This window comes from Prosopis cineraria, unplaced genomic scaffold (assembly GCF_029017545.1).
Source record: "Prosopis cineraria cultivar Desert tree isolate PC_DT_omini unplaced genomic scaffold, ASM2901754v1 PC12, whole genome shotgun sequence".
NCBI classification, from domain to species: domain Eukaryota; kingdom Viridiplantae; phylum Streptophyta; class Magnoliopsida; order Fabales; family Fabaceae; genus Prosopis; species Prosopis cineraria.
The window spans coordinates 40,910,891-41,029,289 of NW_026555343.1; the positions used below are offsets into that span (position 1 = coordinate 40,910,891).

Below are 118,399 nucleotides of genomic sequence, written 5' to 3' on the forward strand. Positions count from 1 at the left end.
TATTTAATCTTAAATATAAGACAGAAATATAGTAATTAAATTGTTCTTAATATTGTCTTCCTTAATTGCACCAAATTGTTGTTCTTAGACACACTCTTCTATAGTCATTAATTCAAGTGAAAGGCAAAATAAAAGTCACATTCTCATATTTTTTAAGTTTAAAGATGTTAATTATTATCCCTTTATTTTAAATTATAAACACTTTTAAAAAAAAATCATCCAAAATATAAAGCACTTTGAATGTATTAAAGTTTTATTAAATATTTTAATTTTAATATTATTATTTCTTTCTTAATAATTAATTTTTGTTCATTTTTTTTAATATATTAAATTATAAATATTTTAACAGTTTTTATTTTTGTTTTGAAAATATAAAGTTAATAAGTATATTTAGTAGAGTTTATTTATATGAAATTTTGTTTAAAAAATTTTTATAATTTGAGACGGACGTGGAGGGAGTACATTTTAATAACCATCAAACACCCATCTTGCAATTCTTTTTCTTCTCCTTCTGCATCATTTCTCTGACAAACCATGGTCTCTTTCTATCTTTTCTCCTTCCTTGGCTTCCCTCTCCTTCAACTCTGGCGTCACTTCCACCACCTATCGTCCAGTTAATAGCCTTTCTACTTCTGTAACGGAATACTGTTAAATCAACCAAATGATTGAGGATAACATTATAAGTGTTACAATGATTAAATTGGAAGATACTTTATTGTGAATTATAAACTAAAGTTCACCGTGCTAATAATAGATCTTAAGGTGGGAAGTGGGAACTCATTGATTGCTGCTTATATTTTGCTTTCATGTGCAGGGAAGTTCCGTGTTTGGAGGGCTAAGACTCGTGAACGAGGTTCAGTTGCAGATGGCGGCAACCACAGCATTACCTCTTGCTGGCGATTTTGCGACTAAAATCTCTTGCCCCACTGTAAGTCTTCCTGATCATTTAAACATTCTGGATAAAGATAAACCGAATCAATCAAAATGGCCATTGTTCGTATATGCATATAAACATAAGTCTCGTCGAAGCAAATTATAGTAGCCTTTTACTGGGTTTTATTTACCAAGGTGCAGGCTCAACCAGAAACTCTGCAAATTGTCCAAAGCACCATTGCAAAGCAACTTTCTGTTGACGAAAGCATTGTGACTTTCAAGATTATATTTGCGGATCTGGGTACTGATTCTCTTGACATTGTCAGGCATCTTCAGTCAAATCACACTCTTGCAGTTGTATATTTCCTACGTAATGCGAAGTCCTTTTTCTCACTTGTCCTGGTGCTCAACGCAGGTTGAAATTATGCTGGCTTTGGAAGAGAGGTTTGGGATTTCCATGGGAGGAGGAGGAGCTGAGAACATCTCCACCGTTCAAGATGCTGCAGATCTGACTGAGAAGGTGAAGGCTCAATCCTGAAACCAGACATACTGATTCCGTCATAGATTGAAGAATCATTCTTCGTTCCTATCAGATTTTTTTTTTTTAAATGAAAAACTGAATATCTAAACAAAGAGACAGAGACAAAATTAGGGATAGGACTCTCTAACGTGCTCTTCTCTAATATCTTTTATAATTTTCCAACATCCCAATTTCATCTTTCGTTTTTTTTAAATTATTGGCTTATATATAAAATAAGAGATATTTAAATATCTTGATACTTCAAAATGGTAAAAATTATATTTTTTATGATTTTTTAAAGAAAAATATCACAAATACACTTTTTTATTTTTGAAAAATCATAAAAAATACAAATATTCACTATTTTGAGATATCAAGATATTCGAATGTCTTTTATTTTATGTAAAAATTAATGATCTAAAAAAATAAAAAATAAAATTAGGACATTGGGGCATTACAAGGAACATTAGAGAAAGGCACATTAGAGACCCCTAATCCTCAAAATTACCTTTTATCATCCTCCATTTCAAAGAGTAATAAAAATTGGAGGATGATCAAAGATTTCACAAATAAAACTTTAGCTATGATCTTTCTTAGCAAGAAGACCAGCAATAAAAAGTGATATCCTTAGAAACTAAAATAATAGATGCATTCCAATCTCTACTTAGAGATTCAAAAGTTGAAATTATAATATCCCTAAATGGGTACGGTTAGGCAACCTTCCTTGTAATAAGGTTAATGACCTCAACACAGTCAATGTAAATTTTGATTTTTATAAATCTCTTCTCCCAACAAATATTCAAACCTTTAAATTAAATTATAAATTTTTGCAATGACAGGTGGGTAGTAAGGAAGTTTACTATAAAAACCAAAAATCCATTCTCCTTCCACCGTGGTTGCTGCTCCCCCACAACAGCTCATCCTATTCTGTAAAACTGAACCATCAGTTGACAGGTATAGCCACTCCGCAGCATCATCATTATTTTGATTTGGAATTTATCGTCTTGCTTCATTTATGTTTATCCTCTCCAAGAGATGCTTGTCTACCACATCTTAAGTCAAAATTTTAGTAGCATCAAAATATTAGAAATTTATCTTTGTTATTGAAAATATTTTTGTTTTTGAGATTCCAAATTTCTCAGCAAGTATAGTATTTGGGCCCCCAATTTTATTATTAAGATTCTAACTAGTCTAATCAACACCTATCAAGCCATCAAATAGATTACAATACTCAAGTTTGAATAATTGGTGCCAAAGATATCTTATAAATTGACAATCTCTTATAACATGCATAGCGTCTTCATTTGCTTCACACCCATAAAGGCGATGCTATTATCAGAGAAATACCTTCAAGCTCTAAGTTCCTTCGTAAGAATTTTGTCTTTTGCCAATAGCTAAAGGAACATCTTCATCTTCTCCGGCACATTAATCTTCCAAATTTTTGTCCACAAGCCATCTTGAAGATCATGTGTACCTACGAAAAGAAAATGATATGCGGATTTGACAGAAAAGAAACCATCAGTAAATGGTTTCCATATATATATATATATACATACACATATATATTTTTATCATCTCCACTTATCTCACCACTCATCTCTCCATGGCAAAAGGTACTAGTAATAAGTTTAACAATGTTAGGCTCAAACAAGTAGAGAAATCGAGTTCTATCCCATTCTCCATTAGTAGTAAAAAAATTAGCAACCTTTTCTTCCAAATTCAAAAGGCAAAAGCAACAATTTGAAAGAGAGGAATTCCAACACTAGACAAGTATTTTAAGTAAAATTTAGTTTGACGCCTTGACATAGTCTTCTCCCCCAAACCAGACACAAAAGTATCCTAGACTTGAATTATACTTCTCCAAACAGTCAAAGCCACTTGTCTATGCTTAATTTGGGAAAAAATATCATTCTCACATTTATATTTAGAACGAAGAACTTTAACCCATAAGTATTAGGAGAAGTAACAATTTTCCAACACAATTTCATAATGAAAGCTTCGTTCTAACATCTCAAGTCTTTAAAGCCCAATTGATCACTCTAGTAAGTATATAAGATCACAGTAATAAATTATTCGAAGTATTTCAGGTGTTGGAACTTTCAGAAAAGTTACGCTTTTACTAATTTAAATAATTAATAGTTCAAGAAAAATAGGTAAAATGGCTAATTAGATGAAAATATATATAATAAAAACAAATCAAGGAAATAATAATGATGAAAACACAATCACTTGAAATATTGTGGTTTAAGATTTATCCTATAGATTGTTAGTTTCTACCTTTTGAGTTGACTATGATCGAATTATTGTAACAACTATTACTAAATTGTCTTAATATTTTTTTAAATTATTAATCTTTTTTTAATTAGAATTGAATTCACTCCCACGATACCCAAATAACTAATTAAACTATAAAGTTATAGTTTAAATCATCATAAATTTTTACAACTATATATCCCTAACCTAATTATTTATATTCATTTATCTAGATTTATGTTCTCTCTTTACCTTCCAATCCATCAAGATCACTTATAGATTTGATTAAATGGTGGCTAATCATAAAATTAACATGAAGAACAAGAGAAATAAATATAATTAAAAAAAGCAAAAATATTCATAAATACAAATGTAAAAAGTCAAAATAAAAAAATAAAAAACTAGCACTCCAATTAGGCTACATCCCTATTCTAATTGGGTAATTTAAAAACAGATAACAAAATCAAATAACACTGTTCTAAAATTTTCAATCATAAAAAAATCATAGAGAAAATTAATGAGTAGGAAAGAAATAATTATAATTTGTAGAACTCATCAACAATTTCATTTTCAACCTTCAAAATGTTTTTACAGGCTTCAAATATCTCATAGAGAATTCTTAAAATACTCAAATAAGTGATTGGATGCTTTTTGGGAAGTATTTATAGTTAAAGTGAAAGTTTTTTTTTTCATTCTTAGTCGATGTGGGACTCTAATATATATATATATATATATATATAACCATTATCTTCAAACATATCTATCACCTGCGCCTTGATTCCCACACACAAATATTAATTTTGATGCATCTTTGGTGATTTGATATATATCTTGCATCATGCTTCTTCAATATATGTGTGTGTGTTTATATATTCTTTTCTTTCCTTTTTTTTTATTTTCTTTTTTTATCTAATATATTATTTTTCTGCAAGATATAAAAAAAATATGAATAAATTTTATATTAAAATTTTTTTGTCTTATAATTAAGTGATGAGAGAAAAATATTAAATATTAGTTGAATAGATATGAAATCTTAATAAATATAATCCAATATAAACTAAAATATATACCTATTTATAATTATAAAATATACTCTTATCACCAATCCTCCTCTATTCCTCTCGCTTTTCACCTCATTCCATGACACGAGATGGAGTTTTTTATCTTCATCTCTATCACCCCATGAAAAGGAACAATTAGCTTTCTCAACTTCACGTAGAATTTTTTAGGTATGAGAACACTTTGCATGTGGTAACCAAGGATAACTAAGAGCACCACTTTAAATAAAGTAGCTCTGCCCACAAGATTTAAGAATTTACCTTTCTAACCTACCAATTTGTTTTTAACTCTATCCAAAATGACTTTAAAATAATTATTCGAGATTCGAGTATGTGAAAGTAGGACTCCCAAGTATTTTCCCACATCAGTAAGACTAACTCTCATTTTTTGGCTTAAATCGTTGGCTCTAAAGAAATGGATAAATCTTGAAACACACATTTTTGTTTTTAGTTTATTTACGTTCTGCCTAGAAGCTTCACAAAACTTATCTAAATAGTTATTCATTATCTCAACTTGAGAGATGGTTGCTTCTCCAAATAAAATTAGATCATTCGTAAAGAATAAATGTGAAATCGGAGGCCCTTTTTTTGACAATCTAATTGGTTTTCAGTTACCTGTGTGAATCCCATCAAGAATCATATGGCTCAACTTCTCCATGCAAAGTGTGAAGAGATATGGAGAAATAGGATCGCTTTATCTGATTCCTCTTGAAGGCTTAAAATTGTTGGGAGGTTCCGCATTTCACAAGACTAGCATAGTTGGTGTCTCAACACAAGCACAGATAATATCAATTGTTTTGTTGTCCAAACCAACTTATACCAAACATTGCCGAATGAATAATCAAGTAAGTCTATCATAAGCCTTCTCTAAATTTACTTTAATTGCTACAAACCCATTCTTGGTCTTCTTAGTTCTCATGGAACGAATGGCTTCCTGCGCTATAATAATATTATCACAACTTTGTTTGCCTGCTATAAAACTGCTTTGGTATTCCCCCACAATTTTAGGCATATTCTTTCTAATCCTAGCAATAAAGATTTTGAATATGTTCTTATAACTGACATTGCACAGGAAAATTGGTCTTAATTCTTTGATAGTCTCATGCTTGTCTAATTTGAGAACAAGAGTTAGATGCGTCTGATTTATACCTGGAGACTCAGGTCAAGCAAAAGCTCCCTGAACAAGATCACAAATATTACTGCCAAGAAAGATGTTAGGTCTCAGCTTTGCCCCCCGCCCCCCTTGAGAATTTTTTTTACACAAACAAGAAAGATGTTAGCTTTAGTTCTCTACGGATTGTCATTTTACTCCGAAGTTATATTGATGTTAACAGATCAAATTAATGCACACGGTCATATGTTCACGTGAAGATATTCTATAGAAATTCTTTACAGAACTTCCTTGGGTTTAGATTCACAGCTTGAATGAGATGAGCTTGGACCGTTGAAGAAAAATGTTGGAAGAGTGATTTGGGAATACAGAGTAATTGCATTATGAAGTTCATGATATCTATCATTAAACAAGTAATCCATTCGTATTTACAAAAGCAAAACCCAGTACAGAATGGGAAAAAAAAGAAGAAGCAAAATAAGTTCTAAAAAAAAAAACATTCATGTGTACAAACAGAGAAACTAAAGAAAAATAAGTGGTCAAATTCAGCAAGTCTGCTTTCTTCCTCTTCTCAATTTTTAGAATCTCGTTAAGCCCTGACTTTTCCTGCAAGTACTAATCTGCATCTGATCTGACCCATCTTATTGATAACTGAATGTTGTATATTTATGTTTGTATGTGTCTCTCTATCTACCTATACACAAATAGACGCGTGAAAAGGATGCCTCAGCTGAATAATATTCTTCAGAGCAAAATATTTCACATCCTCTATCCATCTATCTCTCTCAACGATCCAAAGCACTTATCATTACCCTGTAACGATCAACATAATAGAGCAGAGTTAAGAAAAAGAGGAACAAGGACATGAGTGTCATTTCAACATTACACGAAGATGACCAACCAATAAAACTCAGTCGGAGTCGTAGTCACAACCGGCGACTGAACCGGAGATTTTCCCCTCGAGAATTTCTCGAAATCCTCTCTTGGCGTTTTCGCTGCATGCAAAAATCCCAAACCCATCAAAGGCGTGAACTCAAACGTTGTCACTAACAAAGACATTAACAGAAACGGGTATATGTGATACAGGTCAAAAGGCCCGAATCGGAGGAGAAGCCTCGGAAATCGGAGCTGCGGCGGAGAATGGTGATGATCGGAGAGACGGTTGGGCGAGAGGAATGGTACTTGCGGAGTCTGCTGAGGCCGGTGTCGGGTGTGGGGCCGGCAAGAGTTTCGTCCCAGAGCTTGTGAAGAAAACCCATGATTTGTTTTTCAGCAAAACAACTCAAAGAGGAGAAACCGATGCGACGGAACGACGGAGAGAAGCAGAGATTTTAGGGAACTGGATGCCGAGTGCGGACCATGTTGATGGTGGTTGCTGCGTCAATGACTCAGCATGTCCTGAAGTCTACAAAATTGGTTAGGATGAAGAAATATATTTAAAAAAACTAATAAATGCGCTGACGTAATAACACATAAAACTTCAATAAAATTTTAATACTTATCTATTCAATAGTTCGCCTAGTGATTGTACAAATTTTATGACTTTCGACGTCATTTGATTTTAATTTCTGCATGATTTTATCGTGGTTTTATATTAAAAAGAAAAGAAATATATTTAGTTAAAATATATTTTTGAACATATTATACTAATAAAAAAAACATTTTATTTTTTTAAATATTTGTTTAAAGAGTAAAAATCTTCCTTCATAAAAAAAAATATCCCTACAAAGTGTCAGCACTCTTCAAAAAAAAGTTTAAAAATAAGAACATATTTTACCAGAAAAATAAATATTAGTGACTATTTATTTATAAAAAAGTTATAATTTCTTGTTTCATTTTTGTAATTGCCAATAGAAAAGTAATAATTGTTTAAATTAAAATAGTTATATATATTTATAATATTTAAATTTTAGTAAATCAAAATTTTTCACAATGAAGTTAAAATTGATTGTTCTATTTTAATTATTGTTAGGAAAAAGTAGTTATGTTTAAACTAAAATAATAATTAATATTTATTTTGAGTTTAAAGTTCATTTTTTCCTTATAAATGAAGGGAGATTTTTGCTCCTCAAAAAATAATTTAGGAAAAAATGTCTCACTCATTAATATACGGTACTCAATGCTCCTCTAAAAAAAATATAGAGATAAAATTATACTTTAACCCAAATATATAATATCAAAAAAGTTAGATATATATATATATATATATAATTGTGAAATAGTCATCATTCTTATAAATCATTTTTCAACATGTTCCTTCAAAATAAAAAACTTGAAATTTGTTAAGTCTATCAAAAAATTTAATAAATTCTCAATTTAATTCCTATTAAATATATTGTTAATAGCATATTTTTTCCATCAAAATTTTAATAATATGAATTATAAATAGAATTAAAAATTTCTCTCCCTTGCTTTATAAATATAACCAAGGGGGGTGATAAATAATATCTCTTAAAATTAAAAAAATAATTATTTAGTCTTATAATTTTGACTTAGTTCTAGTTTTACTTCACATGATTTTTTTTCTTTTTTAATACAAAAGAGCATACAAGTCAAAGGAAATTACATAAAAGAGAAGTTCCTTAATCAGTCACTCTTCTTGGGAAAAAGGTGGGGGATGATCAAAGGTAGGGTCATACAAAAATCCTTCAATCCAGTGTGATTCAGTCTAACCCAAGACAAATATGGTCCTGTTCGGTCTAGATAAAAATTGTTCTTTCAGGATCAAAATGACCAAACTCTTTCTTCAAGTTAGACTAGATAAGAGATCGAGCATCTAGACTACTTCATTTGGTTCGGTTCTATAATTTTATTGAATAAAATTATAATTAACTTATTAATCATTATTACAATAAGTTAATTTATAATAACAATAATAAGTATCTTTTTGTTTGATACTTGTAAAGTCATGAATATCGAGTAAAATTTGAGCATTGACTAACCTCAGTCTTCTCTTTTTATCAGTGAAATTTGTTGTTAACTTCGTATAATGAACTTTAGAGATGTTACAGGTTATTTAATTTGAATAATTTATGTTGTAACTATAATATTTTTTTATTGTTATTGGAGATTGTTGTGAATTTATAATTATTGTTATGATAAATTTTATGACTATAAGTAATTTTATTGTGTTAAAATAAATTGCTATCTCTTGTAGATGAAAAAAGAAAAAAAGGTGAGATGGTGGGCAAGACTGAAACCAATATCCAAATCCTACTAAACTAATTTGGTCCTATTCAACTTTGGATTATGCTAGAACTAGATCAGACTATTAGTTGCTTAACTAAAACCTTTTCATGAAAAGGACCAGACTTTGAATTTGGCTGAAATCCTACTAAGTCAGTCCTTCATGCAGCCCTAATCAGAGGTATTAAAATTGACATTTAACATATAATACAAAAGGCTAACATCATCAATAATCAATAATATCTTTAAAGGGATGTAAATCATCACATCCCTTAGTTACAAACCAAATAGCTTCAATACAATCACATCCCTTGAAAAAAATGAGGCATTTTTAACTTAATTACATCTCTAATAAGTTTATTAATTTTTTAAATTGATATCATCTTTATGTATTTACCTTTATTTAATAGAGTGCCTCACTTAAAGATGAAGAGTTGAGTGATTTATTTATTAAGGGTATTTTCTTTAAAAAAATTATGAACTACACATTAAAAAAACTAAAAATATCTTATATTTTTGAATATCTAATTTAAAAATGACTTATATTTTTAAAAGGAAGGAGTGCAATTCTCTTCCAACAAATCTGATGGTTTAAACTAGTCCATGAACTTTAATTTGGTGGTTAGTCCAACTTAAACTTTATAAATTTGACTTGATTAAAATTTGGTCACTAAATTTTAACTTATAACTCAATTGCTATAATGTTATCTATTTATAATTTTATATATTCAAAATGTCAACCTTGCATTTTTTTAAAAAATTTATTATTAAAGCTTGGTGACTAATGTTACAAATTGCTAAAATTATAGAGATTGAATTATATTAAGTTAAAGTGTATTGATTAAGTTATAACTAAATTAAATTATAAGGATTGAGTTGTATTAAGTTAAAAAAGTAGGGATAGAATGGTTGATTTTTCTAAATTTTAATTTTAAATATGACAGAGCTGTGATATATTTTTAAGCAAGATAATAAATAAAAATAACTAAAATAAATTATATCATATGGATGTTTATTCTTTTTATATTTTTTGTATCTTACCATGATCTAATATGTATGTTTATATATAGGATAAAGGAGCAAAAATATTGACAAAGTAGTCATTCAGGAGCACCTAATATTTTAAAGTAAGGAAAAGAGCAAAAACGTCCATAACATTTCATAGGTGGATGCAAAAGTGATCAAATCATTGACTTTGATCTAACAATGTTAATTTTGACCATTAAATGATGACTATGCATATCACGTGTCATTTTTTATTGACATGGATTAATAAAAGGATAAAAATATTCATAAAGTCATCGGCCAAGAGCAAAAATACTCACAAAGTCGTCAGCTAGAAGCAAAAATATCAATAACATTATCAGAGTTAATGCAAAAAAGATCAATTCATCAAATTTCTTAAATATTGACCGTTTGGTTGACACCTAGGCAGAAGTTGACCATTATTTTGTTAACATCGACAAAAAATATTTCTAGATAAAATTCTCTGGAGGTTAATTGATCATTGTATGAACATCATATGAGAAAATGTTGGTTTGACCATTAAATCGCTTGTTTCTTTACAGCAGTGGCGAAAACTATTCGAACATTTTGAACTTATCATGAATGAAATTGCTTAAAATTATGAAAATGTTCTTAAGGTAGGGTGGCGTAAAAGGTGTGTTCAGTTTCAATTTTTAATTGTGCACAACCTATTTCACTATATTTAATCACAAGTTTTGCAAACAAGAAAAATGAGTAGAAAGGGAAAAAAGAAGGGAGCAAGATACATGGTGATGGAAAAAAATCATGTGACATAGATTTTGATGTATTGATCACTATTACACCTACTTAAGTAACATTATGAGTATTCATACGATGATCGATCAACATCCGTAAAAATTCATTTAGGAATATTTTTTGTTTACAGCAATGAAAAAATAATCAACTCTTGCTTAAGAGCTAGCTAAACGGTCAACATTTAAAAAATTTGGTAGATTGATCACTTTTGTACTAACTCTGAAGGCGTTATAGGTATATTTGTTCTTGATCTATAACTTCATGGGTATTTTTTCTCCTAGCCGATAATTTCATGAATATTTTTGCCCCTCTATCAGTTTACGTTAGTAAAGATTGACAAATGGTATGCACAGTTAGCATTTAACAATTGAAGTTAACGACATTAGGTCAAAGTTAATGATTTGATCACTTTTGCATCCGTCAATATAACGATATGAATATTTTTATCTTTTCTCTTACTTTGAAAATATTAATGTCCTTGATTGATCACTTTTTGAGTATTTTATTTCTTTTACTCATATACATAATAATAAACAAATTCATAATTGCGATTAGCTGGTACCGATATTGCAAGGAAAGTAGGGTGAATAGTTAGAGTATTGTGTACGGTGATTAATGAAAATATTAGCCCCCCAAAAAAGTGACGGTTGGGTCACTTTCCATTTGTATAGCACCTCCTTATACTAATTATAGCAAAGAAACTTGATGCTAGTTGCTACGTCAAGATACTCAAATTTGGGTCTCTCAATGTAATTTGAAAAAATATAATCTTTGATCCTTATAATTTTATCAAGTTTTGTTTTTAATTCTTATAATTTTTCTTTAATGTTTTCAATCCCTATGTGAACTAAAAGCATTGAAAAAAATGAAATTATAAGAATTTGAAAAACAAAGATCACCCAATATCTTTAAAATTATAAAGATTGAAAACATTGAAAAAATTATAATAACTAAAAATAAAACTTGATAAAACTATACCTCTTAGATTTTGGGTTAATCTTTTTGGTAAGATGCAAAATGCATACTCTATTAATAATAGAAATTAATCTCCTTTAAAGTATTGAAAGCAAAACATACACCTATCTCAATTAAATAGCAACATATAGAAACGTAACCTAAGAGGAAAACAATCAAGTAATTGGATTATTCGGTCTTTGCATTTATGAGTGTCATAGCTTATTGATGAAGATCTACCTATGAAAAATAGGCGATACACTTGATAGGCTCTTTCCGGTATATTTTCTGATTATATATTTTTTTTAAGTTATCCACATGTATCTTTTTTATTGGAATTGGAGGTAATTGTTCGAAGTATCTCTCTCAATGAAAATTTAAGCCTTATTCATCATGTTGTGACTTATAAGATACTAATCCTTTCTAGTAAACCTATTAATGTTAAAGTTTTTTCTTGCTATATTGAGTATGGTGTTGATGGTCAAAAAAGAAAAAAAAAATTGAGTATAGTGTGACCATGAAATAAGTCAAACTAGTGTCCATGCATGGAAATATGAGGGCAATTTGAGAGGACCCACAAGACAGACACTTGTATCTTATTTTTGGGAGCCAGCAAAGACTTTATGATAGGAATTCAAGGTCGCCATCGCATTGACCCAGTAATGGAGTTTAGTTGGGTCATCTCCGACTCGGATGGGGAAAGCCCCAGCGCTGGTTCCCCAAAACACGCTAAAACTGGCCCACTTAATTTATTGAATTATCAACTTACTAAGTCCCAAAAAAAAAAAAAACCCATTAGATTTTCTCTCCGGTCCAACATTTAGCAAAGAAGAAATAATTGCATTTATTTTTTTAAGACACAAGAAATATATATAGAAGTGGTAATTGGTAAATTTTGCTCAACATGGTGAAGCGCCGCTGGTGGGTTGGAAAATGGAAACTCAATTGCCCATCCACTTTATTTTCTGTCTTTTTAACACTTTCTAATAATTTTTTGGAACTTTAAAAATTTAATTATAAATTTTTCTCCAATGAATATGTTCAAAACATATTCCCAGCTCTAAATATATTTGGATGAAAGTAATAAAGAGTATTGTTATCTTCACAACTTCCCCTTCTAACTAGGTTACTATATACATAAGAATTAGAGTTTAAACTTCTAATTATTTGTTTAAGTAATAAGAATTTCCTCTTATACTCATGTCAATCTGAGTAGATAAATACCTATTGTAGGAGAAAGATGGGGTGTTCTAAGGCACAAACTGACAGTGAATAATTGTGGCATGGAAAGCAACATTAATCAAATAAGCACATGTCCCAGAATGTTCATTTTCACTTCTAAGTTGAAATTAAAATAATTCAAAGGAGAATATCAAACTCTTCCAAATTACAATAATTAATAGCTTAATGCTTAACAAAAAAACACCCCAAAAAATCTAAAAAGAAGAAAAAAACTAGCACTTTTCATGTTTTTGAATAATTGACTGAACTTTTATAACACGCCAACATGAATAATTTTGGGTATTTTTTCATGGCATTTCTTCCCCTCCTTATGGCTACTGTTACCTCTATCTCCTCTTCCTTCTCTTTTCCCTTCTTCAAATCTTGAAGCTGCTCCCTTTGTCTTCACACCTCAATTTGAAACAAAACAAAAGGAGGGAAAAAACAATTAAGTATATCCAATTAGAAGAAATCTATTATCCATAAATATCTAAGAACATAAGAAATACACCTCATTTTCATACAAATTGGTTAGATGACAGATGAAATGTCCAAGCAAAGTATAAATTAAATAAGAACAAGAGTACATAATAGCCAGAGGATACTTCAGTTATGGTAAAAGAAGCAAATTTAGGCGACACTATGCATCATATTAACGCTTGGATGCTTTGAGGTCGCATCTAGCCGTCCCAAAATCACGTCATCGTCAATTACTCTTTCTACTTTTCTAGTCCTTTTTACAAGACCTTGCTAATTACTTTTGTAAACTTAAAGAAATTAGTTTTTTTTTACCAACAAGAAATTAGTTAAAGTTAGCTAAATATCAAATCTCTCTACAATTTTTCAAAAATTACCCAGAATCAAAACATTATTTAAGTTAATTCTACACCCTAAACCCTATGCATAGCCTCCATAATTTTTGTATCCTCATTCATTGTGATTCTAATTTAAAAGGAAGACATTGGGGAGGCAAATGCGCGCGCGCGCGCATACTGAGCCCCATAATAGCAAGATTTGAAAAGCTATGAGGTTGCAGAGATCATATGTACGAGAAAGAAAGACACACACAAAGTTATTGAAGGCGTTGATGCAAGTGAAGAGATTGCTGGGAGTTTCCAACGTTGTTGATGATTTCAGAGTCGGAAGAGTGATATCTTTTTTGAAACGAGAAAGAAGCAAAGCATGCTGTCCCTTCGGATTCTGATATGTTGTCTGCCTCCAACATCTGTTTAAACAGCTCTTGCTGCTCCTCCTTGCTCTCCTCCCCTTTTTCCTGTTCACATCAATGCTCGCTGCTATCACATCTATTCATATTCAAATATCTTATATCTCCTTTTATATTCAAAATTTATATCAATCTCCTTATGGTTTATTAGAAAATGCATGTATGTGTGATTACTCTTGTTTTTAGGGAACCACTTAATTAAAATTAAAAGTTCAATTATGAAGGTTTGATGAGAAGAACAAACAATAAACAGTCTTATCTCATTATATGAGATCGATTTCATAAATTGAACATTATTATTGATTTATTGTACTCCATCAACAATCAAATTTTTTGATATGTTGTTAACCAAAAGACCTCTTTAATTTTAACAACTTTATTGAATGTTTTTTTTGTTCTTTTTCCACCCCCTCTTTACAAGATATAAACCGTCTGTTCGTTTTGTTCTTCTCACTCTTGCTCCTCTAATGGCTTTGTTTGTATATATCCAAACCACCTACTAATTTTTTTTTTTGTACAATGGAACCTGATAATTTGATATATTTGATGTTGTTGTATTTACTTTTTTAATTTTATTTATAAGTCACTTCAAACAATTTTACTGAAACTAATAAAAACTTTAAAATTATTAACTTTGTTTAAAATTTAATAAGTTATCAAGTTATCTCTATTAAATATACATACTTTAATAATATATTTTCTCTCTCTAATAATTAATGGAGCGTAAAATAAAAAATTTGTGATGTAAAATTTAATAATATTAATTTATGAATAAGATTAAATTTTTTTTTTTCTCTGTATCACATAAATAAAATGGTAAGGAGGATAATTTATTTATACGAACTCATTTCATGGGCCTCGTGAGAGTCAAGAGGCCCAAATGAATTTTTCAGCCAGGAATGGGCCTCTAAGCAACTTACATTTATAGGTATGAATCTCTCTCTTAATATTTTATTAAAGAAATTGTGAACTTTTTATCTGAAACAAATCTAATTTATAGAGGTGGCATATGGCAAGTTTGGATGCGAAAGTCCACTCGTGACTGAAGCAAATGCTATAATAACAACACGTAGGAGTCGACGACGCGAAAGGTGATGCAAAGGCAAATAATTGGCTTTATCCGCTAAACAGACCATAAGAACCCACAACAGCAATAAAATATAACGGGTGAATTATACATAAAAAAAAAAGTCTTAAATATTTATAAATTAAATTTAATTATGAGTTAATCATATCTCTTAATTTTAATATTTTTTCCTTAACCACCATACCGTTTTCTCATCATTAATTAAATGTTAGTGGGTTCACATTATATTTTTTAATATTTTTAATTATAAAATATTTAAGTTGAGGGGCAAAACAAATCTTTGAACAGAAATTAAAAGGCAAATATAATTCCTAACCTAATAAAAATATTAAAACATAGTAGAACCTATTGATGACTAATAAACGCTAAAATTTTAATATTAGCGTAATGATAGAGAGAATTTGAAATTTGACGGTCAACGGGCAAGCTTTTAACGAATATAAAAAAAAGAATATATAAAGAATATAGTAGAAAGGAAGCTAGGAGGCTGACATCAGGCATTGTTTGGCACATCATTGACGCCATTTCGTTCAAGAAGTCACTCAAATCCTGAACAAGTTACACAATAAATAAAATTAAAATTTATAATGTTATTAAATTTAAAGTTTAAGAATAATTTACTTATTTACCCTTATATATAAGAGTATAATAAGGACACATTTATTTGCATAAACGTAAAATTTAAGAAATTAATAGTAAATTTTTAACGTCAAGAATGTTAGAGAATTTTATATATCTATATATTATATTAATTTATCCTAAAAATATAAGTTTTCAAAGTATGGCATAAATCATTTTTATATATTTTTTAAAAAAATCTTGATAGCAGATCCAAATAAATGATCTTATTTTATTTGATCATGTGGACTAGATTAATAAAACCGAATATTAAATTGTATGTTTAGGCATCACTTGATCATTTTCAAGCAATGATGGCTGATGGAGCAAGACCGAATTGATGGCCCTGACCAATGTGCATGACATGATCGATAATACACCAATAAGGAAACAAATAAACTAGAGATTAAAATATATTTTAATCATAGATTTTTATATAAATTTTAATTTAATCATTAATTTTATAAATTATTTTTTAGTCCTTTAATCCCAACATTGTTACTTTTAAATAATTATTTTTCTTGTCAATTATTTTTATTTTAAGAAAATTAAATTAAATATGTTAACATTTGAAAATATTTTATCAATATTTAAAAGTTTAATATAAAAATTTGTTGAGATAAAACAAATAGTGTTAAAATTAAAGGACTAAAAGAACACCTTATACAATTACGGGATTAAAATAAAACGTATAAAGTTAAAAAAATTAAATATAATATTTTAACTAAATTGAAAACAAAAGAGAAAATGAGCGAACACCCGCACATGTTTATTTTTTATTATATATATACCAATTCATTAAAAGATAAAAATGAAATAGAATAAAGAAATAAAAAAACAAATAATTTAAATGCATATGAGAGATAGATCATGTATGTTCACGATAAAAAAAGTCATTTAATTCATTTGATTGAAGACAATAAATCATGAGGTTTCCAGAAAGTATAGCACATTCCTATATTTATAATATGCAAATGAGTAATTTAATTTCTTTTTGTTCTTATTTATTTATTCCATTCAATTTTTATAGTTTTATGCAATCAAAACGGACTATACGCATGTGGCGTCCAAAAAGAGTAAAATGAGAGAAGAGAAGAAAAAGGAAGGGGACGTAAACGACTCGCGTTTCTCGTCGTCGTCGCTGTACAATTTGATTCGTGTGGCAACCTTTGTTTGCGTCTGACAACACTGTTTCCCCACCTCGTATCATGCATATAACAACAGAGCACATTATGCACCAAATTCTTTAAATTGAGGTCCATAATTGAACCCAAAAATCATATTCATGGGTTAATGTTCAATCCCTGAAATGCAGAAACCAAGATAGGAGAATATATGTATACCAAAATAGGCCTGCTGGATTGCTGGAACTTGTTCTTAGCTTCTTCTACCGACTTTGAATTCCCCGATGTCGCCGAACAACGATCTGGACGCCATCTCTATCCCAAGTCAAAAGCAACATTTGTTGATTGGGTCTCTATATGCATGTTTCAGATTATAATTATGCTGCGTGTGTGTGAAGCAGCGTAGGAAGAAATTGAAAGACGAGGAATTAAATTGTAACCAGTGCCAAGTTTCTTGTAGGCGTCCCTGAGCTCTGATTCGGAGCAGTCCTTGTTCAAACCCAGAAACAGCACACAAGTCATTGCTTTCCCCTTCACTGGTCATTCATGTAATTAATGATGAAGCACAACACGAATACACAAGAGTACAGAAGTAGGGGGAAGAGTGAATTTTTTTTTCTTTTATTGCAAGGTCACAGCAAGCCACGCAGAAAAAAAAATTAAATCAAGTCAAGTCAAGTCTTATAAAAGGACGACACCTGGGGAAAAATATCAAAAATTAAAGTATTATTATTATTGTTTGTAGCATGTCAAAACAAGTTAATCCGTACATTGGATTCTCTAAATGTGTGGTTGAAGGTGATAACCTAATCCTTTATGTTAAGGCATCTGATCTTTTCTATTATGACATTAAGAGAATGATTCGAATCGTGTTCAAATCGGATAAATACCAAAGCTTCTAATGAATTGGTATGAACATTAACTTTCTTGAAATTGCTTCTCCAACAAAAAATGGGAGGGTGAGTTTAGAGGTGAGTTTAGAGAGAGAGAGAGAGAGAGATTTCTTGGCTTATAAGGCGTAGGAACAATCCAGATGCTCAGACTTCACATAGTTTTCTCAGTTACATATTAATGATTAACGCTAGTTTTCTTGTTAGAAGAATGTATTAAAAAATAAAAATAAAAATAAGATACTCAAATATAACGGATAAATACGTTGTAAAGAATGTGAATAATTTAATTTATAAAATTAAAAATCATAATTTATAAAAATTTTGAAAGGTATAATGATTTTTACATTGTAATATATATAATAAATTCTATCATGCTTATTATAAAGAAAATAATAATTTATTTATTCTTATCTTAATTTTTTTAATTTATTTTATTTCATTTCATTCAAATAATAAGACGACACCCACTGGTTTATTTGGTACAGTGTAAGTAAAGCTCAAGAAGTGAAATTGGGGAAGGAAATGGAATTGACTTATTTGGTATAATACAACCCATTTCTCTGTGGAACCAGTTTCATCAAAAATGATGGAACCGGGCTCCTTACCTAGACCGATGGAAGTGAACCAGTTCCTGAGAACCACAAATTTGTGACCATTATACCCCTTATTAATTAATTGACAACTATGTCCTCCTCATTTGCCAACCCAAACCATTTTTCTCTTGGTCACCTCATCTTCGTCATCCATCATCTGTCATCGGCCCCTTCTCCTTCTCCGCCGCAGTCACCCTCTTCTTCTTCATCTATCTTCTCCTCTTTCTTCCACTCCTTCAAATCCAAGCCATCCTATAAAAATCAGATCTTCAGTGTTTTCGATCTATTTCTTCGATGACTGTGATCCATCATGAACTCTATTTGAACTTCGTCGTCCTCTTCCTCTTCCTCTTCCTCCAGATCTTCACTATGCAACCACTTCATTTGAACTTCGACCTGCCTCTTTTACATATCTGTAGTTCAGAATTATTTTGTGCAGTACCTAAATGAAATCAAGCATGCAGTTGTTGCTGGGTTCCGTTCCACATCAAATGAAAACAAGGATTATATATTTATGGATTGTTTTTTGCAATATCTGAATGATTTTTTTTATTTAGGACCTTCTATTTCTACTTTTGATGTATTATGGGTTGGTGCTAAAAAACAAATTTACCTTTGATTTAAATGAGATGAGAGCCAGATTTGCAGAGATAAGCAAGATATCTGGGTTGGTGCATGTTCTTCGATTGTTTTGTTTCATCAAACGCTTCCTGTTTTTCAATCAAACCCTTCCTCTTCTTCAAATGGAGTTCAATTTGCTCGACAATTTTTGTCTTTGATCTCCCCTTCAATTTTGATTTTGAATGTTGGATTTCGATTTCAAATGTCAACTTCTTCAATTTTGATCTTGCGCTTGTTCTGCCATAGTGTTTATGGTGATTGCGCTTGACAAGGGAAGGGATTTTTTTTTTTTTTTGTTGGAGGGACATTTTGGTATTTTTATATTATAAAATGCATTTTTCAATTAAAAACTATATCCATTTCTATTTACATATCAAATATATTTTTAAAAGTCTATTTCCACCTCACTTTACTCTTTCAATTCCTATTCCACTTTCACTTTTATGGATAACTCTTTCATGCTACCAATCTAACCATAAAAGCTCTAATTGTTCGTTTCCGTTGCATCATGGCTCTGGAAAAGGATGATGCCGTACGGCTGAGGTAGCACGGTGCTACAGATATTTTCTGGCATGGATGGCTTTCCGGAACCTTCTTTCTTTGTTTTTGTTTTATTGATTGATACGGACTGGAATTCAAAAGCTTGTATTTAAGTGAAAATAATTCCTTTCACTAAAATCAATGTCTATTAATTTTGGTTGTTCTCAACGTGGGCTCTGCCCATTTCGTGGTTTGTTGGGATTAAAACATTAGTCGCACTAATAATAAAATTATTTTTTCATCAATAAAATTGTTTTTTTAGATGAGAGTTTAAGTGGCTTGTACTAATATAACCTTCGTGAAAAAATTTCATTACATTGCTTGTAAAATTTGAACCCATAATTTTATAAATTATTAGTTCAGTCTTTATTAATTGAACCAAACAATAAAAATTAATTTTTTAAACATTAATTATTTAATTCTTATAATTTTAACTCAATTATAATTTAATTACTAAATTTTAACTCATTGTCACCTGATTCTTATAGTTTTGATTATAACTCAATTCTTAAATTTTAACTCTTACAATTCAATCTTTATAATTTTAATCAGTTAAAATATTAATCTGTTAATGTGTAAAATCATGTTAAGATTAAGGATTAATATTTTAAGTTACTAAATCCTTTTAATCTTTATAAAAATTATAAATTTTAAAATTTAAAAATAATTTTAATTTTATAATTTTATTTTTTAAAATACAAGGACCGATATTTTAAATAGTTAAGAATATAGAGAAGACCAAGTTACAAGAGTTAGAATTCAAAAATTAAGTTACAATCGAATTAAAATTATAAGAATTAAGTTGAGTTAGAGTTCATTAATTGAATTATAATTAAATCAAAATTAAAATGATTAAATAATTAATTTTTCTTATAATACTTTATAGAAACTGGGTAGTATGAAATTTCAAGTGTCATGTTGAATAATATGATACGCTTAATGACATACTTGAGTGACACAATTTCATACCCAACTTAAAAATTAAACACTTAAATTTCAATTACTTATTATTTATTAATTAAGAGACAAGAATTTGGCATTAAGATTATACCAATACATGCTCTGTTTTTTTTAAAAAAAAAACAGAGATCAATACATGCTCCTAAACTATTGCTTTAATATATTTTTTTGTCAAGAGAACCTCATTTAGGGCCCCAAAATACAAAAATTTATATTTATGGTGCAATAGAATTTGAAAACACACTACAGGCTTGAAAGCCACTCTTGTAAATTTTGTTGTGGATGAAAAGATGTATTTGCTCTATCTCAATAAAATATTCATGTATGTACAAAATAATGTTCATGAATTCTTAACACAATGTTCATGAATGCACAACATATCTGATTGATATAGTTAAACTTAAAATGAAATGTACAACCAAACAAGAGATGAATAACATAATGTTTATGAATGCACACACAATATCCATCAATTTTTAACACGATGAATATATGTAGACTTGTAACATTTGTATAACATACAATTGATAATGAATAATATATTTTCATTAAAATAATATATTTTAAGTTAATATCCACCAGATGTATTGCACATTTATAAAAATTGTGTTGAGAATTTGCACATATCATGCTATGCATATATGAATATTTTATTGAAACAAGGGAAAATGGTTTTTTTCATTCACAACAAAATTTTAAAAAAAAAAATCTTTAAATTTTTAGTGTGTTTTTTATATTTTATTGGATCCTAAATATAAATTTTTGTATTTTGAGGGTTTTAAGATTCACCCATTTTTTGTTTTGCCAGAAAAAATGTTTTGAAAATTTAATCGGATAATGCAGTGCAGAGTTCTAACATCCCCATTAGACTACTTATGGCTCATGAGTCATGACGTCTCAAACTCTACAATGTATGGAAATAGAAGAAAATTTGTCAATTCATGAAGTGAAGGATGGGACATCGAATCATTTTCCTTTTAACCGATATATTAAAAAAATTTATATTACACAATTTTAAAAAATAATTAATTATAATAACTATATTTGAAAATAAAAAAAAATTAAATTAAAATATTTTATATTAATCAATATAAGTATATATTAATTATTTTTATTAATATAAATTATGAGGGATAATTTAAAAAATATATAATAAATGTTTATTAAAATTGATGATTTTGTTTGTAAAATATGCAAGTGAAAAGTGATAGTTTCTCTAATAATAAAAAATAAAAAAAGTATTATCATATAATTATAATTATGATATTGTATGATTTGAATATTATTTTAGTTTTTTAATTATTAAAAATGATGTTTCAAAGGCTAAATTGGACATTCAATCAAAAAAGTAAATGATTCTTAATTTTTATGATTTAACTAATTAGACTAGTGCTTGACCTTGTACTATAATAATTAAATAAAAATAATATTAAATATATATATATATATATAATAAATATAAAAAAAGAAATCTATGATATGTTAATAATAACATGACTATAAATTAATAATATTATAAATTAAATTTTTTATTACATTTATGAATTAAAATTTTATAACTTATTAAATATAGGTGAATTTTGATTAAATTAGATATAAGTAAATTAAAAAATATCTACATTTATAATTATAACTGTCAACTCTTATTTTTGACTTAATAGTAGCTTTATTTCAATTCAATTCAGCTCAATTATGAACATGATTTTTTAATTCAAATTGAGCCGTTAATAACTTTGGTCAATAGTTGAAATCATTTGATTTAATCTGATTTTTAAATCATTGTTTAAAAGGATCTTTAATCTTTTCATTCTTTTCAAAATATAATTATTAAAGAAAACATTATTCCTTGACTTGATCATTTTGGTTGCACACTAATCAAATTTTGCGAGGTTTCTTTTGGCCATCCAAATTTTCTTGTGTTAAAACTATTTCATAGCTCACGAATACTTTTGCTGGCAACGTATTTTGCAGTCGCGTATTCCTTCCAATTTTAAATATAGGTCATCATTACTTAACCCATTAAAACTAACAAAAGCAGTTAAAATAATCAAATTTATTAGAAAATAAATATCATGCTTAATAAATAGCCCATTTAATAATTAAAATACTACCATTAAATTAATGAAATGGTCGCCTCATGAGTCCTGACTTCTCCATGAAAGTTATTGAGGAACATTTTTCGGGGGAAAAATAATGTCCAAGCTGACTCTAGGGAGAATGACATATAGGAACATTTCTACCCACATTATATGGGGGCAAAAGTGTCACAAAATCACTAAATTAATACCATAGTATTTACTATGAAGTGGCTAAATCACTAAACAAAATTAGGTTTACATAATGATGCTTTTAGATTTTTCTACAACCAACCAGACAATATTTCCTATTAATCACTAACGAGCACATAACTAATATGAGAGTTGTATTAAGTTAATTGGTAGTTTCAAATTCAAATTCAAATTCTAGGCATGTAGTTGTGTTAGTACTCATTGAGAGAGTTTTGCCACTAATGAAATCCTAACCAGTTATGTTCATGAATAATAGTTAATTATGTAAAAAGAACATTTCAATTAGTTAATCTCATTATAATTTCGTGGATGAGAAAAAGTATATAGCTCTAGATATGCAAGTTCCCACCACACATAGGTGTATGCAAAATAAATAGATTTCGAGTGCCAACATGTGTTTGTGTCTATGTATTAATTCGATGTTGTTTCACATCGTTGTGATATATGTGGCTGTCAATTACAGATCAAAAAGAAAAATCTTATAAAACTCATGAAAGAAAAGGAAAAATCCCTAAAGCCCTACCACACCTTCTTTTAATATAGTTTGAGTTTGAGTATCTTCAAGTTTTGAAAATAAAATATTAAATTAATTAAGCACTGTCATCAGTAAAATATATTAAAAAAAAATACAAGTAAAACACGCTTCTCAATTTTCATGAACACAAATCTACACGGCTAATCTCGAATTCTATTTAAATATTATATACACCAAAGCGTACAAAATATAATCGGTCTAATTTTTATAAATTAAAGTATGTAATAAAGATAAAAAGTGATGGCGTATCAAATCAAATATACTTGACGTAGAAAGGCATGGGACCAAAGAGCAAAGAGTGGAAGGTTCAGACATGACAAGTGTTGAACTCTATATATTATACATATTAATATAGTCGGAATGTTGGATTGGATTAGTACTATAATATACACATACAAATGTGTGTGTGTGTGTGTGTGTGGAGTTGTGGTGGTGACAAAGACAACAATCTAAATAAAGCGAAAGAGTGATGGCGAGGACAAAGTGAGAATACAACAATGTTGATTTGCTGAGTGCAAGTGGGAGCTGAGGAACATGCAAATCAAAAAAGGAGGGGGGTAGCACCAAAACTTACACATGATATTTGACCCTAAAAAAAACAAAAAAACCTGAAGGCCCTTGATTTATTGAGAAATTCTTGCACAATTTGGTGTATCATATTATTCATGATTGTATATATTTTTAGACTTTTCTATAATAACTTCTTTCCTTATTAAACTTGAGGAATATAATATAAAAATAAAATATATAAAATATTTTAAAATTTTAATAATTAAGAAAAATTTAGATAATTTTTGTTTTGCTAAACACGTCTCACCCCTATAGTTTGTCCGAATTTTTTTCATTATAAATACAATAAAGATTTTCATTCGTGTCATCCCTTTTTTATTATAAATTTTATGACTTTTGTTTTGCTCAATGTTTAGTTTTTTTAAAAAAATTTGATATAGTATTAAAGCCAATTTCATTCTGTGTAGCATACTTTGACCAAATATCAATATTGCTGAAGCTGTTAATTAGAATTAATCTTGTCAAGTCTTTTTAAGTCTAAAAAAAATTTAAAGTTGGGCCGCTACTTTAAAATATAAAATCACAATTCAAACTTAAAATGATAGACCCTTTTAACCGCTAAAATAAAATAGAAGACTTTTTAAACTCTTTTATAATTTTTTTAAATTTTTATATTGAAGAAAAATAAATGTTCTACTAATTTTAAAACCTTTGCCTCATTTCACGAGGATAAAGAAGAAATATATGAAAAGTTTAATACATTTATCATTGATGAGGCTTCACAAGAAAAATGATTAAATTATATTGATATTGATGGCAATAAAAATTATCAAGATTTAATTGATGATGCCAGTAAAATTGAATTGTTATCGGTGTTTATTTTGTAACGATTTTTTTTAATAGACTTAAATTTAGTATTGACTTAAATTTATTTTTTAAATTTAATGCTATCTGTAATAACTTTTTGAGATTTTAAATATATTTGTTATATTTTTAAATAAAAAATAAAAAATAAAAAATAGGGCTAGAGCTGAATTGATCAAAATAGAGCTCTGAAATATAAATAAATTTAACTGGAACAGCTCGTTTAGGCCTTAATTCTTTAGGAGATCTAATTGACAGCTCTAAACATTGCACATTATATCTAAATCTTTTGAAATCTAGATTACACGAATACTAATACACATACATATATAATCCTTTATAATAATATCAAGTAAAATATAATCATTAATTATATTTTTATTTTATCTATATTTAATTGTCTACCACCTAGTCCCTACTAATAAAAATAGTATCAATATTTCTTCCTTCTCAACCATTATAAGATTACATTTTCACGTTTTTATAATTAAGAAAAATATAACATTTGTTCTTTTATTACATTCAAAACTTAATTTTTTAAGGAAAATATAATCTTTGACTTTAAAAGCAAACTAAAAAATGATATTAGTAATAAAAAGCTTAACATTACAAGTCTTAATAATTTTTTTAATTTTTAGTTTTTAAGTATCAATTAGCAATCTAGAAATATCAAACATGTATAAAATTTAAATTTTCTAAAATTAAAAAAAAATTATCTTGATACTTTATAAATACATATAAAAATAGTATTAGTATCAGATATGATACTACGGATATGTGAGGTAATTTAAAGCATTGATACTTCATAGCTTGATGTCAATTGAATTTTCCATGTTATTATATGGCTTAAGATTTTGTTTGGTTAGGATAAACTTATAATATTGCCATTAAAATTATTACTATCATTAATATTTTTGAAGCAGCTATAAGCTCTTTAGAATTGATGACAAAGACAGTGGTTAAGTCTGCTAAGATAAATTTGTCTCTGAGTTTGAAGAACATAGCCAAAAAAAAGACTTCATTTATTTTGGAGGTGCGGTGATCAACAAAAGACTTGAATTGAAAATTTAAAATAATAACATTTTTTTTTTTTATACAAATAGCATTTTGACAAGGAAAGCTCGTTTTACATTTGGAAACAAATTGTCCGCTTCATCCATCAATATCAGACCGGCCTTTTGGAGAAATTTGTGGACCGGGCCATACCCTCAAGATGGGGTTAAAGAGTTGGAAAAATGACAGAAAACCCACCTAAATACGTGAATGATAGAAAGTTGCTATCCATTGAAATAATTATTTTTTTTATAACTTTTGAATAGATAAATTTATATTTATATTTAAATTTCATGTATTTAAAAGTTTTTACTTGAATAGTTTAAAATATTTTAAATGAAGAAAAGAGATGAATTAATGTTCTAAACAAAAATAAAAAATAAAAAATGACAAGTTTATTTTTAATAAAAAATGATAAGTTTATTTTATTTTTTAATAAAAAAAGAGAAAATATATGAAAGCTATACAAATATTAAAAAGTGAAACGCTGAAGAGAATAATATGTTTGAAGTAATTAAAATTTTAAATAATTAAGATGGTAAAAAATTTTAAAATTATAAATGAATTATACTTTAAAATAGATTTAAATTTTAATCAAGCCCAAATTTAAAAATTTTTGTGCATACAAATAAAAAATTTGATCCAAATTTAAATTTAAATCTTTATTAATCCAAATACACTATTAAGGGAGAATGACCAAAAAAAATACCCTAAAAAAAAACAATTAAGCATCATGATGTAATAATTATTATTTAATTTCGAGAGAAACTTGTTTGGAGTTCTAATTGTTGATGAAATAACGTATTTACCCTCAATAGTTATTATAAGAAATCACTACATTATGTTATTAACCAAATATAATAAAAAATGAGTACTTCCTACAAATTTGTAATTTGCAAATGAACCATAAAATGACTACTTCCTTTCTAAAATATTAAATATGCTACAAAGCTCGAGCCATCAATTCCAAATTTTGTCGATACAAGAATGATTCATGAATGTTTCCCCTCTCCCAAAACATGAGATACATTATTATTATTATCATCATTATACAAGAGGATCAAAATTCTTCAGCTGCAAAGAGAATCTTCATGATTTCATTGAGTTCTCAAGGCCTTGATCCAATCAAGTTCAACTCTGAAATCACCAGGTCCAGATCTTGCACCTGGGACGCCACCCTCAGCATTGACAGAGAGAGACATGCCAAGAATGCGAGATGGGTTCATTTCCATCTCTTCATCGATAACGTTCCCTCTCCAAGTAGGTAAATATCGAGCAAGAGGAATCTGATAAGTCAACGAAAACGCTAAGCAAATATTGAAACTGTCGAAATTCACTAACCAAAACAAACGCAGAACCATATGCAAGTTAGAGTATTTCAGTAGCCAGTCTGGGCCTATCATGTTGCAGGGGATTATCACGTGTGGGAAATGAGAACAAACAAACAAAATCCAGCTACAAGTTACTGTCTTGTTTGTGTTCAAACAACTTAAATCAGGGCTTCCAAAACCTGGTTTACTCAGTAATTAACAATTTCAAGCTTATTTTAGCAATGCGACGTAGCATGACTAACAAAAAAGTCTGTAAATGTCTTTCATAATTAACTAAGCAGACATTCTTCTCGGGAATTTGGAGGTTATTGAAATTATAAAATGAATTGGCATCAGGCTTTGTATGCACTAGGGGAAAAATGGGCCTTACTTTTGCAATATACCAGTTGTCTTTGGGAATAAAAACAAAAGCTTGCCACGAATTATCCTCCTGCTCTCCAGGTGAACATACCCAATTTTCTGTGTAGATCTGCACCAAAATTAGACAAGTTAAAGCACTTGGAACTTGGAAGGGTACTTAGAAATAGAATTTAAAGCCTCTGCATTCTCCTAATATTGTATCTTGACTTTGAGAGAGAAATGGCACTCACAGTAGATATATAGCATCTTCCATCTCCTTTGAGTTTCATCGCAATAGTATCGTACGAATCCAAATCTATAAATCCATCAAACTGCAAAGGCACAAAAAACCGACGAACGATGTAGCACAATATTGAGTCGAATGAATATAAAGGAGGCCACAGGGGAGCAGGACAGCAAGACCATGAAAGCATTCTCATATTCAAAAACCCAAAGAATGATACTAATATTTTTTTTTTTTTGGGGGGGGGGGGGGGAGGGGGTTCTAATATTGTTGATGTAGTTAGTGTAAAACAGCTACTAATAATTGTTTTAATTTGGAGAAACAAAATCCAGCATTCATATGGAATCAACTCTAACCATTAGCAGAGATTTCAATTCTACCTTAACAGTTAACAGATCAAGGAAAGAAGATTTATTTATTTCAGCTCTAACTCCAGAGAACCCCCCCTCCCTTCTCTCTTTTAACTGTAGAAAAGAAGCAAACACCTTTTTGGATCGCATTCCACAGAAGCCGCTTCTTATCATATTCCATTTTGAATCCTGAGACACATCTAAAGAAAGGTTTCCCGAGAAGATCCCTATCAGAAGATATCAGATCTTGTAAGGATACAAAAGCAAGTCTTTCACCACTTGTCAACCAACTGCCGCCCCCCTTTCACCAAACAAAGAAGAGTCACAGAACTCTAGCAAATGCCACACGATTTATAAGTGCAAGTGTAAAATATGCCATAGAAATGTGAACCTTGAAGCTTGATCTATGAAGTATGTTTTATGTATTTCCTAAATTCAATCTGCAAACATTAAAATAATCTTACAGATGAAACATGACAGTATATTACCTTTTATTTTTTAAATATTCACTAAAATAAAATAGATTCTATATACGTTTCACTAGGAAAAGGTAAAAAACGAACAAATACTAATTGTAAATTTTTTGGGCAAGAAATCTGGGGTTCCTTATGTGTATAAAAGCTATTTCTCATTAATCCAGCACCCAAATACTGAGACATTATTGTGTTTTAAGCCATTTGCGTCTATAAAAGTACACAATAACTCAACTTCATGGGTAGTAGTATAGTTTCAAAGGATATGGTTTCTGCTTGAAACCTGTTGCCAATCACAATCAAACAGCTTACTACACGCAGGTAATGGATATAATAGGCAATGATAACAAGAGCAGTCTAAGGGAAAACTAAGCTGGCATTACCACTCGGTCCATTTTCTGATTCAGTTATCTCCAATGATGCCGAGGACAAACCTGGATTACAATTGGTTATACACAGTTAAGTTGTTGTCAAGGCTTTTATATGTAACAATCCTCCATTTGCAAATATAAACATGAATCAATAACCGTTGCATAACAAACATGAAGGAAGCATTGCATCTTCTTCAAATCTAGAACCATGCCATCATGCTGAGAGGTTCTTCAGAGGGTTTTGCTCAATCCACCAAATATTTAAAAGATCATATCCAGAACCATTTCATTTAGGTAGATTGGTTGGACGCTCATCCACAATAAACCTTTACAGTTCAGACCATATTTTTTATTTCACAAACATAATTTCGATTTAATTTTCATTCCCAACCAATATGATTCACAGCTACTTTGCAAATTAAGATCAAGACTTGCTTTAAGAATTCTGAAATGCAGATTAAAGCTGATACGTAAATATTAAAAAATATATGAGTTAGTTAAGTTGAGGGTTGTGTTTGTTATGTTCATTAGTCAAACATCTATATGTAGGATCCTTAGCCTAAGGTTGTACACTATTGATTTTCCAATGTTCAGAAGGAATATTCGAAATTCTCGCCTCTGTTTCTCTCTTTCTCCCTTCTACCTGTCAATCGTCTTTCTCTCTTTATCATCTTCTATCTTATCAGTAGTATCAAATTTTGATCCTGGGACCTGTGGGTTACGGGCCCACCATACTTCTGCTGCAGTGGTGGATAGAGTGAGCAAATATGCCCGTTTATTGGCTCTTTCTCATTCTTTTTCAGCATCTACACTAGCTCAAGGATTCTTGGATCATATTTACAGATTGCATGGGGCTCCAGTTGAAGTAGTAAGTGATAGAGATCCAGTGTTCATTAGTAATTTCTGGAAAGAGTTTCTTAAAGTGATTAAAGTGGAGCAAAAGCTCACTTCTTACTATTCTCAAACAAATGGGCAATCCGAGATACTAAATCAATGTTTGGAGACTTATCTTCGATGTATGTGTTGGGAAAGTCCTAAAGCACTGGCCAAATGGTGGCACAACACTAGCTTTCACACTTCTATTAAAGCTACTCCTTATAATTGCTCTGTGGGCAGAAACTACCAATTTACACTCCTTGCTTGCCTAGAGGCTGTAGGTCGCAGTTTTGAAGCTAGAGAGCGAATGATTGGGGTTCTAAAGCATCACCTACACAGGGAAACAAGCCAAATGAAGGAGAAGGCTGATTTAAAGTGATCTGATTGAGAGTTTGAAGTTGGGCAGTGGATTTTCTTGAAGTTACAGCCTTATAGGCAGATCTCTCTTGCCTCTAGAAGCACTCATAAGTTGGCAACAAGGTATTTTGGGCCCTGTAAGGTGCTAAGAAGATCAGGGAAGGTTGCCTACAAGCTGGAATTGCCTCATGAATTTAGAATTTATTCCACGTTTCATGTGTCTCTCCTCAAGTTGTGTCCAGATCCTTTAGTGAAGCAAAGCCATCCACCTGAAGATTGGCCAGAGGTTCCAAAATTGTTATTTCTAAGAAATATTGAATAAAAGAGTGGGAAGGAAGAAAGGCAGAATCATCACAGAGATTTTGGTCCAGTGGAGAGGCTTGCCTGATGAAGAAGCTACTTGGATGTCTCAATTTAATTTTCAGAGACAGTTTCCAAATTTTCCTATTGCTGACCCTTGAGGACAAGGGTGTTTTAGGGTGGAAGTACTGATATGTAAATAATAAAATATATATGACTTATGAGTTAGTTAGGTTGAGGATTATGTTCATTAGTCAGACATCTATATATAGGATCCTTAGCCTAAGGTTGTAGGCTATTGATTTTCTAATGTTCAGAAGGAATATTAACAATTCTCTCCTCTGTTTCTCTCTCTCTCTCTCTCTCTCTCTCTCCCTCATCCTTTATCTTATCAAAAACTAATTTGCAGACTAACACAAACCTTCATATTAGTAGTCTCAGAATACCATACAGTGGCACAGTCATAAACAAAAGTTACATATCTCCATGTTTAGAATCAGAGCATAGATGCCATTTCCTCAGAGAGCACAAGTGCTAAGGTACACAAACATCCGCATTTGTTAGTGTCAGAATTCCATACATTGGCGCAGCCATAAACTAAATTTACATACCTCCATATTCAGAATCAGAGTATAGATGCCATTTTTTCAACTCCTCCTTTGAATTGAAATTGAATATGTATCTTTCAGTCGGAGGCATTAAATCCTCAACATTCCATGTAAAGGCTGTTGTTCCATGCACAAAAGACCCCGACCACAAAAGAGAGCGTCAGCCAAAATCAAAATCATCATATAAACTTTTGGTAAACCTCACACAAAAATATCCAACCCCATATATTTTTTTTCAAGTCGAATGCCAAACCAGATGCCATAATCAGAGAAATGAGCTTTTAGCCAAAACAGAGGCACAAAAAAAAAAATAGAGGAATGAGCAAAGGGTTAGCTATTTAAGCTGCAAAGTTTTGGTCGATAATGTAAATAAGGCATTGATTCTATAGTCATACCCTTCTTAGTAGCATTTAGAGAAGCTTGCACCAGCGTTCGCAATTTGGACATGTCTCCTACACCGGAAGTTCCTCTCTAGTTTCAGGTTCAGCAGCAATCCTGCTTGGGATAAAATAAGAATAAAGATTAATCTACGCAGTTACCAATCGACATACTATGACAAATTCACTCACAAAACAGAAACGACAATTGAAGAGAGAATGCAAGTTGGGGGAAAAAAATCAGTTTCTTACAATGAACTTTACAGTACTTCAGCTAAAACCCCAAGGAAAAAAACAAAAGTGTGAGGGGCATAAACCAGGAAATTTGAAGTCAAAATCCGATGTAGAGAATCGAGGATTTGGAAGAAGCAGTTTCAGGAAGAACGAGCGCAAATCAGAAGTAAGAAATACCAAGCTTGGTTACAACTCTCCGTTATCGCGAACGTGACTATCACCAACGGCAGCGGTGGAGGGGAGCAGAGGGGGATCGACATTTGCCGCTATGGACGGAGAACGGTGAATGAATATTAATCCAAATGGCTTAGACGGCGTCGTATAGAAGAATTGACATGAAGATTGGGCTGAATATTTTGGTGGGCTCTCGTTTGTGTCTTTAGGTGCCTAGATCGCTTAGGATACCCATTGGGAAAAATAATAATAATCATTCTTATTATGGTAAAATTCATAATTGGGAAAAAAAAAATTTTAACGACGTTATTACTAATTAGCGTATGGCGTGACACGTGACTGTCTACTTTAGTAAAGCCAGAAAAATAGGATCTGTTCATGCCAATTCATCCACCATAGCTAGGGCTGAGCATCGGTCGGTTCGGTCTCAAAATATGTAGAATTGATTGATCGAATAACACTGAAAATGAAAACCGAATCGAACCGAACAAATCAATCAAACTGAATAAGGACCGAACCGAAATTTAATAATTTGATTCGGTCAGTTAATTCAGTTTTTTGGTTTCATATTAGGCTATTAAAATTGGGCCCATTTTTTAAATATTAAAACAAACAATACTATAAAATTGGACCTTTTTTCTATTCATTTTTTTAATATGAGCCCATTCTAATTACACCCATATAATATAAAACCCAAATATTATGACATAAAGCCCAAATATTATAAAGGCATGGATAATCAAATAAACAACCACAAATAAACATCCATGATCAAATAATGGCTCCATAATCTAGTCACAACACCTACTGATGAGAGTGACTGATCAAAATAGGGTTTCAAGTGATGTTATTATTTTTTATTCTTTATTAAAATAAAAACTAAAAATAAAATAAAATAATTTATAAATTAAATATAATTTATAAATTAATAAATTATATATAATTCAGTCGGTTCGGTCTATTCGATTTTAAATTTTACTAACCAAATCGAATCAATCAACCAAAATATTTAAAATAAAAAAATCGAATCGAATTGAAAAATTAAATAAATCGAATCAAATAGACAAAATTCAATTCGATTCGATTTTATTTTTGGTTTTGGTTCGGTTTTGTTCACCCCTAACCATAGCACTCTGTTTCAATGAGAGGGTACAAGCTTAACTATAGATTTAAAAAAAAAATTGGTGAACATAAGAAGTAAGCCCTGCCCATAGCAAGATTATTTCTTTAAATTTTTTACCACTAAATTAATATATATATATTAGGAGAAATTTTTAAGTAGATTAAATGCACCAAGTTATTTATTGTCTACCCAATTAAAATGCCTCAATTTTTCTAAATAAAATTTTATGTGATATTATTTTAATTAATTTTATTCCTATGACAGAATTTATATTTAATTTCCTGCATTTTTTGACTCTACTATCATTAATATTAAAATTAATTTATATTTAATGCTATTTGAATATTATATTTTTATTAGATAGAATATAAATGATGTAATGCATCCTGCCTATTTAAGAATTTTTTATATACTAAAATTGAGATCCAAAACTTAATCACTTACTTAAGTGATGAAAATTTTTCATTGCTTTTAATTAATTATATCTTAAATTTAAACCCATGTGAGCCCGTTAAATCCTCCAATAAAAGCAGAACAGCCTCTTCTTAGGATATTAGGGGCTTTTTTGAAAACTAATTTTGAGAACAGTTTTTTATTCTCTAAAATAAGAGAACAAAAAAAAATTTATTTAATAACATATTTTTAAAAAGTGTTTTAAAAAACAAACAAATAAAATATTACTTTAAAGAACAAAAAAATAAAAATAACTTTTAAGTATTTTGTGATTATTGTTCTAGAGAACAATGAAAAATAAAAAACACTTATCTTTATTATTTTTTATTTTTAAAATATATTCTATAAAATACCAATTCTCAAAATAATAAAATAAAAATAATTTCAAACAATTCTTAAATAGTTCAATCTAAAAAAACATTCCTTTATGATGAGGCCACACACATTCTCATTTTATTGAAAAGGCTGAAAAATTCGAGTTCGATATAAGCCCAATGCAATCCAAAAATTTCACATTTAAAATATTAATATTTGATAAATATAATCTTAAACAAATTTTGTTCCTAAAGAACAAAGATTTAGGGCGCACATGGGTTAAAAACTTTTAGTATTTGAAAAGTAATTTTAAACTTTTCAAATATCAAAAGTTGTTTGAAAAATTTTTTAAGTAAGCAAAATAACTTTTTAAATATGAATTAAAATGTAATTTAAAATTAAATTTGGAAATTCTATTCTGAGAGGAGTTAACTTCTCTTTTGAGATAAGTCTCCTTTGCCTCTCCTTTGAGGCAAAGGCTTAATATAAATGGTCTAAATTTAATGTTTTTATTTTTATTTTTAATTTATACTTTTGAAATAAAAAATATATAAAAATTGTAAAAAAATTAATAAATATACTTATCAATTCAAGAGTCTAGATTTAATATAAGTACTCTAAATTTAATATTAAATTTTTTTAATAAATTTGCTATTCTATTCAGAATATATTTATATTATTCAAAATATATTTAAAAAGTTAATTTAAATTTTTTATATTAAATTTAGAATATTTATATTAAATTTAAACTATCAAATTAATAAATATATTTATTTAAAATTTTTAAAATTTTTATATATTTTTATTTTAAAAATAAAAATATTAAATTTAAATTGTCCAGATTTATAAATTTACCTCAACTTTAAAGGAGAAACACGGGAGGCTTCCGACTCCATTCTGAGATGTCTTTAAAATTGCAAATGGGAGTAGTTTTTTTGGCCAAAAGATTACAAATGGGAGTTGGAGCATTTATGAGAGCATTAAGTTTTTCTTTCTTCGTTCACACAAAGTTTCATACATTTCACTCCTCTGCTCCTCAGATTCTCTCGTCATCTCTTATCCTCTCAGCGCGCCGTCGTCATTCCTCTCCCTCTCCCTGCAATCGATGCTTCCTCATCCGGTAACCATAGATCATAGTTCACCCCCTCGATTTCTTCCATTTGCGAGACAATCTTCTTCTCTTTGTTGCTCTATTCTTGTGTTCTTCGTTCCACTTCAACACATCCGAGGTGACTCACGCCAATGATCTTTATTTTGTCACGGATTGAGGTGCTGTTTGTATTTTGAACACATTTCAGAGTTCAGAAAAGCAAAATTCACCCCATGTGTCTGAGTTCTGCCAGACTGAGAGAACCCAACTCGTCAACTTCATGCTCGTTAATTAGGTGCGTCATTTTGCTTGCCTTCTTCATTCTGCTCTCATCCTTTGTGCCTTTTTGTTTGCCTTCTTTGTTCTACTATGCTCGTGAACTAGGTGCTTCCTTCATTTTTTTTTTTTTTTTTAGATCGACCATTCTGCTCTGATCTTTCTGGCTTTCCCCCAAGTAAAACCAAATCCATGATGTTGGCATTATATTATTGTGTTATTCCCCATCCTCTCACCCTACTGTTCTGCTTTTTTTTTTTTTTTGAATTCTTTCTAAAAATTTGGACTGCAAAGCAAGGTGAGACTTTCATTCATTCCACTTCATTTTTGGTTGGTGTTTGGTTGTACAATTACTGCTGTCTGAAGGTTTTTATTTGAAAAGAAAATGATGGAACCTTATTGTTAAAATAAAAATTTTATGGCGAGGAAATTTAGGGTATTCTTTGCTGGATTTGTTACTGAATATGATCTTAATATTGATGTTAAGAAGGTTCTGTGAACGTATTGGTGCGTGCATCATGTAACTCGATATGTAGTAAATGCTTTGCTTGTTCATACTGTCATATTTTTCAAAAGCTCTTGAAACTCAATCATGGTCCCAAGTTTGTAGAATTCTACAGCACTTGATGCAGAATTTGTGAAATCATACGCCCGCAAATGTAAATTGTGTTGACTTGAGCCAACATATGAAGTAGTGCTCGTTATGAGCTAAATGTGTGGGTTGATATGTTGTCCAAAGTTTGTATTTGATGATGGTTGGTCAATACCGCCGCAATTAAATTGCATTATACATTAGCATTATTTATGTTATCTTTTTATACAAATCATTCAAATAACTTTTAATTTATTAAATTAACTTTTGAAAAATATAGTTAAACATTAATTTCATTATAATAATTAATTTTTATCAAATGAACTTTTAACAAATAGATTTTTAATAAATTAAAAACCAAACATACTTCGACGCCATTTAACACCTGAAGTATTAGGTATAGGTATAAAAAGATATACAAGACATGATAATCATACTTATATTCCTGCATAAAATAAAAATAAAAAGCAACTATCATGATTCAATAATAAAAGCAAACACGATAAACATTATTAATTTGTATACCTCACGAGCAGAATCTAGTTTGTTTTACTAGATGGGCCCTTAGTGGGTGTAAGTTTGTTGAACTTTTAGGATATTTTATGTCCAACAAAATTGGGCTAAAAGCTATTTCGGCTCTTAAAATGTCACGATTCCAAATTCACAAAATCACCTTTTCATGAACAGTTGAGTTTCTTGATCCGTGAAACTCAACTTATAAGGTGAGGGAGCATCTTCTTGAAAATATAAATTCAAATCAATTTAGTAAATATGAGATTAATATAAAACCATACTAGAAATATTTCACTAACAATGCAACTCCCTCAAATTATCTGCAAAACAAAGGCCCACGGTATAATAGGTTTTGTATCAAATATATAATGAGTTAATATACAATTTGAATCTTGAACTATAAATATAGCGGCGACTTAAACTTTAAACATTTAAAAGGTGCATTCTGACCTCTAAGCAATTAAAGTTTAAGTAATTTTACTTTTACCATTAAATTTTAACAAATGTCTATTAAATTGGGACCTAATATGTGATTTTTACTAAATTTCACTCTCCCTCTCTCCTACTCTTATTTGGTGAAAATTATATAGTAGGCCTCAATTTGACAAATGCTTATCTAAACTTAACAAGGGGTGAAATTGCCTAACTTTAATTGTTTAGAATTCAAAATGTATCACAAATGCTTATCTAAACTTAACAGAGGGTGAAATTACCCTACCTTTAATTGTTTAGAGTTCCTTTGTAGCGGTAAATCGGTAAAATTGCCCTATCTTCCATTCATAACACTTTTTTTTTTTTTTTAGAGGGAACCACACGTACCCCTAACCTTAAATGGGGTTCGAACATGTATTCTCCTTGTTAATTTCATGGAATAAATGGAAGTGCTAATAAAAACTTCATGGGCATGACACTTTAGTAAAGACAGCTCAGTTACTGGTTGGTATTCAAGTTTAAATAATTAAAATAATTTGATGATGTAATGTGGAAATCCAGATAAGATCGGTACATTATAAGTGACGAGAAGAAGCTGCTGGAACAAGGAGACGGCTCGCCAGGATCCAATCATACAAGGGCGCTGTGATGCAAAGACAGGAAAGAATCTAAAATGCAAACCACATTCAAGAAAGCGATATATATATCTATATATACATATATAGTTTCTGCTTTCTATCTTATCCCTTGAAGCTGGTTACTTTCCGGAAACAGCCGTAAAAAATGAATTATTGTATAAAGGCTGATTTAATTGATACAATTTTGACCTATAACCTGTAAATTTATAAAATTAAATCCTTTATTATTTTTATAAAATTAAATCCTTTATTATTAAATAATTTGTAAGCATTTATATAAACATTATTTAAATTTAAAAACATGCTCCTATCCTAATGAGTCCAGGATGAAACTTACCTAAACTTTCTTGGGGAAAAAGGACATTCTCTTGATCACAGCATGTTAGTAGGACTGTTATTGTATTATTGTTAATAATAGTCTTTAATCTTATATCTAATTAACTACCAAATATTTCTCATTTACAGAATTATCTTTTAATTACACAGTTGAATTAATGATGATTTTGATTTGAATTTAAACTTTTATTTAAATTCACAAAAATTTATGGATTTAAATTTGGATCATCCATTTCAAATTATAATTTCAAAATTTCTCTACACTTTAGTCATTTAAAATTTTAATTAATTCAAATATTTTATTCTTTTTATGTTTTCATTATTAATACATCTGATTTTTACATTTTTTCAGCTCTTGTCAATTAAAAAATAAAAATGAATTTGTCATTGTCAATTTTTTCATTTTAGTTTTGAATTTAAATTTATTTATGGTTTTCTTTTAAAAATTTTAAATTATTCAAACAAAGAATTTTAAATACATAAATTTTAAATGTGAAATTTAAAATGTCATATTTTGAATTTTAAATTTAAATTTAAATTCATTAATTAAAACGCTATTTAAATGTTTTGTTATATATTTTGTACTTCATCTTACGCTAAATTTAGAGCCGGTGAAGACTTCTTAAGCCATGTTTGGAAAGAAGTATTAGGGGGTTGGGATTGAGATTTGCATTAAAGAAACCTACAGATATAATATTTGGTACAATGGATTATTTAGTCCTTAGGTATAGTGAAACCACATAGGTGGGATCAATGAAATTCATAAGGGGAGATGGTATTGAAAATTTAAGCTAGGGATTAAATTTTCTTATACTAAAATACTCTCCATTTCGAGCACACATCTGCCTCTCATTCTTCCACTCTTCTAGCCACCTCCATCTCATCTCCACCTCTGGCTTCATTGCCTTTGCAACCATCAGTATGTGGATCTTACAAACACTGCCACCTTCTCCTTCTCCCTCCTCACAACCATTGCTTTGGATCTTGCAAACGCGGCCGAATGGATCTTACAATCACTTTTATCTCCTTCTCTCACAAGTCCAGCCTCCATCTCCCTCTCTCACAGCTTCAAATTGGCGCGACAATGTTTGGGAGGACATTCTTGATAGACAAAGGATGCATGGTGGCAAGAGGGTGGTTGATGTGCCAAATGCAGAGAAGATGAACCTGTTTGTGAATAGAGGCAGTGGAGCGTGGTCGAAGAGCGCGGAGCATGACTGGAGAAGATGAACCTTTTTGTACTGTCACAGTTGTTCTTTGGGAGAAAGTGAAGGAGAGTGATCAGTTACATTTTTTTTATTTTAAGAAATATTATAGTCTTTTTATAATTTATATTTAGTTGTAAAATAAAATGAAAATAGGTATTCTATGCAAGTATTACCTCACACCAAATGTAATTTTAAAGTCTCACTCCCACTATTAATACCAATCCCAATTTTCATACCAATATCTCAAAATTGAGGCATGCATATCAAACAGAGCTTTAGTGTAGCACCCCATCAGCTACGATCCACCATATTATATATATATATATATATATTTTTATAGGCTAGGGATGGAAATGCATTAGATGGTCCGGGGCTTGTTCTATTCAATTAAGACTCTTTAGCTAAATATATCTAAGTCATGCCTATTTTTCAAAGCATGGCCCATAAGTCTACATGCTTGACCTATTTAAGCTTTTTTTATTTGATTCATATATATATATATATATATATATTATTTTATTCACATGTTAAATACATTTGATTTATATTATCATATTGTAATTTATATTCTCCTCATTGAATGATTGAGCCTTATTAATGATTTAAATAGGCTTAAAATTTAATGGAAGCTCTTCAAAATCTATTTCTTGAGCCTTTCTAAGTAGGCCTTTAAATTAAAATTGTTTCAAGCTCACCCGAGCTTATGATAGGCTATCTTGACATAAAAACAAGCATGTATACAGGTTAAAGTTTTTAAGCCTTTGTTACATATTTAGGCCTATTCAAGTAAGGTCTGCCTTTTTTTTATCCCCACTAATAGCATCCTATTTAGTACATCATTTTTTAAAAAATTTAAATGATTAAAAGTCAGTAATTCAATAATTAAATTTAAAAAAGTATCACAAAAAAACTGCTACAAATTGTTGACACATTAATTGCAATTAGACATTAGGGAGAGAGGGATCACTGATCAGGGAGTACCATACAAGCGGTAAGTTTGAGATCTCATTTTTACCAAGAGTTCTACCTCCATCCCAATCCGTAGAACTTTTGTTTTTTTAGAGAAATTCAACATTTTAAAATGAGAAAATATTCTCATAAAAATAAAATTATATTAATGATATTTTTTTAATATTACCCTTTTCATTATATTCTCTCTCTTTAAATTTTTTTTTACAAATTGAGTATTGAATAAATGGTTTTTTAAGTTTATATTTTTATTTTAAAAAATAAAAATGTATTTAATTTTTTTATATGTGTGATTTTATTTAAAAGTATCCTATAAATTATAAAAGGAGTACATTACATGAAGTGCAGATACTAATGGTTTAAGGTTGTAAATGGAATTGAGCCAGCAACTTCCTACTATATGTTTGTACGCGAAAACTTACATGCCACTGGATCCAAGCATAAATTTAGGCATGATAAAACAAAACTGCTACTAATTAAACTGAACAACAAGAATGACAGAGAAACGGTTGAAAAAAGATTATTAAGAATCCACAAAAAGAACCTGTGGGCGAAGCCCCCAGAAATTCATGGCAAAAACAAACAACCTGCAGTGAACTGGATAGGCATACACTCAACCGTATACCTGTCTCCATCTGGAGAAGTAATTCAACTTACTTGTCTATTCGTCCTTGGATTTCGACCCCTTAAACTTGTTAAATTCTCAATTCACATCAGTATATATATTATTAATATTAATATCACATTTAAAATTTATAACAAACTTAGCTATTTAAAATAATGCATCTTTTTTTTTCATTTTTTATATATGATAAAACATGTCAAATTCCAACAATGGTGGAGTCAAATGGAAAATGGACTTGACTTCGCTTAAATAAGGTGCATGATTCAAACTTTGTGAATAAAAATTTATGTTAGTAAAACTATACATTTATAATTAGATTTAATGATTTTTAAATCTGACATTGCAACTAATACCAGATCGAGAATAAGTATATAAGCTAGAAGAAAGCATGTTTAATTTATATGTTTATAATTTGAAATTTATAAGCGACACAAACAATAAATAAAAAAATCCTTCCGAAAACTGTATACTCTGCAACATGACCGATTCTGCAGGTAAAACTGAAATAAAAATAACCTTGAAAATTTCATAAAATAATGCTTAACGATTAGGCACCAGTTAAGTATTCTAATAAATCAAATATTTTGCCCCATAATATACCAGCCAGAAATATAGGACCTAATGTTTTACAGAGTATGTTTTGAAAATAAAAAATAATAAAAATGAGTGTTTTTTTTATTTTTTATTTTCTATAAAAATAATTTCAAAACACTTAATGCAATTTGATTTCTTGCCTTTTTTCTATCTATTATCATTAATATTAAAATCAAGTTATATTTAATATAATCTAAATGTCATGTTTTTATTATATGGATTATAACTGTCATGGTACACCCAATCTTCTTAAGAATTTTTAAATAAATTGATTATGTCATTGATGATAGCAAAGATAGAAAATGCAAGAAATTAAAGAGATACTTTATTTTAAAAATAAAACCATTAAAAATAAGGAAAAATGGCTAAAAATGACTTAGATCACAAATTTAATTTCCTAGAAGGCCCTAGGAATATTTTTGAAATGACGCCCTTGCTGTCAATAATTGCAAAAGTCTAAATGACATAAATTCTCTAAAATATTTAAAAAAACAAAAGTTAAACAAGATTTTTCATTGTTAATAATTTTATTATTGATATGTTAATCAAGACACTATAAATTCTCTAAAATATTAAAAAAAAAAGTTAAGCAAGCATCAAAATATTTTTTTTTGTTTTTTGAAATAATTTTTTTTCAAAAATAATTTCTTATTATTTTTTATTATTTCTTATTTTATATAAAAATAATTTCAAAACACTTAAAAAATATTTTCGTTTTTTATTCTTAAAAATAATTTTTTAAAAACACATTATCAAAAAATTTTTTTATTTTGTTATTTTGAATAACAGGAAACTGCTTTCAAAATATATTGTAAAACAGGCCATATATTCATGTAGACTCAGGGACTCAAACCCAGCAATTCGCAAGAATCTTATGGACATGAGTAGTAATTATTATATATAGATATTATCCCCAGCTCATTGCCTTGTGTCAACCGCGCCAATGCTATTAGCTACAGCCAAACAAATACTCATGATGATTATATTTGGTAGGCAATTTCCTGAGGATTGATTAAATATTTATCCTTTTTAATCATATTTAACTTCAACGTAACGCATCCCCATATGGCCATATATACATATAGTAATTTAATTAATAAGCAAAGCGACAAAAAGTGTGATCTTCAAAGCATCAAATCCTATTCCAGCTTCTGAAAAGGTGGACCAAGGAGGGGCCTGGCTGGATCCTGTGATTTCGGCATAGGTTTTCGTTCTAGTGTTTGCATCAAAAAGCATTCCTTACTTGTGTTTGCTTCTTCATTAATTATTACTCTTTTTATTTAAAAATATAAAATATTTTTTAAAAAATTAAATATTTTAAAATTTAAAATATTTTTAATTTTTTAAAGTGTAATTATTTTTTTTAAAATATCTCTATTAATAATAACTTTATATTTATTATAAAGTATTTAATAGAGGTAAATATAAAAAGATAAAATTAATTAAAAAATATATAATTATTTTATTAAAAATAAAATTTAATTAAAAATATTTTATATTTTTAAAAAAATGAAGTATTTTTTTGTTTTTCCTCATTGTCCTGCATGGATCTTGAAAATTCTGGAACATTATCACTACTCGGCTTGAATTATTCCAGACTTCTGAAATCAGTATTATCAACAATAATCTCATAAGTATTTCAAAAATATTTTTAATACATTTTTTTAATATAAGTGTATATTGTAGAATTCAAATTGAATATTTTAAAATAAATTAACTGATTTATTTCACTTCACTGATTAAACCAATCTCGCACTCTTAGGTAATTAATTAAAATGATAATAAAATTTTTTAAAATATATAAATAATAATTTAGTCTCTCAAAATGTTATAATTATCCTGAAGTTTTTAGAAATTTTTTTATCATTAATAAATTTATATAAATTAATAATTTTTTTATTAAAAATAAATGATTCACAACTTTTCTTCTTATATTATAATTTTTTTTAAATTTGTAACAATATAACAGCAAATCACAACTTTACATGTTAAATTTTTTATTTATTGTTAAATTGTTACGAATATAAGAAGAAAAATTGTGAATCATTTATTTTTAACAAGGATAATTTAATAATTTATATAAATTCATTAACATAAAAAATTTAAAAAAATTATAATATTTTGAGGAATTAAATTATCGTTCAAATATTTTAAAAGAATATTATTATTATTTTTTAATTAAATTTTAATTTCTCTTTGTTTGCCACGTTATATTTCATGATTCCACACATGTGCTGATTCGGATTTCAAGTTGAATTTAAACAAGAAGGCTCGTCCTTTTCCCCGTCTTTGACCTTTAGACCCCTACCCTTGACTGTGTCGCAATTAATTAAGAACATGGATCAATAGTAGCATTATTTGACTTATAATTAATCACATTATATATATGCTCTATATTTATATATCCCTTTCATTTAAAAATATAAAATATTTTTTAAAAAGTTAGATATTAAAAAATATAAAATATTTTTAATTTTTTAAAATATAATTATCATTTTTTTATAAGTATTTTTTTTGATAATGACTTTATATTTATTTTAGGATGTTTAATAGGGATAAATATAAAAAGATAAGATTAGTATGAAAACAAATAACTACTTTATTAAAGGATAAAATTTGATTAAAGATATTTATATTTTCAAACGAAAGTATATATTAATCATTGCGAAGAAGTGAGACAAACAATATATATTGAGGAATATTATACAGGAGAACCCAGTAGAGATGGAAGCAAGACATATCTACTTAAAATATCTCATCCAAATCAACGAACTAATTAAGTATGTTTTATATTTTTTTAGTGCAGAATTAAAAAGTGCCTGGCATAGGATTGCTAGTGAGCTGGAGAATATGTGGAGCATCAAATTTGCTTGCTTGTTTGTTTCTGTTGATATTTAAGGACAACGACAAATTTTAATAACCGTCACAATTTTAAAATTTTAAAATTATCTGTGCAATTAGCAACTTATTTTGCTCGGTAAATAAAGTGTAGAAGGAAGAATGTTTAGTAATTGCCAGCCATTAATGTGACAGAAATGAATTGGGTAAACATAATATATTATAATAATGATCACAATAATTACAATTGCTTCGACTCGAATATTACACCACTAATTAGTTGCTTGCAGTTGCAGCCATAACAAGCAGTGGCAAATAAATTGAAAAGGTTCATCAAATTAAGTAGTAATGAACTAATTAATTAGCAGTAGCAGAAGAAACCCATAACACTTCCTTGCTTTGCTTGAAACAAGAGCCGACTTAGCTAGCTGGTTGAGTAAGAGTTCGTCAAATAATGAATGGGATCAGTTTGAGGAGCAAGTGTAGAACTGGACGAGCTCGTCCATGGACCCAAGGAGGGTCTCGGTGCTGATCTCAAGCATCCACAGCAAGTGCTCGAACAAGACCACCTCGCAGGCTACCACAAGGCCATCTTGGGCCGAAGAGGACCGGTCGACCAGCTCCTGAAACAGAGGATGGTCCACCACGTCGGAGGGGACGAGGTAGCGGCGGCGGGAGCGGCCGACGTAGACGGGGTGGAGGACGTCCTTATTACTGTGAGGAATAGCGGCGACGTCGCGGGAGGCTGCGGAGACGCAGGAGTTGGAGCGGCTGAGCTTAGAGAGAGAGGGCCACCTCTTCATGGCAGACTTGAGCTTCGTCAGCTTCCCAGCTATGGCCATGGAGACTTGTGAGAGAGAGAGAGAGAGAGAGAGAGATTGTGAGAGCAGTGCGGGAGGATGTGGGGTGGGGATATATAGGGAAGGAGGGAGGAGGGGGTGGGGTTAAACACGTGCATGGCCCACAGATTGGGAAAGCGAAAGCCACAGCTAAGAATACTAGAAATTAATGACAGGTCTGTTTGGCCAGACATGGGATCCTCTGCTCTATTACCAAAAACAAAACAAAAACACAAAGGGGAAAAAAAAAAAAAGGGTTACCCAAAAAGAAGAAGAAGAAGAAGGGATCTGTTGTATTGTTTGGCAGCCTGTTGGTACGTCCCACATTAAAAAGAATGTTGGGAGGATCATAGCTCTATAGACGAATGTACTGCACATTTTACTAAATTAGTTTTTTAAAACAAACCAATAACTCTATAATGAAATGATATCAAAGTCTAATCCAAGTTTACTTGGTCTTTTTGGTGACTCATCTATAATGTGGATATCATGAATTGATTGGAATAGCTATTACATTCTATATTAAAAGAATTTTAAAATAATTCCAATGATATAAAATATAAACAAGTGTGTGTTGCATATCCCATTGCCAACTTTTTAAAAGAGAGTAAGAGTCCCATGATATTATGTTTCTTGCCTCCTCAAGCCTGAATTATCACCTTATTTTTTTGTTTTGGGAAGAAGGTCTCAAATGTGTGTGTGTGTTTTTTTTTAATGTGCATTAGAAAAGGCATTAGGTGAAGACACATTAAAAAGCTTCCGACCTTATTCTTTGTCCCTAAAAGACTTTGTTATTGTTTGACAGTGGGATGTGTAATTGGCCTTACCCTTCAAAAAAAGGTTTACAAATAAAATATTTCTATCAATTAAATTCTCAATTTGGTAGAGGATTTGAATCCATGTAATTTTTACCTTAGTATGAGTCAAATATACTTGTTACTCCTTCAGTCCTTCCCATAAAGACACATTACCCTTATTTAAGCTCATTAACTCTAAAATAGAGTATTTCACCTTAAAATAAACATAGAGTGATTTATTTAATAGAGGTAATTTAAAAAAAACAATAATTAAATTTTAAAAGACTAAAAATATCTTATATTTTTTAATATCCAACCCCTTAAAAAATTTAAAACCTCAAAAAATGCTTTACATTTTTTAATAGAGGGAATATAAAGTTTTAATTTAGTCCTTTAATTTTATAAAGTAGATTTTTAATCCCTTAACTTTAATGTTGTTAGTTTCAAATGTCATTCATTATTATCTTAAAAAATTAAACTTAATATGCTAATATTTAAAAATATTTTATTAATATTTAAAAATTTAATATAAAAACTTGTTGGGATAAAACTAACAGCGTTAAAGTTAAAGGATTAAAAAAAATATTTTATAAAATTAAGGAATTCAAATGAAATATTGTATGAAATTAAAAGACTAAATGTATACTTTTAGTCTTATTATATATTTTACATGGCACACTCTAAAAGACACTGATGTATTTGTTACAAATTACTTGATAGAGTATTAATTAAGTTTCTTGATTGTGGTGAGATAATTAGAGATTTCTTATAAAATTTCATCTATCTCAATTTATAAGACAATTTTAAATAAAATTATATATACTAATAAATTTTAATAAATACATTTTATAATTTTATTTTTTTAAAATAAAAAATATAAAAAATAAATTTTATTTAATAATTTATTTATAAAAAAATATTAAAGAGAGAATATAATAAAAATAATAGCTTTAAAAGAATCTCATTAATAAAACCTTATTTTTTTTAAAAAGTATTTTATATTACAAACACTAAGTTTTGTAAAAAAGATTTTATAATTTGGGATGCTAGTCAATTATTGAATTCATGCCTACATGTAAGTAATCCATAAAATTATAAAGTAACTGACAAAATGTCTTATAATTTAAGATAAATTAAATAGTAAAAAGGGAAAGTCACTGGTCAAAGAAATTAATTACAGATAAAAATTAATATAAAACTTATTATTGTTAAAATAAAAATATAACTTATTTTTTTAAATATAATTTATTATTAATTTTTATTCTGTGATTCTCCCCAGCAAGGACCAGAGACTAGATTGATGTGATGAAGAGAGAGAGTTAGCCAAAGTGCCCAAATGCATGTGGGGCCTAGCTAAGCAGCAAGTATCGTGAAATCCAACGACAGTAACAGTTACTTCCATTGGTGCTTATTATAATTAAGTGCCTTTTTAAAAGAGATTAAAACTGTTTAATATAAGATACTTGTCCAGATATTGATTATATTTTTTAATTTTTAATATTATTTTTATTTAAATTCATTAACTATAAAAGTAAATATAATATAACTTTAAACTTATTTTATTTAAATATGGGTAAAATTAAAATTTTACTTTTGGGACAAAGTTGATGACCTAATCAACTCTTATCAATTTTGGTACAGTGATTAGATATATTTTGTAACAGAGACATGAAGGCCCTCCGATTTTATTTATAAAGTAGAGATATAATAATTTTTTTATCTTGTTTATAACTTATATTATTAAATTTTTATTATAATTTTTTATCCTTCATTAAATGTTGGAGAGAAAAGGTTTTCTCTTTTACCCTCCCTTAAATGGAGAAATTTTCATGGAGAATAAATGTATCATATCATTTGTAGTTTATCCAATAAAATATAGCATTAAGATATTATTAAATATAAATCAATTATGATATTAAGATAGTAGAAAAAAAAAAGTTAGGTAACAAATCAAATATGCGTTATATTATAACAATAAAATTAATTAAAATAATATTATATAAGATTTTATTTAGATAATTTAAGATATTCTAATCAGACAAACCACATATGAAATTAAAAAAAATTGTTTTCATTTATAAATTACATCATTAAATTTTTACATAATTTTCTTTTTTTGCTCCCATTTATAGTAGTCAAACTATTAAAGTTTTAACGTTATTCTTAATTTTAATAAAATATGTTAAAGGTAATTTATAAAGGGGAGGAATGATATATATGGAATTTTCAAATGAAAAGTGGTAGATGCGAGAATTAAATCCATTAATTAATAATTAATACTCCCGAGGGAAGAGAGAGTACCGGATGCAGATCGCAGGGTGCTTGAAGACGAATATATGCAGGGGCCACCATTTATATTAATTGTGTGGCCCCACACAGGAAACCGAGAGCTGAATGAACTCGACCAAATATTCATAGCCAATTTTTTTTAATAAAAAATTACTAAAATCTAAAAGTAACTTTTAATGGGTTTGCAGTTCTAAGGGAAAAACTTTCGTTGGAAAAATTTTGAAGGGGAAAAAGCGTAAGATATGTATAGAATAAATGAAAAAATTATTTTATAAAATTTAAATTCAGTAATATTATAAATTTTAAATTTATTTATTGTATAAATTATTTTTTAACTTTTAAAAATAATATAATTTAACTTCTGTTATTAATAAAAGTTAATTTTAATATTTAGTTGACCAAAAAATAATGACAAAAATTTCAAAAACATAAAAAAGATCCAGAAATTACCATAAAAAAATTCAAAAATTACATAAAAAGAATTAAAAAATTACAAAAAAGGATTGAGAAATTTTTATTGGTCATGCTTTTAAATATAAAGTAACTTTTAAGGTTTTTTTATCATTTTTTGATTAATTAATGATTAAAATTAACTTTCATTAATATTAAGGGTTAAATTGCACTTTTTTAAAAAAAGTTGAGGAAATAATTTACTCATTAAATGAGTTCAAGATTTACAGTGGTATCGAATCTAAAATTTATAAAGTAATTTGATTATTTATCCATGCTAATATTCGTGGCAAATTTATCCAAATGCTACAGTAAAAAAATTACTCAGCTATTATACTTTTTAAAATATTTACCTCAATATTACAATTTTACAAAATCGACATCTGTCGACATCAAGTTAAGTTGTGTGTTGAATAATTTTTTTAAAAATAAAAAATCGAGCATAACCTGTCACCTTATAGTTTTATACTTCCACCCTCTCTTCCTCCGTTTGAAAAGACCCCTCAGCCGCTTTTTCTCATTCATCTCAACCCACTCCTATAATAATTAATAATATACAATAATATATATTATAAATAAACGTGTGTGTATATAAAATAAATTAGTATTCATGTATTTATAAGTATATGTTTTTAAAATAATAAAATATAAAATGTATATATTTTTATTTGTCCTTCTTTTTTCGATGAAATTTTTTTTACTTCTATTATTAAATATATAATGCATATCATATAATATTGTATTATTATTAAATAAATAATAAACATGAAAAATAATCATATTTAATATTTTATTTTAACAATTTTTATATAAGATTATTAAGGAGTAAATGAGCAAATTACTCCTTAAACTTAAAATTTATTAGCATTATAGACCTTGAATATATTCATTGTATAAATTATTTCTTGAACTTTTAAAAACAGTGCTATCTAACCTCGACCATAAACAAAGGTTAATTTAGATCGTTAGTTGATCAAAAAAAGAATATCAAAAATTATTGAAAAGGACAAAAAAAACTTCATTGATCCTTTTTCATAACTTTTGAGTCTTTTTTATAATTTTTGAAGTTTTTTTTAATCCATTAATAGTTAGAATTATCTTTTATTAATGACATGGGCTAAATTTTTTTAAAAATTAAAAAAATAATTTGCACAGTAAATATGTTTAGGATTCATAGTACTGTTGAGTCGATAGCATTTGAATAATTTTATATCTAATAATACTATAGATTATGAATACATTTATTATATGAATTATTTTTTAACTTTAAAAAATGGTTCAATTTATTTTATGTTAATAAAAGGTAACTTTGACTATTAGCGGATTAAAAAAACATCAAAAATTTAAAAAAATGACAACAAACAAAAAAAAGGATCCAAAAATTAGATATAAGGAATTTAAAAATTACATAAAAGGATCAATAATTTTTTTGTCCTTTTCAATAATTTCTAATGTCCTTTTTTATTATTTTTTAATTAATCAATGATTCAAGTTAACCTTTATTTATGGCAGGGGTTAGATAACATGATTTTCAAAAGTTTAAAAAATAATTTACACAATAAGCATGTTCAAAATCTATAATACTACTATATTTAAAATTTAAGGAGTAATTTACTCATGTACTTCCCAATAATCTCATATAAAATATTAAATATGATTATTTTTCATGTTTATTATTTATTTAATAATAAAAATATTATATGATATATATCATATATTTAATAACAGAAGTAAAAATAAAAAAGATATATATATATATATATATTATTTTAAAAAATATATACGTAAAATACATGAGCATTAATTTATTTTTTATATACACACGTTTATTTATAATATATATTATTAATTATTATAGAATGGGGTTGAGAGAGATAAGAACGAGCGGATGAGAGGTTTTTTATATTGGAGGAAGAAAGTGTGGAAGTCTAAAGTTATAGGGTGGCAGGCTATGCTTAATTTTTTATTTTGCAAAAATCATTTGATATCGAATTTTTTAAAAAAACTCGGTTCGACAGATGTCGTTTTCTGAATTTGTAGTATTAAGTTAAATATTTTAAAAAGTATAGTATTTGGATTTTTTTATTTTTTATTATAGCATTTGGATAAATTTGCCAATATTTACTCCCCCTGATCCTTAATACACGACAAACTTTGAAAGTTGGTTTTATATTTAATATAAGTAGAGGTGGGAAAACTAGTTAGCGTGCCTCGTCTGCTTAGACTTAAAAGGATTAAGCTCAAATATATATCTGAAATTATTGACAAAGTTTAGCCTTGATTTCGTGAGCTTAGGGCAAGCTTTGCCGGCTTCAAACTCTTACATTTTTTTTACTATTTTTAATTTCAAATAAATATACAAAATAAAATAATTAATACCAAATTATTGTCCAAAGCTAAATAATTTTCCTCTAAATCTCAACAAGAGAACAACAGTCATTACCTTCGTTTAGAAATGTAAGCTATTTTTAATCGAATCTCATCTTTAATAAAGTAGTTACTTACTTTCAAATTAACTCTATCTCCATATTTATCCCTGTTAAACATCTTATAATAAATATAAAGTCAATATCAATAGAGGCACTTTTTGAAAAAAAAGGCAATGATTACATCTCAAAAGGCTAAAAATACCTTACATTTTTAAACATCTAACTCTTTAAAAAATGCCTTACATTTTTTAATTGAGGGAGTATACGTTAGTGCAATATCAACATCATAATTATGGAGACAAGCTCTATTTTTCAAGCAGTAAAATATTAAAAATTCATAAATTATAGTTTAAGATAAAATCTTACGTTATTTAAGTATAAAAATACTCTCTTATCAAAAATTTAATTTAAAAATATTATCACCATAACATAAATCAAATCATTATCCAAAGTACAGATTATTTTTTTTAAAAAAAATTATATAGAAAAATAATGTTTAAAATAAAAAAGACTAGACCATTATGAAAAGCTTAAATCTAAAAACAGGAATCGTGCTAAATATTTGCATTATCATCACAATATCAAAATTATCAATAAAATTAATATAATATTTAATATTTAAAATCAAAAATAAATAAAAGGGCCTATACAAGCCATTTCTCAGCCTTAAAGTGCTGTCCCATTTAGGCTCTCAACCCTAAAGAGTTGGCCTATATAAGACTATTTTTTATTTTAGGCTAAAAGTTTTTGAACTTAAGCTTAATAATTTTTGGACCTAAATGAGCTTGCATCATGATCTAAGTCTCTTTTCCTAGTTCTAAATAAATATAAAAGAAAGTTAAGTGATTATTTTTTTAAATTATATCTCTTATTTATTTATTTACTACAGTTAGAATTCTTGAACAACAATTTATCATATTTATTAATTATAAAGAGGGGTAAAATTAAAAAATTAAGTGTTTTCTTAAACAATTTTTAATTTTAAGGGTATAATTATAATTTCTTAATAATTATGAAGTTGATTAAGTTAGCCTTATATTAAAAATTGAAGAGAATATATCTTTATTGATGATTAATTTAGGAATATGACGATAAATTTTGAAAAGGGATGACGAAAAAAGTATTTGACAATAGAATATTGTTTTGGGCCATATTTTCAAGAATAGCCGGCATATTTCCAAGGATATTGCTTTGGGCCATGACATGCAAAGTTTATGCGTTTTTCTGCCTAGCTAGTACAGAGTAATGTCTCTATGACTCTGTCATAGAAATTATTGTCCCAATTTATATAATTCCTTTATTACATAATTAATTATTGCTCAAATGTGAATTATGCAACAACCTTGCAAATTTCTAAATAAAATTAATTGTAAGTTAGACATTCAAAAAAAGACAACATATTAATGATAAATTTCAGTATGAATATCTTCAACAAGATTTGTAATAGGGCTCTTGAGTGATCCTGCGTGCATAAATAAATATTAGAAAATTGGGAGGGTATCCAAAGACTAGATCAATTTTAGGGGCTGGGTCCATCATGTGCCACATTGAAAACTACGTTAAAAATCTAAAATTTTAGAGATCCAATTGGATTTGCTCCTTATAAATCATGTGCCATGAAAACGAAAATATATAGAAAAGTGGCGTTCGAGGATGGGTAGGCAGACACAAAATCAAACACACGATTTGGATACAGATTATTGTAATTAGAGGCAAAAGCTCGCGGCTTTTAAATATATGCATGGATGCATGCATTTTTGTACTTCTAATTATATACATATTATTTAACAGCAAATACACATGCGACTTTGCCAATAAAACGTTGGCTCGGTCGATCAGCAATCATATAATCCATACCTTATAATAGCATGATGAGTTCATATATCTCATGTGAAAATCTTATCAGCAGGTAAATTTGTAAGCGTATATTGGTGAACGGTAGATTTACATTAATTAATTATGAGTTTTAACTTTAGTTAATTATTAAGCTCATGATAGATTGATTTTTATGATTTTATGCATATTGTGACAAGTAGACTATACAAGAAAGCAATAGAGACCTAGCTTACATCTTTTAGCTGTCAGTTTTATCTCTATCATAAAACTTAGAGAGAACTTACGGTATAATTAATTAATTAACTAATTATAATTAAGTGGTAACTTTAACCTAAACTTCAAAACGTTAAATACTTAAATATCTCATTGAATTTGACATGTTCATTTTCTTTATCTTCTCCCCTGTACTCTCATGCTCTTTGATCTCTATAAAAAGTTAAGGTTAATATAATGGATATTCTTATTTGAGTCGTTATATTCTCTAGAACAATAAATTTTGCGAGTATGCTCATTAAACTATACTCTGATTAGTTTATTTATTTAGTGAGATGTATTTCGGTAGTGAGTGTTTTTTTTTATAGGTCTTTCAAACTTTAAGTTTTGACTCTGATAAATTATTGGAATCCCAACTTGTTTAAACTTTTCTTATATCTAAATATATATTCCATATATTAAAAAATATAAAATATTTTTTAATAGATTGAATGTCAAAAAATATAAAACACTTTTAATATTTTAAGATGTAATTAATATATTTTTTTAAATACTAAAATAAAACATTGTTTTAAATAAAAATAAATAATAAAAAAATAGTATTAATTTAAAAATAATTAATTATTATATTAAGATAATATTAAATTAAAAATATTTTATACTTTTAAACTATAAAAATACATACAAACATGCCTAATGCATGCACCTGAGTCTTTTTGTAAAGTCCACTAGATACAAATTCAAGGACAACTAGGCCTGGAAGACTAAAACGCCGAGTCAAAGCCCCTACGTAGATACCAAAAAAGACCTAGATTCTCCGAAGGAAAATATCATGGACTTCATTTCTTTTAATATGCTAATAACTAATTGAACCCAGACCCAATATTTGACTAAATCCAATTTGAATTAAGTTGGAGATTTTGCATATACATCTAATTATTTTTCTTTTTTATTCATAAACTCAAGGCATCTGACTGAACTGTCGTAAATAGTCGTCAAGCCAATTGAATCAACTGTCTCTTTTTCATTCACAATTCTCGTATTTGATTGAAGAAAATAATTGTGAAACCAGTTGAACTGACAAACATGGATATCAAGTGTCATCATTGGTCAGGAATTTTGAAAAGAAAATTCCATCGCAATATTTTTCGCATAAAAGGGCCCTTTATTTTGACTCTTGTGTTGTGCCTTGATAGTAGCCTCCTCCATTTTAGAATGTAGATTTAATGAAAGGGACTAGCTATTTACCATATGATAAATTAAAATTTGAATTTTTATTAAAAAAAATATTTATATTTAATGTTTGATCATTTCTCAGACATAATTATATTCAATAATAACATATTTGCTCCAGGGGGAGTGAAAATTACGTTAAATCTTCAAGCCAGATACTCTTCTGGCCACTGTCCCTTTCCTCTTTTGCATGTCACTGTCCATTTCGCACAAGCAATATTGATCATTTTGTGAAAATTAAAATATTGGAGAATGATTTGGGTGAGGTGTTTCGGAAATGAGAGCGCGAAATGCATGCATTAGCATATATACATTAATCTATATATCTATATAATATATATATATATATATATGTATGTATATTTGAGATCTTTCGTCTATGATGAATGAATTAATATATATATATATATATATATATAAATTTGAAATCTTCCATTTACGTTGAATAAACAGTGACATCCATGTAATATGCATTTTTCATCGGTAAGCTGAGCAGCCAGGTGGCCATCCAACATTTTCTTTCTTTTTTTTTCTTAATTTTTTTGTTAACTTTTTTATGTGGGTAGCCGCCGGTGCCAAATTTTTCTTTTATATATATATATATATATATATGTATATGTATATGTATATTTTAATTTAAATATGATATAGTAAAAATAAAAAAAGATAAAGAATTATACTGGCCCTATTGTCAGAGAGATACATGTAGGACCTATAAATATTAAATTATTAATATGAAACTTATAATTAAAAATGAGTAAAATATTTTAACATTTTCTTTATTTTATCTTAATTAATGATAGTTCTCTTTTATTTTTTGAGACCTATATAAACATTTTTTTAATATAGATAGTTATAAAATACAAGCTTTCCTTTTATTTTTAAAATTTTATTTTCATCTATCTAACCATTAGTTGATTATGAAGTCATATGTGTTAGACTAAAATGCCCTATTTAAATATAAATATTATCTAAAAATTATTTGAATTACCAAAAAATTAATTTTGTAACTTTTTAAAAATTAAATATATAACTTGGCCAGAAAAATTCAAAGATGCAATTTATGAATTCAAAAAAAATTAAAATAATTTTTAATAATTTGAAACAGTTAAATCAACTTAAATAAATCTAAAAGTTAGAAGCATCAAGAGTTAGATTCAACTATAAATTTTTCATATGTTTATATATTTTAAAATTAATATGAATTGAGGACCTAATATGAATGGAGAGAATGTAAAATTTTAATAAACTTAAATTTTTAAAAAATTAGAGTAGTGTGATTTAAAAAAGTAATGTATGGACCTACAGTTAAAAAAATGTGAGTGGGAGCCTATTGTAAAAATAATAAGTATTAGATATGTAAAGAAATTACTAATGATAAAAAACTAGGTGTGAGACCTATAATTTAATTAACAAAATTAAAATATATCATGAATGGTATTTTAAAATATAAATAAAAATTTAAAAGAATATATCATGAATGGTATTTTTGTCCAACATATATATAACTGTTAGCTAATGATTAAATGAGTAAAAATAAAAATAGAAGGTATATTTATATTTTATAACTCCTAACTATTGATTTTAAGAAGGATTTGCATAGATTTTAAAAAAATCTTTATAATTAAGATAAAAAAAGAAAAGTAATACTTCATTCATTCAAAAATGTAAGGCATTTTTAACTGAATATCACCCCAATAAAGTTTTTACCTACTTTTAAACTAATCCTATTTTTTTATATTTACCCCTATTAACTACTATATAATAAATATAAAGTCACCATCAATAGGAGTATTTTTGAAAAAAATACAATAATTACACCTCGAAAGACTAAAAATTTCTTACATTTTTTCACACCCAACTTTTCAAAAATACTTTATATTTTTAAACGGAGGGAGTATATTTTATTTTAAGGATACTAAAATAATTTTTTTAATATTTATATTTATTTTTATTCTTAAAAATTAAAACATTCCTGCACATCGCATATGGTATATTTGCTTGGGGATACATGGTTTAGATAAAAATAAAGGAAAATGACAATAATTTTTTTTTAAATATATAAATAATAATTTAATCTATTGAAATATTATAATTTTTTTAAAATTTTTAGAGACTTTTCTACCATTAATAAATTTATATAAATTATTAAATTATCCTTGTTAAAAATAAATGATTCACAAGTTTTGTTTAAATATTCAAATTTTTTTTATATTCATAACAATACAATAACAAATAAGAAATTTAACATGTGAAGTTCTAATTCAGTTAAAAAATGCTTTACATTTTTTAAAATATAGAGTATGTATTTAGTTTTTTTAAAAAATACTTAATGAACTAGTTTGTATGACTAATGAATTTAAAATAAAAATAAAAATTTAAAAGAATATATCAAGAATAGTAACTACTCCATTTGTTTAAAAATGTAATGCATTTCTAATTAAATCTTATCTCTCAATAAAGCAGTTACCTACTTTTTAATTAACCATATTTTTTTATATTTGTTTCTATTACACACCCTATCATAAATATAAAGTCATTATCAATAAGGGTATTTTTTTAAAAAAATAATAATTATACTTTAAAAAACTAAAAATACCTTACATTTTTAAACAGAAAAAATATCAGTTAATGATTAGATGGGTGAAAGTAAAAATTTAAAAATAGAAAGCATATTCATATTTTGTAACTCTTAACTATTAATTTTAAAAGAGATTCATAAAAATTTTAAAATTAAAAATATTTATAATTAAATATTAAATAAATGAAAATAATATTTTTTACTTTAAAAATATTAAAATAATTTTTTAATTTTAATTTTAATTTTTATTCTTAAAAACTAAATTATTCCCGTGTATGGGGCATAAATCTAGTTGATGAATAATTAGAAGAAACGTCAATTAATATATTATATTTGGTAAAAGAGATATAATTAAATCATTAATATTATTTTAAAAAAATTCTCAATTTACTTTTGTTAAATATTTTATTTTCATGCACAATTTTTTACCACCCATAGAAAACTGTTAAGGAATCCAATTAAAAATTTAATTAATAATTTAATTTTTCTTTGCAAAGTAATTTATAAAAAATATTAATTCATCTCTGATTTATATGTAAGAGAAAACAAGAATAATACTGTCCAGGAAAAAAAAAAAAAAAACCGGTTCGTGAAGAAGAAAAGTGGGAGAACGCGAGGGAATACGACACGTGTTATGTATTAGGGTACACAGAAAGGAGCCTGGGTTTGCACCTTAGCCATGATTGATCAACACGTGGAATCATCATGCTTCCAGATCATTCTCATTCCCTCCATCCCTCTGGAACTTTCCCTCCTTTTTTATATGTATGCCAAATTTTCTCGCCCACCAAACACCTGATTTGCTCTTTCTACTTTCACACACCTCTCTTCTCGCTCCAGTGCTTTCGATCACTTTTCCTACGCACTATAGTTGCGGATATTTAGGTATGTTTGTTGTTATTGGAAACTCGATCTTCATTTTCTGCCGTCCCGATTTTTCAGTTCTTTGATGGAAGAGAAGCTTGTCGCTTCTATCGGTGATGTTACTCAGTCTTCGTTTTTCTTCTTCATAATGTTGTCTGGAAAAATTTTACCTCATCTTCTCCCTGTTTTTGGAGTATTATGGCGACCTTCGTTGTTCTTTATTTTTCAGTACATTCGAAAGACTTGCCTAACAATGTGGTGAATATTCTCTGAGGTGTGTGTGAAAGGATTTTGGGGCTTAATGCAAAATTATTAGAAAAAAAAGCATAATTATTTATTATTTATTTATTTTTTTATCATTCTTTTGGCCTTTTGAGCTTTAAAATTAGATATTAAATTATTTAAGAAGAGATCTAATGTTAAATAAAGAATTAATGAAAAGCAAGTCATAAATTCGTATGAAAATTTATAGGTAAGGTTATATAAGATTTTTTTTGTTTGGCCAAATAAGGTTACATGAGGTAGAAGTAAATATTTTTTGGGGCTCGATATTTGCTTCAAGTTTAACAATTTTATAATATTTTAAGACCGTAGCCTTTACTTTAGGGTTGAACTTTAAAATGTTAGCTAAACTTGATTACAATGTTTTTTTATGAAGCCTCAGTATGTTTTCTTTTTCTTAAATTTGTAGCGTTAGCAGTAGCACAAAAGCAGTAAAATATAACAAGCTCTTTAAAGTGACCATCATTTTCATGTTCAAGCGTTTATACTCACCAGTCACCGTTGACAGCTTGGTGGTTTCAGAGTAATTGGGGGAGGATGAGCAGAATTGCGGATTCGTTCAATGGAGATTTGAACAGTCTGTTCAATCTTCCCGAAACAATTGAAAGATTCATGTTTCAACCTCGAGCTCACGACTCCCAAGAAACCAGAGGCCTGTCTAACATCCCAGTGGACATTTTGGAAACTCCCAAGGACTACGTATTCTACATGGACATCCCTGGTCTCTCCAAAACCGACATTCAGGTAAACCACCTACCTGGCTGTATATCTCATTCAATCACGCTCGATCGTTGGTCTCCTCTTGGATTTGTTCATGGCACAAGTATTATATTGTTAAAACGCATATTGATATTTCCCAACTAGGCTTGTAGGTTGGTCAAGCTGTGGTTTGGTTTTTTAAACCCTGTTCGTTTTATAAATGAACTGAGTCAATTTCAACTTCGATTACTTCCTTATTCCCAGTAGACAGGGAAAATTTCTTCTTGCCGCCCCCGTTTTTTTTTTTTTTTTTGGCGGGGGGGGGGGGGCTTGGTTCCGGAGCCTCTTGATGTTGAGCAGAGATTGAAGTTTTCAAAGAATTCAGAATGGGGCAAGAGGAGGAGTTGATATATATATATATATATATCTAAAATCAATTTATCACTATGATTCGTTTTAGCTCTAAACTCCAAAAACCAATGTGTGCCATTTTCTCTCTAACCATCTAATAGAAATTTCTAGAGGATCCTTGCATGTTGATCTTTGTGCTCAATATGCTTTCTCGTTGCTGCCAAGATGTAGGAGCTAGGACTTGTTTGTGGGGTGAGGTGAAGAAGAGTAACTTGGTGGATGGATTTTCATGTTAAAGCAGCTCATAAAAGCACACCATGCTTTGATAACGAAACCATTTCCATCCTTGAAAGATGCATGTTTTATCAGTTTAGTATTCAGAAGATAACAACTACTATCAGTTTTCTATCATGCTTATAGACTTAATAGTTGTGCAGTTATATAGTCTGGTCTTGCCTGCCAGTAATTGAACTTGGAACCCCTAGATCAACATCATCAAGCATTGAAGCTAAACCAGATCTACTTTGCGAGTGTTTGTGGGACATTTGGAGTCAAATGATGCATAACATAACATGTTGCAAGGAGTGGGGTAGTGGTTTACTTTCACAATTTCTTTAGGCGGTGTAGTTGGATGGAGAACTTGTAGAACCAAAGTACAGATCACAAGGATGGGCTTATAATGATAGAGAGACTAACGAGTGTAATCTTGTAGGTGACAGTGGAAGACGAGAACACACTGGTGGTCCGAAGCAACGGGAAGAGGAAACGCGAAGAAGGGGAAGAAGAAGGGTGCAAGTACCTGAGACTTGAAAGGAGAGCGCCGCAGAAGCTGGTGAGGAAGTTTCGGTTGCCGGAGAATGCCAATGCGGCAGCCATCAGTGCAAAATGCGAGAATGGTGTTCTCACTGTGACTGTTGAGAAGCATCCGCCACCGCCAAAATCCAAAGCAGTTCAAGTTGCCATCGCCTGAAGCGAAATACTTTGGATTTCTGTTTTTTTGCTGAAAACTATGTTGCCAACGCCGATGTATGCCTGTGGTTTGTGTCGGGAAATTTGTAGCTTCTTCCTCAATACTGTGCTCCTAATGATTCCTCTCGCCATGAAGCTAGACACCTCAAGTTACTTACTGTGGAAAGTAAATGAATTTGAATTAAGAAAGTTGTAAAATCTATGATCTTTTTCTAAAAAGAGAGGAAGGGAGGGATTATGCATGGTGGTTGTTTATCTATTTCATAGTATTAGGTAGAGATTCAAGCCTTACTGGGTGAGTTTAGAGGGGAATAACAAGTAGTAAGTTTTTTTTAATCTTAATAAAGATATTGCAGATGTTAAGTTAAACAATTTTTTTAGTAATTTAATCATCCTTTGACTTTCCATTCTAAGACAATTAATAATGACGAAATATGAGATGATGATCTTACATGGCTTTCAATTATTCTCGGAATATTAGAAATTCTAATGAAGGAGGATTTCTGATTTTTTTTTTTTAGCAGTAATAATCTTTTCTAAGGATATTTATTATAAAAATCATAGGTAGATTGAAATTTTTAAAAGATACAAGTGGGAAAAACTTACATTTTTTTAATCAGTGATTCTTGTAGAAGGTTGGATACTGAAGAGTTAAGAGCATGTCATTTTTTTTTTTTGGCCTGAAATGTAAAAAAATTTGAAGATATTCAATTGGTGAAAAAATAGGTGGACTGTTTCTGCAGCCATTTGTCAAGAATAATTACTGAAAAGAATTAAATACAAGTGGAGAAGTGTTCCAAAACAGGATACAAGTGAATTTTTTGACTCCCATCCTTACAATTGGAAAAAAGATTAAAGGAAGACTAAAAGTTTTAAGATTTTAGTTGAAAACTGTTGAATTTTTTTTTCCCCCAATTTTTCATCGTACCTTGATCATTCTTAAAAGCTTTACCAATCATCTTGATATGGGGCAGTTGAATAATAGCACATAATAAGTCAAATCTCATGGTGTGATATCTTATGAAAAATAACATTAATTAAAATAGTCTTATAATTGAAAAAAAAAATAATTTAGAAATCTAAATCAAGTCTTCTAAAACCATAAAAGGTTGAACTGTTTAAATAAACTTTTAAAAATTTAAATAATACAATTCTAGTTAATTTAGGATTTTAAATGAATAAATTATATCCTAATGGATATATTTTATCTTTATTTGAATTTAAAACAAAATAAACTAAGTTTCCTAAACTTAAATATTAAAATAAAATAAGATAAACTAGTTTTTCTAAATTAAAAAAAATTAACTAAACTAAATGGACTCATAGGCCTAAGTATGTTGAGTTGGCGTAATATGTTAAGAGTCTTTCTTAAATCATTTGAAATTCTATTTGTTTTTAAAACTCTTTGATCACTTATAACATCCTTAATTAATAAATTTAGAGATTTTTTTATTCTGTTGGCCCTAAATCTAGTCATTAATCTCCTAATGTCCTGCAACAAATTAAAAGTACTAAATGTTACTCCCTCCATTTTTATTTGTAGGAGGAAAAAAAAATTGTATTACACAGTTTAAGAAAATTGATTAACTATATTAATTATATTTAAAATTAAAAAATTAGACTACAATACCCTTTATTGATTGTGTTAATTAAGCCTTCATTAATTATTTTTTATGATTATAAATGATAAAATCATGAGAAGTAATTTAGAAAGTTTACAATAATTGCATATTGGGAAATGTAATTTTACTTATATAAAAAAAACTAAAAATGATAATTTTTTCAATAAATAAAAACGGAGGGATAAATTCTACCTCGTCCCTTGATTTTTATCATTGTTCTCTGATAAATTTAACTGATTTTCCCGAAAGACCAAGGTATTATTTATTGTTACTTTCTATTAGTTTCTTGCATACTTCTAATGTTTATTGTTCACTTTTTCTACAGCCATTTATCAAGAATTATTACTGAAAAGAATTAAATACAAGCGGAGAAGTGTTCTAAAAAAGAATACAAGTGAATTTTTTGATTCCCATCCTTACAATTGAAAAAAAGATTAAAGGAAGACTAAAAATTTTAAGATTTTAGTTGAAAAACTGTTGATTTTTTTTTCGTCCAATTTTTCATCATACCTCAATCATTCTTAAAAGCTTTACCAACCGTCATCTTAATATGGGACAATTGAACAATAGCACACAATAAGTCAAATCTTATAGTGTGATATCTTATGAAGAATAACACTAATTAAAATAGTTTTAAAATTGAAAAAAAAATTAACTCATAAATCTAAATCAAGTCTTCTAAAACCATAAAAGATTGAACTGTTTAAATAAATTTCTAAAAATCTAAATAACACAATTCTAGTTAATTTAGAATTTTAAATGGATAGATTATATTTTAATGGATATATTTTATCCTTGTTTGAATTTAAAACAAAATAAACTAAGTTTTCTAAACTTTACTATTAAAATAAAATAAGATAAACTAGTTTTCTAAATTTAAAAAAAATTAACTAAACTAAATGGATTCATAGGCCTAAGTATTTTGAGTTAGGCCCAATATGTTAAGATTAAGAGTCTTTCTTAGATCATTTGAAACTCCATTCGCCTTTAAAACTCTTTGATTACTTATAATGAATTTAGGAATTTTTTTATCTTGTTGGCTCTAAATCTAGTCATTAATCTCTCAATGCCCTGCAACAAATCAAAAGTATTAAATGTTACTCCCTCCCTTTTTATTTGTAGGAGGAAAAAAATTGTATCACGCATTTTAAGAAGATCAGTTGACTATATTAATTATGTTTGAAATAAAAGAGTTAGACTACAATATCCTTTATTGATTGTGCTAATTAAGTCTTCATTAATTGTTTTTTATGATTATGAATGATAAAATTTTGAAAAGTAATTTAGAAAGTTTACAATAATTGCATATTGAGAAATATAATTTTGCTTATGCAAAAAAATAAATTAAAAATGATAATTTTTTCTATAAATAAAAATGGAGGGATAAATTCTATCTCGTCCCTCAATTTTTATCATTGTTCTCTGATAAATTTAACTGATTTTCCCCGAAGATCAAGGTATTATCTATTGTTACTTTCCATTGGTTTCTTGCATACTTCTAATGTGCCCCAAGGACAGGCCAAACTTGGTGACGTTCGCTCGTGTGCCTCGAGTAACGGAATATTAAAATATTGTTAATTGTTAATGTTAATATTTAGTTGGTTAGTTATGTTGATGAGTTGGAAACATCAAAATAGCAGTAAGAAAGTTCAAAACTGATAGCGAAACCAATTGAGTGTTGAAGCCGAGTTCATGTCGGAGAATATTTTTGCACGCTCACTAACAGCAAAATTGGTTTCTTCCATTCATTTGACTAAAATATCAGGGGAGGAAAAAAGAATGGAAGAAGCTTCAGGGTATGGAATTTAATACAGGACCATAGAAGTTGTATCTGAAGTTAAAATCAAGTATAAGAATACAAATCAATGTCAACTATGAGACTATGCCACCAATATGAACTTCTCAAAGTTGCTACCTTTACTTTTTCTTAGATTTGCGCTTCTTGTGGGAAGACGGTTCTTCGGTTTGGTTACCATCATCCATTAGATGCTCATAATCTTCATAGCTTGCAAAAGGAGACGCTGAGCTTTTCTTGTTCCGTTTTCGTTTTTTCCTATCAACTACATCCTCCTCCTCAACGTCAGAAACATCATCAACATCTCCAACGTCTATACCATTATCATCCTCACCACCATCGCCACCTTCAATTGGTGCGTCAGAGAATTCCTCTGCCATGTCTGAGAGCACTTCCATCTCGCCATCACTAACATCGCCGATCAAGTCCTCGTCATCCTCATTGGCAACTTTATCCAAATCATCATAGTCATACTCACCATCAGCGTCCAAAGATTGATCAGCATTATCCAACAGATTCTCAATCTCTTCGTTATCACTCTCGTCACCCCCATCAACGTCACTACCATCAACATCAAACAACTCCTCAGCAGCCTCCTCATCGGCTGTCTTCTTTTTCTTTTTCTTTGGTTTCTTTGAAGAATTCATTTTGTTTGTGTAGAACTTGTGGAAGACAAGATCCTCTGGCGGTACATCTACTTCTGCTAGTGACAGAATTTCTGGCCCAATCAAATGGTTGTTAATGCTCATCTGCAAAATCAAAATCAAAATGACATCAGTCAGGTGTACCGAAAGGCAGGACCACTACACCATAACCGCAGAAATCTTTCACCAGCGTAAGAATTTAAGGATGTTGATTATTCTTGTACCTGTTTGGTAGGTTCAATCTGAGAAGCACCGTGCCATGTACTTTGTTTTGGTTTCTTCTCCATGAACTTGTCTAGGAAAGCTGGCAGCGATAGGTCATTTAGTGGGTTTCCATTATAGACAATGTTGGCTCCAGAAAGAAGAGTTCTGGCCATAGTAGCCACAGATGGGTGTGAATGTGAGGCAAGAACTATTAACTCCCACCAACTAACACGGTCTGCATTGCTGTTGGATAGAAGGAAATATGCACACAATGATGAAGGAGAAGACAGCAAGTGTAACACGAGGATAAATAAATATCAAAATATGAATGTCACTTATATAGCCATTTTAACTGCAGCCTCAGGTGCACCTGGTCTTTTGACATTTTCATTTTCTTATTCCCTTCAGACATCTAATTGGAGGGGGGGGGGTGCACTTTTTTCTAGTTCTTACGTTAAGTGTCAGGAGGATATTTTTTCTTGCTTCTAAGCTTATAAATAGGTGTGTCAAGAAACACAGAAGAAAATGCAATGCTATCAATCCATTTTTCTCCACCCATTCTATAGAGATACATGATAAATGGAGATTCATTATAACCAACAAAAATATTACCAATAAGAAGGCTCTCTGTGTCGTGGATTGTAACCTCCAGGCAAAGAGTTGGAGGATATCTTTGACAGGTGATCTTCATCATCAGCTCCATATTTCAAATTCTCAGGAACTTTTTCATTCCTTGCTAGCAAAAACTCAGCATCATCTGAATCATCTTCAGAATCGGAAGATTTAGGTAGGTCATCTTCTTTTTCTGAAGATTCATTCTCAGAATTGTCATCACCACCATGCTGAACAGGTCCAACGTCAACTTGCTTATTTGTTGCAATGCTGGGTTTAGCATCAGTTTCTTCTCTAACATCTTCAAAGTGTTCAAGTTCCTCATCAACAGATTCGTTCTGCAACATGAGGTTCCTGCTTAACAAACGAAGATAAGTAGATGGCTATTTTTATAGTAAATTTGTCAGTGCTTGACTTCCAATGCAACAAAAAGAACCTAGAGTCTTTAAAGACATTCTAATCTAGAATAACAAGCAATAATTATGTTACAGACAGACCAATCAATAATTAACATTTACCATAAAGGTGGTCTTGCTTTAAGGAGTTCAGAAAGGAGGAAAAGACATGCACATACATACTGTGGTGGCTGCTGAAGCGCAACCTGTTGAAGAAAGTTAAATTAATAATTGAAACCAACACACACAAGAAACAAGGCAGTAGAAGCTCAGTTTGTTACTTGCCTGCAAAAGGCGTTTAGATAATGCAGCCACACGCTTTAAATTCACATCCCTCTTCATTGCTCTCAGGACAAGTCCAACAAACATTTCCACCTGAAAATAAATGTGAGGAAAAACTTGAGAGGAACAGAAAGTCAAAACAAAAACATTTTTTATGAATGAAAAAAGTATTTCGCATGCCTTTGACGTGTGCATGGCAGCAGGAAGCAAGAGTTTGGAGTACAAAGCTCGGTAAAACCGATCACTGGCTATCTGATTCTTGGATGATATTTTATCAAGAAGCATCAGTGCTTGAAGTCCTACATTAAAATTCTTGGAATGGACCTGCAGATTTTAAGTTTGCGTAAACATCAAAGAACAAAAATCAAGTAATAAAAGTTCTTTGGGCAGCATCAGTCAGTGAGATATTGAATCAACTTTTCATTGATGTTGACATCAAACAAAGGAATTACCAATTGGAAGAGTACTGGTGCTTGAACATCAATAATATCATCAGCTTCATCACTAGAGACAAAGGGGAATGCCCTATTTACTCCCTGTAAAGTTAGACCAATTTTTATGTAAACCCAGATTACACGTACTTTTTCAAAGCCAAAATTTCACAACTGTTAATTCACAAGTATTAGCACATTGATACTTACAGTTAAGAGAGCTGATAGAAGCCGTGAATCCAATTCAACATGTGGTTCTGGCGAATCTTTTAACTTTTCACTTTTAAAATTTGCCTTATTGCTTTTATCCATCTTTCGATTGCTGCTTGCTCCAGAAATCAAGACCTGAACATCATAAACTGTGAACAATACTTTTCTTTTCTTTTCCATTTAAAACTTTTCTCCTAAATCACAGAACAATCGAAAAATCACATGATATTCCAATACCTTAAATAGAGCAAAATATACATCCATTAAACGTTTTGCCACTTTTGGCCCATCTCCTTTATGTGTGAGACGGATTTGGCTCAAGAAGTTAACCTGAAAGAATGTCAAGTATGTAGGAAAGACAGATCAGCTATATTTTTTGGTCAAAGAATGTCAAGCAGGAGTTCAAAAATTAATGCTCAAAAAAGGGGTGCAGAGTCATGAAATTAAAGGGCCACTCCTGCAGCATTTAGAAAAGTAATTTTAATAAGATAAATAAATATATATGCTCTTCCAAAAGAGACCATTATTCTATAACAAAATTAACATTTGAAGAAACCTAAAAAATGATGTCAAGAATATTCTGCTGTCAATGGACAGCGTGCAAGAGCCCTAAGCAAAATAAACATGAAGATTAGCATTTAAGACATTCTCCATTTGCGTGCCACATACAGATCTCAATAATACTAACATCAATGGTAATGTATAACTTACAACAACAACAACAACAACAACAAGCCTTTATCCCACTAGGTGGGGTCGGCTACATGGATTGCAAGACGCCATTGTACTCTATCATTTATCAAACTTTTAGGAATATTATTAATTAAGAGATCGCGTTCAACAACTTTCAAGAGTGTTCTCTTAGGCCTTCCTCTACCTCTCTTAATCGGACTCAAAGTTATATGTTCCACTCTTCTCACTGGTGCCTCCCTTGGTCTTCTTTGTACATGCCCAAACCATTCAACCGATTTTCTACCATTTTTTCTTCAATAGGTGCCACCCTCACTTTTTCACGTACGTGCTCATTTCGAATTTTATCTTTACGTGTATGTCCACACATCCATCGTAACATTCTCATCTCTGCTACTCCAACTTTATGCTCTTGCTGTCCCGTTAGAGTCCAGCATTCACTACTATATAACATTGCCGGTCTGATAGCAGTGCGATAAAACTTTCCTTTAAGTTTATTAGGCACCTTACGGTCACAAATAACTCCTTTAGCTTTTCTCCAATTAAACCACCCAGCTTGAATTCTATGTGAAATATCTCCACTGATTTCGCCATCATTTTGAATAATGGCTCCCAAATATCTAAACTTTTCCACTTGAGGTATAATTTGATCTCCCAATTTCACTTCCAAATTATTGTCGAATATTCCTTTACCAAATTTACAATATAAATATTCCGTCTTACTTCTACTCAGACGAAAACCTTTCAACTCCAATGTCCTCCTCCATAACTCAAGTTTACAATTAACCTCTTCTCTTGTCTCTGCTATAAGAACTATATCATCCGCGAAGAGCATACATTTCGGGATTTCCTCTTGAATATGTTCCGTCAAAACATTTAAAATCAAGTTGAACAAATAAGGACTCAGAGATGATCCCTGATGTAGTCCAATCTTTATAGAAAAATCCTTTGTTTGACCACTAGGTGTTCTTATACTAGTTTTACCCCCTCATACATATCTTGTATGGCTTTAATATAAGCAATCCGTACTCCCTTTTTTTCCAACGCTTTCCAAAGCACTTCTCTTGGTATACGGTCATAAGCTTTTTCCAAATCAATAAAAACCATATGTAGATCTTTATCTTTACAACGATACTTTTCCATTAATCCCCTTAGTAGATAAATCGCCTCTGTAGTTGATCTACCTGGCATAAAACCAAACTGATTCTCAGAAATACTTGTCTCCAATCTCAACCTGTGCTCAATTACTTTCTCCCACAATTTCATTGTGTGGCTCATGAGTTTAATCCCTCTATAGTTAGTACAATTCTAAATATCTCCTTTATTTTTATAAATAAGAATTAATGTACTTCTCCTCCACTCATCAGGCATTTTCTTGGACCGTAAAATCACATTAAATAACTTAGTTAACCATCTCACCCCTTCTTCACCTAAACATTTCCACGCTTCGATAGATATACAATCAGGTCCGTTGGCTCTACCATTTGCCATTTTCTTAAGAGCTTCCTTTACCTCCTTATCACGTATTATTCGATAGAATGACAAATTTTGTTCTCCTTCACCAGTTACTAAATCCTCCAAATTACTAGATGAATCCTCTCCATCATTGAAAAGTTTAGAAAAGTAAGTCTCCCATCTATTTTTAATTTCATCATCTGTAACTAAAATTCTTCCCTCTTCATCCTTAATACACCTTACCTGTTCTAGATCTCTTGATTTTCTTTCCCTACTCTTGGCAATCTTAGAAATATTTTGCTCTCCTTCCTTCGTCTCAAGGTTCTTATAAAGTTCTTCAAAAGCTTTAGAACGAGCTTCACCCACAGCTCTCTTAGTTTCCTTCTTAGCCATACGGTACCTCTCCCAATTTTCCTCATTGTTACACAAATGTATGGCTTTAAAACAGTTCTTCTTATACTTGATTTTGTCCTGTACACTATTATTCCACCACCAAAACTCCTTATCTCTCGGACCAGAACCTTTCGATTCTCCCAAAACTACTTTTGCAACCTCCCGTATCTTTTCAGCCATATCCTCCCATATGATGTTAGCACTTCCCTGAGATTCCCAAATTCCTTTATCCAAAAGATTTCGCTTGAAAATATCTTGCTTCTCACCTTTTAATTGCCACCACCTAATCCTTAGTGTTACTACTTGTCGACGTTTTTGGATTTTACTCATAATACACACATCAAGGACTAGGACCCTATGTTGTGTCGTAACAGCATCTCCGGGGATCACCTTACAATTTTTACAAAGTCTTCTATCTGTGTTCCTAACCAAAAGAAAATCAATCTGTGACCTTGAGGCTCCACTTTTGTAAGTGATGAGATGCTCATCTCTTTTCTTGAAACAAGTGTTGGCAATCTTAAAATCATACACCAATGAGAAATCAAGAAGAGTTTGTCCTTCATTGTTTAGCTCTCCAAAACCAAAACCACCATGCACCCTCGCATACTGACCAGCTTCCCTCCCAACATGCCCATTAAAGTCTCCTCCAATAAAAATTTTTTCACTCTGTGGTATATGTCGAATCAACCCCTCTAGATCCTCCCAAAATAATTCCTTAAGACTGGCTTCTGTCCCGACTTGCGGCGCATAAGCGCTAACAATATTAACAGTCTCACATCCAATTATCATTTTTAAGGAAATAATTCTGTCTCCGATTCTGCTAACTTCTACAACGTTCTTCTTCCACTCCTTATCTATAATGATGCCTACTCCATTGCGTGCACTTACTTTTCCTGTATACCAAAGTTTGAAACCTTGAATATCCTTAGCTTCTTCTCCACGCCATTTTGTTTCTTGCAGGCAAAGGATATTGATTTTCCTTTGAATCATAACCCCTACAACCTCTAGGCAGGTAATGTATAACTTACAAACAAGCAAAAACATGCCAGAACATAGGCCCAGTATTTTTGCAGTTGACAGGTGACAGGTGACAACTAACTAGAGCTGACAAGGAGGATGTATTCTGATCCAAATTATGCATTGATATAAGAAATGCATTAGCAATAGAAGTTTAGGACTTACTGCATGGTACTGAGCCCGTGGTCCCAAATGAGGGCGAAAGAGAAAAGAATCCACCTCATCAATAACCACACCCTGAACAAGAAAGACAAGATGCAATTAATAAAATGTAAATAAAATACATCAGCATAATCTCTTGAACAAGTAACAGTATTAGTCAGGGACAAGCATATAATATCAACCCTCTAAATGTAACATCTACATCATCATTATCAAAAAATGTAAGACAAGATGTATTATCATATATCCATACCTTCATATTTGGGTGGTCAGACACGAGGTTTGACAAATGAAAGTCAGCATTAGATGCAGCCTTATTATCCGGATCCCCAAGCTGAAGTAATTCCAATGGATGTCCCCATCCCCATCCCCAACCATGCAAAAGACAGAGTAAGTATTATCAACGTGTTTAACTAAATGCAGCGAGCTCACTGGCTAGCAACAGTGACAAGGAAAAATCCATGTCCCATGTTCCGCACAAATATCAGTATAGCAAGTGCAGAAAAATCAATATTAACTCACCTTATTAACAAGAGCAGAAAGTAGTCTGCGCTCTTGTTCTGACTTGCTACTCAAAAGCATGTATATGGACTGCAAGCAACAAAAAAGAGGAGGAACACCACATCCAAAACAGTGGACCAGGAGTTAAAAAGATATACACTATATATAACTAAATACATGTAAGAACAAATCTCAATATTGTCATCACTTCTCACTAGCTTGCATTAAAAGGAAAAGGAAGATTGGAGTATGGGAAAAAGAAATATTCATAAAACCCTTTTCCTTCCATTTCTATGCTTATTTTCTAAAATAATTTTCAAGTTCCTCCAGAGATTGAAGGAAAAAAGCCTGAAGAGTTAATAAGTAGTAGCAACCCTTTTCCCTGACGTATTTTATTTTTAACTCAAAAGTTGCAAGTGAAAGTGACTTGTCAAGCCACAAAATATGAACAGAGTTGTCAGGAGGTAAGTGAAAATATGAACAGAAAACCGACCTTTAAGGATTTGTTTTTAAGTACAGGTAACATGTCTCTGGATGCTTCTTCAAGTGCAATAACAAATCTTTCATAACTGAAACATCAGAAGCTATTCATTGCATTACTCAAAAAGAGCTTCGTGGATGTCAATAAAGCAAAAGGTAGGGGGAAAATAGATTAGAAAACAAAGAATGTGGTTCACCAGCAAGAATGAAGCATTACTGACACATACCTCTGCTTCAAGCATTCCTCCCAATACCAGAACAGTAAAAGAGAGTAACCATCTTTATTTTCGGGAACATGATTTATTGGCCGCTGTATCAAAGTCTTCAATTTACGATCAGGTAATAAGCTGCACGTAAAGATACAAAGCATATGGAGAATTTGAGATGTATGTGACTCAATTTTACACAAATAAGGAGCTATTAGAGTAGCACAATCAAAGGCATAGCAATCAAGCTTATAAATTTAGTTTCAACCTATACAGACCAGCTAATTATTGAAGAGGGGGAGAAATGGAAAGGGAGAAGCTGAGGAAATACAAACCTTGAGATGAACAATTCTTTTAGCGCTTCAAAACCAGTCAATGCATGGCGTTTTCCGACCTTAGATGTCACCATTCCTAAATGAAACATTTTATTCCATTAAAAGCTCAACTCTATGAGCAAATGGGAAAGACAGGACAACATTTATACTGTAACCACATAGAATAAACAGAGTCAGCCAATGTAGCAACCAAAACATTCAGGGTGAAGTAATGTCATGAAATGAACAATGTTAACACAAAACTTAAATAGACTTGCCCGATCAAAGTTTGGGTAGAACATGCACCATACTTCACTCTATAAGCACAATTCTAGGGAAGTGCCGCTAGGAGGAAAATAATTACATTCCTTTCATTAACATTAGACTGAGGTGCAGTTTGAGCAATGAGATGTCACATCAACTAAGAGGATCGCCGATATTTAAAGAGATCAAGATGTAAACTTCGGGTTTCAAAAACTAATGTCAAAACCTCACAACAGCAAGATGTAGAGGGGAAGAATTCAAGATTGAGCAAAAATAATACATAAAAATAAGAATACACAATAACCACCCAAACTAATCAGTAATTTGACAGAAACAAAGATCTAAAGCGAAGCGTGTCCGTTGTGCAAATCTTTCTAAGGTGTCAGTCAGCAACAAAATAGGCCCAAAAAATAAATAACCCACTAAATATGGATACTTCTATTATGGAACCCGTTCCAACACTCATTACTCAAACAAAAGGGAACACTATAAATTGTATCCAAGTGTTTCATGTTCTGTGGTGTCGTCGTAGTCATGTCATGTCACATACGGTGCCTCTTAGTCATGAAAGTCTCGAATTATGTTATAGTTAAGTCGAATTAAACAGTTACAACAGGAAAAACACAAGAAGAAAGGAAGAAGAGAAGACGAATTGTTTACTCACCTAAGAGGGCATCAAGTGACCGTAAATTAGCAATTGGATTGTCTCCCACCATTACTGAGAACGCTGACACCTTATCAACTGCAGTACCCGACCTCTGTGTGGAAATCAACATTTTGATGTCGCCACTTTGGCCTCTCGACGACTCATAGTCCTGAACATACTGTGCCATCATCCTCTCGCCCACCTCCCTTCTTTTCTCGGCAAGGCTTTTCCACTCTTCTACATTCTTTATTTCTATCCTTTTCCCCTCCCCAATCACTTTCGCTTCCAACTCAGCCGCGTCCACATACCACACACCCAAAGCACTCGCTTTCATCATGGAAGCTTCGGGAGATTCTTATACCTATTAAACCCTTTCCCCTTATCACCATCTTCCAGTGATAGAACAGAAGGCTTAGGCTTGGATTTCTGATGCGCTCCACAGTTTTTCCCTAGATACTTGTTTTGGGGCTGATGGCTATCTTCAGAACTAGGTCTTGCGGCTGTTTCTGGCTTCTTTGATGCCTTATTTGGCTTGATGGTACGCTTGATGGTACCTCTTTTGCGAAAATCAACATCGTTGAAACCTGAAGATGAGGAAGGTAACAAGGACGATAGACCAAGCGAAGAGGCGAAAGAGGCGACATCTGATGTCAGACTATCAATATCCTCAGCCTTCCTTGAGTTCGCTATCGCCATTTCTGTATGAAGATGGGAAGAACTAAACGCAGTGATGATTTTCAGAGGTTGATGTTGATTGTCGCGTAACAGGAGGGTTTAAGAGCCTCAAGAGCATGAGGCCCAATTTGGAACCCACCATGTAAACCTCATGGCCCTAAACGAGAAGAGTCACGCAAATTGTAGAGAGAATCGCACTCAGGCCCCATAAGTAACAAAATTGCAGATAAGGCTCAACGAATCTAAAATTATTCCAAGGCTTGGAAGATCTCATTTACAATTATATTTTTAAATGAAATAACTCATTTGTCCCTCCCACAATTTACCAATATTCAACTGTATATATATATATATATATATATATAAATATTGGCAATATTATTCTCTATATTCTATAGTTGTGATTTAATTGTTAATATAACCTAAATTGATTGTTGATATAATAAAATTTGCTAATATAATCTTTGTTTCTTGAACTTTAAGTTGGTAGTGAATTATTTGTCATGAAATCATAATAGTTTATTTGTTCATCTAGAATGTTTTCATGTGTATCTTTAAGGTTGCATTTGGTTGTGTGGATTTAAGATAAGAATTTAGATTTAAAATCTCATATTTAAAATCTCACTTTAATTCTAAATTCTTTATTTGGATGATATAAAAATTTTTAAATTATAATATTAAAATTCTTTATTTAGATCTAAAGTAAAATTTTAAATTCTATATTTGAATTTAAAAGAAACTTGAAAGACTAGTTAAAGTTGATAGTCTAAAAGGCCAACATTCACCGAAATCAGACAACTAAAGTTGACTAAGACTATGGCACCGGTGACGATCGGGACAAGATGATCGACTTCCACCAGGGCTGTAGCATCGGTGACGATCAGGATAGGATGATTGACTTCCATTGGGGCTAGACTGACGCCACGACATGGATCGAAGATTAGATAGCCGACTTTTAAAGGGACTGGACCAACAACAATGACCATGTTTGACAGCGATGACGAAGATCGAATGGCTAACCTCCACCAAGACGAGATTGATAGTAATGATGAGGACCAGATAATCAACTTCCACCAGGACCGGACTGACGATGACCGCCTAGACCAGTTGGTCTCCTTTCATAGGGACTGGATTGATAGTAAGGAACAAGATCAAATGGCAAACTTTCATCCGAACCATATCGACAATGACGACCATAATAGGATAATCTATTTCCATCGAGACTGGACCTGGTAGAAGTCGCTCGTCTAATCCCCATTGTCACCATTGGTCCAGTCTTAGTAGAAATTAGCCATCCGATTTTGGTGGTCGTCGTCGATGTGATCTTGGTGGAAGTTGTTGTCTGGACCCAATAGTCATTGTCAATTTGGTCCTGAGGAAAGTCAGTCTTTTGGTCTTTATCGTCATTATCGGTCCGATTCCTATGGAAGTCAGTCTCCAGTCCCAGTGATCAACGTCAGTCGGGTCTTGATCTTTATTGTGGATCTGGTCTCTATAAAAGTAGGTCATCCGGCCCTTGGTCACAGTCGATCCAGTCCTAATTTTTATTATAGGTTCGATCCTTATGGAAGTCAACTGTTCGATCTTGGTGGTCATCATCAATCTTGTCCTTGTAGAAATTGATTGTTCGATCCTCATTGTCACCATTGGTTTGGTCTCGATGGAAGTTGGTTGTCTCGTCCCAGTTGTCGCCATTAGTTCGATCCCAATGGAAGTCAGCTATCTAATCCTGATCAACGATGGTAGGTTATTTTCATTAACTTTGACGGTTCGGTCCAATTACTGGTTGCGAGTCAATCAACCTTTTATGGATTTGATCAAATTATAAAAAAGATTGAGTTAATATTTGAAATAATAGAGATTTAGAAAGGATTTTAAATTAGAAAGAAATTGAGGTAGAACTTGAATTTGGATTCAGGTCAAATCTAAATCCATACATTTTTAATTACACAAATAATAGATTTAGTTCAAATTCAATTCCAAATCCAAATCTATACATACATACATACATACATACATACATACATACATACATATATATATATATATATATCCAAACATAGCATAAAATTATCCTTTAAATGAGCATGCTATTTTAGATCAGAGTAAAATTTAAGTCTAGTCAATTTTTTACATCTATTTCTCTAGATTTACATGGAGTTAGTCAAAATAGGAAGAATTAATTGTTTATATGTGAATTTAAAGTCGTGAAAATGTGAACTTGTAGTTGCAAAAATGGAACTTGCTATTATTAAATTGTGAATATCTAAAGCTATAAAGACTTTGACTTAGAAATAGTTGAATATATACTTGTAAATATTCAAACTTTTAATTGCAAATTTATGGACTTTGCCAACACATGAACTTGTCAATTTTAAATGAGAATTTCACTACTCGAGAAGATATAGAGTTACTCAAAAAATAAATAATCACTTGTTAATATGTGAACATAATGCAGTGAATTTATGAACATGTATTTGTAAAAATTAAAACTTTCTATTACTGAGTTATGAATATCTGAAGTCAAAAATTTTGAATTTTGATTTATGAATAGTTGAACATATACATGTAAATATTCAGACATTTAGTTATGAATTTGTAAACTTTAACAACATGTTAACTCTAGATCTTTGCTTGTCAAGATATAGACTTTCACTTGTAAATATCTAAACCTGTAATCGTGAAAATTAAGACTTTTGCTCGTAAATTTCTAAACCTTTTCAATTTGTGCAGGAGTATAAAATGGTTTAAGTATGTCATTTTGTGATAGTTAATAGAGCATCCCAATAATGTTAAAGTCGAGAGTGCCTTTACACTTACAACAGGAACCAGAGAAAAACAAAAATGACAAAATGAAGCATTGGAATGTAATTAATGTAATTCTAGGATTGTGTCTGTACTATCTTAAATTGATTTTTTGTATGTAGAATTGGTTTTTTATAAATGGATGCATGACAACCATTGTAATGCATGTTTAGAGGGCATTTGTTGTGATGTAAATAAAATTATTTACAATGAACATTTGTACAAGTTTTTTAGGTTTATCAATAATAAAAAGTTCGTATATGACATGACAATATCCATTTATTAATAACATAATCTCCGCTTATTGCACATAGTTCATGTGATTAAGTTGAACATTTGTACAAGTTTTTCAAATTTTTGAACAATAGAAAATTTATATATAACATGACAATGTGCATTTATTAACAACATAATATTTATTTATTTCACATGATTCGTGTAGTTGAGTTAACTATTTGTACAAGTTTATCAAGTTTTTGAACAACAAATAACATGACAATGTTTATTTATTAACAATACAATATTCATTTATTTCACATAATTTGTGGAGTTAAGTTGAACATTTGTAAAAGTTTTTCAAATTTCTGAACAATAGAACGTTCATATATAGTATGATAATGTTAATTTATTAACCAAATAATGTCCATTTATCTCACATGATCCATATGCTTAAGTTAAACATTTGTACAAGTTTTTTAGGTTTTTGAACAATAGAAAGTTTATACATGACATAATAAGGTTTATTTATTAACAATACAATATATATTTATGTGGTACACCTAAACATTTGCACATCTGTAATATTTATACAATATAAACTTTGTAAATAATAAGATGTTTTCATTGAAATAACAATAACATTTACATCTAATTCTAATTACATTTACATTTTTGATGTTTCTATTAGTTAGATCATCCTATTGTCTTTTTTTTCCTTTGATAGCCGCTATAAGGCTCCCTCTCACCTTTACTCATCTTTTTCTAATTTTTAGTTGACACATCATTTAAGTCTATCAATTTCTGGCACAGTCTTTTATTCTTGTCCAATATTAATTCTCTCCTAAACCCATACCATCTCATAAAAAGAGAAATTCTTTTCAACTATTTCTTGTTAAGCATTTTATATACTTCCAAAAATTAGTAATGCAATCAATGTAAATAACCATTAAATCACATAAAATAATTACTCAAATTTTATCAACTGCAAATTTACATACTAATAGCAAGAGGTTCACATATTGACAAACCTAGCTTCAAATATTTACAAGTAAGTGTCTAAATACGTAAACTTAACTTTTATTTTTTATAACTGAATATTCAATATAAATAAAACAACATTCATGTTTTCACATCATGTAATTCAGTGTTTTTGATAGTGTATTTTCATGATCATGGACAAGTCATGAATTCCCCAATTCACATGTGAACATCCAATTTAAATAAATAAATCATCATGATTTCACAACAAATAATCCATTGCCAACTAAGAGTTTAGTAAACAAATATTACATTCAACTAAATTGCAACTACAATGTCTAGAGAGAAATCCCACCATTATATATATATATATATATATATTTAATATAGTTGAATATATGCATTAATAAAACAACTTTTTTGTTTTCACAACACTACATTATAGCCTTTACAACACAAAGTCCATTTAGACTCTTGGACGGATTCAGATTTAAAGAATTTACACATGCAAAATACAAATTATAGGTTCAACATGAATCAATATATTCAACATGATGTAAGGTTTCTTCAATCCATTTGCACTTTTTTAATTTTGGTTTTTTTGACCCCTAGAAAAAGAATTGCAAGACAATGGGAACGATGCCTACTATAAAAGAGTTTGTTGAATCCAATCATTTGAACTTTATTCTTCCCAATTTTGAGCACCTTTGATGTTTAGAAGATTCCCACGATTGACTTTTCCAAACTCATCTCTTGCAATTCTATGAATAAGGTGAAAGCTTAAGGATATGGTGAATACACCACACCCAAGACTTCAAAGATGATGATTTCAGCCAAAGGGAGAGAAGGAAGAATAAGGAAGAAGAAAGAGGAAGAGGAAGAGAGAGAAAGAAGAGAGGAAGAAGAAGAGATCAGAGAGTAAAATGTATACATTGGTAGATTTTGGGAGAAGCAATGGATCATTTAAAAAAAAAACACAATTGCAAATAAGGATTTTGGACCCTTAGAATAATTCTATATTCCATTGAGTCTTATTTGCAATTTTTTTGCTTTTGAGGCCTTGAGTGCAATTCTTCCAATTAATTTTTTAAATTTCAATTATTTCTAAATATATTTTTAATTTAAAATTTTTATAATTAATGTTTATAATTTGGAATTTATTTTTCACATGGACTTCGCGTATTATAATTATAATTTTCATTTTTTTAGAAATAAGTTTTATAATTGGAGAAGTTTAGTTAAGCTTGATTAGATCTTCTTCGAACCTATATAAACTAAGGAACCATGACTAGTCTTGGATAAGAAACTCTAGACTTCTTAATTTCGGATAAAAGAGATGGAGATAAAATAAGATTTATGAAATCCACACGAACAGATAAATTTCTATTTATATTCCTTTCCTTCCATGTTTGTATGTTTTTATTAGGCTAAAAAACAAAAAAGGCTTTGCATGAGCAACTGGAGCAACTGAAAGGTCCAATCATTAACGTGGCCCAAGTGTAAATTGGGCCAGCCCATTAGTGAACCACAACGGCCCATAGAATTTTGATTGGCGCCAAAAATTTTGCATCAAACGGGCGCAAAGTCTGCAACGCTTTCTTGGGTCATCCCCCCTCTGTGCGTCTCTCTCAGCTTCAGAAGGCAGGCTCATTCTGCTGCTTTGAGCCATGGCCCCCGCCGAGCTGCCGCGTCATCTGGCGCGTAAGGAGGAAGACATCAGAATGATGTTGGCCACCGAGGTGCATTTGGGAACAAAAAACTGTGATCTTCAAATGGAGCGATATGTTTTCAAGCGACGGAGCGATGGTGAGTTCCTCATTGTCAAGTCTTGTTTTTTGGTAAATGGATTAAAATGTTTGATTGCTGGCTGAATTTATATTTGGCATGTAAAGTGATGTAACTACATTGAAAATCATTTGACAAACGTGAAAGGTACTCCTATTGACTGTGAAATCGGGATCGATGAATGGGAAACCATCAAATGCGTGCTCAGCGTATATTCTTTGTTACAAAATATTCCGTATTTAGAGACTCATAAAAAAACACAGACGAATGCACTGTATGACAGTGCTTTGAAGATTTTACTTTTGTTCATTGCGTTTCTTTTGTACATAGATTGCTAGTATTTTTGTCGCTGCTTCACTATCAGCCCTCGTAGAGTTGTGTGCGTCAGCGCGTGACAATTTTTTCAAGACTTGAGAATTTGATTTTACTCTAATCAGTATAGTATTTTCTCTGGTGTGCCGATTTTGCTTATAAAAGGGCTCATTTTATAGTGTTGATAACTTTGGCGGCTTCCTTTTCCTTTTCTTTTCCTAATGAGGTCTGTGTTAATCAGGAATTCACATCATAAATCTTGGAATGGGAGAAGCTGCTGCTTGCTGCCAGGGTTGTTGTTGCCATTGAGAACCCTCAAGATATTATCGTTCAGTCTGCCAGGCCATATGGTCAGAGAGCAGTTCTGAAATTTGCTGAGTAAACTGGCGGCCATGCAATTGCTGGAAGGCACACTCCTGGTACATTCACTAACCAGCTCCAGACATCACACAAGGCGCCTCGCTTTCTTATTCTAACTGATCCAAAAACATATCATCAGGCTATTATCTCTTCATAGTTCATATTAATTTCAAATTCGGGTTCATGAAACTGGAAATTTCTTTTACCAGTTTCCCCACTATTTTCTTACATTATTGTTTTGCTTGCAGCTCATGAAGGAAGCCGCGCTTGGAAATATACCAACGATTGCTTTCTGTGACACTGATTCTCCCATAAAATATGTTGACATTGGGATTCCGGCAAATAACAAAGGGAAACACAGCATTGGTTCTCTTTCGGCTTCTAGCAAGAATGGTACTGTATATGATGGGTGTTAGTTGTCGCGGGCATGAGTGAAATGTGATGGTAATTGTTCGTGATTTTAAAGATTGGTTGTCATCTGATAGATGCAGCCTTTATTTGGTATCTATATAGCCTTCTTTATTGGAGGGAACTAGTTTTTCTTCTTATTTTTTAGGCTTCCTTTGATCTTAATTCAGAACTTCTTGTGCAGGTGGATTTATTTTTATATAGGGAACCTGAGGATGCCAAGCAACATGAGGAAGATGAAGGGAAGGTTGCAATTGATCGACCACTGAAACCACCGCCAATTCCGACCGTCCCCGATGTCAACTGGACCCCGGAAGCTGGTAAGAATTATTGAAGTAAAACTTTCCTTCTATATCTTATGACTATATAACTTCCTGTGTCAGATCCTCATCTGATGCCAGATCAAGCTGGTATTCATCATTTGGGGAGTTAGTGATCTTTAATTTTGAGTCATTCGCAAAGGATTCGTTTATCCTCCTCTTCTGACCAGTGTGAGAATCTCACTGGCATCAATTTTTGCCATTCCAGTTGCTCATAACTATCTTAATTCATATGTTGTTAGAAAGTTATTCCCCTTTGGTTCCACCTCTAGAAAAGAAGAAGAATGATTTTTCCCACTACAAACTAGCTGTCGGGAACCTTTCTGGGTTATAAACCGTGTCTTCGCGTTTTGTTGAGTAGAAATTTTTCTTGTAGTTGCAGGAGATTGGGGGCAGTTTGTTCCAGCTCCACAACTTGCCGCTTCGGAAACTGGTTAGGAATAAATGTCATGAGCCAGAAGCTAAATACCGATCAGTCATTCATGATAGATAAAATGCTACTTTTTTTTTGTTCGATATTGACTGACTAAAATCTTGATATTGACAATATATGTATATATTCGCAAATTTTTTATTATTATTAAAGTTCGATGATTAGTTCCTTAATGCTTGATGAAATACGACAAGGATGTCAACGAAGTCAGGTCATTCATGATTCACCCGTAGCTTAACTTTCTCCACCTTATTGCCGTTGGGTTTCATTTCACTGCACGAAAATGAACCAAAATGGGATTAATGGAAATTTAGTATTTGATTATTTGGTTTTATGGTGAAATTTTGATATGTTGATCTTAAAAAAGAAAAAAACACTGGTTAGCCTTTATCCATAATTCTTTTTTCTTTTAAAAAAATAGTTTATTTGATTCTGATTGGCCAATTTTTAAAAATTTGATTAATGATAGAGATGTAATTTACATAATTGATCTCATTTAATAAAATAGAACTTGTTAATTCCCACTGACCAATAAATGAAATTGTTCGATGAGCTGGATTGATTCCTGTTAAGTACACTTTTAACGGAAAATTAAGTTGGGTTTTTAATTCCAGTTTCCCCATGAGAGGAATGATGGATTATACGTCTTGAACCAATTTTTATTTTGATTCACCCATTCTTTAATTCAACCTGCGGATTCAGTCCAATTCTAACAACATTGCACAATAGTTCTATATCATGTGAACATCAACCTCTCATCAAATACCAATATTTATATCAATATCATCAATATAAAACAAAATTTATAACAAATCCTAGTATTTAACTACTTATAAATAATATAACTCATACTTTACATTCAAGAAAATGCATGTTCGACTTTGCATGTAAAAAAATGCAAGGGAGACTGAAGCTTTATGGCAGGTCGATAGCATTTCTCCAGTCAACCAGACACCTCAATGACGAGAGTTGTTAATGCCCAAATATGGAGAGAGGGATGGATGTGTCAATAAATTCGAATTAGTTATTTTCATTAATTTATATATACATGTTCGAGAAATAAAGAAAAATTAAAACACAATCATGTCGCTTAGTAGTTTCTTTGAATGAATGCAAATTGCATGAATGCTAGAAATTTAATTAATGCGTAAAGTAAGTAAAAAGAACCACGCAATAAATAATCCACCTGGATCATCCTTTTTAAGGGGGGAAAGAGAATAACAATGCTGATAAGCCAATTAATAATTCAAGCGTCAGGCCTTAATTTCCCTCTTTTCCCACCAGTTATTAACGTCTGCAAACTTTTTAAATTGGGTGAGCCGATTAAGAAGAATACAAGAACTGAAGTTAGGACTTAGAAAGAGAGACTACGCTGGATGACAAACAGAGGAAGTCAGCTACAGCAAAAGCAGCCTGTTTAGTTCTTTGATAATGAATTGTCATAGTTATCCAGGAAAATCTAGGAACACAAACTTCAAAGAGATGCAAATAACTTACTGGTCAAATCAGGTAATAGTAGTTTCAAAGGTGAAAAATTACTTTCTCTAACGAACACTGAACACACGGTTGAATGTTCAGCCATGTCCAATGTATACCTAAGGAGCAGACCTATGAGGATCTGAAAGAATTACCAATGGAAACATCTAATGTTACCTCTCATTAGATGCTTATATGAATGAAGATCTTGGGGGCAAAAATATCGCTCTCAAATGTCTTTACGCCCCCAAACAAAACTCAGTAATGCCGCTGCTATTTGCATTTTGGATATCTTACCATTATTTCTGTACAGGAAACAGCATCCTTCGGATGCTGAAATACAGGCAAAAGACACAAACTCCTAGACATAAAGCATCTCTCCATAAGTTATCCAGCGCGAAAAGTTTTCAGCATAACCACCAGCCTTGTTGAGCTCCGGCACACTCTGCTTCCTCACCTAAAAATATTGAAATGTAATTCAAAACCGGCAGCATGCTAGAAAATAATGAAATAAATATCATATGAAGGTTCACTCCAAGTATTTGTTAGTCTGGAAGTATGGCTGAAACGCAAGAAGTTGATAAAAGCATCCTGATAATCCTACAATGCTGTAAGAGCACTCAGTACAAAAACTGAGGTCCTCATCTCCAGAACTGAGGAAAATTGAATTTGAGTTCTCAATTGTAATCCTAAGAAACATTAGCAAATATAATATCACTCCAAGTTCACAAACAACTCGCTAGTAAATTTTAGCCTTGAATATCCAGCTAGGACATGGTGTTCCTTTAAACTAAATGCACTGGATGTTATTTATATGCAAATTCTTAGATAACTATAACTTGTTAATCTTTCCTCAAGGCGAAGCATGCTACTCTGAAATGCTTCTAGAACAAAATATACACTCACCCTCATGCTGGGTCCAGATTCATTTGCAGAGGTAGTAGCCTCAGCTCTTAGTTCATTTGCAATGTTCTCTGATGAGATGCTGGTTGACCTGTAGCCATTAAAACTATTGGTCAGTCATTATACCTTGAAGAATTGGAGTCGAGAAAGACAGTTGCAAACTTCATGACTCTCACCAATAATATGGAAATCATTCGAGACTTGAAATCATGACAATTTAAACAAACTGCGAATCAATAAACTGGTTTGACATGGCTTTAAATCTAAATAGCCAACAGTAAATCCATTTCATTGACCGCAAAAACTTCATAAAAGCAGTTCACACCAAAACATTGTCGTTACATTACACAACATAAAAGAACCATGATGTTTGAATACATGTTCCAGTTTAGACACAGTAAGGTCCTTAACCTCAATAATTAAACGTGAATTGGGCTTTTTTCCCATTCATTTTCTCCCTTCAACGTTTGATCTCATGCTCTCGATACTTGACTTGAGACTTCACTCCTCCAAAATTCCTCAAGACTAACATGTTTCTATGAAACTAAAAAAATAAAAAAAAAAATCTGAAGACTGACCAAATATTGCTCTCAACAATGGCATGAGATCTGAGCATTGTTGCACAAACCAAAAGTTGACAGAGATTTAGCCTGTCGTTATATAACCCATAGATTTACCTGCTAGAGTAATCCAATTTAAGCTCGGATACCATAACCTTCCTGCTATAAAAAAGGCACATTTCAAACCTAAATTCAAAATAATATTTCTATATTCACTTGAGAACTGAAATTAGCAAAAAAGGTGAATAAATTATTATCATTTCATCATTATTTAAGTGAAAAAAAGAAAATACTAAGCAACAATGTAGCCATACAGATAAAAGGTAATCAGATACAGATAAAACGTTAACAGGTAATACCTTTCAAGTAATTCCTCTTCACAAGAATTTCCAGAAGATGAAAGCCAGTCCACGTCAAGAAAATTTGAGCAGTCACAAGCATCCCCATGTTCATCATAACAAATGTGATCACTTTCACAGTAATAGCCCTCAAGCACTCCCCTATGCATCTGCCTGTATATTGACAAAGAAAGACCATAAAAGGGTTTGGACGGTTCAGATAATGAGGCACATGCCCAATCATTTTCTCTCTGTATTCTGTATATTGACAAAGGAAGACCATAAAAAGGTTTGGATGGTTTGGATAATGAAACGTCCCCAATCACTTTCTCTCTGTGTTCTGTTACTGTGTTCAAATAGCATATTATGTTTGGCAGGGAGAAAAAAGTAGTGAAATGAATTACAAAGTAGTTTTTTTTTTTTTTTTTTGGGCCCTGAATCACAAAGTAGATACCAGCAGTTTAGGTGGAAGCACTTATTATTAGACAACTCTAAGGATTAAGAGTCCACATCTATTATAAGTTCATGATAATACAATACTCCAAATTGTGACTCATAGGTAGGGAAATTTAATATTCCTCGTCATCTTTTTTAAGTAAAAGCTTCTGTCATGCATAAAAAAAATGAAACCACATCATTGCTTGAAAGATGCTCTCAGCATAGTTTAAAAGTAAGTTGTAAACTTTTTTACACATGCATCCTCTAATTTTATTTGCAAGAAATCCAACTGACACTGTTGTGCGTATCAGAAAGTTAGCACATTATTTTGTCTAGTTCTCAGGCAAATGGTAATCTTACATTTGCTGCTGTACCTCTCCAAAAAGAGGGGATCTTATTTTTCAAATTTTTCAGAAGGAACTTTCTGCTTTTAATTTTAGATATCACTGTATCAACCATGTGGACTACTAAACAGAATATACCAACACTACCAGAATTTACAACATTCAAAATGCAATTTGAGCATACCTGTATTGACAAATATCACTTCCACAAGTAAAGACATCTGGATCAGACTCCGACAGACATTGGTCATCAGCTTTTTCAGATAAATGCTGACTGTTTGTATCATCCATGTTCCCAATTGAATCACTTCCACAAACAATATTGCCGTCTGACAGTGATCTTTTAATAGTTGACCTGCCCAAATAAAGGAATGGGGTCAATCTTTCCACAAAGGATGACTTCCTTTAGAGAATATTTATGTATACAACCCAAAAAAGGAAATATACTTCCATCTTCGCACAAGAAAGCATGAATTAGAGTAAAGCTGTACAAGAATCCTTAGCCAATAAAAAATTTCACATAAAGAGTCATTAGTGCAAGTTGAAAATCTTGTTTTTATGAAATATCCACGTAAAGTAAGCAATAAATGATAATCCTTCTATATTGCTCACTGCAACTCTTACCAAAATCAAAGTCACAAGCTATACTACATGACAAGTTCTCTAAGTAGAGTAAGAACCAAGTGGAACATTTTCAATAAATAAAGCAGCATTAAATACTCTTAAAATAGTTTATAATTTAAAATAGTTTATGATCTTAGATCTTTCAAATAGGAACAGAATAGAAAGACATTCCTTAAAGCAACCTCTCAATATGCTTGATCTCTAAGTTAAAAACAGATCTAAGCACACATATTTGATGCATAACACCGGCCAGCTCACAAATGCTGGTCAACAACTTCAAATTTAAATATTGAATGTCTATAATTTTTCCCTGTTTATTGATACAAGCCCCCTCTTAGATGCTTGATTAAATGGATATGACATGAATAGGAGCAGTTGAATAAAACAATCTATACCTAATGTTATCATCAGCTAAAATTGAACCATGCTTGGCGACAATGCAAGACTGATCTGAATCTAGCTCCCACAACGCTGGTTTTCCCTGTTGTGGCAGAAAATGCCCCAAAAATCTGGTCCATATAATAAATCATAAAACCATTAATTAACCTCATTTCAATCAAATCAGATAAGTTAACATATAGAATCATGCGGATATAACTTGAAAAACAGGCCATTTGACTCACATGTTGATTGCATTTTGTTTATCACCATCCAAGTATGTATTATTGTAATAGCGCTGCAGAGTTCTGATAAATTCCTGGGATTGCGCGGCTGCCTTCCATTGACCTCTTCTCTCAGAAAATATCTGTGCAGCAATAGCAAGTGCAAAATTGAAAATCTATCTAATCCAATTGTAAAATTCGTCAGTTTACTGCAGATGCACAGTTGTTTCAACAGTAACAAATATAATAATTTGGCTCCTTAATTTCAGTGGACCCCACACATGTTATGTCGAGTCACCTTGCTTTTTTCTTTTTTTGGGGGGGGGGGACTTAAGCATTGTAGAATGTTGCTTAATGACTGTGGCGTGCTTTTCCATAGGAAGGTAGGACTGACTCATACCAAGATTGCAGGCTAGAAAAACAAACATGAAAACTCATATTTCCACTCTAATAATTTGGACAAATTTTCCTCGCTTCTTCAAAACATTTCTGCTTTACCAATAACCCAAATCACCAGTGAATTCCTCACCCAATCTATCAGCTGATAAAGATTGGGTAAAACCCAAATACCTATACAAAGGTGGTCAAGCTTCTATTGCTTCATTTCTGACTTGGGAATTGTATTGTAACAATAACATTTCAAAATAGCAGGAAAGAAATGAACACCTGAAATTGGAAAAGAATCTTCAACCTGATCCCTTTCTCGAAAAAGGCATTAGAAGCACACTCAACTTATTATCCCACTTGCAGAGGTTACTGATTTACTTCACACAATATCATCGTGCCATAAGATTAAGCTAATCTTGATAGCTAGAAATTTATTTTGCAAATTTGAAAGGATCAGGTGGCTTCAACAGACGGCTATACACTGGAACTATTTCAATACACTGATGCATCTAAAGAGCTGCATGGCATGCCAACATATTGATCTGCTCAGCATTTTGCATCACAGGCATATCAAATCATGAATCATGGTTAGCCCTGTGAAGCCAACAAGTCTCCCCTAAGTTTTTTCACTAGTGCTAAGCCTGTTATGTCTTAAATACTCGGGATGTTCCATAAGCATCCGTAACTTGGCTGCAGATCCTAAATAAAGTCATTAGGTGCAAAGAATTTTTGATTCCATATTACTTTTCACAATACGTAAATCCTAACAAAGGTTAGAAAGATACCTTGTTGTGTGCTGCAGAGCCCCCGTATTGAAATGCTAATGTGTCACCCATTGACTCATAGACAGCCATTAATTCCATTGCCAAAGGGTTGTCAAAATCAATATATGGTGATTCCAAATATCTTAAAGCTTGTAGCTGTCGTCCAAGAGCAGTTAATCCATAAGCATATTGGGCAACATTAGTACGATCTAAACAGTCTATGCAATTAGTCCTCAGGACCCCTGATTGAAGAATCCAGGGTTTGACACAGTAATCTCCAATCACATCATCATTGAAATAACATCTGTTAATTTTAGTTTCCCTATTAGGAGTATCCTCATTAATACAAGCCTGTTGCGTGGCATAGAAATCACGGATATTATTCCTGCATTATATTTAAAAAAAAAATCAATGGAGTTACTAGTAAGAATGTCTAGGTAACAGCAATTAACGACCATTGTAACAAAGAAGCAGAAAACATTGATGGATATTCTTCCACGGCAAAAGCATACTGCAATATATATTAAAATCTAGTAGATAATCTTAACAGAAATGTGTGCAATTAACAAACATAATTTCAAGGGCAAGTGTATCAGTCATTGTAAATAAATAAAGCCAAATCTCAACTTGCTTGATTAATAAAACAACAAAATAATGCCTAATATACCAAATGCATACCAAGGCGCAGGATGACATATTTAAAACAGATGTTTATTTTGCAAATCTTATTGCATGGTTTTAAAAGCAGTATAGATTCTGTGTTCAAAAGGAAACGCCACAGAAATACTATTATAGCAAACATCCAGCACAAAATGAAGTGACAGACAAGTTTAGAAGGCTCTGTTGTAGGACTTACTCAGATAATGAATTTTGCAACAGTCCCTCTGGCCTTACATTCGGGGTCACTTGACAACAGAAGATTCCCGTCAATTTTAAAGCATAAGCAGCAACTTTTCCCAGTTGTGTCAACACATTAGTAGTTTTGCTGTTAAAGATGATTGCTCCAATAATGTCAAAATAACACCCAAGAAAAAAACTACAGTTTTAAATGAGAGAAGTGCAAACTACCATTTTGAGTGCCGATTCAGATCCCAGTGAAGGAACCTGAGGTGATTTTCCCCTCTCATGGTTTTATTAATGGACCTGACAGCATTTGCAAACTCAGCTCGGAGAATAGTTTCTCGAGGCTTCTTCTCACGCGTCTTAAAAACAAACATTCAAATATGAACAGATGTTAGTCAAGAGACAAAGAAATCAGCATGCTAGATGATCATTATTCAATCCTTACACATGGAAATGCCTACCTTAATCAAGTTCAATATAATAATGGGGTTTCCATATCGCTTGACAAGGTTTTCAAAATGAAGTCTTGTGGCTTCAAAGTTATGGTCCTCCTTTGATACTGGCATGAGAAAGAACCAAAGTTGGTGTAAACAACAGAGAAGACAAGACAGTTAGAAAGAAGTATTTTATCCATATCATACATAAAATGTCAGGCTTCATATTCAATGGAGAAGCTTCCTGTGACCAGAAAAGAGGGATTGATCCCCGCATCTGTACCACAGAACTTATTTGTATTGGGCATCCATCTTGAGCATCTTCAAAGACTATTTGCTCTGTCTCAACATCATTAGCCACTCTACCCTTTTCATTCACTCCTCGTTTCAAATATCTGCACCAAAAGACATACATACCAAGGAAAATCTCTTGGAGATAAATCATCCAATTTATGCTAATTCAATAGTTCAAAGTGCATCAGGAAAAGCAAAAGAAATACAAGTTGGAAGTCTTAATACTAAATTAGAAACTTGAAAGAAAATATAACAAACCGATAAAATAAGCGTGCATTATTTAAAGAGGAACACGAGCTTAAATATGTGGAATATGTTGTAGCCTTGATAGTATCACTAGTTCAAAGATTCAACAATGGACATACCTAGTGCCAGCATAGTGACGTGAGCGTCTAGCAATAATAGTTAAGTAGAACTCCCTCTCAAATATAGAGAGTTTAACCTGGACACCATGCAATGACATGAATCAGTAAAAGAGAGAGAACCAATTCTTTCTAACAACACAAACATAGAGGCATATGAATTTGAAACACTATCAATACAATTCTCCAAGCCCATATGACGTATGCAAACCATTAACATTACCCAGCAAAATGTCAAACTTGAATGTTGAAACTACTTCCTACTTTAAAGAGTTCATCAAATCTCCATTACAACCTTGAGATAAGTACATTCCAACATAAGACAATAAAAACACTAATACCTTCACGCTTTAATAACTGCAACATACCATGAAGTGAAGAGTAGGCAAGAAAGTATATTAGTCAGTAACATAATAAAAGACAAACTGACACAAATTAACTAAAGAATATATGGAAGAAAAGGGTAGCCTGGCTTAGAAGTAGAAAGCAAGAAAGAAGAAAAGAAAAATTGAAAGAAACATTTTAAAAAATTACTAGCACTACCATTGGCTTCATTAGATTCATTGATAAATCTTTTTAAACTTATCATGTACCAAAGAAGACTTTGCACGTACCTGTTTAAAAAAGCCATGCACTAAAGCAACTGTCCAGGAAGTATTCTGAAGGTTATTCCTGATTTCACGAGTTAAGAACTCATTCCAAACAAACATTGTTTCGTAAAGTTTGTGCCCTGATGTACCATTATCAGAAAAGTTCTTTTGAAGACTTCGCATGATATGGTATGAGTAGCTGAAAAAGAAGTCCTTCCTAAGATCCACACTGCATAGAAGCTTCTTGTATCTAAGTCACAAGAGAAGAAAGGGTAAAGCCCATTAATAGATGCTTCATAATATGGAGGGAAAGAAATACTAATAAAAACAGCTTAAGGAGTATTATCTCCAGTCAAAAGTTGAAAGAAAAAAAAAAAGGAAAGAAGATAATCTCCCCAGCAACACCCTGGCGGTACCTTGTCTTACTCAAAAAGTTATATTTACATCACAACAGCAATGAAGATTGCCCCTGTACATATTTGCAGGAAATGAACTGGCAAGAGTGTAGGACAAGAAAACAACAAACTAATGCAGGTAACCACTACAGATGTTACAGGACTCAAAAATCTGGAAGAAGCAGTATGTATGATCTTTTAAAAGATACAAGTAGATAGTACCACAGAAACATGACGAGGTTGACCTGAGGATGCCCACTTTGTGTACATACACTGAAGAAAGACATCAACATACACAGTACAAAAAAAGCCTCTATAATGAAAAATTTCCAACACAAATAGAATATGACACTCAAACATTTTTTTTCTCAATAAAACAAACAGAATGTTATCACTAAACATTAAAGTGAACTCAAATAAATAACTATAATATATAACATTATTCTCATCTAAGTACAATGGACAGGGTATAATCCTAAATGCTACTCTCAGATGTCTCTTTAAATGTACCATAGACACATTACATTTACATGTAGAATGGACTAAAGACCTGTTCTCATCTCTAGGATATGCCATTTTTGATCGCACGGAAGGATGTGGAACTGGAATCATTTCGCTCTTTGTGATGGTATATATTGTATGCCCACAAATAGTGCCAATCTTCCTTCGCTTTGTTATGAGCAACATATAATATGGCTCAAGAAATTTGATGAATCCTAAACCAAAAGAAGATACAATGAGGTGGATGTTTTCTGGTAAATAACAGTGAAAAAATAGTAAACACAAAAGTTCACTTAGAACATACCAATAATTCCATAGCAAGTTGTAACAAATTTAAGTCCCCCTGTTGACCTGTTACCTTCATGTATCCGCCTTAAAAGATCACAGCACTCAATTTCTGAGTATATCATCGAATCCTCAGTGATATTTAGTTCAGCTGTCTCCGATCTGTCAATCTTTAATACTCTCCAAGAGGTTCTGCTCTTGTCTCTCCCAATCATATAAAATTTCTGCATGTAGAATAACCTTAAGAATTAGGAGAAAAGAAGTAGAAGAAAAGTTGATGTTTGCATTAATGCCAAATCGGTAGAAATTATATGAAAATCTCAGCAAAGCGAACAATTTAGTGTCCATAACACGAAGAGCAAAGCAATACTTTACGTTTATGAACGCCAATTACTCAGTAAACCTCAGAGTGGGGAAAAGCAAAATGAACCTTGATGTAATTTACCAGGTACTGTTGTAAAATAATGGATGCTGGATAATAGGACCCCATATGAGATTTGCTTCGCAAAGCCAAATAAGCTTTACTAACCATTACATCCATTACGAAGAACAAAGACTGTCAGAAATGAATAAATAATGATTATAAAATTTATTTGCTGGACAAATCAGGCAGATTTTTTAAACCAATTCTTGCAAAAATATATAAGAATGCGCATATATAACCATTTGCCAAGCCACCTTCATCATTACATGGAGGCAAGCGTCTAAATACCAATTCAGGGGAAAATAATAATAATAATAATCGCCCCTCTCCCATCTCGGATATTTTGCCCGTCGTTAGGCATCAAGGTTCACAAACTAACTTCTTAAGAATGATAAATGAGACGATTTGGCCAAGAAGACGCACCAAGAGAGACGCTTGCATCAACAAACAAAAACATACTAACACAAATGCAAAAAGAATTTCTACCCACATCAGGCGGCAAAGAGTTTACTGAAAGACAATTGTACGCAATAATCAAGTGAATAAGGGGCGAATAAGATGTGTATACCGAGCGAGTTTCATAGAGCTTGAACTTCTGCATGATGCAGGGATTATGGTCAGTTCCATCATTAATAGAACGCTGCTTCTCCTTCGCCAACTCCATCAGACTTTAGATCCCGAGCTTCCAAAACTCGGGTTGTACCACCAAGATCACCAGCAGAAAAATTGAACAAAAAAAAAAACCACAAAAACAGCAAAACACACAAAACTAAATAAAATAGCCAAATCTTTCTGTTTGATCAGAACGTCTACAGTACAAATAATCCAGTGTCAACTCAAGCTTTTACATCAATCAAATCCATGTACATGCGCTCAAATCCAGTAAAAGAAACACACTGAATCCTCAGGAAGCCAGCAAATCGAATCAGAGCCGGGAAACAGCTTGGGAGAGAAATCAAGCTCAGGCTTCCGGGAATGGAGAAGCAGCTTTTTGATGAGGGCAAGAGATTGGTGGATTCGGAGAAGAAGAATGTGACTGTCAGATCGCCAGAGAAGAAAGCCGCAGCTTAGGCCTCTGCATCGTCCATCCACACAAAATATAATAATCTCAAAAATGTAAACCATGAAAGGAAGGGAAAAAACTCTCGTTTAAATTAAATTTTCAAGACGGTCTTCCTTCATAAAAAGAAATTTAGTAACGCATACTTTTTACCAAATTTGAAACGGTCCAGTTTTTGGTTAAAAAAACAAGTCGGCGAGTTCACCGTCAACTCGGTAACTCGCCGCTTCAACAGTTGAGCAATTTAAAAAAAAAAATAGTAAACAACGTTATTTTAAAAAAATGGTAAACAACCATCAGATTTGTTGAACTGTCAAGAGAATTGCCCTCCTTTCTTTTAAAAAATTCAGTCATTTTTTAATTAGATATTTAAAAATATAAAATATTTTCAATTTTTAATGTGTAATCCATGATTTTTTTAAAAAAATATTTTTAATAAATAAATCACTCAACTCTTCACGAAACACCTTATTGAATAAGAATAAATATAAAAGGAGGATTTTAATTTAAAAAAACTAATTGACTTATCATAGATGCAATTCAATTAAAAATATCTTATATTTTTAAGGCTAAAATATATTTTTAATCATTTAACTTTATATAAGAATTTAATTTATTGATCTTTTAATTTTGCAAAGTATTTTTTTAGTCTTTTAATCTTAACATTGTTAGTTTTCAATGATTATTTTTTGTTTCAATCATTATTATTTTAAAAAAATAAATTTAATATGTCAACATTTGAAAATATTTTATAAAGTTTAATGTAAAAATTTGTTGGAATAAAACTAATAATGTTAGGATGAAATGACTAAAAATACATTTTATAAAGTTAAGGGAATAAAATAAAAAACATTTCTACTTTAGCCTATTTTTAAAGTAGAGAATACTAATTTAACAAGAAGTTTATATGGATAGGGATTTTATTTAAAAGGATTATGATCTAAGTTTGATCTAAATTAGTCTAAACTTTCACGTGCCCTTGACTTAACATATAATGGGCTTAGAATAAGTGTTCTATTCTTATTACCAAAAAAATAGAAAACAATGGTAAGAGTCTTCTTTAAACAAAAATAATAAGACTCGGACATATTTCAATAATTCTTAAAAAAAATGAAAATATAGATAAGATTCATCTGTCAATATAAGCTCTATCATTTGCTCAAAAAAAAAAATGCAAGTCCTACCATTATTTAAATCTTTTTAATATTTGTATATCACAATCCCACGTAATAAAGATTGAGATAAAGTTATTGTGATTGTTATTATGGATTTCTCTAATTAATATTTCCTCCATTTGAAAGTATAAGAAATTTTTTATTGACTTACCTCCTTATAAAATAATTAATTATCTTCAGATTAATATTATATTTTTATATTTATCTCTATTTAATAAGTTATTTCACTTTAAGTAAATATAAAATAATTTATTTATTATAAACATTGTTAGAAAAAATATAATAATTATATTTTAAAGTATTAAAAATGCTTTATATTTTTTTGTAACATTCAACGTTCAAAAACTGCTTTATATTTTTTAAGGGTATTTTTTAAGGGAGGGTGTATATAATTCAACTGAGAATTATTCCAGCCAAAAAAAGGCAAGAATTATTCAACTATTTGCAGAAATTATATTGTCATTGTGTTTCGATGCAAAAGTATAGTCGTATGTGTATTTTTAAAATTATGATGTGAAAAATAAATCACTAAGAAATTAAATATGAGAACATATACCAAGTCAACTTATTCTGCAGAATAAAAATTCAACACGGTTCCTGCCGATTGAAAAAAGTTATACACGGTAAGCAACCTTTTCTCCAATTATTATGCATGGTAAGTTATATACAGAAATTAATTTTAATGTATATTTAACGTGTTATTTAAACAAGAGAATTATAAATTACAGATTTTTGAGATAATTATGGTATTATATTTTTTTTTTAACGTTGCACACCTATTAAGTTTACTGTGAACTGTTTTGACAAAAATATGATATATACTTGGCCAAGAGAAGTTATGGCTGTGCACATCATAGATTCATCTTCTTTTCTTGTAAAATCTAAATTGTAGGCCCCACTCTTCAGCCCCACGTTATTAATACGTTTATAGTGTAAATAATATGATATACGATAAAATTTATATTAATATATATGTCATTTGCATGTCACGTTTTGATATAAGACATGGAGATTCTTTTGATGGTTGGGAGAATCTCCCAATTCATCTTTTCACATGCTTTTGTGCGCGCCAATACACAAAAACAATCACTCAATAAATAAGAAAGAACTTGTATATTTGTTAAGAGCCTAAATGGAAAAGTCGACATAAATGGGTCGATTATATTCATCATTAATCATTTATAGAACCCAAAATTTGCACATAATTTGAAAGGAACATTTCCTAAAAAAACAATATTACCAAGAATTTATATAACATTTTATTGTGGTCTTCCATATTAGACGATTCTAATGCATGAAGTATTTTCACGCATTTCATTAGCTTGCACGATACACTTGTAATGTAATGTAATTGTTATTGTTATTGTAATTGTAATCAAAATTATAATCTAAAAATATAAAACATGATTAAATAACAATTTTAATACTAAACTATAGGTCTAAGATAATTTGAACTCGAAACTCATGTTTAATATATTTTTAATTTTGAACATTTAAATTTTAGATAATCTCATCCCCATTGTTAATTTTGAATAATGTTGAATAGTTTTGTAGTCAATTTAGGCCTGCGTTCTATCTCTTCATCTAGCAATGTTTTACTACTTTCTCCCCATTAAAAAGGGTTGTATATATATGGTCTATCTATCAACCTTGGGAATCATGGCCTCTTCACCTTCAGCTGAATGACATTTGATATGTCCACCACCCTCAACTGACTCCTTAACTGTTTTTATTTATGACTCGACTTCACTTTTTTTGAAATGCTAGTTTAAACTCATGTATCCTAGTTTAGGAACACTCAAGTAAACCGCAAGGACAAGGAGCAATTGGCAACTCAACTTCACTTTTATTCACCATTCATCATCTCTTCTTCTTCTTTTCCAATGCTTGGCATGGCTCAAATATGGAAAAAAGTAGGGTCATCACAGCACCGAGGCTTGTGTGAGCTAACAAACATGGAGTGTTTGATAGCATGATTGAGAGAGGACAAAGAATGCAGACTTGGGCCCACTATCAAAAGGACATTTAGTCCAAATTAACGGTGAAGATAGGATTGCCACAAGTTTAATTCTTTAAAATTCAAAATCAAATACGAATTCATGGTTCAAATCACCTATAAACATACAGTTTATGATCTAAATTATTATTTAACCCTATAAAATGTGACTTTCCTAAAAAGGTGTTAGACATTTCTATAATGATGTCTTCTATTTTTGATCAAGTGTACGTAATGTTTCGAGTACAAGAATGCTATGACAATACGTGCTTTTTTTTTGTTCGAAACATGCACTTATTTATGCATTTATAACCACATTTTTCAAAGATATGCTTTGTTAATTAAGACATGAAAATAAAGTTAGCCATTGATCGGTTTATAGAAATTTTAAAAAGACTTGCACATAATAATATGAAAGGGAAAGTCCCAAAAAAAAAAACTTTTTAAAGGGAACATTTTCTTGTAGCCTTCCATATCAAAATATTCTAGTGCACAAAGTATTTTTCATACGTTTCTTTTGCTTTTTACAATACAATGCACCTATGATTTAAGCATCTAAAATGTAAAACGTGACCTTTTCCAAATTAGTGGTTGACGAATCTATAAATGACATCTTTTGATTTCGATCAAAATCACATGATGTTTTGAACAACACGACCATGTACGCTTATTTATGTATGCATTACCATATTTCTCAATAAAATATGTTAAATATTTAACTTGTTAATCATGACATGACAAATACATCATTAACAGCCATATGAGACAAATTGAGGTAGTGAAAAATGTAAACGAGGAAATAGCAAAAATGGGGAAGAATGGATGGACGTCAAGAATTTAAATCCTATCCTAATATAGTAAAAGTAAAAAACGTATCATTATTAAATTCAATAAAATGCTAATAGAGTAGTAGCTAAATCCTTTCCATGTACGTTTGGGACACATGCTAAAACTAAGAATTAAACCTCCAACAACTTGTTCGGGAAAGCAAAATTACACTGAATGTAATATTTTATTTAACATATAAATAATAACTGCAAACGTTTTGTACCAAAAATTTTTAAAAGACTAATTTTCATCTCACTGCTTCCAGTTTTAATAATCTTTTCAAAATACAGTTACATGCAAAAAAATTATTTTTAATAATTTATAAAAAAACTTCAAAGCTTTTAACATAATATAGATAATTTATTAGTTATTAATTTGTCAGTCTTAAAAACTAATGAAACATATAATATGACAATGAGTTTATCCACACATAATTTAAAGTTTAGTGGTTTACAAATGACCCCAAAATTTAAGGGATTATTTGCATAAAAAAATTAAAGAGATGTATTTTTATGGGTGTATTATTTTTAATTCATGGAATAATTAACTAGTCAGTAATAAGATAATCATCGACCAGATTACAAAAAGAAAAAAGGACAATCATGACCAATTTAAAAACAGATAGAGAAATGCATTGAGCAATAATTTCGTTAAAGTGTATATTGAGAAGAAAATACAAGGAAGTGAATTGATTTGATAGTTTAATATTCGTATAGGCAGGGGAATATCCGAAACGAGGGCTCCAAATACAATCGAATGTCTTGGAAGGCATCAATTATTGCTCCTCCCTTCCGTCTATCACGTACTACACATGCCCTCCTGGATTTGCCTCACCCAGTTGAATTTTTATATCGCTTTCCGAAGTTTTGTCAATTATTATTGAAGCTACCTATTCATCTTATTTTAATAGGGAAAGTCAAACTTCATTTTTAAGAAAATTACATGAAGAATGGACATAAATTATATGAAATGAAAGTTTTGTTTTGTCCATTTACTAAAAAAAAAAAAACCAACGTTGATTGAATTTACTGAGTCAGAGGCGGCTTGTCATTTAGAAAATTTTGGGCGGTCCCTGTTCTTTTATTTCCAGGTGAAAAGATAATTTATTTTAAATGAAGCTTGCTTCTTTATTGTGTTTAAACAGTTTTACTTAATTAATTGAAAATAAATATTTTAAAAAATAAATCTGAAGAACAAAAAAACAAACACTTCAAGCCTCAGGTACTGTTTTCAGACAAAGTGAATTCTCCATGCATTATTTACCTCGTCACTAATTCTTATTCTTTATGGACAATGCACGAGCCTATCTGGTTATTAGTTAAATAAATAAAAAAACATAACTTTAAACTCTTATATTTTGCTTGCATTTTAGTATTGATTCTTGTATACTTTTTTTAATGTTTCTGATATCTATACTTTTATTTTTTATTATTTTATATCCCTTTAAGGTATTTATACTTTGTTCATGAAGGGATCTAAAACAATAAAAAATAAAACTACAGAGACCAAAAATATTTAAAAATGTATAAGGATCAATAGTAAAATGTAAGTAAAGTACATGGGCCTAAAATTATGTTTTTTTCTAAATAAATCAAAGAGGAGAAATTAAATTGAACTCAATGATCTATTTGAGATGATTTTTTTTTAACAAAGGATTTACAAAATTAAGATTTCTAGGACTAACATCAATACTTTCATTTTTGTAAAAGATGTTACTAATATTTGTTTAAATTTATTGCTCGTGATATCTATAATTATAGTCTCAAAGGAAAAGCTTCTGCTATTTGACACTATAAATATAAAGAAGAAACATAAAGAAAGCTAATCAATACTCAATCAAGACTTGCATATTTTACATTCATTAGCCCTTTTTCAGTTCTTAGTTTTAGTCTGTAATTTATTACACTTCAATCAAATTACAAACTTATTCTATCAAAGCCTTCTATCTTTTTACATCTGAGTAAGTTGTGGTAAGGAAACTCGAGACCCTTTTTGTTATCTATTGAGACTCAGCATCTTTGGCAGACCTAGTATTTATTGTTCAACTACGAACAGATCTATTTGAGACAATTTTTTTTTACAGAGGATTTATGAAATTAAGATTTCTAGGACTAAAATTCATTTTTGTAAAAGATGTTACTACTATTTGTTTAAATTTATTGCTCGTGATATCTATAATTATAATCTATGAATTTCAATACGTTTTCATGATATTGTAGAGATCAAATTATAATTCTGAGAAATAACTTTTCAAATACAAAATGAATTTTATTTTTAAAAATAATTTTAGAATATTTTAGGGTAATAATCTCCGCATGCACATGTGTAGACAAATCTCATTGAAATGATGCTCTATATGGATGTATTGTGTGTCTTCAAGAAAGCAAGGGGCCTTGCCCATGGTTTACAGCTGCATTGACAGCTAATTAATCTGTGTAAAATCATTTGTATTTATCATTTTGTTTTTATTTCTTCATGTGCATTAAATAATAATTTTTAATTTCAAGTATGCGGTGTTTAACGTAATTTGCATCTATTTTAAATAATTTCATTTGATAAACTTAGACAAAAACAAAATATTTGCACTGAAATCATCCTCTAAGGGCAGGGAAAAGGTACATGTTTTTTGTTTTGTTGGAAATTAAATAATTTCGAGGAGAAGATAAGAGACAGTAAAAGGTTTTTAAACAATCACTTTTAATGACAACAAAGATAAATTATTATTGTTATTGTTATTATTCTTTAAAAATTGTAACATAAACAAAAAGATAAAATGCAAACTTGTAACCTTTGAGTGAATTTGTGAACAATAACTAATTGACTCGATCAGAAGGTTTGCTTTAAGGTTCAGTCTTTGCAAACTAGTAAACAAAGACTTTAAGCATTGCATGAAATTAAATTTTTAAAAATTAAATTGGACGAAAAAAATGACAAATATAGGTCAACTCGGCAGAAAATAGGGTGAATCGCCTAAAAAGACAATCAATAAATCGATCAAAAACTGCTCAAAAAAAAAAATTGTGGCTGGACTGATTCATCTAATGTGCCTTTTTTTACAATAAAATAAATTAGCATGCCCGGTAAACAATATTGCATAAGTTACTTCCTTTTTTTAAGCAGTATGCTCTTGGATCAATGTTCCTTCTTGGATGAATACTTAAATGTTATTTAAAATATGTTAATTTAATCAAAATTAATTTAATTATAAATGAATGTAGTAGATTGTCTAAATGTGAACGGACTTGAATTAAATTTGAACTTTAAAATTTTAAATTAAAATACAATGTCCTTCTAATGTTCTTTGCTCATTTGTTATATTTTTACATTTCTGGGTAGTTGCTTTCTGTAACATCCTGATTTTTTATATAATAAAGAAATTGTGGAATTTAGGTTTTGAGAAAAAAATGATAATAATAGAAATTTATATTATTTGAGGTTATTTAGAAATAATATTATGGTTAGGTATTTAATTATGAATTTAAAAATTTAAATTTAAAATCACATAAGCAATATTTAGTTAAGATATAATACATAAATAATTTTTTTTATGTATGTGTTGAAAAAAAAAAGAGAAGGTAGAAGGAACAAAAAAAAGGGGGTGAAAGGTTGTTGTTTTTAAGTCCCACATTGGTTAGATGAGGAAAGAGAAGAGGTGCCTTCATGTATAAAAAGGAGGGGGTGTGTGCATTAGGAAGCATGAGAGGCTAAGATGCAATTTAGAGAAAATTGCAACTTTTGGCCCAAAGGTTTGAATAATTAAATTCAAACCTATAATTTTTTTTAATATAATTTTGGGACTCACAATCCCATTTTTATATTATTTTTCTCTCTTCCTCTCACGTTGCTCGGCGTTTTCTCGTAAGGGGAGATTATTTTCTTTTTCTTCAGGTATGTTCTAGCTTTCCTGTTTAGATTAGCATTTAAAAATTTATTTAATTATAAAATTAATTTTATAGTTATTTTCTAAATAATATTAGCTTTCTAGTGATATAATTATTTTGTAGGATAAAGTAAATATTCTGATTAGAATTTTTCTATAGGATAGTTAATCTGATGATATGATGGAGTAAAAATATAGGTTAAAACTCTTAGGGATATAATAAATATTATAGAATATTTTTTTGAGGTTGAAACTCATGTTTAAGAATTTTTGACTTAAAATCTAGATCTATATGGTTGAATTTATGTGGAATCTGAGATATAAGGATAAACCTATAATTATTAAATATTTATTTAAGTATGAATAGGTATTTTTGAGGTTATAGAAAGGTGATTTGAGGCTTCAGGATAATTTTAAAATTTTTAATTTATTTTTGGATGAATTTTTAGAATATAGAAGGATGAAATTGTGATACTAGAAGTGATTTGAGGATAAAAAAAATAGTTTATTAGGGTACGAGAATTTTAGAAAAGAATTTGAGAAGTTAAATGAGGCATAAATCTTAAATTAGTGTTAATATGGATTATAGATCTAAGACTTTCTAACTATTTAAATTAGAGTTATTTATTTTAATGTAAAATTAATATATAGTATTGTGAAATAATTATGTAGATTATATTGACAAAGATAGTGGTGAAAAAGGAGTTGTGAAGGGGAACTTGTTATTCAAGACACAAGGTAACCATTATTAATGTGTTGTGATGAGTGTGTTTGTGAATGGTTATGTGTTGTTTTGTTGTTTGGAAAAATTATGAATTATTGAAAATAAATACTGTATATACTTGTTTGAAATTATTGCCAAGTGGGTTAAAAATTTATTTTTTATTTATCATGATGAGATATTATTGTTCGGATATATTCCTGTTTGGATATTTGAATGATGCATGACTTGTCAGGGTATTTTAATGTATGGTGTTAATGGGAATTTCTGTTCGGTTAATTATTACCACGTGGTAAGCCCTCATTGGACCCAATGAGTGGCGTGTCGCTTGGTCCAACTCACCTTTGGCCGGGTGATTTGGCGTCCGAGCATGGCGAAAGGAGGATATAAGGTGCATTCATGCAAATTAAATACTTGTTCGGTTTGTTTGAAATTATTGTTCGGTTAAATGTTTTGTGTGCCCACTTAGCAATCGTATGATTAGTTACATCCGCATGTATCATTACATATTAATTTTTGGTTACTGGGACTTTTAAGTCTCATTCCCCGTGGTTAATATTTTTACAGGAGCGAGTCCGGCCGAGAAAGCACCAAAGGTGTAACTATGGTGTATGAAACACCATCTTTTACGTTGCCTCTTATTTTGGATTATACAATGTATCTTGTGCCAACTTAGGACATATCTTCTTTGTGAAGCATGCAAACTCTGATCCTTTTTATTAAAAGTATTTATTTGACCAAGAGGATTATGTTTGTCTCTCTTGATTCATGACCTAATTTAAATATCATGCCATGAGGATCCTGACTGTCCCTCATGATTCTAATTACTTTTTTTTAAAATATTTTAAGACCTGTGGTATATTGTCTTGGATGTATCATGGTAAGAAAATTTTCTACCATGATAATGGTTTTAATAATTTGCGAAAAAATCGGTTTGTATTTTTGAAGGTGTTACACTTTCCACTCATAATAGAATGCTTTGATTGGTTTAATAATCTATTCATTTCTTTTCCAAAAAAAAAAATTCAAGGTTGTTTAACATTATTATGGAAGAGAGATGATTCTATCCTAATTAACATGTATTTGCTAGCGTTATGACAGCTGTCATAAATGGTCAAAGATTTAGAAGATAAATTTTGGCAGCAAAAAACTTATATACTCAACCTTATATAATTAATATATTTATTTTTAATTAAACTATGACATGTGAATATGGTATGAATTATTTATCTTATGATAAATTTTTATTATTAATTTTGTTAACATATTAAAACTTACTTATCATGATTTGATTGAATATATATATATATATATATATATTAAATATATAAGGTTAAACATACAAATTTTATCCATTTTGGTCACCATCATTTATTGGTACATATGTGGATATTTTTGAAGCCACCTCAAGTCTGTGATTAAAAATCCCTAGAAAGATCTCCTCGCTTGCTCATGGGACTAGGGATGTGCTTCTACGAGCTTATATGAGTAACTCTCAAAAATATATTTAAATCACATTTAAAATGTTTTTTTTTAAGTTAGATTTCTCAAATGTATTCTTGCTAGATGTAAAATGAAATTCAAAAAAGTATTCAATTTGCCTATTCGTCTTTAAGAAGTATTTAAAAAAAAAGAAATTCAAAATGGTTGTGAACCACTAACTTCATCCTTCATGTGTAAAATCAACATGAATCTTCATCCGTGGAAGATTCTAGAAACATCCGAAGATAAAACTGGCACTCTATGTTCAAGTCTAATTGTGTCACCGAATTAATCTTTTTAATCCTACTCTGTAATTTAATTCACCTTTAAGATCATTTAAAAAATTTCAGTCTTAAATTAATGTATAAATTAACCAGAAGATATCGAACTAACTATCCACCCAAAAGAAATTGACCAGCGACACGTAAAATAATAGACAAGATCTCATTCAATTTCGACCGAAGTACATGGGCCCTCATTTATGAATCGGGACATGTCCACATGGGACTCACTTAATTTCCGAACATGGTGTCTACCAAAAGAAAAAAATTCCTAACACGGTGCCTCGCTAATCCTCACTCTGAGAAGTCCCGCGAAATTTCCTTTCTCCCCTCCATTCCCTTCTTTTTATTTTGGCCGAACAAATAAAAGAATAGTGTGAAATAATGGGTTACTATATTTTAGGGAGGGAAATAGCGATCCGTTATGTTGTAATGAATAGGAGTGTCTACAAAATGGGATGAGATTGAAACACCTTTGTCTCATATACAGTTTCAAAAATTTATTAGAATTGCATTTTTATCTCGTATCTCATCTTAAAATTTGTCTCATCCTATTAAAAATAGGGATAAAATGGGGATAAGATTGGGACATTCCACTGATTCGATAAAGTGGGACAATGTGGAAGAAAAGTCTAGATAATAACATTCATTAATTAAAATTTTAAATCACATAACTTATTAAGTTTAAAATTAAAATAACATGATTATATAAATTACAATAATTATTGAATTACATCAATCATAATTGCAAATGTACAACTTAAAGTTAAGTATACATAAGATATAATATATCATGATAGCAATTACAAGTAATTTTTAGACTATAAGAGCAATAACAACATATAAACCTGATACATCATCAAGTCATTATTCTTTTTTTTTTAGTTGAAATATATAAGCTAGTGAGTCTTCTTAAAATAAAACAAGAAATATGATATAAACAAAAGTTATTAAATAGGTAGATATAAGAATAAATTATATTAATATAATTAATATATTGTAAAAAAAGATATTAATATGTATTGCTTACTCTATACCATTAAAATTTTCAATGTAAAAAACTTTTAGTTTTAAATAAGAATAATAAGTATTGAAATTATAATTAATATAAATATAAATTATATTAATATATTTAATGTATTTAATGTATATTTTTAAAATAAAAAATAACATATATGTCTATATAATATTTGAGATGTGATGAGATATCTCGATGATAATTTCATATTCCATCCTATCCTAAATCCCTTCATCATTCTATCTTGATAATTTTTGAATTAAAATAAGACTCGTTTTAATATGATTGAAATAAAACCAAATTAATTAAAATGAGTACAAATTAAACACAACTAGTAATGGAGACGGCGAGGAATTGCGGGACAGGAGAAAAGCACTTCCACGCAATTAGGGTCGCGTGGGCAAATATCTTTGACAAATTGGCTACAACTGTAAGATGAAGTGGACGTTTCATCCCTTTCATCACGTGATGCGTGCTTCTGATAGAGTTGCAAATGGTGAAAAAAATCTGATAGGAAACACGTTTGGTCCTTAATCCTTATATTACATAGGGTAAAGTTCGACACAAACCATTTTTTCAAGAACGTTTGATAGTATATCAAGTAATATAAAAAAAATTATTAATTTTTAATAGTAGAATATCAATAGCCCATCATTAATTTCAATTTACAAATATTATATGAGATTTATAAATGACATGTGACACTTCACATCAATATATATATAAATGTATAAATTTAGACACAAACTATTTTTTAAAAAACATTAGGTAACCTCTACTATCAAAAATAAACTATTCAACATCTTTTCATTAATTTTGACCAGACAATGTTTATTTTTATACTTATAAGACTTATAATGCGTCAATCTCTCTAATCTTTTTGCTTTCGTTCTTAGTCTCAATTCAAGAAGAAAAGGTTTAAAGAGTTATTATCAAAAGATATTTATGAGGATGATGTTAATGAAATAAAAGCTTGATTTTACTACGTATGAGAGAAGTTTAATTCTAGCTTCATTTAGCCATAAATTATTTATTCTACTTTATCAATGTCATCTTCATAAATGTTTTTATATAAAAACTTTTTGAACTTCTTCTTTTCAAGTTGAAACTAAGAACAAAAGCAAGAATATTAGAAAGATTGACGTGCTGCGAGTCTCATAAATCTAAAAATAAGCTGGTTTGGTCTATATTGATGGGAAAGTATTGTATGATCCGTTTTTTATAATAGAGATACTTAATGCTCTTCAAAAAATAGTTCGCAGCTAAATTTATACCATCATGTGTTATTTGTAAGTCTCACATAACATCTCTCAAGTGAAATTAATAGTAGATTACTAGATCTTTTGTTTTTTAAAGTTGGACATTTATTTCATACTACTTGATAGTTTAGGCCACCAAGTACTCATGGAAAAATAGTAGTTGATTAAATTTACACCTTTAGCTTGTTACATATGCTAAAATTTTCATTTGAGTTTTAAAATATTTTAAAAATCTCCACTGATGATTTTTCAAACTCAATTACAAATATCCACCATTCAAGAACCTCCAATACTTGGTAGGATTTTGTCCTCACCCCTAATTTTGCCTTAGTACGTGAGAGCATATTATTAAAGTGCAATAAATCATAAAAGAGTGCAATAGTATTGCAAAATATATATATATATATATATATATCATAAGATTGACAAAGCACATTTCAAAAGGAACGAATGGCCATTATACTATTCTATTATAGGTCATCAAGCGAGATATTAATTACCTTTTTTTAAGACTATCCTTGTTTGAAATTGAATATAATTTTCTTTCAACAACTCATTGAGGTATAATTCATGGTCTCAATTTTTAAATATAGATAATTTTATTTTAAAATAAAATTAATGACTTAATCACTAATTATTTTAATTCCCGTAAAGCTAGGTAATCAGAAGTATCTAATAAATGTTGGGAAAAGTATATTGATAGCAATGGGGTGCATGGATTATTAATGGGGTTAACATTAAGCGAGGCCTTTCTTATAAATGGGGCAAAGCCCAGATATACACGGTCCTTGATGTGGACCGCATCTAAAAAAATCACCCAAAGGTCCTAGTCAAACAGAAAAATAATCTCTAAAAGGGTGTTTATCTTGAACATGAGAACAATTTTTTTCGCCAATGGCCAAAGTAGAATATAATTGAATTATCTGAAACTTTCAATTTCAATAATTATAATATCACACACACATACACACATCTATGTATTGCGATGATTTTTATCCATAAAAAAGAAGAAATAATTGATGATGGTGACAAGGAGTTATAAACTTGAATCATGGGTCCAAGGAAAGAAACATATTACATGTGTATACATAATAATACACTTGCATTATATGTTATAGAATTCAATAAGCTTTCCACCAAAAAATATATATGATAAACTTGCATATTACAATAAATATTTCTACGCAAGTTTGTTTTAGAGAAAATCACTGTAGAGTCTATCATAAGCAGTCAATTATTCAAAAGGCCCACCAAAAAACACACATGGTCGTAAGTTCTCTAAGGATTTATTTAGTTGTGATCGAATAAGATTGAGCATACCAATTTAATATAAAATTAAGATGGCAGGACACGAATATGTTAGGCGGGGAATGTGGAGTCACTTCACGATATTCGCTTCTCTTACCTTTGCTTTTTCTCTCCCAACAATTTTGACTTTTATTTTATGTAAAAATAAGATTCAAAGTCCAGTAAGGCCTATCATAAGCATATCAACAAAGCTTGCCTTTTTGATAGCATTTGACTCCTCCATGGTTTACACTGATACGCACGCTGAATTATATAAACTCTGCTTCTGTGGTCCTTTCATATCTTTTGCGGGTGCAAGCTTTTTGTCTTGTTTGTAGATCAGGAAAAAGAAAACATGTTAATGAAATTTCGTGGATTGAAACTATTTCTTAATTTGGGTAAACGATCCTTATACACAGGCCATGCTATTCAATTCCACATCGTTCCAATCTTATAGGAAGTGCCCCAAGCGATTAATGGAATGAAATTTTTAATATAACTTTAATTTGTTAACAAATTGTGAGTTACTTTGATTATGAATACATTATTATTATTATTAATTAATTAATTAATTAATTAATTAATAGTTCATGATATACGCTCATGGTCCAAATTTGCTCATTGTGCGATGCTAAGCTTCTATACGCAGAAATCTACAAATTAGATTACGTAACAACTATATTAAATGTAAAATATCTTCAAAAGCATTTGTCCTTTTTTTTTATTTAAAAAACATTTCATTTATGATTATTGTATTTTATAAATCATATATTTCTTAAAGCAATTCACATATTTTCATGTGTAGTATTCGGAAAATACGTACCATGAACTTGATTGTAGGATTACGCCGTGGGGATCCATGTTCAGAAATCTAGCTATGTGAGATATAAATTTTAAGCGAGGTCGCAAGCCTTTTGAATAATAATAATAAAAATATGATAATTAAGGATGTTGTCTTCAGCTAGGCTCTTTAATCGGCTAGCTGAAATTCAAATTAGCTAATGTTCTATTTAAATGAATAGAAATTTAGATTTGAATTTAGATGAACTTCCTATTTGAATAGATGAAATATATAGAAATCCAAATCTATCTTTATTATTATAATTTTCTTTGTAGGTTTAAATTCTTTATATATATATATATATATACCATAATTATTTGAAATCCAAGCCATTCCATCTCCAACCCTTCCCTTCTTTATACGTTTTCATTGTTAGTATCTCTATCAATCTTGTAATAATTAAAGAATAAAAATAAACCCATTATGTTGAAAAATATAATTTCAATTAAAAGCGTGTGATATAATAGTAAGTGGAGGGAGGGAGGGAGTGTGAAATGATGATAAGAGAGGGAGCGTAATAATGAGAAGGGTAAGGCGACAAGTCACAAGTGAGAAGGATTGATGGAAGGAGAGGGGAGAGAGAGAGAGTGAATTATTGAGGACAGGTGAGGAGAAAGGCGTGGAAAGTGGAAAAGTGAATGCTCGCAGCCCTCAAGTTTGGTTGCTTTCACTCCTCTCCTTCTGCGGTTTCCTTTTCATTTCGCTTCCAACTCTCATGTCATCATCACTTTCACGCTTCCCCTTCTCACACCCATATACTTCTTCCCCTTTCCTTTTCCTCCTTTTCATATCTCCTTTTTCAATCCATACAAATCCCTCCATTATATCTTACTATTTCCCTTCTCCATTCCTTTGCTTTTTTTTTTTTATCCCAATGACTGTCTTGTATGCTATCATAATAATTTTTTTTGCTTTCATTATTCCATAAAACCTCAGTTATTATTATCTTTTGCTATGACTAATCTGAATCTCGATTGTGTGACACAGTTATTTTCAATGATAGCTTCATCGGTATCTCAGGGATGCTCTTGATATATTTATTTAATGTAATTATAGATTTAAAACTTGAACTCAAGATCTCACAATAAGTTGATTTAATTATCTTGATCAATTGAACCAATAATCACCCTTCATGCAATTGTCTGATTTAATCAAACGGTTATTAAAAGTTTTGTCACATGATATTCAAAAAATATCAAATCTCAAATTTATAAAGGACATAGAGTAAGTGAAATTCTAATTGTAAAGGTTTTTTTGAACTTTTAAAAAATAATATATCTTAACAATTTTTAAGTATTATTAAAATTTAATAAAAATAATTAGAACACTCATTGGAGAGTAAATTTAGACCATTCACCCCATAATATATATTTTTTGGGACACTAACCACTGTTTGCTTGACATCTTCCGAAGAATATTCGCTTTTTCTCTTCCTTTTTGGACTCTATATATTCTTTTCGTGACGAAAATTGAAAGTACAAGGAAGCATGAAATGTTTATTATATTATGTTATCATCATTCGCCATTCAATAATAACTGTTGTTATTTTTTCATCCAACAATATAAATAACATATTTTATTCATATACTCCTCTAATTTTATTTATAGGATAGAAAAAAAAGAAAAAATTTAATCATATTTATAGAACACTTGCTAATTTTTAATACTTTTCTTTATATTTTTATCCTTGTTAAATATTTTGAATAAAAATATCAGTAATAAAATTTAAAAATATTTATTAAGTTTAAATGCAAAAACTTGTTAAATTTTAAGATAAAATTAATAAAATTTAAAATTTTTCTTAATTTTAATAAAATATATTATAAATGATTTATAAATAAAATTAAAGAGAGTAATTACTTATTTTATTCTATACCGAGTTCTAAGTCTAAACCGATGGTTATGGGTTGCCATTAGCATAAGACAATATCTTTTTTGCCCTCCCGGGAAAACATTGAAATTGGATCCTCATGTTGAATGACGTTGTTATATCTGGACCACTAAATCATGGGCTTGGCTTAAGCCCATAACCTGGACTCCACTTCGGCTATCTAATTTCTGGAAGTTATGCTTCGCGTTTATCCCTAGCTGGCTTGAATTAGATGCATTTCAAAGTGTCTAGTTGTTTGTGGCAGGTTTGATCTTCACGGTCCAACACAATGAAGGCTTCCCTCGGAGGTCCAAGGTTAAACGCTGGCATCGGAATAAACAAGAGGAGTGTCTGAATACTACATGACTAACTACTTCACCTGAATTTAATGCTAAATTAATAATTATTTGAAGATAAGAGACATGTATTAAATTAAAAATTTATAAAACTATGATGCTCAATTACTTGCCTTTCAATTATTATCCTTAAGTATTAAGACATAATTATTAATGATGGTTGGGTCGAGTTGATGAAGAACTTATTTTAGAAGGATTTGACAATGCTCCAATTTCTTTTTATTTGATATTAGCCTCTATTAATAACGTGAATGCGAAGATTTTTTTTTTTATCACTCCTATGCACTTTCAATATTATTTGTTTTTATATATGTCAAAAGGATTTTAAATCTTTACTTGTATCCTATTCCATTTTTAGCACTAGTTAATATCAAGAAATTTTGTCCTCTCAATATATTAATTAGACCAATGAGTATTAAAAACTACACAAGATTGATGAGATCACGAGAAATTGAGAAGTGTGACAGGATAGGTTGCTTAATTAAAACTTCAATCACAATTTAAGATATCTTTTAAAAATTTTATTTGATCCAAAATATATGGTATTGAATAACTTTTATATTTATTTTTTTAACTATACCCTACTGCATTTATTACTCTTTTTTTTTTGAAAAATCATGCATTAAAATTTTAATTAATATTATCAAAGCTCTTATATAAAATATTTAATGAGGGTGTATATGAAAAGATGTTGACATTTTTAAGATAAGGTTTCAACTAACTTTATTCGTAAACTATAAATTAATTAACTATATGAGAGAGTAAGTATATTTGTTTATATCAATTTCTGTTTTGACTCAACTAGTTCATATGTTACTGTATATAAATAGGAAACTCATACCTCCAGTGTAATTGTTGTCATTTTTCATTGTTGTTCTATAGTGATTATATATACAAAATTAAACCAATTTATTAAAATATGTGGGGCCCGTAAGAATGGGTAGTTTACATGAAATCCTCATATTGTACTTTGTGACGATGTTTTTACTTCTTTTTTTTTTAAAAAAAAATTGTGTGTGTGCCCTCATTTTTTTTTTTTTTGCTTTGCTTTTTTATGTGGGTCTAGAAAATACTGCCTCATTTGGATATTGCAGTCAAGCATTTATTTTTATTTTCACAGAGTGAAACTGCATGTGAAGTCCACATTAAAAAATGCATAAGACAAATAATGAAAAATTAGAGGATGGAATGATGGATATTGCCAAAATAGTGGGATGAAACTAGCAACAAGATTACAAATTTAATTTACACGGATCTTATTAAAAAGATAAGTGTGCAATCCCATAAAATTTTTTATTGTTTTAAATTTTAATTTACACATGAAAATAAATTATAAATAAAATATTGCATTGTTTTTATTTTTAGTAAGAACAAGATAATAAATTATTGAACAAAATAAATTTGAATACTTTTAGTATGTATAATAGTAAGAAATTGAAAAAAATAATTTTTTTAAAATAACTTCTAATACAAAGGGATTTAGGGTAAATTTATATTTTGCAACTTAGAACACTATTATTTGTCATAGAATTATCAAAGGTAGTCTTTACACAATGTTTAATTTAAATTAATTTTTATTCATGTTTGGTTGGAGGGGGATGAATGGGAGTGGAGGTGAGGATAAGGGAGATTTTGACAAATTTGATTTAAAGATGAAAAGGTGGGGTTAAAATTTTTTAATTGATTGAATAAAAAAATAGAAATAAGGTGCAAAACAATCAATTAAAATTTTTAACCTTAAGATTTTTTCAAAAATTAAACTTTTTAAAATATCTCATTCTTTCGCTTGCCTAATGCAAGGGGTTAACTCTTGTTTGCAGTTTAATGCAAAGCCCCTTTCATATTATTACAGTGTTTATAGAAAGCGCAAAAAATTTACCAACAATATAGAAAACTCAGACAGACACCATGTCCCTAATTATTATGAAATATGAAAACAGAGGGGGAAACGAAACTGAATCACCATGACATATGTAACATACAGCACTCATAAACTCGAAACTAATCACAAAAAGCCTAGAAGCTTTATCATAAAAATCACATAACTGACTAAGCAATATCATAAAAGAAAAAACAAATCTAAGCTATATATGTTAGAGAGATTCAAAAAGCTGCTTCACAGTATAAGGTCCCGTGACATGTGGAGATCCATGCCATATGAGCTCTGCTAATTTCTTGTTGGCACTGTCAGTGGTATGGCCTCCATCAAACCACACATACTCACTTGGATTACTGCATACCTGGAACGTCTCGTTCCCACTGAACCCTCCTCCACACCCACTTCCTCTGTACGCTCCATTCCCACAGCATGCTGATTTCCCTTCCTTAAGCCCTACAACATAATATATAACCCTCAGTACAACCTGCTAAGAACAGAGAAAGAGGAGAGTTGGGCAAGAGAGACGAGAGGACTCCGCATGTTAACTCAAAATTTTAAAAATTAAGTTTATGAATTCTTTTTCTTTATTATATATTAGTTATTAACTTTTCTTACAGAACTCTAACCCATTCTTCAAGTATGAGGCAGGAGAAAACTTCATTTTCATGACGGAGGAAATAAACACAAATTTTGCGAAAGTGCTCATCCTTTGTTATATATTAACTATTAAGTTTAATTTTATATGATGTATAACTTCTAACATCTATTCATAGTTGGACAACCCAACAAAACACTATAACTTGCACATAGATATAGCTTATTAGGATTTGATAGGGTCTCGTACCATATTTGGAAGGATTGTTTGGTCATGTCTAAAACAGCATTGTAGTAATCAAATATGGAATACTTGAACCCAGGTAACGCGCTCTGTAACTTGTGAAGTGCTACAGACAGAGCCCTGTTGTGTCGTCTAGCCATTGCCAGTAAGAATTCAACGCAGCGACCGCTAGGATTAGTGGTGGTTGCTCTGTTAGAAGGTGTACATCCCAATGGTCCCACGTTTTGAAACGCGATTTTTCTGCCTCCTAGCCTGTATACCTCCTGCAGAAACAAATTAAAAGCATTTAGAAATTTATAATCTGGTGTTGTTGTAAAGAATATAACATGAAACCTAGGTTGATGAAGGACGTAGGGCATGACCTTGAGAGAATTGGTCAAGTTGCCAATGACGTTCTTGACATGTTGCGCTTGCTCTGAGACTTTAAGGGTTCGGGAGAGACTGAAGTAATCGTTGCCTCCTATACTGAACAAGTACACAGAGCTCTCCAGAATCCTATTGGCTTCTTTTTCACCGTATTTTTGTTTCAGTGAGTTTGCTACATCCTTCAAGTAGCTCACTTGTTTTGGGAAAGAGATCTGCTCAAGATCGTAAATTCTCATTAACTCCATATTACATATATATTGCATGTGTTGAAAATGTGTATGTAAATGTGGTGGGATTGATTCTTCTTATAATGAATATCACTATAAAAAATTTGGCATTACCATGCCCCACCACTAATTAAATTTATAACTTAATGTGTACTATATATGTTGAGTATAATTATTTCAAACTAGTTTCTCACAATTACTGCTATCCAATCTTTGTAAAGCTGTTCTTCAAACAACAAAGTAATTCGTTCTTAATCAGTTGCTTAATAATTTTCAGAATGGCAAATCTTAAGTGGATGTCAGCTCATCCATTCTCCGTTCTCTCTCTACACACTCTCCAAAAATGAAGAAAACCAGAGTAGGATGATGAAATGAAGAAACCAAGAGGCGTAGGCCGTGGGTCCTAGTGGAATGGACCGTGATCACTCAAGCATGATCTTGAGAGAGCTATCCTCAATAATACTCAAATCTAAAGCATAGCTATATCAAAAAAAAAAAAAAAAAGAAATGAAATGAAATGAAGAAGGAAGAGCAAGACTTACTATGCCATTAACGGCATGAGTAAGAACGGCTGATCCACCAGATGCAAAATTGGCTCCATTGGTGAGGTCATGAGCTCCTGGTTTTAGATATGCAACAAATATTGGCAACTTTGCAGACAGAGCTGTTGCAGCACAAGTGTTCGTGTGTGTGTGTGTCAATGTCAGTATGCGATGGCAATGGCGAAATGAGCTATGCATTTTTATTACTGAGGAAGAAAATAAGGAAGGAAAGTAGGAAGGGAAGTAAGTGAAACCTATGAAATCGGGGACGACGCGACCGTCGCAGATTCTGCCGGTGGGATGCTTGAAATAGGTCTGACCATAAGGCCAGTGAGATGCTGAATCTCTGTGGGTAGCGTCGAGGTATTGGTTATTGCCGGGATCAAACAGAGAATCTCCGAACACAAACAGAGCCTCCTTATGGGGTGTAATAGATCTGCCATTGTTGGAGCTGACAGATCTCAGAAGGATGAATGCCACGCACAAGAGAGAGAATGGTATCCCGGCCATCTTCTCAAATCTCTACCGTGGGTGATGGTTTTTTAGCAGGAAAGATGGCCCTTATTTATATCCTGAAATAAGTTTACTTTTTTTTTTTTTAACTTTGTATTATTTAATTTTTCTTTTTGACCATAGCCTGCAAAGCCTTGTATGTGAACTCTTTTACTTTAGTTTTGAGGATGATGTGGGGCATGGCGTTTGATGACATTGACGGTGAAAGAACGAACCACAGTACGGCCCCCAAGTCTCAACAGGCACATGAAATAGTACAAAATCCTGAATTACTCCTGTAATCTTATTTATAATTTTTTTAATATGTTATATCAGTATTTAAAAAAATTTAAAATTTATTAAATTTATCTTAAAATTTAATAAGTTTTCAACTTTACATCTATTAAATATATGTATTTTAATAATATATTTTTTATAATAAAAATTTAATAATGTCATTTATAAGTAAAATTAAAATTTTTTTATTTTATAAATAAAATAAAAGAGAATACATTGTTTTAGCATAAAAGGAAGACAAGCAAAAACTTGCTTCGATCATTTTAGTGCATGTATGAATGAAATGAGAAATAGTGTTGGTGTTCTCGTGGGGTGATGCGACTTGCGGGAGCACCGAACCGTCCAAAGGTCAAATGCAACTGAAATTCTGGCTACAACGTCCACGCAGCGCCCACGCCTCCCATAATTTCCCACTTCACTTCCATCATAATTTGTGGCCCCTGGAAACGTCTGTTCATAAATTCCGTTTGATTTGGTTTTTTTTTTTAAATCAAACTCAGCTAAATCAATCAAATTCACTAAAATTTAAAATCAATTCAACTTTTTTAATCGGTTTTATTTAGTTTTTGAATGGTTTAACTTAAGTTTTGATCATGTTTATTTATCTATAAGATATTTTTATAATCAATGTGTGTGCATATATGCATGCGTATTCGTTGATAATTTATCATTTTTAATTTTTATTTTCAACTAAAAAATATTTTTTAACAATTAATTAACATGTTTAATTATTGACAATCAATATGTTATCATTAAAAACACTTGATTATAAAATTAAAATTATCATAAATAATTATAGGTAACATTTAGTTAATTGTAATATATATTTTTTTATGTTCACAAATAGTTGAAACTTGGAAAAGAGAAAAAAAAAACTTAGATAAATTTATACAAACATATAAAATAAATATAATAATGTTTGGTCTAGTTTAGTCCATGGTTTCTAATTTTGATTCTGAATCTGGTTGAATTATTTTATTAAAATTGCATTCTTCTCAAAAAAAATCCCCCGAAAAGGAATTCCATGGAGAGGCCCCAATTTGTCTAGGGAAAGTGATACTGAGCGAATCAAGATCTTTACATAGCTAATAATATGAGATCAGACAATTCTGATTTTATTCGATCATTGCCTAATTCAATTCACCTATCAGTCTTGAAAGGGAAACAATTCACAAGACATTTTAAGAGATGAAAATCTGAACTAAACTGAATCAATTAGTTTTACTCAAAGAATACTAAACCAAACCCTATTTAAAATTGATTTTGATCAGTTCATCAGTTCATGTCATTGATTTTGTATAATTAATTTAAATCAATTTTACTAGAAACATAATCTCAAGCTTCAACACAGACACATGTGCAATCTGATCTTGAAATTTGGAAATTTCTTTTGTTCATGGTCATTAACTCCTTGCTTTTCTAATGGTGGTGATGATATTAAGTTGATTAAATTCAATAATTTCAACATTTCCAGTTTAGGATAGTTTGGATTAATGGGAATTTTAATTTTAATTTTAGATTTAAAATTCATGTTTTTAACATCCATTATTTGTGTCATGTAAAAATTTTTAAAGATAAAAAAAACTGGCCGAGAATCAAAATAGAGATAAAAAATTAAAAATGATATATTTATCTTTACTCTTCAATCATTAAGACATAAAAATGAGAAATGATAAAAGTGACAAGACTTACAAAAACGCCAATAATAAAAACCTGAAGAAAATTAGAAAATGAAAAAAAATATATAAGAGAAAAAATATGAGAAATGTAATGAGATTTTACTTCACACCGCGACATTTATTGGAAAGACATGCTGACGTATGTAATGATATCATAATACACCCCACAAAATATCTATACCGCGTATAATTATTGAATTTGACCCCGGAGGTGGAACAGCGGCACCAATATTTCTTTACATATATTTAATTGGTTAAAATATATTTTTCATCTTTTAATTTTATATTATAACTTATTTTGATTCTTTAATTTTATAAAATAAATTTTTATTTTTTTGATAAATTATTTTCAATCTTTTAATTTTGTTATCATTAGTGTCATTATAAAAAATTTTACATTAAACTTTTAAATATTGATAATATATTTTTAAATTTTTACATTATTAAGTTTTCTTTAAATTAACAATAGTTAACATAAAAAATAATCATTTAATTTGAAAATAAATGTGTTAGGGTTAAGGATTAAATTAAAATCTTATATAAAATTAAGGATGAAAAGTATAATTTAAACCATTTAATTTTTGAAAGTCAGTGAGAATATGGCTTAATCTAGTTACAATATTATTAATTATGTTCTTCACTACTGTAGCAATTAAAACTGAGATTACAAAGGCGAACATGGGAGTGTCTGCAAGAGGAGTTCTTTCAGCAAGCCCTTGTCTCAAGCTAATAGTATAGGTAAATCTTACATATTAAAAATGGTGTTATTCTTAATAAAAAATTAGTTTTAATAATTATTGGTTATGCAACTGCATTAATTCATGAAAAACTATAAAACCAATGGATGATATTGAGTATATGGAGATATATTGAGGGAAGATATGGAGAGAATTCAAGTCCACACTATAAGAGGTACCAATTGAAAGTATCCCTTCAATTTTCATAAATAGTACTTACCTTCACTCTATTCTTACATTTAAATTTATTGAAAGCATAAGAGATAATATTAAATTATTATTTTATAGAAACCATTGTTATCTCGTGACTTGAATTTTGAATGCGTCAATCATACTAATTTATTTTTTAATGTATCTCCATCAATTCAATTTACACCCGAAATTTAAAATGGTTACCAAGAGACAATTAAAGAAAAATATAATTTTTCTATGCTCTGAAGATATTGTACGCAATTTTCTCCTGCATCTCTTCTACTCTCTAGAGAATTACTGCCACCAACAAATTCTTGTCCTTCTTGGTATGAATAGAAGAACCATATATGAAGGAAAATCTATTAATTTTGCAATGACAATATATAATAGGATTAAAGGATAAAAATACTTATAAACTTTTTCGTTAAACGTATCTGTAAGTCAATAATAGTTTGTGGATATTCATGAACTTGCAAGGACATCTTTTCTCATCCCGTTAAAAAAGGAAGCAGATACAAGATATAAAAATACAAATAATTTTTTTCTCTAGAAGCTTCTAATATCCTAAAATTTGAGTATTTTTGTTCATGAAAAAAAAAAGTTTTTCACTATTTTTGTGTTTTAATCCATCATCTCAAATCTATGTTAACAGACGTAATTTGAGAAAGGATGTCTTTATTAAAAAGAATTAATAAATAATTTCATACTTTTGTTCATTTAAAGATCCTGACATTGCTAGCAAAAAACAAAAAAAGTTTTTGAATAGTTTTATCATTTAGCGCTATATAATATTACATACAAAAGATATGGTAGCACATTCTTCCCCCCTCATTTGGGAAAATTTATTACAACAGTTTTTTTTTTCTCTAAAATTCCTATTAAACTCTGAAGAGGAAATTTGAGGGAACAAAAATAGACGTGAACCATTTACATCTTTTTCCCTCCATTTTTGTTTTATTCCTATTCTCCATCCTGATTTTATCTTTGCCCATATATCCAAGCACAAGGGGAAAGTTATGCAAACCGGCCCCAAAGCCCCAAAGCATTGGGGTGCGGATGAAAGGCATAAAATATGAAATGCAAGCAAATGTGATCAACTTGTGCTCACCATCATCATCAATGCAACTTTAGCCTCTCTCATACGCAGTCCTTCTTTTTTTCCCCTTCTTCTTTTTATATAGGTCACAAAAAAATCGAGCAAAGATAGACCGAACTTATGTCATGTCCAAAATCATAAAGTTTTTATAGTCAGGTTTTGGTTTTTCAAAGTAACTCTTTTCTTTTAACCATGTGAAACAAAGTGCAAAGTGAATGAATAAGTAAAATAAAAAGTATATAATGCTTTGAAGAAATTAAAGTGTAGAGAAGGCATTCTTCTTGTGACTTGCCATGTGAATTTGTGCTCTTCTCTCTTTAATTTTCCCTTTTATTTTAAAAAAATTATACCCAAACCTCATAGAAAAGAATTTGTTATTAATAGATTTCATGAAATTTATAAAATACTCACAAGTTTTAAATTTTGTACATTTACAATTTAATTAAGGACATTTACAGCAGGACAACTACAAGTTATAAATGTCAATTGTCTATTTATAAATGATCTTAGTTAAATTGTAAATGTGTTGGATTTGGGAGTGTTTTGTAAATTTTTTTAAAAATTTTTAATGATAAATTCTTTTTTGTAGGCCTTTTATTTTCTTTGATCTTATTTATTATAGTTATATATGACCATTTCCATTATGCTATCGGATTTTTTTTTTTTTTGGGGATAAGCTATGCCATTTGATTTTATTTATTGTTTTCACATAATGTACATGCATATTCATCCATGTTGCTAGCGGAAGTTTCCGTATGTCCACTGCAATTCTTAGAAAACTATTAAACGGTGCTTTTGACTTTCAGAAATATTAACTCACTCAAAGTGTATGGATTTAAGAGCAAACGAATTTATCTAATACTCTTTCTAGAGATTATAATATAAGTTATTATTAATTAATTTATATTTTTTTTAAATAATTGGTTAATTTATTTTTTAAAAATTTCAATCATACCTCTGAGTGTAATAAATATAACATTTAATTTATTTAAAATATCATCAATAATTACTCAATAAGCAAGGGTATAATTAAAAAATATATAACATTTATTCAATATTTTATATTTTGAACTCAGCAAAA

General features: G+C 30.2%; 8 protein-coding genes, 1 long non-coding RNA gene and 2 pseudogenes across 16 annotated transcripts in view; 4 read left to right on the forward strand and 7 right to left on the reverse strand.

The window, feature by feature from the left end:
* The window catches only part of LOC129289363 (uncharacterized), a 1,853-nt gene extending 352 nt beyond the window's left edge, over positions 1-1,501 (forward strand). Inside the window, exons 2-5 of the mRNA XM_054926122.1 lie at positions 474-613; positions 815-928; positions 1,069-1,174; positions 1,289-1,501. Of these exons, the coding sequence (XP_054782097.1) occupies positions 474-613; positions 815-928; positions 1,069-1,174; positions 1,289-1,293 (365 nt within the window). The 3' untranslated portion in view covers positions 1,294-1,501. The remainder of the gene's footprint in view (positions 1-473; positions 614-814; positions 929-1,068; positions 1,175-1,288) is intronic.
* A 4,690-nt stretch (positions 1,502-6,191) lies between these two features.
* On the reverse strand, positions 6,192-7,222 carry LOC129287727 (dormancy-associated protein homolog 4-like). Its single transcript, XM_054923958.1, has 3 exons — positions 6,900-7,222; positions 6,717-6,810; positions 6,192-6,628 (listed from the first exon to the last, which is right to left on the reverse strand). The coding sequence occupies exons 1-3, from the start codon at positions 7,072-7,074 to the stop codon at positions 6,601-6,603; spliced, it is 297 nt and encodes a 98-aa protein (XP_054779933.1). The 5' UTR covers positions 7,075-7,222; the 3' UTR covers positions 6,192-6,600.
* A 6,808-nt stretch (positions 7,223-14,030) lies between these two features.
* On the reverse strand, positions 14,031-17,534 carry LOC129289364 (uncharacterized). Its single transcript, XM_054926123.1, has 3 exons — positions 17,453-17,534; positions 17,232-17,314; positions 14,031-14,231 (listed from the first exon to the last, which is right to left on the reverse strand). The coding sequence occupies exons 1-3, from the start codon at positions 17,532-17,534 to the stop codon at positions 14,031-14,033; spliced, it is 366 nt and encodes a 121-aa protein (XP_054782098.1).
* Positions 17,535-26,769: 9,235 nt separating this feature from the next.
* Positions 26,770-32,012, reverse strand: LOC129287724 (probable complex I intermediate-associated protein 30). 4 transcript variants are annotated; one of them, XM_054923951.1, is made up of 8 exons: positions 31,907-32,012; positions 31,514-31,613; positions 31,122-31,235; positions 28,990-29,040; positions 28,164-28,360; positions 27,791-27,871; positions 27,571-27,669; positions 26,770-27,155 (listed from the first exon to the last, which is right to left on the reverse strand). In XM_054923951.1, exons 2-8 carry the CDS (start codon positions 31,563-31,565, stop codon positions 26,967-26,969), a joined length of 783 nt encoding a protein of 260 aa, XP_054779926.1. In that variant the 5' UTR covers positions 31,566-31,613; positions 31,907-32,012; the 3' UTR covers positions 26,770-26,966. The 4 variants fall into 4 exon arrangements, with proteins under 4 accessions (XP_054779926.1, XP_054779927.1, XP_054779928.1 ...); XM_054923952.1 differs by having other exon boundaries at positions 31,813-31,990; XM_054923953.1 differs by having other exon boundaries at positions 28,269-28,360; positions 31,748-31,990.
* A 12,099-nt stretch (positions 32,013-44,111) lies between these two features.
* LOC129287726 (auxin-responsive protein SAUR78-like) lies at positions 44,112-44,776 on the reverse strand. Its single transcript, XM_054923957.1, has one exon. It carries the CDS (start codon positions 44,745-44,747, stop codon positions 44,370-44,372), a length of 378 nt encoding a protein of 125 aa, XP_054779932.1. The 5' UTR covers positions 44,748-44,776; the 3' UTR covers positions 44,112-44,369.
* A 12,523-nt stretch (positions 44,777-57,299) lies between these two features.
* On the forward strand, positions 57,300-59,939 carry LOC129287725 (17.4 kDa class III heat shock protein). 2 transcript variants are annotated; one of them, XM_054923954.1, is made up of 3 exons: positions 57,300-57,457; positions 58,227-58,462; positions 59,481-59,939. In XM_054923954.1, exons 1-3 carry the CDS (start codon positions 57,340-57,342, stop codon positions 59,736-59,738), a joined length of 612 nt encoding a protein of 203 aa, XP_054779929.1. In that variant the 5' UTR covers positions 57,300-57,339; the 3' UTR covers positions 59,739-59,939. The 2 variants fall into 2 exon arrangements, with proteins under 2 accessions (XP_054779929.1, XP_054779930.1); XM_054923955.1 differs by having other exon boundaries at positions 57,317-57,457; positions 58,241-58,462.
* A 3,140-nt stretch (positions 59,940-63,079) lies between these two features.
* Positions 63,080-72,875, reverse strand: LOC129288389 (protein SLOW WALKER 2). Its single transcript, XM_054924928.1, is given in 17 exon segments — positions 63,080-63,903; positions 64,023-64,245; positions 64,615-64,968; positions 65,133-65,215; positions 65,295-65,384; positions 65,472-65,615; positions 65,744-65,827; positions 65,933-66,067; positions 66,170-66,262; positions 69,653-69,724; positions 69,903-69,983; positions 70,172-70,240; positions 70,644-70,719; positions 70,858-70,977; positions 71,172-71,247; positions 72,079-72,396; positions 72,399-72,875. Coding segments are annotated over 17 exon segments (3,003 nt in total). The 5' UTR covers positions 72,757-72,875; the 3' UTR covers positions 63,080-63,276.
* A 5,495-nt stretch (positions 72,876-78,370) lies between these two features.
* On the forward strand, positions 78,371-80,570 carry LOC129289639 (40S ribosomal protein SA-like; annotated as a pseudogene).
* Positions 80,571-81,737: 1,167 nt separating this feature from the next.
* LOC129287994 (phosphoinositide phosphatase SAC2-like) lies at positions 81,738-92,063 on the reverse strand. Of its 4 annotated transcripts, none has more exons than XM_054924295.1 (17): positions 91,488-92,061; positions 90,515-90,719; positions 90,260-90,425; positions 89,339-89,564; positions 88,728-88,804; positions 88,276-88,463; positions 88,096-88,193; positions 87,860-87,993; positions 87,648-87,776; positions 86,813-87,176; positions 85,662-85,783; positions 85,434-85,547; positions 84,599-84,769; positions 83,654-83,806; positions 83,412-83,456; positions 82,738-82,825; positions 81,738-82,288 (listed from the first exon to the last, which is right to left on the reverse strand). In XM_054924295.1, exons 1-17 carry the CDS (start codon positions 91,581-91,583, stop codon positions 82,193-82,195), a joined length of 2,472 nt encoding a protein of 823 aa, XP_054780270.1. In that variant the 5' UTR covers positions 91,584-92,061; the 3' UTR covers positions 81,738-82,192. The 4 variants fall into 4 exon arrangements, 3 of the variants coding, with proteins under 3 accessions (XP_054780270.1, XP_054780271.1, XP_054780272.1); XM_054924296.1 differs by having other exon boundaries at positions 83,412-83,453; positions 91,488-92,060; XR_008587862.1 differs by having other exon boundaries at positions 82,257-82,288; positions 83,313-83,456; positions 91,488-92,063.
* Positions 92,064-99,688: 7,625 nt separating this feature from the next.
* On the forward strand, positions 99,689-101,304 carry LOC129287799 (uncharacterized). The gene is made up of 3 exons (XR_008587815.1): positions 99,689-99,866; positions 100,531-100,596; positions 101,147-101,304. It is a non-coding gene; the product is annotated as an uncharacterized LOC129287799 (long non-coding RNA).
* Positions 101,305-110,827: 9,523 nt separating this feature from the next.
* Positions 110,828-113,345, reverse strand: LOC129287939 (GDSL esterase/lipase 1-like; annotated as a pseudogene).
* Between the last annotated feature and the right edge of the window lie 5,054 nt (positions 113,346-118,399).

Excerpts from the sequence above, each read along its gene's own strand:
- LOC129287725 (XM_054923954.1), top strand. The coding sequence starts at position 57,340 with ATGCCAAATTTTCTCGCCCACCAAACACCTGATTTGCTCTTTCTACTT. Across the intron at positions 57,458-58,226 it reads CTATAGTTGCGGATATTTAG|CTTGGTGGTTTCAGAGTAAT; the intron begins GTATGTTTGTTG and ends CACCGTTGACAG. Across the intron at positions 58,463-59,480 it reads TCTCCAAAACCGACATTCAG|GTGACAGTGGAAGACGAGAA; the intron begins GTAAACCACCTA and ends GTAATCTTGTAG.
- LOC129289364 (XM_054926123.1), bottom strand. The coding sequence starts at position 17,534 with ATGACTTGTGTGCTGTTTCTGGGTTTGAACAAGGACTGCTCCGAATCA. Across the intron at positions 17,315-17,452 it reads CTACAAGAAACTTGGCACTG|ATCGTTGTTCGGCGACATCG; the intron begins GTTACAATTTAA and ends GATGGCGTCCAG. Across the intron at positions 14,232-17,231 it reads AATCCAGCAGGCCTATTTTG|GAAAAAGGGGAGGAGAGCAA; the intron begins GTATACATATAT and ends TGATGTGAACAG.
- LOC129287994 (XM_054924295.1), bottom strand. The coding sequence starts at position 91,583 with ATGGAGTTGGCGAAGGAGAAGCAGCGTTCTATTAATGATGGAACTGAC. Across the intron at positions 89,565-90,259 it reads TATCCTAGAGATGAGAACAG|ATACAAGAAGCTTCTATGCA; the intron begins GTCTTTAGTCCA and ends CTTGTGACTTAG. Across the intron at positions 87,177-87,647 it reads TTGCAAAATTCATTATCTGA|GAATAATATCCGTGATTTCT; the intron begins GTAAGTCCTACA and ends AATATAATGCAG.
- LOC129287726 (XM_054923957.1), bottom strand. The coding sequence starts at position 44,747 with ATGGCCATAGCTGGGAAGCTGACGAAGCTCAAGTCTGCCATGAAGAGG.
- LOC129287727 (XM_054923958.1), bottom strand. The coding sequence starts at position 7,074 with ATGGGTTTTCTTCACAAGCTCTGGGACGAAACTCTTGCCGGCCCCACA. Across the intron at positions 6,811-6,899 it reads CGATTCGGGCCTTTTGACCT|CGAAAACGCCAAGAGAGGAT; the intron begins GTATCACATATA and ends TTTTGCATGCAG. Across the intron at positions 6,629-6,716 it reads ACTCCGACTGAGTTTTATTG|GGTAATGATAAGTGCTTTGG; the intron begins GTTGGTCATCTT and ends TGATCGTTACAG.
- LOC129287724 (XM_054923951.1), bottom strand. The coding sequence starts at position 31,565 with ATGTCCAAATTGCGAACGCTGGTGCAAGCTTCTCTAAATGCTACTAAG. Across the intron at positions 31,236-31,513 it reads TCTAAATGCTACTAAGAAGG|CCTTTACATGGAATGTTGAG; the intron begins GTATGACTATAG and ends ATGGAACAACAG. Across the intron at positions 29,041-31,121 it reads CTCTGATTCTGAATATGGAG|GTTTGTCCTCGGCATCATTG; the intron begins GTATGTAAATTT and ends ATTGTAATCCAG.